Consider the following 144,179-nt stretch of genomic DNA (forward strand, 5'->3'; position numbering starts at 1 on the left):
GCCCCTGTGTTTTTCAATGGGATAGGTTTAAAGGTAATACAACACATCAGGTATCCACTTCCTGTCAGAAAATGTCTCAGGGTTTTGCCTGCCAAATGAGTTCTGTTATACTCACAGACACCATTCAAACAGTTTTAGAAACTTTAGAGTGTTTTCTATCCATATATAATAAGTATATGCATATTCTAGTTACTGGGTAGGATTAGTAACCAGATTAAATCGGGTACATTTTTTTTATCCAGACGTGCAAATGCTGCCCCCTAGCCCTAACAGGTTAATCATTAATTTACTAACTGACTAAATAATCACACAGAAGTACATAAATACACAAAGTATAGGTTGAATTGATTACTAACATAATGCAATGAAAAGTCCCTAGTGGACTAACCCAATATGATGGCTTGTTACATAATGAAAGGGGTGTGGAAAGAAAGAGCGGGAGAAGGAGTGACAAAGGAATTCAACTATCGTACATCCAGCTGAATAATACGCTCACCGTAAATATGGATAAATAACACCCTAACAACCGCTCATTCGGATTTAGAAATGCAACATATATTTACGCTTAGCCTCTTATTAAGGATAGGGGGCGCTACAGCGAATTTTGAAAAAAATATGTGCCCATTTTAAATGGCCTCCTACTCAAACTCAGAAGCTAGGATATGCATATAATTAGTATATTTGGATAGAAAACACTCTAAAGTTTCTAGAACTGTTTGAATGGTGTCTGTGAGTATAACAGAACTCATATGGCAGTCAAAACCCCAAGACAGATCCTAACAGGAAGTGGAAATCTGATTTGTGGAATCACCTTCAACACTTTGCCTATGAAACACACCGTGAGTTAGGATTCATTGAGCACTTCCTAAGGCTTCCACTAGATGTCAACAGTCTTTACAAAGTGGTTTGAGTCTTCTATGGTAGAAACTGACCGAAAGAGAGGCTTGGAAAGTTGGTCATAGAGGGAGGGCCATTACTACTATGACGCGGGCGCCCATGGGTAGCCACATCTTCCGAAACGTTTAGTAAGACAATGCAATCGTCCCCCTTGAATATTATTGAAGCTCTGGTTGAAAAAGGCCCTAAAGATTTATGTTATACAACATTTGACATGTTTGAACGAACGTAAATATATATTTTTTGCACATTCGTGATGACAAGTCCCACGGGCTTCAGTACATTTTGAGTAGCCTTTGGAATGCGCTAACAAGAAGGAGCTATTTGTACATAAATTATTAACTTTTTCTAACAAAACTACATTTGTTGTGGACCTGGGAGTCCTGCAAGTGCCTTCTGATGAAGATAATCAAAGGTAAGGGAATATTTACAATAGTATATTTGATTTTAGATGGTTCCAAGATGGCTCTAACCTGTATTGCCTAGCCTATTTTTCTGAGCATAGCACGTCGTTTATTGCAAAGTGTGATTTCCCAGTAAAGTTATTTTTAAATCTGGCAATGCGGTTGCATTCACGAGATGTTAATCTATAATTCTTTGAATGACAATATTACATTTTAAAAATGTTTTCGAATAGTAATTTAGTAAATTGTAGCGCTGATCCACCGGATGCATTTGAGGGAAAATATTTTCTGAACATCACGCGCCGATGTAAAATGCTGTTTTTATATATAAATGTGAACTTTATCAAACAAAAGAATGCATGTATTGTGTAACATGATGTCCTAGGAGTGTCATCTGATGAAGCTTGTCAAAGGTTAGTGCTTCATTTAGCTGTGTTTTGGTTATTTGTGATGCATGTGGTTGGTCGGAAAATGGCGGTGTGGCTATTTTGACGATGTACTCTCCTAACATAATGTAATGTTTTGCTTTCGCTGTAAAGCCTTTTTGAAACCGGACAACGTGGTTCGATTCAGGAGAAGTGTATCTATAAAACGGTGTGAAATAGTCCTATGTTTGAGAAACAGAAATTATTAGATTTGGTTATGAATATGGCGCTCTGATTTTTCGCTGGATGTTGATCCCGGTTACGGGATCAGCGCTAAAAGAAATTAGTCGTCTTTGTCTTTCATCTCTGTTAAAACCACTCGATCCATCTGTGACGAATAGCTTGACAGAAAGTCTCTGGTTGTGTAAGTCTCTGGTTGTCCACCAGAGGTCACAATGTCCTCAGTTGTAGTAGGCTTCTTTGTCTCAGTGTTCGTTAGACTGGATACATCAGAAATTTACCCAGGGTCGTTTGCTGAGATCTTCCTCGTGTCTTTGGTCAAAGTTCTAGATTACTTTACTTTACCCAGTTGCAGACTGAGAATGTTTGGTATAGTCTTCGCCTTCTTCACTCGTCGAGTTTCAGAGGGTCTTACAATTTCATAACATTCATCTCACGCTGTCAATTACGCTGGTCTGTATTTAAATTGCCACCATTTCAATGTGTAGCCACCGCTCCAAACTTTCTGGTCTGGAAGAGTCAAACCATTTGTGACGTCCGGCTCAACACCGTACGCCTGCTTGGTCTAATGTACATTTTGTTAGCAGTCCTTTTATGCACTCTGGAAAAAGGGGCGTTCCATCCTGTTGGCATAATGTCTGTGCTCACGTGGGCGTGGTAACTGACTGGGGAAGACTTTATAAGACAACCATTATCTCATTCAGAAGGCTAAAATCAAAACACATTGCTATCTTTCACAAATAGTTTCATATTTTATCATGTAAGTTTTACAACATTTAGATGTAAATCTGATAACTGGGACATATATATTTGTAGAGTTTCCTTTATCTTGTTATACCATCTTTAACCTGTTAGGGCTAGGGGGCAGTATTGACACGGCTGGATAAAAAACGTACCCGATTTAATCTGGTTACTTCTCCTGCCCAGTAACTAGAATATGCATATAATTATTGGCTTTGGATAGAAAACACCCTAAAGTTTCTAAAACTGTTTGAATGGTGTCTGTGAGAATAACAGAACTCATATGGCAGGCCAAAACCTGAGAAGATTCCATGCAGGAAGTGGCCTGTCTGACAATTTCTTGCCCTTCTTGATTATCTCTATCCATTACAGAGGATCTCTGCTGTTACGTGACACTTCCTACGGCTCCCATGGGCTCTCAGAAGGCGGCAAAAAGCTGAATCGGGGCTTTGCAGGCTCTGGTTGAAAAAAAGTAGCGCGTTTGGGTAGTGGCTGGTTACAGTACTGTGAGACTCAGGCGCGTGCCCGCGTCGACCGGAATGCTTTGTTTTCTTTCCTCTGTTTACCTAAACGCAGATTCCCGGTCGGAATATTATCGATTTTTTACGAGAAAAATTGCATAAAAATTGATTTTAAAAAGCGGTTGACATGCTTCGAAGTACGGTAATGGAATATTTAGAATTTTTTTGTCACGAATTGCGCCATGCTCGTGACCCTTATTTACACTTCGGATAGTGTCTTGAACGCACGAACAAAACGCCGCTATTTGGATATAACGATGGATTATTTTGGACCAAACCAACATTTGTTATTGAAGTAGCAGTCCTGGGAGTGCATTCTGACGAAGACAACAAAGGTAATCAAACTTTTGTAATAGTAAATCGGAGTTTGGTCAGGGCTAAACTTGGTGGGTGTCTAAATAGCTAGCCGTGATGACTGGGCTATCTACTGAGAATATTGCAAAATGTGCTTTCACCGAAAATATATTTTAAAATCGGACACCTCGATTGCACAAAGGAGTTCTGTATCTATAATTCTTAAAATAATTGTTATGTTTTTTGTGAACGTTTATCGTGAGTAATTTAGTAAATTCACCGGAGGTTTGCGGGGGGTATGCTAGTTCTGAACGTCACATGCTAATGTAAAAAGCTGTTTTTTGATATAAATATGAACTTGATTGAACAAAACATGCATGTATTGTATAACATAATGTCCTAGGTGTGTCATCTGATGAAGATCATCAAAGGTTAGTGCTGCATTTAGCTGTCTTCTGGGTTTTTATGACATTATATGCTAGCTTGAAAAATGGGTGTCCGATTATTTCTGGCTGGGTACTCTGCTGACATAATCTAATGTTTTGCTTTCGTTGTAAAGCCTTTTTGAAATCGGACAGTGTGGTTAGATTAACGAGAGTCTTGTCTTTGAAATGCTGTAAAATAGTCAGATGTTTGAGAAATTGAAGTAATAGCATTTCTAAGGTATTTGAAAATCGCGCCACGGGATTACACTGGCTGTTGCGTAGGTGGGACGATTTCGTCCCGCCTAGCCCAGAGAGGTTAATGACATCACAAAACAACAACTGATTTGACATTATTATTGTTTGGAGCCCCACCAACCATTTCCCATATTCTTTATGTTAGAAATATTGTTTCAATGTCCAATCTTTTGATATCAAAGTACTGCAAAGTCTCTTTCTGTTGTAACACTCATTCCATTCTCAATACTGCAAATGCAAGAGAGAGAAAGTTTATCGACCGGTTGTTAAGTCATACAACCAGCCCAACTTCCCCCACCCCCCTTCCTCTCTGGTGGGAGGGGGGGGCTCTCTTTGTTCCTCACCCAGGAGGGAAAGTCATAACAATGGGAATGATGATGTCTGCTCTGTAACAATATAAATGCACCATCTTGAGTTCATATGCATGACATATGGAAAAATAATATGCATATTATGAATAAAATGGACACACATTTTATCATTTGTTTGGGGTATTGTGGCCATTAACCTGTTGAGGACAGACGTTCCGCTAGCGGAACCCCGTTCCGCCTGCGGAACCCCTAGCAAACAGCCAATGGCATCGCACGGCGCGATATACAAAACCAACTAAAATACCACAATTCAATTTTCTCAAACAATCAACTATTTTACACCATTTTAAAGATAAGACTCTCATTAATCTAACCACATTGTCCGATTTCAAAAAGGCTTTACAGCGAAAGCAAAACATTAGATTATGTTAGGAGAGTACATAGACACAAATAATCACACAGCCATTTTCCAAGCAAGCATATATGTCACATAAACCCAAACCACAGCTAAATGCAGCACTAACCTTTGATGATCTTCATCAGATGACACTCCTAGGACATTATGTTATACAATACATGCATGTTTTGTTCAATCAAGTTCATATTTATATCAAAAACCAGCTTTTTACATTAGCATGTGATGTTCAGAACTAGCATACCCACCGAAAACTTCCGGTGAATTTACTAAATTACTCATGATAAACGTTGACAAAATACATAACAATTATTTTAAGAATTATAGATACAGAACTCCTTTATGCAATCGCTATGTCCGATTTTAAAATAGCTTTTCGGCGAAAGCACATTTTGCAATATTCTGAGTACATAGCTCGGCCATCACAGGCTAGCTAATTTGACACCCACCAAGTTTGGGGCTCACTAAACTCAGAATTACTATTATAAAAATTTGATTACCTTTGCTGTTCTTCGTCAGAATGCACTCCCAGGACTTCTACTTCAACAACAAATGTTGTTTTGGTTCCAAATAATCCATAGTTATATCCAAATACCTCCATTTTGTTTGTGCGTTCAGGTCACTATCCGAAGGGTAACGCGCGAGCGTATTTCGTGACAAAAAAAATCAAAATATTCCATTACCGTACTTAGAAGCATGTCAAACGCTGTTTAAAATCAATTTTTATGCTATTTTTCTCGTAAAATAGCGATAATATTCCAACCGGGCAACGTTGTATTCATTCAAAGGCTGAAAGAATAAAAATGGAGAAGTCTCGTGAATGCGCATCTCAGTCTCACTGTCCCCAGGCTGACCACTTACAAACTCTGCTGTTGTACTTTGCCCAGAGACTGCAGAGACTGCAGACACCCCATTCCACTTTCTGGCAGCTTTAGAGAGCCAATGGAAGCCTTAGAAAGTGTCACGTTACAGCACAGATGCTGTAATGTTGATAGAGATGCAACAGAAGGACAACAAATTGTCAGACAGGGCACTTCCTGTATGGAATCTTCTCAGGTTTTGGCCTGCCATATGAGTTCTGTTATACTCACAGACACCATTCAAACAGTTTTAGAAATTTTTGAGTGTTTTCTATCCAAATCTACTAATTATATGTATATTCTAGTTTCTGGTTAGGGTTCGTTTTTTATCCGGCCGTGAAAATACTGCCCCCTATCCCAAAGAAGTTAACTCAACCTTCCCCAAGGCAAACATTTGGACTATATTATCCCACACAACTACAAGGATGCACTTTCCTGCTAGGTGTAGGACCTCATATTGTAGCTTATAGATGAAATCAAATTGTATTTGTCACATGCGTCGAATACAACAGGTGCAGACCTGGAGGGAGAGGGGGGAGTGGGCTCTCTTTGATCCTCACCCAGGAGGGAAAGTCATGACAGTCCCCCTGTGGTGGGTTCAATCATGTGATTATCCTGCACGTTGCAACCCAACATAAAAATGACCACGGGATGTCCTGGTTGTGGATCACATTGCGGCCCCCTCTGGTGGTTTACTCTGGTAGGCTTTCTGAAAGCTGAAACACACCACAAGAATGGCCAGGGGATGTCCTGGTTCGTGATCACCATTGCAGCCCCCCTCTGGTGGTTTATCCTGGTAGGCTTTCTGCCAACAGAGCAGTCCACCACAAGAATGGGCAGCTGTAAGGCACCAGCTTAGGGCAGTCTACAGGGATGACTTATGGACCTCTGTGGAGAAACCTGTGAGTACTGTAGCTGTAGAGTAAAAAGGCCTTAGAGTAATTTGACTAAGGCTTGTATTTTGCTCGAAACCTTAAGTGATCCTAGCATAAATCTTCATTTGCCAAGAAAAAGAAAACCAAGTATCCTGGTAGGCTGCAACCTGTTCAGAATGAGTCTGACGTCATCAGATAATTTCCAGGTCAATGCCTGGAGGTCAGTAAGAATTGATGTCGACCTCAAGACATATGTGAACCACATGTTTTCACATGTGAAATGTCACGTGTGAAGTGTTCCAAAAACCATATGTTTTCATCATGTGAATTTCCTCATGTGAAATCATGTGGTTTTTCTGTAAGGGCTAAGAGTTTCCCTCCATAGGTCATTTAGAATCGCAACTGTACATTTCTCATTGTGAACAGTTACAACATAAATATGCTGTGAATGCTTCTTTGGAAAAGTCATGACCCTTTGACTGAAGCTGTTGGTGAACCAATGTAGCCTTTCAACTTAACCTTGTCAGGCTAGTAGCAGTTAGACCAGTGCATCCACAGCTTGTTGACGGTGAAAGCTTTCAGTTTCAAATTATTTGGTTCAGAGAATGCTATACAAACCCTGCAGCCCTACTGCAGATAACTGACAGTAACTATACGGGAGTAAACTTAAAGGGAGAAGTAGAAAGAATTAAAAGAGGGATAAATAATCAATAATGAAATGGAATCTTGTCTTGCATTTGAATATAACATAAAAAGAGATGCTGAATCTCAGAAGGCAGAACTCCATTTGATGTGCATTCTCGCTCTCGTGCTTGCTCTCCCTCTTTCTCTCTCTCTCTCTCTCTCTCTCTCTCTCTCTCTCCCTCTATCCCTCCCTTCCTCTCTTGTGATGAGATGGTGGATGGTGATGAGTGTGTGTGCGAGAGAATGAGAGAAAGAGAGAGATAATGTGTTTTGAATGCATGAGGAATTTAGTCAACAGCTTAGGCCGACTGAGGGCCGATCGTAGCTGTGCAGTGCACGGATCGTGCGTGTGAGTGAGAGACCGTGCTCACAGGCACTCCATCATCAGCTATACCCTGCAGCCTCTCTCACTCTCCTTATCCTCCTCCTGAAAAGAGAGAGAGATCACGCAACACGCCAGGGAAAAGACGACAAGAAGTGTAGGAGAGAAAAAGATCTGCAGAGGCAAAGACTCTCTCCTCTCTACATTGCTCTTTTTCTGAGTGTGAGAGGGAAGGGAAGAGGGAGAGACAGGAAGGCAGTGAGCCGCAGAAATAAAAAAGTGCTTCTTGTCATTCGTGCTGCTTTCCCTGCCGTGGCTCCAACCCACAGAGCTCTGGTTGTCAGCCAGCAAAGAGCAGAGTGCTAGAGCAGTAGCAGTGTCTCTCTCTCCACAGAAAGCAGCCTGAGGAAGAGAGGATGCTAAACAACTTGACAGACACCGAGGAGGGAGAGGGGGGACCCAACTGCCAGGGTGAGTGATGAAATCTATCACGGTGATGTGAGGGGCTGTGAGGGGGTGTGTGGGGGTGACTGTGTTTGTGTTGGAAGGTGGAAGGGGAGGGAGGTTAATAAGTGTGTTTGTGAGGGGGAGTATAAGGTGTTTATGGCAACAGTATTTTGGGGGGGGTGTATGTGTGTGCATGTGCTCATGAATGTGTGCTTGTGAGTACAGTGTGTGTCTTTGCAAGTTACAGTATACAGTTTGTGGGAGTGAGTGTGTGTCTGTTTTCAGGGATATGTGAGGGTGTGCAAACACTCGTGTATGTCACTCCACGACAGAGACAGACAGAGAGAGAGAGAGACAGAGAGAGAGAGAGAGAGAAAGGGATGGACAGAGGAATGTATCTGTATCTCTGCACTCCTCTTCTTCCACTGGCATTTACAGTGTTCAGCTGTAGCTGTTACTGCAAGGCTGCTGTGACAGGAATAATAATGGTGTTTCAGTGGGAAGAAGAGGAAAGGAGAGGAGCAGCAGATCTATTGTAGTCCTGTAGCCAGAGGACCAGTCTGCTTCATGACACTGTCACTGTCACTTGGCTCCCAGGCAGTCATGTTTTGGTAAAGGGACTGCCTGGGGATGCATATGTCAACCACAGTCCGTTTGCCAAGCATTCAGACCATTTCTTTTTTTTCTTGACTATAATCCCTCAGTTTTTTCTGAAGTTGAGAAAATACAGTGGCAGGACGGATGTCCCTCGACCCCTGCATCTTTGAGCCAGAGCAGTGCAGTAACGTTTCTGTGTACCTGCAGAGAAACTTCTTTCCTTCAGATGTGGCTTGCTGTGCTTTCAGCCTCTGCTTGTAGATTCTTGTATTCTTGTCATAGACATTTTCTCTGTTCTATGATAAGGCATAGAGTGAGTAGAGCAGAAAGTCAGCCTCTACAGAGCGTCTGGGGAATCCTGTCTTTAGATTCAACTCCAGGGATTTACAGAACTCATTCATGCTGATGGCTCACGCCATCAAGGATATTGTCCCAAGGGGGCATGATGAGCCATTCACAATGGTGTGAATTACGATAGCCTGATAGCCCCTGTTAGTGTGTGTCTGTGTGTGTGTGTGTGTGTGTGTGTGTGTGTGTGTGTGTGTGTTTGTGCATTGTGTGTTCACACATTGTGTGTTCACATTGAGCTCACGCTTCAGTCATCTTGGATCATGTTGAAAAGCCTTTTGATGGAGGTTGACAGTATGCATATGTGGGCAAAAACAGATTTTCCATGACAGGCTTGTTTGTGCTCCATCTGTGCATGCATGTACATGCATGCGCGTGCGTGTGTTTTTGCATGTGCATGCATACGTATTCATGTGTGCTCTACAACTCACCACTGCTGTAAGGCAGGATTAATTATGTGCTGATAAGACAAATTAATTATGAATCACAGGGATTTCCCAAAATGTATTAAGCTGATGTTATTTCTGAACACTTCAATTATGCTTTTGAACTACTTACATTTAAACATGTGAAGCAACACTTTCAAAGCCACTGCAGTCTTACTTCCATGGTGCAAGCATTAATCTTGGTATTCACACAGTCGCTGTCCGTGGTTCTGAATACTGTTGTTCTCTGGAACTATGCAATGCTGTTCCAGTCTACTGCATTTGTTAATACAGTGGACTGCACACATTGCTGGGATTAGACTCTGTCCATGGTGCTGAAATGAGGCTGTGCGGTAATCTCTCTCTCTCTCTACTCCTGCCCCCAGTCTGCTACAAATGCTCAAACTGCTTCATGTTCAATACCCAGCTGTGTGGGATTTTAGGATCTCACGTTACCAAGAAATAGTGAAATTCTTGCTAAACTATCTTTCCTAGAGTGTGTGCATTTGTGTGCACATTCTTGCATCCATGTGTTTTTTTGTGTGTGTGTGTGTAGGAGTGTGGGCATGTTTTTTTTTGTGTGTGTGTGTAGGAGTGTGTGCACATTTTAAACTCATTCTGAATTCTGCTGGGTTTCTCATTGGACTCTTGTGGTACAGTGGTCCTGGCTGGTTTTTGGCTTGTAATTGGTCATTGTCTGAAGTTAAATTATGACCCGGTGTTGCCTGGAATGGGCAGAGAACCCGAATGTGTGCTGCACAGGGAATAAAACATTAGGCAATTAAAACTACTGCAGCAACATGCATATATCAGCATATGAGCTTTCTGCATTATAAACGTTGATGTATTTCTAAAGGATTTTTTTGTTTTATAATGCATAATGCTATGTGATGCATTATGAATGCAGAGCCTAAAGGCTGTTAAAATACGTTGTGACCTTTTATGAATGCTTATAGCAAGTCTTATAATGCACCATGTGTGATAGAGGGAACTATAAATGAATTCATAATGCATTATACAGGTGGGTAATAAAAAGTGTTGCCGTAATCCCTGTCCAACTCATGTCTTTGTCAATGAAGGGTTGATCTGGTCTGTAATATTTTGGATTGACTGCCTGACTTGGCATTTGTCACAAGGTCTGCAGTTTGCAAATAGTCTGGGTAGCTATTTGACTAGATGTCTAGGAGTCTTATGGCTTGGGGGTAGAAGCTGTTTAGAAGCCTCTTGGACCTAGACTTTGCGCTCTGGTACCGCTTGCCGTGTGGTAGCAGAGGGAACAGTCTATGACTAGGGTGGCTGGAGTCTTTGACAATTTTTAGGGCCTTCCTCTGACACCACCTGGTATAGAGGTGCTAGATGGCAGGAAGCTTGGCCTCGGTGATGTACTGGGCCGTACGCACTACCCTTTGTAGTACCTCGCGGTTGGAGGCCGAGCAGTTGCCATACAAGGCAGTGATGCAACCCGTCAGGATGATCTCGATGTGCCAGTGGATGAGAGGGCACATGAGACATGGCTTAAGTTCATGTCAGGAGAAAGTTGACGCTGGTAGTAGGAATCAGGGAACAGGAGGGGACTACAAATAGCAGAAACATTCCATTACAGTGGCGTCATCATAGGTTTGGACAAATTTCTCCATGAGGTTGAACTCAGACATCTCAGAATTCACAAAGTCAAACAGGCTGTGCATCTCACCAACTCGACATGTCAAAGTAGCCCAAGAAATGGTCCTGAATAAAGCCCTGATCATCCACATACCTGACGATAACTGACAACTGCAAACAGACTGGTGGCACCACAGGTCCCAGAGTGGTGGGGCAATTTCTTTGCCCTGGGTTCTGCAGTTTTTGCTTATCTGGTAAACTAACCAGGTAAAACTCTGGACCCTATAGGATATGACAGTGATTCATCAGTTGAAAAAAGGTTTTATAACGGCTATGATGGGACCAGTTTTTCCTAATCAGGTCACATGGTTTTAAAAAAAACTCCTGGCCCTGGGCAGGATGAAAACCCTGTCAAACTGCACCTACCTTGTAATTATATTTAGACTAGACTAAAAGGGTTTCCTCTACACAGACACAGAGACAACAATTGATCGACAATAGAAATTACAGGCCTGAGCTTGCTTTATGCATGTTTGCGTCATGTAGACCTATGCAACTGTAGGCCTAATAAAGAATTTACTTTCGTTCCAGTGAATCATTTTTTATTGAAAATGTCTAGGCAGCATAGCCAGCCCAATTTGGAATATAAACAAAATTTGATCACATTCGCATTTTCTCCTGAAACAAACAAATGGACTACAGTATAAATAAGTAATGTTACCAATTAGTTTACCCTGACCAGATGGACAGGGTGCATAGGCTGAATGCAGCTGCTGTTGTTAGTATCATACAGTTGATCCAAATGTTGTTTTCATCCCATACAGCATGTCAGATCGCTAATGTTTAGTTGTAGCCTAGACTGCTGCAACATTTATATATTTCAAATTTACATTTTAACCTTTATTTAACTAGGCAAGTCAGTTAAGAACAAATTCTTATTTAAAATGACGGCCTATTGGGGAATAGTTTGTTAACTGTCTTGTTCAGGGGCAGAACGGCAGATTTTTACCTTGTCAGCTCGGGGATTCAATCAAGCAACCTTTTGGTTACTGGCTCAATGCTCTAACCTCTAGGCTACCTGCCGCCCCCCTAAAATGTTTGCTTGTGTCGGTCATGTTATTAGGTTTGCTAAATAAATACCGGAGGAAAGTGGAAAGTGCACTTGAGCACGTGTTGTGCCAAAAAACATGCTGCATCAACCTCTCTTGTAATCTCACTTTTAATGGACGATGCGAGGGAAACTATCAAATCATTCAGAATTGATTTCTACATCCCAGAGAAGACAGTAGAAACGGCCATATGCTCAGCAAGTAAAGCATTGTAACATGCAATTACCACTGCAAGCTCTTTGTAGTTGGCCTTGTTAGCAAAACTTTCCCTCTCATTGTGCCCCTAAGTAAAAGCCAACTCTTGCATACCCAAAAATGCAGTAGTGTCGATAAGCTGCTTGAGAACATCCCAATTCCTTCTTAAATTCTCGTTGTGTTGCGCAGTTTGAATACACAGACCTTTGTCCATTACATGAACTATACAGCTTTTTCCCCAGAAGCTGGAATCTGAGGTGGTCAATGAAAGGGCTTCTTCAACATAAAATCCACTACATTGTCATTAGAGTTAGCCATTCTGGCAGAGAAAATGGCACTCTGGTAGCTATCTATCTATTTGCTACTGAAGTTAGCAAAGCATATTGAAATAAATTACACTAACACAACACAAAAATAAAAACAAGCAAGCAATATATAATCCATCTCCTGTAGATTGAAGAACCAAATTTGAAGGTAATAATATCCTAAAAATTCTCAACTGTCATTATTCACGATCTCAATTTCAATCTTAATCAATCCAACAATGTCATCAAATCACCAAGTTTCTAAATCATAAATGTGTAGTACTAGGCTCATTTGCTGATCCTTTGATTGGATGGACAACATGTTAGTTCATAATGCAAAATCTTTGATTTGTAGGAGGACTTCCTCCAGAACTCATCATAATTACCATGTACAGTAGGTCTATGGAAAGGGGTGAGGAGCACGACCTCTTAGGTTTTGAAATCAATGTAGCCAGAGGAGGACGGAAAATAGCTGTCCACTGGCTACACCATGGTGCTACCCTAGAAGGTGATGCTGAGGCTACTGTGGACCTTTATTGCATAACAGTTTGTTTTAATCAGGTATTTAGTGATGTGAATATATTTAGTATAGTTTTATCTAAAAAGGATTTTAAAAATGTATGATTTATTATTTATGGTTCTCCGCATGGTCCTCTGCTTCCTCCTCTGAGGAGTTGCCACTGGCTGTAATGCTGAACTTCCACGATACGGATGGAAAAGAGCCCAAAGATTGAAATTGGATTAACAGCGAAGATGTGCTGTCTGTTTATTGACTTGAAACTCAGTGAGCATTGACCCTGCTGCGGTCTCCTGGAGTTGCTGAGAACACTGACACATTCACACACGTGCACTCACACACTCACACACACACTGGTCCCTCTGATGAGTTAAGAGGTTATGGTTAATAGTCTGAGTTATGGGACTGACACAGCATAAGATTAATGTTCCAAGAGAAGGTGCTAATTTGCACCGCTGTGACACAAAGACAGGACGACAACTCAAACTGTTAATAGCCAGCATATATACTAAACCCCCACCTCAGTAGAGCAAGCATCATTCAAACATTTAAACTTCAAATAGAGCTTCATGGCAAATTTGGCCCATTAACTTTACTGCCATAGGTGTCATGCAATATTATCACCTGTTTGCATGCAGTGTTGTTGGAAAGGCTTATTCACAATTAAATGTTGGCACCTGCTATTTTCAGAAAGGAACAATAACAGGCATCACAATAATAGAAACTGTGAAAAGAGCAGGTGCAAACTTTGCACTGACGCAAATGTTTAATTCAATCTCCCCATAGTATATTGCCAATAAAGGTAGAATATGGAGGGAAAATATATATATATAGAAAAACATCTTAATTATACAGCAGGCTCTGCCATCTACTTCATTGTAATTGCTTGGTGACTGTTTAAATATATAACTAGTCATTACTTCGGTTCCAACCTGTACTTATTCTATTTGACGGAAACGGCTGATGCGAGTCCCTCCCTGGTGAAAGAGTGAAATTTAGTTTTTTTATTTAGCAGTGTTTAAAAATGTTTTTGTAGCTCTGAGCTTAATATTAATGGAAGGTGAGGGACTGTGACTAGAGAGGTCCAGATCCTTATTTCTGAGTTTTATTTCTCCCAATCAGATCTGAAATATGTTTCAGAGACACAAAGAGAGAGATAGAGAGAGAGGCAAAATCTGATGACACGGGTTTAATTTGAAACATGTTTGTTAAAATGACTAGGGAGTAAGTGGACAGCCACAGAGGAATGTAATGGTGTAACGGCGTTGGTAGTCGTGATTAGGAATGAGGCGCAGGAAGCAACGAGCACAGGGAGTGTTGTTCTTTTAATAACACTTTGAGAAAGAAAATCAAAGTTCCCAAACACAGGGAAATAAATAAAGTGTGACAATGCCAAGCCGAACATGAACAAGACAGTCGGAAACAACAATTAATCCCGCACGAAAAGGAGCAGGCCAGCTAACCTAAATAGCCCTTCTAATGGCTAATTTACCACAGGTGTGTAAAATAAAAAAAAGGGAAAAGCAAAGGGAATCGGTGGCAGCTAATAGACCGGTGACGACGACCGCCGAGCGCCACCCGAGCAGGAGGGGGCGCCACCGTCGGTGGGAATCGTGACAGTACCCCCCTCCTGACGCGCGGCTCCTGCAGCGCGCCGACACCGGCCTCGAGGTCGACCCGGAGGGCGAGGGGCAGGGCGATGCGGACGGAGGTGGTGGAAATCCCTCAACATAGATGGGTCCAGGACGTCCTCCGCCGGCACCCAGCACCTCTCCTCCGGGCCGTACCCCGCCCAGTCCACGAGGTAATGCAGGCCCCTCGCCCGGCGTCTCGAGTCCAGAATGGCCCGTATGCTGTACGCCGGGGACCCCCCGATGTCCAGAGGGGACGAAGGGACCTCCGGCACCTCATCTTCGTGAAGGGGACCAGCTACCACCGGCCTGAGGAGAGACACATGAAACGAGGGGTTAATACGGTAATAGGAAGGGAGTTGCAACCGATAACACACCTCGTTTATCCTCCTCAGGACTTTGAAGGGCCCCACACACTGCGGCCCCAGCTTCCGGCAGGGCACGCGGAGGGGCAGGTTCCGGGTCGAGAGCCAGACCCTGTCTCCCGGTGCGAACACGGGCGCCTCACTGCGGTGGCGGTCAGCACTCCTCTTCTGCCGCGCACTGGCCTCCTTTAGTGAGTTCTGGACGGCTCTCCAGGTCTCCTTGGAGTGCTGGACCCAGTCCTCCACCGCAGGAGCCTCGGTCTGGCTCTGGTGCCATGGTGCCAGGACCGGCTGGTAACCTAACACACACTGAAAGGGTGATATATTAGTTGAGGAGTGGCGAAGTGAGTTCTGGGCTAATTCAGCCCAGGGAATATACCTCGCCCACTCCCTGGCCGGTCCTGGCAATACGACCTCAGGAACCTGCCCACCTCCTGGTTCACCCTCTCCGCCTGCCCATTGCTCTCGGGGTGATAACCGGAGGTCAAACTGACCGAGACCCCCAGCCGCTCCATAAACGCTTTCCAGACCCTGGATGTGAACTGGGAACCTCGATCAGAGACAATGTCCTCCGGCACCCCGTAGTGCCGGAAGACGTGGGTAAATAGGGCCTCCGCAGTCTGCAGGGCCGTAGGGAGACCGGGCAATGGGAGGAGATGGCAGGACTTAGAGAACCGATCCACAACCACCAGAATCGCCGTGTTCCCCTGAGAGGGGGGAAGATCTGTCAAGAAGTCGATGGACAGGTGCGACCATGGTCGTTGTGGAACGGGGAGGGGCTGTAACTTCCCTCTCGGTAGATGCCTAGGAGCCTTACTCTGGGCACACACCGAACAGGAAGAGACATAGGACCTCACCTCCTTAGCCAAGGTGGGCTACCAGTACTTCCCCCTTAGACCCCGCACTGTCCTCGCCTCACCAGGATGACCCGCAGTAGGTAGCGTGTGTGCCCACCGAATCAAACGATCACGAACACCGAGCGGCACATACATGCGCCCTACGGGCACCTGCGCAGGCGCAGGTTCCAACACCAATGCCCGCTCGATGTCCGTGTCCACCTCCCATACCACTGGTGCCACCAGCCTAGATGCTGGAATGATCGGAGTTGGATCGATGGGCCGGTCCTCCGTGTCATATAGACGGGACAGCGCGTCGGCCTTAGTATTCAGGGAACCCGGTCTATAGGAGATGGTAAACCTAAACCGGGCGAAGAACATGGCCCACCTCGCCTGACGTGGATTCAGTCTCCTCGCTGCCCGGATGTACTCCAGGTTTCGGTGGTCGGTCCAGATGAGAAAGGGGTGTTTAGCCCCCTCAAGCCAGTGCCGCCACACCCTCAGAGTTTTAACCACCGCTAGCAACTCCCTGTCCCACACATCGTAGTTACGCTCCGCCGAACTGAGCTTCTAAGAAAAGAAAGCGCAGGGGCGGAGTTTCGATGGCGTACCCGAGCGCTGTGATAGCACGGCACCCACCCCAGCCTCGGATGCATCTACCTCCACTACGAACGCTAAAGACGGGTCCGGGTGCGCCAACACGGGTGCGTCGGTGAACAGCGCCTTCAACCTCTTGAAGGCTCTGTCCGCCTCCGTCGACCATCGCAAACGCACCGGCCCCCCCTTCAACAGTGAGGTAATGGGAGCCGCTACCTGGCCAAAACCCCGGATAAACCTCCGGTAGAAATTGGCAAAGCCTAAGAACCGCTGCACCTCCTTCACCGTGGTTGGAGTCGGCCAATTACGCACGGCCTTAACGCGGTCACACTCCATCACCACCCCCGTGGTGGAAATGCGATAACCCAGAAAGGAGACGGCTCGTTTGGAAAACTCACACTTCTCAGCCTTAACATATAGGTCATGCTCCAGCAGTCTACCAAGCACCTTGCGTACCAGGGACACATGCGCGGAGCGGGTGGCGGAATATATCAGAATGTCATCGATATAGACAATCACGCCCTGCCCGTGCAGGTCCCTGAGAATTTCGTCAACAAAGGTTTGAAAGACGGCTGGAGCATTTTTCAACCCATACAGCATGACGAGGTACTCATAATGGCCTGATGTGGTACTAAAGGCGGTTTTCCACTCGTCTCCCTTCTTGATCCGCACCAGATTATACGCGCTCCTGAGATCCAACTTTGTGAAGAACTGTGCTCCGTGAAATGATTCCACCGCCGTAGCGATGAGAGGTAGTGGGTAACTAAATCCCACCGTGATAGCGTTTAGACCTCGGTAATCAATGCACGGACGCAGACCTCCCTCCTTTTTCTTCACAAAAAAGAAACTTGAGGAAGCGGGTGAGATGGAGGGCCGAATGTACCCCTGTCCCAGGGATTCCGTGACATATGTCTCCATAGCCGCCGTCTCCTCCTGTGACAAGGGGTACACGTGACTCCTGGGAAGCGCAGCGTTTACCTGGAGATCTATCGCACAATCCCCCTGTCGATGAGCTGGTAATTTAGTCGCCCTCTTTTTACAAAAAGCGATCGCCAAATCGGCGTATTCAGGGGGAATGCGCACGGTGGACACCTGTTCTGGACTCTCCACCGACGTGGCACCTATGGAAACTCCTAGACACCTTCCTGAACACTCCTCTGACCACCCCTGGAGAACCCCCTGTCTCCACGAAATACGGGGATTGTGACCAGCCAGCCAGGGGACCCCCAGCACCACCGGAAACGCAGGCGAATCAATAAGGAAAAAACGAATGCGTTCCATATGATTCCCCTGCGTTACCATGTCCAGTGGCACCGTAGACTCCCTGACTAGCCCTGACCCTAATGGTCGGCTATCTAGGGAGTGCACGGGGAAAGGGGAATCTATCGGCACGCGCGGAATGCCCAGCACAATGGCAAGTCCACGGTCCATAAAATTCCCAGCTGCGCCTGAATCGACTAGCGCCCTATGCTGGGAAGAGGGGAAAAATTTAGTAAAAAAAACAGGTAAAAACACGTGACCAACAGGGGGTTCTGGGTGAATCTGGTGCTGACTCACCTGAGGTGACCGAGAAGTGTTCTGCCTGCCATCTCGACTCCCAGACTGGCTCCTCCAGCACCGGTCGGCCGTGTGTCCTCTCCGACCACAGCTGGTGCAGGAGGAGCCACCTCCTCCGGTGCTCCCACCTCCATAGGGGTAGGAGCGGGGGTGCACGGGGGTGGAACGGGCAGGACCCTCTCCGAACGCCCGCGGACAGCCAGCAAATTGTCCAGACGTATGGACATATCAATCAGCTCGTCCAGGCACAGAGCTGTGTCCCGACAGGCCAGCTCCCTGCGGACGTCCGCCCGGAGACAGCAGCGGTAGTGGTTTATGAGGGCCCTGTCGTTCCACCCCGCCCCAGCAGCCAAGGTCCTGAACTCCAGCGCGAAGTCCTGAGCACTCCTCGTCTCCTGCCTGAGGTGGAACAGCCGTTCCACCTGAACTCTGGGTAGTGGTCCCTCGCCGAGTCTGGACCGTTCCAGACCGCATTAGCCCACTCCAGAGCTCGGCCCGTCAGGCAGGAAACGAGGGCACTCACGCTCTCCTCCCCCGTGGGAGCAGGTCTGACGGTGGCCAGGTACAGCTCAAGCTGGAGCAAAAACCCCTGGCACCCAGCCGCCGCCCCATCGTACTCCCTCGGGAGCGCCAAATGAAGCGCGCCAGAGCCAGACGTCATGGGAGGCGCAGATGGCTGTATCGGGGGAGGTGGAGGTGGAGAGAGGATACCACTTCTCTCCCATTGGTCCATCCTCTCCATCATCTGGTCCATGGCCGATCCGATGCGATGTAGGACTGTCGTGTGATGGAGCACGCGTTCCTCCATCGAGGGCAGAGGAGTGCTCGCTGCTTCCGCTGATTCCATACCTTTATGGTGGTGCTGGATTCTGTAACAGCGTTGGTAGTCGTGATTAGGAATGAGGCGCAGGAAGCAACGAGCACAGGGAGTGTTGTTCTTTTAATAACACTTTGAGAAAGAAAAAATCAAAGTTCCCAAACACAGGGAAATAAATAAAGTGTGACAATGCCAAGCCGAACATGAACATACAGTCGGAAACAGCAATTAATCCCGCACGAAAAGGAGCGGGCCAGCTAACCTAAATAGCCCTTCTAATGGCTAATTTACCACAGGTGTGTAAAATAAAAAAAAGGGAAAAGCAAAGGGAATCGGTGGCAGCTAATAGACCGGTGACGACGACCGCCGAGCGCCACCCGAGCAGGAGGGGGCGCCACCGTCGGTGGGAATCGTGACAAATGGCAACACAAATGGAAAATTATACCCTTGATAAATAAGCCTTGGCCTGCTGTCAGACCAGCAGACAGATTGTTATCTCCGGGGGTAAAGGATTGTTCAGCTGCGTCTCACCAGCATTCAGGCTCCTGTGGAGAAATACACATGAATCTCATATCAGGAGCGATTTGTGCCACTGTTTAAAATGGTAATGTACTTGAGGCTATTGAAGAACATACAGACATACCTCCGATTGTTCAGTTAGTATTTTTCATCTTCTCATAGAGATGAAGAGAGAAACAGGGGTATAGAATAAGAGAAAGACAGACAGGCAGATGAAAGGAACACAGAAACAGAAATGGGATGGGAGGGAGAGAGAGAGTAACCTGAGTCACTCCTTTCTTCACCTACCTTCTCCTCCTGTACTCTGATCTATGCTTTGGTTATGTCACAGTCTGACAGCATGTGGCTCCATTTGTCCCCTGCGTGTGATCCCAGATAATTACCTCTCTATTATTATTCTGTACATTGAGCCAGACATCAGCACAAACAGGCCTGGGAAAGACACAGCTAGCTGGCTGATTCACAATCTAGAAGGGCAACTGTGAAATTGAAAGTTGAAAAACCCCTCACACTTGAGGATAGGTCTTCAAGTTTGTGTCTCAACACACATCTCAACATTTAGAGTGCAGAATATGCATTTGAATGTACAGTGCAGAAGATATATGTGTGTCACATACTGCACCCACAACATACAGTGAAACAAAGTCAGTACAGGACATAGTCCTTGAATCCACATGCTTTTCACTGCCCACCCACACCAGAATTGTCCATTGTTTCCTGTGTAGATACGAGACTGGGAAATGCACCAAACTCTAATTGTTTGGGTGTCAGACACGGCTCACAGGTGGAGCGTGACCTTTTGTTTTCAATCCAACATTTGAGATACGTCATTATGCCAAACAGTGGGATAATGAGGCAGTCTGCAGTCTTAACATATAAAACACACATGCAGACACGCACATGCGCACATGCGCACACACACACACACACACACACACACACACACACACACACACACACACACACACACACACACACACACACACACACACACACACACACACACACACACACACACATAGGAGAGTGATCATCGGCCCCATAGAGGCAGACAGAACGGGAACATAATAATGAAATAGGCCTTGGAACATACTCTGATCGTCTTCAAAGACAAACTACGTAAAACAAAAGTCAGAATGTGAAAAATGGCCCATTCCAAGAGAAACTGAGGCTACAGAGTCCCCAGAGCCTCAGCTCACTGCCTGCCAAGCAGCAATACAAATTGACGCGTTGGGGGCTAATCAATAGTCTATCAATGGGACTGGCGTTAAGGTGAGGAGAGAGGACAGGAGGCTCTCTTCTGGAATGTGCTTGCACATCAGAAACACTTTAATTCACTCCATTTCTGTATCGACTGCTCTAGTACATGATCTTCCCTCTCCCATCCCACGCAACGGAGTTCTGATCAGCTAGCTGATACGTGCATAATGCAGCAACACTCGTCATTGGCTAATTAAACAGCATTGTGTTACATGTTTGCAGCTTTGAATTTATGAGAGTATGCATTACTAAAGAACTCAATAGATTATCTTATACTGGCGCAGTGAACCACATAGCAAAACATCCAATCAGGTTTTTAAGGACCCTATTGCCTATCTCTACAGAATTAATTATGTAAACTCATAAATCCAAGCTATGTGCATCCATCTGAAGGCCAAGTGTATTTTTTGTTTGTTTATCTATCTCACTTCTCGTAACCTCTGAGATTTAATTCCCTTAAACATCTTTCGGTCTTGATACACATTGATTTTCACCAATTACAGTCAGATGGAAAGGCTATTATCCTCTCCCTCTTTTTCAAAATGTTTCTCCCTTTTACTCTGATTCAGGATACGGAATGTGAACTACATGTTCTTCACAGTATACATCACCTTTCTATCTGCAGTGATCTAAATATTACACACCATTGCATATGCCCCAGGATACTGTATTCTACCTGGTTAACCACACCCGCAAACACACACACATGCACGCACGCACGCACGCACGCACGCACGCACGCACGCACACACACACACACACACAGGTGGATGTGACTTGGAGGCCCAAGGCAGAGCCCAGTCTGAGGCCCCCATGTCTATTTAAAGAGTGACTTCCCCTAAAAAGCAACTTTTAATTTCTAAAATGGCCTATGTGGCGTCAATACGGGTCAGATACATTTATTAAATTGACGACAATGTGTAAAAAGGATCATTTCGCCATAAAGTCAGAGATGGTAGGAAAAAAGGGTATGTGGGTTGGCAGCACCCAGGCAATCATCAATTCGGAGCTCAGCTGCATGTGACACAATCGTCATGCCCATGGTCAATTTAGTTTGACATTCGATATCCCTATGGGGCTAGATGAAGACCATCAATAAATTCTACAATGTATATGGGCAATATTTTAAAATATCAATATCTCCAAATGTCAATGACTTAAAAACCCCAAACCAACTATAAATTGTAGAAATCCAGATACAAATATTTAAAGCTTTTAATTAGACAACAAAAAAATGTGCAGCATGAAAAATATTGTCCGATTTACATTGTGTAATTTATTGAGGGTTCCTAACTATCCCCAGAGATAACCAAAGTCAAACCAACTTTGCCACGGTCGCACACCGGCTGGCTGAAGCTAATTGATGAAATGATTTGGTTAAAAGGGCAGTTATTTTAAAATATAAGTTATAGGTCTGTCATGACTGTCCTGTGAGGATCAAAACGTGTCAGATCAGCTTGGCAATGGCTGACAATAACCAGACCCTCTCCAACACGCAAAGGGAGGGAGGAGGGAACTCTGGGGGTTTTGAAACCTCCAAACCCGGTCGTAAATTTAAGCAGGAGAGAACTCTCTCTCTACACTTTAGTATTTGCATTTGTATTTGCCAAAGCAGCAGCTACTTTTCATGAGGTCCAGCAAAATTAAGGCAAATTATACAATTTTAAAAACATTACAATACATTCACATATTTTACAACACACTGTGTGCCCTCAGTCCCCTACTCCACCACTACCACATATCTACAGAACTAAATCCATGAGTATGTATACTGCGTGTGTTATTGTGTGTGTGTGTGTGTGTGTGTGTGTGTGTGTGTGTGTGTGTGTGTGTGTGTGTGTGTGTGTGTGTGTGTGTGTGTGTGTGTGTGTGTGTGTGTGTGTGTGTGTGTGTGTGCATATGTTTGTGCCAATGTTTGTGTTGCTTCACAGTCCCCGCTGTTCCATAAGGTGTTTTTTTATCTGTGTTTTAAATAAAATGTTACTGCTTGATGTGGAAATAGAGTTCCATGTAGTCATGGCTCTATGTAGTACTGTATGCCTCCCATAGTCTGTTCTAGACTTGGGGACTGTGAAGAGAACTCTTGTGGCATGTCTTGTGGGGTATGCATGGGTGTCCGAGCTGTGTGCCAGTAGTTTAGACAGACAGCTCGGTGTGTTCAACATGTCAATACCTCTCATAAATAAAAGTAGTGAGGAAGTCAATCTTTCCTCCATTTTCAGCCAAGAGAGATTGACATGCATATTATTAATATTAGCTCTCTGTGTACATTCAAGGGTCAGCCGTGCTGCCCTGTTCTGAGACAATTGTAATTTTCCTAAGTCCTTTTTTGTGGCACCTGACTACACAACTGAACAGTAGTCAAGATGCGACAAAACTAGGGCCTGTAGGACTTGCCTTGTTGATAGTGTTGTTAAGAAGGCAGAGCATCACTTTATTATAGACAGACTTCTCCCGATCTTAGCTACTACTGCATCCATGTTTTGACCATAACAGTTTACAATCCATGGTTACTCCAAGCAGTTTAGTCATCTCAACTTGCTCAATTTCCACATTATTTATTACAAGATTTGGTTGAGGTTTAGGGTTTAGTGAGTGTTTTGTTCCAAATACAATGCTTTTAGTTTTAGACATATTTAGGGCTAACTTATTCCTTGCCACCCACTCTGAAACTAACTGCAGCTCTTTGTTGAGTGTTGCAGTCATTTCAGTCGCTGTAGTAGCTGACGTGTATTGTGTTGAGTCATCCGCATACATAGACACTCTGGCTTTACTCAGTCAGTGGTATGTCGTTAGTAATAATTGAAAAAGCAAGGGGCCTAAACAGCTACCCTGGGGAATTCCTGACTCTAACTGGATTATATTTGAGAGGCTTCCATTAAAGAACACCCTCTGTGTTCTGTTAGACAAGTAACTCTTTATCCACATTATGGCAGGGCGTGTAAAGCCATAACACATCGATTTTTCCAGCAGCAGACTATGATCGATAATGTAAAAAGCTGCACTGAAGTCTAACAAGACAGCCCCCACAATCATTTTGCAATCAATTTCTCTCAGCCAATCATCAGTCATTTCTGTAAGTGCTGTGCTTGTTGAGTGTCCTTCCCTATAAGCATGCTGAAATTCTGTTGTTAATTTATTTACTGTGAAATAGCATTGTATCTGGTCAAACACAATTTTTTCCCGAAGTTTACTAAGGGTTGGTAACAGGCTGATTGATTGGCTATTTGAGCCAGTAAAGGGGGCTTTACTAATCATGGGTAGCAGAATGCCTTTAGCTTCCTTCCAGGCCTGAGGGCACAAGCTTGGCAATGAAAAGACATTCAAGTAGTTTGCAATATCAGTGGGCTTTGTGATGAATGAGCCATCTGATTCAATGAATGAAGGAGCCAAGTTGGCTTTTTTCTCCAAAATTTCATTTAAGGTGCCCCAAAGCTTTTTGCTGTCATTCTTTATATTATTTATCTTTGTTTCGTAGTGTAGTTTATTTATATTTTTATTTAGCTTAGTCACATGATTTCTTAATATGCAGTACGTTTGCCAATCAGTTGGGCTGTCAGACTTAACTGCCATACCTTTTGCCTCATCCCTCTCAGCCATACAATTTTTCAATTTCTCATCAATCCAAGGGATTTAATCGTTTTTACAGTCATTTTCTCAATGCGTGCTTATTAGTAACTGGAATAAGTAGTTTCATAAATGCATCGAGTGCAGCGTCTGGTTGCCCCTCATTACACACCACAGACCAGCAAATATTCTTTACATTATCAACATCACTACAAAACTTCTTGTATGACCTCTTATACACTATATTAGGCCCAGCCTTTGGAACTTTGGTTTTCCTAGATATGGCTATTATATTGTGATCACTACATCCTATGGATTTGGAAAGTGCTTTAAAGAAAATATCTGCAGCATTAGTAAAGATGTGATCAATACATGTTAATGATTTAATTCATGTGCTGTTTTTAACTACCCTGGTAGGTTGACTGACAACCGGATCCAGGTTGAAAGCACTGGTTATAGTTTGAAGTTATTTCCTGAGTGGGCAGCTTGATGATAGCCCATCAATATTTAACCTCCAGATGAAAAGCATGCCCAAAGTAAACTGCCTGCTACTCAGGCCCAGAAGCTAGGATATGTATATAATTAGGAGATTTGGATAGAAAACACTCTAAAGTTATTATTTTGAAATAGCTGTTTTTCCAATGAAAGCCTATCCACCATTTAAAGGGATAGGACCCAGATTCCGTTCCCTATGGCTTCCACTAGTTGTGAACAGTCTTTAGACATTGTTTCAGGCTTTTATTCTGAAAAATTAGGGAGAATGACAACTTTGAGTGAGTGAATAGTGGGATGACCCCAGAGCTCTTTTCTCCGTGCGACCGAGAGCGCACCTTTCTTGTTTTTCTTTTATATTGACAACGCTATTGTCCGGTTGTAATATTATCGATTATTTAGGCTAAAAACTACCTGAGGATTGATTATAAACATCGTTTGACATGTTTCTACAAACTTTACCAGTACTATTTGGAATTTCCGTCTGCCTGTTGTGACCGCATTTGAGCCATTGGATTACTGAACAAAACGCGCCAACAAAATGGAGGTTTTTGGATATAAAGAGGGACTTCATCAAACAAAACAAACATTTATTGTGTACCTGGGAGTCTTGTGAGTGCAACCATACAAAGATCTTCAAAGGTAAGTGATGAGTTTTATTGCTATTTCTGAGTTTCGGGACTAATCTACTTGGCTGGTAACTGTATGTAATGTTTTGTGTGCTGAGCGCTGTCCTCAGATAATTGCATGGTTTGCTTTCGCCGTAAAGCCTTTTTGAAATCTGACACGGCGGCTGGATTAACAACAAGTTAAGCTTTATTTTGATGTATTACACTTGTGATTTCATGAAAGTTAAATATTTATAGTAATTTAATTTGAATTTGGCGCACTGCATTTCACCAGATATTGGCCAGGTGGGACGATACCGTCCCAGGTACCCATAAGAAGTTTTTAAATCACCCAGAAAATATATACTGCTCAAAAAAATAAAGGGAACACTTAAACAACACAATGTAACTCCAAGTCAATCACACTTCTGTGAAATCAAACTGTCCACTTAGGAAGCAACACTGATTGACAATACATTTCACATGCTGTTGTGCAAATGGAATAGACAACAGGTGGAAATTATAGGCAATTAGCAAGACACCCCCAATAAAGGAGTGGTTCTGCAGGTGGTAACCACAGACCACTTCTCAGTTCCTATGCTGTCTGGCTGATGTTTTGGTCACTTTTGAATGCTGGCGGTGCTTTCACTCTAGTGGTAGCATGAGACGGAGTCTACAACCCACACAAGTGGCTCAGGTAGTACAGCTCATCCAGGATGGCACATCAATGCGAGCTGTGGCAAGAAGGTTTGCTGTGTCTGTCAGCGTAGTGTCCAGAGCATGGAGGCGCTACCAGGAGACAGGCCAGTACATCAGGAGACGTGGAGGAGGCCGTAGGAGGGCAACAACCCAGCAGCAGGACCGCTACCTCCGCCTTTGTGCAAGGACGAGCAGGAGGAGCACTGCCAGAGCCCTGCAAAATTACCTCCAGCAGGCCACAAATGTGCATGTGTCTGCTCAAACGGTCAGAAACAGACTCCATGAGGGTGGTATGAGGGCCCGACGTCCACAGGTGGGGGTTGTGCTTACAGCCCAACACCGTGCAGGACGTTTGGCATTTGCCAGAGAACACCAAGATTGGCAAATTCGCCACTGGCACCCTGTGCTCTTCACAGATGAAAGCAGGTTCACACTGAGCACATGTGACAGACGTGACATTCTGGAGACACCGTGGAGAACGTTCTGCTGCCTGCAACATCCTCCAGCATGACCGGTTTGGCGGTGGGTCAGTCATGGTGTGGGGTGGCATTTCTTTGGGGGGCCGCACAGCCCTCCATGTGCTCGCCAGAGGTAGCCTGACTGCCATTAGGTACCGAGATGAGATCCTCAGACCCCTTGTGAGACCATATCCTGGTGCGGTTGACCCTGGGTTCCTCCTAATGCAAGACAATGCTAGACCTCATGTGGCTGGAGTGTGTCAGCAGTTCCTGCAAGAGGAAGGCATTGATGCTATGGACTGGCCCGCCCGTTCCCCAGACCTGAATCCAATTGAGCACATCTGGGACATCATGTCTCGCTCCATCCACCAACGCCACGTTGCACCAAAGACTGTCCAGGAGTTGGCGGATGCTTTACTCCAAGTCTGGGAGGAGATCCCTCAGGAGACCATCCGCCACCTCATCAGGAGCATGCCCAGGCGTGGTAGGGAGTTCATACAGGCACGTGGAGGCCACACACACTACTGAGCCTCATTTTGACTTGTTTTAAGGACATTACATCAAAGTTGGATCAGCCTGTAGTGTGGTTTTCCACTTTAATTTTGAGTGTGACTCCAAATCCAGACCTCCATGGGTTGATAAATTGGATTTCCATTGATTATTTTTGTGTGATTTTGTTGTCAGCACATTCAACTATGTAAAGAAAAAAGTATTTAATAAGATTATTTCATTCATTCAGATCTAGGATGTGTTATTTTAGTGTTCCCTTTATTTTTTGAGCAGTGTACTTCTCTGTCGATATCACATATATTATCAAGCATTTCACATATTATACAGATACTGACTGTTAGCATTTGGTGGTCTATATCAGCTTCCCACAATAATGCACTTTAGGTGAGGCAGAATAACCGGTAGCCGTGTTACTTCAACAGCATTTAACATTAGATCATCTCTAAGCTTTACGGGAATGTGGTTCTGAATATAGACCGCAACACTGCCTCCGTTGGCATTTCTGTCTTTTCGGTAAATGTTATAACCATGTATTGCTACCACTGTATCATCAAAGGTATTATCTAGGTGAGTTTCATAGATAGTCAGAAAATGAATGTCATCTGTTCCAAGCAAGTTATTGACTTCATGGACCTTGTTTCTTAGGCTACATATGTTAATATGTCCTATCTTTAGCACTTTTCTGGGTTGCTTGATTGTTTTTAATTCTTTACTGGGAAGCTTATCAGAGGTAGACTGTTATATTATACAGAATGTTATTTACATTGGCGCAGATAGTGCAGGGTGAGCTGCATGAAGAGGGTGGTATGCACAGGAAAAGGAAAAATGTATGAAATGTATGCATTTCACTACTGTAAGTCGCTCTGGATAAGAGCATCTGCTAAATGACTAAAATGTAAATGTAAATGTAAGAGGTCTTCCCACTATTGCTCACTGCCTTTTTTTCACCTTTATTGAACCAGGTAGGCCAGTTGAGAACAAATTCTCATTTACATCTGCGACCTGGCCAAGATAAAGCAAAGCAGTGCGGCAAAAACAACAACACAGAGTTACACATGGGATAAACAAAGGTACAGTCAATAACACAATAGAAAATCTGTATACAGTGTGTGCAAATGAAGTAAGGAGGTGAGGCAATAAATAGGCCACAGTGGCGAAGTAATTACAATTTAGCAATTAACACTGGAGTGATAGATGTGCAGATGAGGATGTGCAAGTAGAAATACTGGTGTGCAAAAGAGCAGAAAAAAAACAAATATGGTGATGAGGTAGGTAGATTGGATGGGCTATTTACAGATGTGCTGTGTACAGCTGCAGCAATCGGGAAGCTGCAATGACAGCCGATGCTTGAAGTTAGTGAGGGAGATATAAGTCTCCAACTTCAGTGATTGTTGCAATTAATTCCAGTCATTGGCAGCAGAGTACTGGAAGGAAAGGCGGCAAAAGGAGGTGTTGGCTTTGGAGATGACCAGTGAAAGAAACCTGCTGGAGCGCGTGCTACGGGTGGGTGTTGCTATGGTGACCAGTGAGCTGAGATAAGACGGAGCTTGACCTAGCAAAGACTTATACATGACCTGGAGCCAGTGGGTTTGGCGACGAATATTTAGCGAGGACCAGCCAACGAGAGCATACAGGTCGCAATGATGGGTAGTATATGGGGCTTTAGTGACGAAACGGATGGCACTGTGATAGACTGCATCCAATTTGCTGAGTAGAGTGTTGGAGGCTATTTTGTAAATGGCATCACCGATGTCAAGGATCGGTAGGATAGTCAGTTTTACGAGGGTATGTTTGGCAGCATGAGTGAAGGAGGCTTTGTTGTGAAATAAGAATCCGATTCTAGATTTCATTTTGGATTGGAGATGCTTAATATGAGTCTGGAAGGAGAGTTTACAGTCTAACCAGACACCTAGGTATTTATAGTTGTCCACATTTTCTAGGTCAGAACCGTCCAGAGTTGTGATGCTAGTTGGGCGTGCGGGTGCAGGCAGGCGATCGGTTGAAGAGCTTGCATTAAGTTTTACTAGCGTTTAAGAGCAGTTGGAGGCCACGGAAAGAGAGTTGTATGGCTTTGAAGCTCATTTTGTGGTTTGTTAACACAGTGTCCAAAGAAGGGCCAGATGTATACAGAATGGTGTCGTCTGCGTAGAGGTGGATCAAAGAGTCACCCGCAGCAAAAGCGACATCATTGATATGTACAGAGAAAAGAGTCGGCCCGAGAATTGAACCCTGTGGCACCCCAATAGAGACTGCCAGAGGTCCAGATAACAGGCCCTCCGATTTGACACACTGAACTTTGTCTGAGAAGTAGTTAGTGAACCAGGCGAGGCTGTAATTAGAGAAACCAAGGCTGTTGAGTCTGCCGATAAGAATTCGGTGATTGACAGAGTCGAATGCCTTGGCCAGGTCGATGAAGACGGCTGCACAGTACTGTTTTTTATCAATGGTGGTTATGATATCTTTTAGGACCTTGAGCATGGCTGAGATGCACCCGTGACCAGCTCGGAAACCAGACTGCATCGCGGAGAAGGTACGGTGGGATTCGAGATGGTTGGTGATCTGTTTGTTCACTTGGCTTTCGAAGACTTTAGAAAGGCAGGGCAAGATGGATATAGGTCTGCAACAGTTTGGGTCTGTCTCCCCCTTTTAACCGTGGCCGCTTTCCAGTCTTTAGGAATCTCAGACAATACGAAAGAGAGGTTGAACAGGGTAGCAATATGGGTTGCGACAATGGCGCCGGAAAATTTTAGGAAGAGAGGGTCCAGATTGTCTAGCCCAGCTGATTTGTCGGGATCCAGATTCTGCAGCTCTTTCAGGACATGAGCTGTCTGGATTTGTCAGAACTGTCTCTGGATTGTAGGAGGGGTGAAGTCAGGCGCAGGAGACAAAACTACGTGAAAACACACGTTTCATGAATGAGTCCAAATATGCCACAACCCAAGGCAGGGTACAAACTCAAAAGGACAGGAAAAATCCTAACTGAGTTGGGGCGCAGCCCGGCAGACTCTCATGCCTAAGTAGAGCATAGCGGAGTAAAAAATAAAATACCCAACCTACTAAGGATGACACACTAACAATCCCACACAACCCCAAACAAAAAACAGACAGATTAAATAACCCCACTAATGACTTAACCCAAAACAAGTGCTAACCTACACAGACATAACCAAACGAAACAGAGAAGGAAATCAGTGGCAGCTAGTAGGCCGGCGACGACGACCGCCGAGCGGCGCCCGAACGGGGAGAGGCGCCACCTTCTGTGTACGTTGTGACAGGATTTGGGTGAAGGAGAAATGGGGGGGCTTGGGCCAGTTGCTGCAGGGGGTGCAGAGCTGTTTGCCGGGGTTGGGGTAGCCAGGTGGAACGCGTGGCCAGCCATAGAGAAATGCTTATTGAAATTCTCGATTATCGTGGATTTATCAGTGGTGACAGTGTTTCCTAGCCACAGTGCAGTAGGCAGCTGAGCGGAGGTGCTCTTATTCTCCATGGACTTTGCAGTGTCCCAAAACATTTTGGAATTCGTGCTGCAGGATGCAAATTTTGATTGAAAAAGCTAGCCTTTGCTTTCCTAACTGACTGTGTATATTGGTTCCTGACTTCCCTGAAAGGTTGCATATCGTGGGGACTATTCGAAGCTAGTGCAGTGCGCCACAGGATGTTTTTGTGCTGGTCAAGGGCAGTCAAGTCTGGAGTGAACCAAGGGCTATATCTGTTATATCTTAGTTAAAAAAAAATTGAAAGGGGCATGCTTATTTAAGATGGTGAGGAAGGCACTTTTGAAGAACAACCAGGCATCCTCTACTGATGGGATGAGGTCATTATCCTTCCAGGATACCCGGTCAGGTCGATTAGAAAGGCCTGCTCGCAGAAGTGATTTAGGAAGCGTTTGACAGTGATGAGGGGTGGTACTTTGACCGCGGACCCATAACGGACGCAGGCAATGAGGCAATGATCGCTGAGATCCTGGTTGAAAACAGCAGAGGTGTATTTAGAGGGCAAGTTGGTCAGGATGATATCTATGAGCGTGCCCATGTTTACGGATTTGAGGTTGTACCTGGTAGGTTCCTTGATCATTTGTGTGAGATTGAGGGCATCTATCTTAGATTGTAGGATGGCCGGGATATTAAGCATATCCCAGTTTAGGTCACCTAACAGTACGACCTCTGATGATAGATGTGGGTAATCAATTCACATATGGTGTCCAGGGCACAACTGGGAGCTGAGGGGGGTCTATAACAAGCGGCAACAGTGAGAGACTTATTTCTGGAGAGATGGATTGTTAAAAGTTGTAGCTCGAACTGTTTGGGCATAGACCTGGATAGTATGACAGAACTCTGCAGGCTATATCTACAGTAGATTGCAACTCCACCCCCTTTAGCAGTTCTATCTTGATGGAAAATGTTGTAATTGGGGAAGGAGAATTCAGGGTTTTTGGTGGCCTTCCTAAACCAGGATTCAAACACAACTAGGACATCAGGGTTGGCGGAGTGTGCTAAAGCAGTAAATAAAGCAAACTTAGAGAGGAGGCTTCTGATGTTAACATGCATGAACCCAAGGCTTTTCCAATTACACAAGTCAACAAATGAGAGCGCCTGGGGAAACACAGGGCCTGGGTTAACCTCTACATCACCAGAGGAACAGAGGAGGAGTCAGATGAGGGTACGGTTAAAGGCTATAAGAACTGGTCGTATAGTGCGTTCAGAACAGAGAGAAAAGGAGTAGACTTCTGGGCATTTTAGGATAGATTCAGGGCATAATGCACAGACAAGGGCATGGTAGGGAGCGAGTACAGTGGAGGTAAACCTAGGCATTGAGTGACGATGAGAGAGGCTGCATCTCTGGAAGCACCAGTTAAGCTAGGTGCGGTCTCCGCATGTGTGGGGGGTGGGGCAAGGGAGCTAACCGAGGCATGTAAAGCGGGACTAAGGGCTCCGCAGTAAAACAAAACAATGAGAGCTACCCTAAACAACAGTACACAAGGCATATTGACATTTGAGCAATTACGGGTGTTGATTGGGAGGGCTCAGACAACAACGGGTAAACAGCTAAGACAACAACAACGGGCAAATGGCGATGAATGGGCAGAGAGGGTCAGTTAGCTACACACAGGGCCTGAGTTCGAGGCTGGGGCCGACAGATAAACAAAATTAAGTACCGTGTTAATGAACAGTCCAGTAGGCATCAGCTGTGTAGCCGATCATAGGGTCCAATAAGCTGCAATGGATGAAACAGGGAGACACTCGGCAGTCGTCACTACGCTAGGCGAGCGGGAGACACGGTGCTCAGAGAGTTAGCGGGCCGAGGCTAGTAGCTGGGTCCTCACCGACATCAACGGTGCAGAGGCCGGTTGAGAGCACATGTCTGTGCTAAAGGTAAAGACTGATAGCAGTGGCTAACAAAGACTAAATAGCAAGTAGCTAATTAGCTCGCTAGCTTCTGAAGGCTAGCTTCTGATGGAGATTCCTGTTATAATGGCAAAAAAAATGGCAGATCCGTACCACGTTGGGTGAGGCAGGTTGCAGGAAGGTATATTTAATTTGAAAATGGAAAAAGAGATTGAAATGTATACAGAAAAATAAAAAAAGCTGAATATTTACAAGAGGCAAAACACAGGACAAAAACAAACACGTCTTGCTGCTACGCCATCTTGGATCATGCCTCATTGCAACTCTGGTTTATAGGCTCATGATTACTGCTTACAATACCTGTAGGATTAACAGATGTATTCGGTGCAATTAGGGGTACATAAATTAAATTACTTACATTGTGTTTGCCAATGCCCCTAAGATAATGTATATTTGATGATGCATTATGATGACTCATTGTCACATTAGTATCAACTAAAGGAATGCCTTTGTCTAGAGAGACTTTTGCCTGCCCAAAAAGTTAATGATGGGACAATATTTCTAACTTAACGATGTGGGAATTGGTCAGTGGGGAGATGTAGAAAACTAATGTCATATTGTTTTTCATTTTGTAATGTTATTAAAAACAGTATGAACCAAATACTGTAACTTGGAAAGGATACCCCCTTTATCTGTCAAAGTTTCATCCAATATGTTGTGAATACAATATGAAAAATAATGAAAGTGTTTTTGTTAAGATAATAATGTGATTTTAGGAGGGATAAGACAATCATATCCTTTGCACATTAAGTAGCCACGCCCCGAGTGAGGTCAGAGAGCTTGTCAGCATGACGGAATGCCCCTTTTGACCAAGAGTGCATAAAAAGCCTTGCCGACGAATTTAACATTAGACCAGGAAATGTGAGGCGAGAGCTACATGTTTTAAATGGTTTAAACTCTGAACCTCAACACGAGGTGTAGAAATAAAATCACCTTCCTTTAGACCAGAGAGACGAAGAGCTGCAGCTCATGTCCATCGTGGTCCGAATCCTGAATACCAACACGAGGAGGAAGAGGCGAGAAGCTCATATCAGACAATCACTGGTACAGCTGATTAGCTGTCTTAAGTCAGATATCGAGAAAATCAAATCTTAGTGAGACTATCCTACTACTCTCATCACCAATGGGAACCGTCGACATGGCTGGTTATCTTCCAGAGTGAACAACAGCTGAAGAGGGGAAAGAGAAGACCCCTTTCGGACAATCAAAGCCATATAGCTGGAAGGCCAACAACCTTCCAAAGGAGGGCTGTTCCGACAGAGATAAAACTCACACGTAAATACATTTATGATTTCTTATTCCAAACGGGCAGTGGTTCGTGTGAAAACTATATGATTAACGTAACTGTGAGAACAACTCTGAAATGTCTCAACGATAAGTGTGCCTTTTTCTCTCTCTCTTCCCCCCTCTCCATCTATGTTGTAACAAGTTGTCATATCTTGTGAGTCGACTAGGGACCTTAGTCTCATGTAAGTGTGTGTGTGTGTGTGTGTGTGTATTCTGTGTTATTATTTAGTTAGCTAGTAAGTAAATGATTAAACCAATTTGTGTAGTTCGGAATAATGCACAAGGCTGGGGGTTTTTGCAGATCCAAGAAGGTTCTGATCGTTCAGAATGAGTATTTGATAATGATAATTGATGTTATAGGTAAAGACCTTATAGACCTTAATTCGGGAGATGATAATTCTCTAAACAACTTATTCCATGGTGCCCCAAATCCTAATGAGTTAATTGTTGCATGATTAATTTAATTGTTAGTGGATTACATAAATAACAGTCAGTAGATTAATGAAAGTAAAGTCACGACAGGTCCATTATAACTTCTATCTGGTTTTAGTTAGTTATGGATGCACTGGGCCAATACCTACAGTATATCTGATATAAGAGATAAATGCTGATGTTGGTACGCAGACCTGCGAAAATCTGTGGTCCCTCATGCTGACTTCAGTTTTTTTGTGGCCCCCACCCCCATCAAAGTTGTCCATCCCTGTTCTAATCAATCCTGAAGAACATCTAAAAGGCTTTACGTTTGAAAGCTGGGTCACATGGCATGGCACAGAAACATTTGGGCACTGCTTACGTAACAACAGCATGTGGAGACAGCATGTTGACATGTCTGAGCACGACATAGGTCAGAGGTTAGGATATTATTATGATGGATAGACAGAAGCCTGCTAAAAATAAAACACAAGCACAGCACTGCCAAATCAACTAAATATGCCCTTAAATTGCTTTAAGCATGCTGAATACTACATTACTTCAAACGATGTGTAATGAATTTTTGTTGTTGATAAAGACTAAATATTATTATCCAAAGATTACACAGGAAAGACAAGTTGTCTTGGAAATGTAGATGTGATTTTCAAGTTCTGAGTTCAAGGCTGCATCATTCTTCTCTGCAGAAACAGCAAGTAGTTACAAAACATACAGTTGATGCCAGAAGTTTACATACACTTAGTTTGGAGTCATCAAAACTCATTTTTCAACCACTCCACTAATTTCTTGTTAACAAACTATAGTTTTGGCAAGTCAGCATGCCACAGTCATTTTTCCAACAATTGTTTACAGACAGATTATTTCACTTATAATTCACTGTATCACAATTCCAGTGGGTCAGAAGTTTACATGCACAGTCAACTTAGTGTCTTTAAACAGCTTTGAAAATTCCAAAAAATGACATCATGGCTTTAGAAGCTTCTGATAGGTTAATTGACATCATTTGAGTCAATTGGAGGTGTACCTGTGGATGTATTTCAAGGCCTACCTTCAAACTCAGTGCCTCTGCTTGACATCATGGGAAAATCTAAAGAAATCAGCCAAGACCTCAGAAAAAAAATTGTAGACCTCCACAAGTCTGGTTCATCCTTGGGAGCAATTTCCAAATGCCTGAAGGGACCACATTCATCTGTACAAATAATAGTACACAAGTATAAACACCATGGGACCATGCAGCCGTCATACCACTCAGGAAGGAGACACGTTCTGTCTCCTAAAGGTGAACGTACTTTGGTGCGAAAAGTGCAAATCAATCCCAGAACAACAGCAAAGGACCTTGTGAAGATGCTGGAGGAAACAGGTACAAAAGTATCTATAGCCACAGTAAAACGAGTCCTATATCGACATAACCTAAAAGGCCGCTCCGCAAGAAGGAAGCCACTGCCATAAAAAAATCCAGACTACGGTTTGCAACTGCACATGGGGACAAAGATCGTACTTTTTGGAGAAATGTCCTCTCTGGTCTGATGAAACAGAAATAGAACTGTTTGGTCATAATGACCATCATTTTGTTTGGAGGAAAAAGGGGGAGGCTTGCAAGCCGAAGGACACCATCCCAACCGTGAAGCACGGGGGTGGCAGCATCATGTTTTGGGGGTGCTTTGCTGCAGGAGGGACTGGTGCACTTCACAAAATAGATGGCATCATGAGAAGGAAAATTATGTGTATATATTGAAGCAACATCTCAAGACATCAGTCAGGAAGTTAAAGCTTGGTCGCAAATGTGTCTTCCAAATGGACAATGACCCAAAGCATACTTCCAAAGTTGTGGCAAAATGGCTTAAGGACAACACAGTCAAGGTATTGGAGTGGCCATCACAAAGCCCTGATCTCAATCCTATAGTAAATGTATGGGTAGAACTGAAAAAGCGTATGAAAGGAAGGAGACTTACAAACCTGACTCAGTTACACCAGCTCTATCAGGAGGAATGGGTCAAAATTCACCCAACTTATTGTGGGGAGCTTATGGAAGGCTACTCGAAATGTTTGACCCAAGTTACACAATTTAAAGGCAATGCTACCAAAAACGAATTGAGTGTATGTAAACTTCTGACCCACTGGGAATGTGATGAAAGAAATAAAAGCTGAAATAAATCATTCTCTCCACTATTATTCTGACATTTCACATTCTTAAAATAAAGTGGTCATCCTAACTGACCTAAGACAGGGAATTTTTACTAGGATTAAATGTCAGGAATTGTTTAAGACTCAGTTGAAATGTTTTTGGCTAAGGTGTATGTAAACTTCCGACTTCAACTGTTGGTTCATCTAAGTTTATCAACATGTATAATAGATGACATTAAGCCTCGCTACCTTATGGTGTACTTATGGTCTTTACAACATGTATTTGTAGGTCTACATGTTTATGCATAGTTTAAATGCAAACGTTCATATATTTGCAGTTATGGATACCCTCAAAATTGTATTTTGGGAGCTGGTGACAGACAGATGGTATCACAGTTGTGTTGCAGGTGTCGCTAGTCTCCTGTCTGCCTGTCCTTGTCTAAGTGGAGTGGGTCAGAATGATCACCAGGCAGATGGTACACACCTGTTGTTGGGTCTGTTGGAACTGACAGATTAAACAGGGTTTGGAACCATGGAACCATGTCACATGGAATGTAGATAAGAACACGCTATGGGCTAGCATTCATTCACCCCCCTAATGTTGAGTCTCCTTCGTAAGCAACGTGGCAGTGCGACCATGGCATCAGTGTGGTCAATCTGTGACACTCCATTTAGTATGATATGTTACGTTATGTTACATTATGGAGTAGCGGGCGTACAATATCATGCGAATTTTAGTATAGTATCATACATCTTACCCGGTTGTGCAATAGCATGCGAATTGGATTGTCATTTATAGTACTGTATTTTACTATATTTTGGAGGACTGGGAACAAACTGGTTGAATCAACGTTGTTTAGACGTAATTTGTTAACCTATTGTGACGTAGAATCAACTGTTGTTCGAGGGTGAAATTTCAATCACAGGATTATGTCACCATGGTAACCAAATGTCAACATAGACAAACCTTGTATAAAGTATGTTAAATTTAAAACAACGTCAGATCTTCAACGTTAAATCCACTATCTGAAAAAAAACTATAGGCTGGGCAGTACCTCCTACTGGAGAGTTGATATATCTACAGCTATCCATTTGGTCTACCATCCAGGGTTTAATCAAGCCCAGCCCTGCGTACAGTAGCTATGATATGTCACTGTGCTATCATGAGAATGATTGTTGAGAGAACCACACCTAAAAATGAAATAGATTCACTGTTGCAATCAAAGTCATTCCAAATGGTAGGTTTAACAGAGTAAAAAAATAATTAATCTACAATCAATTCTGCTATTTAGGCCTATATAGCATTTGCAAAGTCATAAACAGCCATTGTTTCAATTCAACCCAGAGATCAACAATTAAATATACAATAGGCCTAGGGTTTCAAGCTCTGGTTGATTTCAAATCATATTTTGTGATATTTAACTGTGTTTGGTGGTCAACACAACCAAATATCAACATTTGAAGGAGAGGTATCTTCTGCTTGGATAGTTCCATCTGTGCCACTAACTTAGCATGGGTTTAATTCCAGTTTGTTTACAAATGAGTAAATAATATGTTGGATTTACGTCTCCAACTCAACCAAAAATCTAAGTTTGAGAATAGGACTAAATCAAATCAAACTTATTTAAAATGGGGAGTGCAGGAAACATTCAACCTTAAAATGATTAGCACATCCAAGGACACATTTTGAGGTTACTGTAACTATACATTTCTTATTATGTAATCATACTGTATAAAGCATGCGTGTTCAAGATAGCATGCGCAGGTTGTCGCAGGTCTGTGGAGATCTTCAAATTTTTAATTGCTGTAAGAATCTGTGCAGAATCTCGAATGGCATTGATCACTTTCACCATTTACTTTGAATGTAATCTCAACTGCAATCCAGGTCATTTGGTTCTGCTATTAGATGAAGCACAGTGATAACACAGTAACCTGTTGTATAAATAAACAAAATCTGACATTTGAACTTTGCTGTACTTTTAAAATTGTTTTTTTCTTACATTGGATTTTTTTTTCTCCATCTAATTTTCTTTTAGATCATAGTGATAGCACATTGGAAATTCAACACACGTACATTACGAGGAAAAAAGAGCTCCGAAGAGGAGTGTGTCAAAAACAAACAATACCTCACAAAGATGGGGTGCAAAGACCTGAACTAAATAGTGTGATAATGACAGGTGATCAGAATTTGGGTGATTGGGATCTGGAGAGTGAGCTGCGTTCAGGGGATCTATGTGTTTATTTATTTCACCTTTATTTAACCAGGTAGGCCAGTTGAGAACAAGTTCTCATTTACAACTGCAACCTGGCCAAGATAAAGCAAAGCAGTGCAACAAAAACAACAACAGAGTTACACATAAACAAACTTACAGTCAATAACACAAAAGAAAAGAAAAATAGAAAAATCTATGCACAGTGTGTGCAAATGTAGAAAAGTATGGAGGAAGTCAATAAATAGGCCCTAGAGGTGAAAATAATTACAATTTAGCATTAATACTGGAGTGATAGATGTGCAGATGATGAATATGCAAGTAGAGATACTGGGGTGAAAAAGAGCAAGAGGGTAAGTAATGATATGGGGATGAGGTAGTTGGTTGGGCTATTTACAGATTGGCTGTGAACAGGTACAGTGATCGGTAAGCTGCTCAGACAGCTGATGCTTAAAGTTAGGGAGGGAGATATGAGTCTCCAGCTTCAGAGATTTTTTCCATTCGTTCCAGTTATTGGCAGCAGAGAACTGGAAGGAAAGGCGGCCAAAGGAAGTGTAGGCTTTGTGGATGACCAGTGCAATATACCTGCTGTAGCGCGTGCTACGGGTGGGTGTTGCTATGGTGACCAGTGAGCTGAGATAAGGCGGGGTTTTTACCTAGCAAAGACTTAAAGATGACCTGGAGCCAGTGGGTTTGGCGACGGATATGTAGTGACGGCCAGCCAACGAGAGCATACAGGTCGCAGTGGTGGGTAGTATATTGGGCTTTGATTATAAAACGGATGGCAACGGCTGTCAACTGTAAGTGCTGTTATTGTGAAGTGGAAACATCTAGGCGCAACAACGGCTCAGCCGCTAAGTGGTAGTTCACACAAGCTCACAGAATGGGACCGCTGAGTGCTGAAGCACGTAGAGCGTAAAAATCACCTGGCCTCGGTTGGAACACTCACTACCGAGTTCCAAACTGCCTCTGGAAGCAACATCAGCACAAGAACTGTTCGTCGGGAGCTTCATGAAATGGGTTTCCATGGCCGAGCAGCCGCACACAAGTCTAAGATCACCATGCGCAATGCCAAGCATTGGCTGGAGGGGTGTAAAGCTTGCTGCCTTTAGACTCTGGAGCAGTGGAAACGTGTTCTTTGGAGTGATGAATCACGCTTCACCATCTGGGAGTCCGACGGACGAATCTGGGTTTAGCAGATACCAGGAAAATGCTACCTGCTGCATTACATAGTGACAACTGTTAAGTTTGGTGGAGGATGAATAATGGTCTGTGGTTGTTTTTTATGGTTCAGGCTAGGTCCCTTAGTAGCAGTGAAGGGAAATCTTAATGCTACAGCATACAATTACATTCTAGATGATTCTGTGCTTCCAATTTTGTGGCAACAGTTTGGGGAAGGCCCTTTCCTGTTTCAGCATGACATTGGCCCCGTGCACAAAGCGAGGTCCATACAGAAATGGTTTGTTGAGATCGGTGTGGAAGAACTTGACTGACCTGCACAGAGACCTGACCTCAACTCCATCGAACACCTTTGGGATGAATTGGACTGCTAGCCATGCTTAATCGCCCAACATCAGTGCCCGACCTCATTAATGCTCTTGTGACTGAGTGGAAGAAAGCCTCCGCAGCAATGTTCCAACATCTAGTGGAAAGCCTTCCCAGAAGAATGGAGGCTGTTACAGCAGCAAAGGGAGGACCACCACCATATTAAACCTCCATTTTAATGCCCATGATTTTGGAATGAGATGTTCGACGAGCATGTGTCCACATACTTTTAGTTGACATCTAGTGGACAAATTAGGAACTTCTATTGACAGACAATGGGTGACTGAAAAGGTAGAAGGTAATGGCAAAGAATTTCTGTCCATAGCCATCTAGGTTTTTAATGTAAGTTATGTAGTGTATATATCAAGGTGACATCTAGATGGTTATCACTGTTAGTATTTTCTTGTGTAGGCTGCTATCCTACTTGAATAAAAAGTCTGTGAGATAAAAAAGAAATCCACATTCGCGCTACCGCTGGTGACACGACCGTGACACCCAGTAAGAAGCAAGTCGACAGGTCGGTCGATACACCAGTGCACTTATCGTCTCGTCGTGCAGACCAATTAGCCATGCAAAACGGTCTTGAGTGGCAACAAATCTGCCCAATTATCTAATTCGCTTTCCATACGCCCACTCACCTTCGACACACCCACTTGCCCATACTCCAGTGGCCGTATTGGGCTGCAGCTACCCATACTTGAAATTGCTCCCCAACACGTCATCTCTGCACACTCCAAGGTAAATGATGAATGGTGGCATCATTAGGTATTAGAGTATTAGGTTGAATAATGAAAATTAATGAAACATTTCCATCCCAAGGTTAGTGGGCCTGACCAGAGGCATCTGCCTGTCCTTCTCTGTCTCTCAGACTCTGTCCCTGACTCTTTATCTCTGTCCCTGTCTGTCTATCTGTGTCTGTGTCTTTGTTTGTGTCTTTGTCTTTGCCTTTGTCTTAGTCTCTCTCTCTCTCTCTCTCTCTCGCGCTCTCTCTCTCTCTCTCTCTCTCCCTCTTTCCCTCATCGCTCTCTCTCTCTGAATTGGCGTAATCTGCTTGCCAGATGTCACCAGCCCATCACAGTGTTTTGGATCTGAATCAATGTGCGTGATTGCCCATACACTAATGCAGAATGACCCCACTGTAATTATAATAATAGAGTGAGAGAGAGAGAGATGGCCGGTTGTCTTCAGACTCATCTGATCCTGATGTCTTTGCTGTCAGTCTTTTCTGTCTTTCGACCTGTCTGGTCTTTGGGAAGCAGCAAAAGTGCAGCACACTCTGTCATTCCACTGCAATGTAGGCAGAATTCCATTGTCTATCGTAGTATCTCATTGGCCAACCTGGCAGAGGTCAACTGTGGTCAGGTGCTCTCCCACAGTCTACAGTCAGTTTACCCCATCCCAATCCTCACCTCAACCAGCAGGGAGGCAGAAATTAAACAGATTTCAGGTCTGTGCTTCATGGTGCTGCTTCAACCAATATCATAATGTACAGTGGGTTCCATTACCCACCAGATTCTTCAGGTTCTCACAGTCTGTTCCTTGCCTATTGTTTCCAAGGTGAATATTGTCCGGAAATATTGTGTTGGAAAACAAGTCATGAAGAGTGGTGTGATGTGGTTTGCTTGCAAAAACAGGTTCACAGTAGATATGGGAGAACATTATATTTATTCAGTGGACCAAAATTGCTGCAAGAAGCAGAAAAGGGAACACAGTGCATGCAGTGCAGTAATGTTTGTGAATGTCCTGTCTTCCTTCTTTACAATGTCTATTCATTTAACTATCTATTCAATAGTGTGTTCATTCATTCACTAATTTGTGTATTTATCGGCAGGTTTTAGTGAGAGAGCTGAGCAGTCATTATATAATTGTGGAGTGTGTTGGGTATTATGTCATTGCAATAGAGTGATGCATTATGTAAGGCATTCCTCCTCGTATTACCATATACAGGGTTTTAATATCGCTGCTGCTTCCTGGTAATTCCACTGGTGTCTCAGTTGATTTACGGCTTTTGGAAATTGCCAGCTGTTTCTGGCTGGTTTGGATGATAGGATACTAGCCAACTATCTGTGTCATAACGATGGTGGTGGTGGTTAAATATCTCAGACCTGCTCCTACATCCCAGCAGGTGAAGGACGGCCAACTGATCTGATCTTGGAAGAACTGGAATATCAATAGGGAGGTTGAGGGTTGTTTAAAATCATGTGCTATGCTTGCTTAGTTTAGCAGTGCCTGTGCCCACTCTCATACTTGGGTGTCAGAAGCTGTCATTAATCTATAGCAAGTGAAAAGGTCATAATATCTTGTTCAGATAAAAAAAATGCTTCAACATCTTGTACGCATTAATGTAGATGCAGTGATAAGATAAAAAAAATGGTGATTGATGTAGCTCCACTCCAAAACAAACATGGCCTTGCCGTCTCCTCTATTTCTAGTGTTATACTGCATTTAGTATCATTCATTAGTATATTGCAGCATTGTATTACACATAAGTATCATCAAATAGCACCAGCATTTCAAACTATCACACATATTGATAGAAAAGTCACACTTATCTATTGATGCAATCAGGAGGCTTGTTGCCTCTCCTGCTGCTGATTGGAGCTGTATTAAGTCCCTGTTCTTTAACTTTGATCACAGGGATCATCGGGATGCCAGAAGTGCAGTGCTGGAGCTTTAAATCAGCTTCTGTTTTCTTTGGTAAGAGAAACCTCTAACAGATCTTTCACAACTAGGGCTTGCCTGCCTAAATAATGGGTAGTAATGCTCTGCCACTTGTCTCGGGTAGAAAGACCTATGGGTGCCATACTCGCAAAGTTTTTTAGAACCAAGGTTTATACCTGTGTGTATTCTAGATGGAGCCTGTTTATTCCTCTCTCTCTCCTTCTCCCTAGTTACTGTGCATGCCTAAAGAATTTCATCTCAGTATCCTCTTTCCCATCGCAAGGATCTAGAAATGCTAAAATATACAGAATATGCTGAATAACTACAACTAGATAAATTGTTCAGCTAATTCCTGTGGAGAGAGAGCGTTGTCAATAAGCAGATTAAAATGTGTGTGATGGAGTTGGTAAGCAGCTAATGTGGTGTGACACTGGAACAGAGTGAGCTGGTCACGAGAGAAGAAATGACGAGGAAGACAAACAGGAGGAGAAGGGGATTAGATGAGAACTATATTTCATAATCTCCAATCTAAAAAGACAGGGTGGGAGAGAAAGTTTCAGATGTATTATCTTAGCTTGAGGATTAGTGTTGTGTCTCTCTCCCTCTCTCTCCCCCTCCCCGCTTTTGTTCTCTCCCTCCTTTCTCTATTTCTCTGAGCTGTGCAAAGTGCTGTCAAAACAAAATAAAACAGAGGAGTAAACACTAAAGACTAAGAGGCCAAACTTGCAAACCTTTGGTCGTCCTCAGCATCATGGCTAATAGTGCCAGGTTGGCCTATGAGAAAAGCTAGCAGCTAGCCATTAAATAAACAGGCTCCATGGAATACAGAGGAATTATCTGAACATGACTCACTATTTCATGTTCATTGGAAGGCAGCCCTCCCCATAGCCGACCACACTGTTGTATACAATTGGAATAAATTGTAACTTTGACTGTCGTTGTCATGCCATTGATTGAGTAGTTGGCTAAAGTACATAGAGATCTGGTACCAGGCTAAACACACCAGTGTAGATACACCAATCTGAATATACCATACTTAAGGTAGCTGGCTAAATATTTACCTGATTGCTGTTACTATTGGCATGTGCCTATATGTGAGTAAACATGTCAGTCTCACAGCTAGCCCTTAAAGCGGTCCCGGTGAGAAGTGGAACATTAAATAAGTGTAACAATGCTTCAGTCCTGCTGCAGCGTACCGTGGCATTGCCTTGCTGTGGCGTACCGTACCGTATCGGAGCCTCCTCGCTGATTAGCTGTGCCTGTCAGCAGCGCAGGTTGATGATACGCAGGCAAGGTGTGATCACAGCGGCTGGTTAAATGTTTCCAGTGGGTAATGAAGTTCAAGAGCTGGCTTAGGTTTGATCATCAACATGGAGGGAAGGGAGGGTGACACCAGGCAGCTGTGTCCAGGGGAGACAGTGGGCCCATGTGTAGCAGCCCATGTGAAGTCCGGGTACTGGGAGCATACACAGGAGGGCATCTGTCTCCTCCATACATACAATAACATTATGATTTCTAGTAGGATAAATCCACTACTCAAGCAACACAAATGTGCGAAGGAGTCGTGCTTAGAAATTGGATCCATTTCAAAACAGCTAATAGAAGATTAGATGACAACAGTCTTTTTGAGTAATGAAAATAGTAGTGGATGTTGTCCTTAGTTGGATGGATGTGAGTGTACTTCCCTGGGGGATCGGTCAGGACCAACCCAGGTTGAGTTATTACGTGACTGCACTGAGGCTGGTGTTCTGATTGAGACTAGAGGCCTACTCATTCTCATCTCACTTGTTGTATCTCTCTCTGTTGGTTTCTTTCTTTCGCTCTCATTCTCCCTCTCTCTGCATCTCTCTCACTCTCACTATTCTCAACCACAGCATTGAAGCAAACACCAGAGGTAAATAGCTCAGAAGTGTTCGGTAGAAGCTAACGTTCTCTTAAGGGAAGTTGCACAACAGAATGCATTCAACAAATAAATGGTTTTAACACAACCACTCTGAATCCCAGAGGTGTGTGTGTGGGGGGAGCAGTTGTTGTGAGTTGACTGCCTTGCTCAAGGGCAGTACAACAGATTTTTCCACCTTGCCAGCTCAGGGATTCGAACCAACAACCTTTCAGTTACTGACCCAATGCTAGGCTACCTGCATCCTAATACCCACCGTAGAGGCTATGTCACACAACATTGAAGATCTCAAGCAATGGATGCACCTGAGAAAAGGTTGATGGGCTTTGGAGGGCTGTTTGCATGATGGCGCATCTGGCCTTGGGGTGCAACTTGTTTTCTTCCAAAAAGCCCATCTGACTCATCATCACACAGCCTCGGCTGGTGCTGGGTAGAGGTAACTTTTTCACTATTTGTGCAAAACGAATAAAGGCACAGTTATTGTTAGCAGGTTGAATTAAGCATATCTGAGGTCTGCTTGCCATTGTAGACATGTTTCCTCTACAGTGTCTCGCTAGCTAGCTCATCTCCCCCTACTCTCTGTTACTTTACACTCAGAAAAAAGGGTTCCAAAAGGGTTCTTCGGGCTGTCCCCGTAGAATCCTCTGTGGAAAGGGTTCTACATGGGACTCAAAAAGGTTTTACCTGGAACCAAAAGGGTACTTCTCCTATGGGGACCGCCGAAGAGCAATTTTATGTTCTATATGGCATCTTTTTTTTCTAAGAGTGTACTGCTCTGGAACACTCTGTAACAGTCAATAAATGGTTTAAGGTTCGGTGTTGAGATTCAATTTTGAAGGCGTATAGTGGCATCCAAATTTGGAAGCAGCCCTCAGGCCTGTAAACAAATACTGAATAACCACTTTTATCTTGAGCTTCAGCAAAAAAATGATAATTAAATACACTATTGTCCTCAATTAGGGGTAAACCATATAGTCAATTTGGTTTGTGCTGAACGCTGCCTCTGCTTGCAAACAGGCAAGATACTCTAAGTCTCTAGCACTAGGCTAGGCTTCCAGTTATTTGATTTTGGAAAAAGCATTTGAAAGCGTTACAAAACTGTCTTTATTGTTAACTGGAAGCAAGAACCGGCATATTTTGAATCCATTATTAGAGTTAACTGGGATTTTTAAGAGGTGTGGTTTGGCAAATGATTGCATTGATGAAAATCACTCTCAGTTTAACTTTACCTTTACCTTGTGCAGAAGCCAAAGCTTTGTCTCCCCTCCTCCCCTACTTTTCCTGCTAACGATCATCTCTCTTATGCAGGCAGGAACTGGCCTTAGACCCTCATGGGATCCAATCAGTCATTTAAGTCCTGTTGGTGGTTGGTGGCCAATTCCCCCTAGTGGTTCTGTCTCATTCCTCCCTAGTGGAAAATGAAAACTGCCTCTCTCTGCAGAACAGTCTTGTTTTACAGAATGAACAGGCTGCCTCCAAAGTGTTTTTGTTCATTCACAGACAGTGAAAATTCTCATCCCTGCTTCATGACATAGAGCTGAGGTTACATTTCTGTTCAATTTCAGTTGAATTACATTTCCAGGAAAACAGGTGGACATTAATATTCTGAAATGGAACTGACCCCCAACCCTGCTTATGGAAATGAAGCTGGGATGCAGAGATGTTACACAATACTATAAAGCGAAGTGCCATGCCAAGTACAATATCTCTGCATTTTTACTTGGTCAGAATGGTTCTCCTTGTCTCCAGTGTGAGCAGTACCTGCTAACTGCCCAGTAACATGGCTCTGAACCACTGTCATGCTGTCTCACCGTCCTGCCTTCCTGCTGTCCTGCTGTGCTCTTGTTGTTAGGCCTGACTAAGCCCAAACAGGAAGGACACTAATCTTTTTTTAACATAGTGCTCTGGGGACTAGAGGGCCAGGATTAGGACTAGCAAACAGAGGATTACTATCAGCACAGCAAAAAAGGTAGCTAGCCTCTCTTTTCAGGGGAATAGGCCCTTGACATTTTGTTGCACAACAAAAGGATGTTCTTTTGAACATCTCCAACCACAGTCACAGGGCCAATTGTCCTAGCAGGGATTGGAGGAGCCCTGTGTAATTTGGCTGCCGTGAACACGTCCCATAGGGTGAGTTCCGGAATGGCAGTAGGGTTCTGAATGACATCACCGTTGCATGGTCGCTTGTGTAAAGAGCAGGCCCATGTGGCTGCATTGCGGTTGACTGAGCAATAGCAGAAGAACTGGACAGCAGTCTAAGACATATGCCAGCCTCAGATCAGGCCTTTCTGTCTCACACAGCTGGGGATGGCACGTGTCACGGTCTGAAGCCCACTATAAGCCAAGTGTCTAGAGGACTCCTCTTAGCCTCAGCCCCGGGCACTACTTTAGCATGTGTGTGTGTGTGTGTGTGTGTGTGTGTGTGTGTGTGTGTGTGTGTGTGTGTGTGTGTACAACTGTCAACTGTATTGACCTGTATCTGTACACTGTATTCTCCTGCAGTGTGAGCTCATTCCGTTGCACAGAGACACAATCTGTAGCAGGGCTGACTGTGCAGCTGCCTGAACCATCGGACTCTCTCTGTCTCTGTCTACACTCAACTACTGTATATAGGTCAAACTGCAGACAGGCAGAGGGAGAGAGATGAAGAGAGAGAAAGAACGAGAGATACAGAGAGAGAGAGAGACAGAGAGCGAGTGAGGGTGACAATGAGAGGCAGAGAAAGAGAGAGGGACTGCCTCCACAGGTCCATGACTGTCATGGTCCCTTCATTCCCTCACCCTCTCCATCGGCTGCTAACGTGTCAACAAACAGCGGAACAGAGTGCGCTCATTATCGCCTGTGCGCCACAGAAAATCCATCTCCCCAGAGTATTGTCACCAGGAGCTCAGCGGCTCACTGCCACCCTCAGGGGACAGTCATGTTGCAAGCTGCAGCACCACAAGCTTATGGAGGTGTTGGGCTTTTTTTGTAAGGGGATTTCATGGATGTAAGAGATGATACTGAAAGAATGCCTCGGTGGTGAGAACATTGTTTTAGATGTGAGAAAAGCTGGGATCTGTATTCCTTATTAGTTGGTTCTTATACTATACAGCTCTGGACATATACTTTGTACTGCTACTAGAGATAATATGTACTGTGCTCTTATATAAGGTATTGTATGTGCTTCTGAGATCTCAGTTGTTCTTTTCCGTCACAAGCTTGGTTAGGGGAAGAGCTGGTTAATGAGAATCTCTGACTGGTAGCTATGCCCTAGGTGTAATCATTGACATGCTGGTGATGTGGATTCACCTGTAGACAGTAGGCAGTGATTTTGAACAGTCTCTATCTAGGTCATTTCACGTCCCCCTCCGCACACACAATCATGGCAGCTTCTACCGAGGATCCATCTCCGTGCTCTATGTTCTCTTCTCACAGTCTCGTTTTGAAGACACTCTGCAGATTTATTTATAACCCCATCCACAGGCAGATACCTGGGCTGAGTGAGAATACAGAGAAAGTCACAGCAACCACAAGAATCACTGCTCTCTCAATTCAATTCAAGGGCTTTATTGGCATGGAAAACATGTTAACTTTGCCAAAGCAAGTAAAGTACATTATCTTTTTTTTTAAATGTAACCTTCATTTTCTCTCGTTCTCTCTCTCTCTCTCTGCCTCTCTCTCTTTCTCTCTCTACCTCTTTATGTCTTCCTCTTTCTCTCTCTATACATCCAGTCCATAACATCATCTCCTACAGTCAGGCTGTCCGAAGCCTGTGCATGATGGCACTGATATGTACCCATTGGCCAAGGTGCAGAGAGAGAGAGAGAGAGAGAGAGAGAGAGAGAGAGAGAGAGAGAGAGGTTGTGAAGTAGAGAGAGAGAGAGGTTGTGAAGTAGAGAGAGAGAGAGGTTGTGAAGTAGAGAGAGAGAAAGGTTGTGAAGTAGAGAGAGAGAAAGGTTGTGAAGTAGAGAGAAAGACAGGTAGAGAGAGAGAGAGAGAGAAAGGTTGTGAAGTAGAGAGAGAGAAAGGTTGTGAAGTAGAGAGAGAGAAAGGTTGTGAAGTAGAGAGAAAGACAGGTAGAGAGAGAAAGAAATAGAGAGGAAGGGGGAGTGGGGGAGAGAGAGAGAAAAATAGAGAGAGAGAGCATGTAATAAGAGAGAGAGGGAGAGAGAGGGAGAGAGAGAGATCCCGTGCCAGGCGGAGCATTAATCTAAATTAAAAGCAGGGCCTGGACAATGGATGACCCCTTTCAGCACACATCTCAGCCCTGTCAGCCGCAGCCAGCCTGCATACCAAACAGCCTTCTATTTCATTAATATCTGGAACCCTGTAAATAGCTGTAGATGGCAACAGGGACGTCATTTCATTTGGACAGATCGGGCCAACTCAACGCTCTGTAACCCTCTCTCTCTTATCTTATCATCCCCACGCCATCTTATCTCTCTAGCTCACAGCAGCCACCACTGCCTCGCCTAGGGTGACAGAGGAAAGAGAGGGAGGGGAGGAAAGAAATGTGAGGATTACTAAGGATCTGACTTGCCTATGTGTCTTAAGTGCAGTTAAATGGTGGTGTGGACACAGTTAAATAATCTCAGTCAACAATCTCACTCTACAATCTCCCTTAACATTCTCATGCTGGCTGTTTATGTGGAAGGAGGAGTGTGTTTAATGATGTTATCCACAATGTAGAGCAGCTCATTTGGCAGTTTTGACTGACAGGTTTACAAGGCACTATACCTGTCGGTAGAAACAATGCACAGCATTTTATTAGAATAACACTGCATGGGGCATCTTTAATCAGAAACCCAATGATGCATGCTATTTCTTTTTTTACTGATATTTTGCAATATTCACCTGTCTCCCTTTGTTACATGAACAATACAGAGAGTTAACTTAATAAAGGGCGTCAGGATTATGCAACAGAGTTTTCAGGAGTATGCAATAGTTAAGCATCATTGTTACAGAGTGCCAGGTGCCCCAGCTTCTATCAAGGACACAGAGCTATGGCTTGCCATCAGTTGGCACAATGGGCTGCCTGCCATAAGCAAGTAAGCAATATGATACCCTGTTTAGTTAATTCAACTTGATCATACTGTAATTCACCCCATATATACCCTGCCTGCCAAGGGCAAATCTCAACTGTGTGACATTGAGTTCCCACCATCACATAAAATGAAGTGTAATTCTTCCATTTGTTATTCCCTCCACACTGCCGCCAGTGTAGTCACTTTTTACACAGCAATAAATCTGTTTTGATGACAAGTGGCAATGAAATGCACATTTGACATTTAAAGTGGATGTGTTGTTGGCAGATTGAGCTACATTTCATAGTCATCTGGCTGGGGTTGGGGATGTGAGGAGCACTGCAGATGGACTGACAGGTAGGCAGGCAAGCAGGCAATGCTGTCACTCAGAGACAAAACACTATCCTAAAACAAAACAGAGATAGGTATCTTAAAAGCAGCAGACCTAGAGTAATGACCTTTACCTTCTCAGATAGATTTGTGCATGTGTGTGTGTCCTTGTGTCCGTATGTGCGTGTGCGTGTGTGTGATGTGTGTGTATGTGTGCCTGTGTCAGATGGACAGAGAGTGACAGAGTGAGATCTCTCTCTCACATGCAGCGGTTAATTTCTTCCCTCCACTGTGGCCTCCAGCAGCTGTTGGATAATCCCCTTGAGCCAGCCTTCTATTAAGCTTTTAAAAGCCGGTATAAACTGTCCATTTTGTAATATCCATGTCACATCAAAGATACAATATGCACCACCCGTAGCTTTTCAACTCCGCTGCAGCAGCGCCTGCGTTGGTCGCAGCCAGACAGAGGCTGCTGCTGTTTCTGTGGCAGAATCTTATGATATCAGCTTACAGACGTCTCTTACTCTTTATGAGTGTTTATTTATGTCTGATGATGACAAAACCATCATTATATCAGGCCTTTTTAATTCTCATAATTCTATGGGGATGATGTCTGTTGTGTTGTGGCTGAATGGTTGGGAAATACACATGGTCATCAGGAGATTACTAAACGGCATGGAACATGAATCACATCATTGTGATGAAAAAGCGTCTTTACTGTACGTCACTGTTAACCCATATCTAAGCTGTTCAAAAGAGTGTGTGTGTGTGTGTGTGTGTGTGAGAGAGAGAGAGAGAGAGAGAGAGAGAGAGAGCGAGAGTGATCTCTACAAAAAAGGAGGCACGATTCATTTTGCTAATTTTATTTTTTTGACAGATAATTATCTTGCCAAGGCAGCGTCACTGACACATGATAATGCTGTTGCCTCCAAATGTGCCACCAGCATGACAAGTACATTTTTTACATTTGTAAATGGGGCTGCTGTGGCAATTAGGCCTGGTAGAGAATGATCATCTTATCTGCTATGAAGCACCCCTCTCTCCTAAATGTCAAGGCTGGACTGGGCCACAGAGGCACAGGGATTTATCCTGTCAGCTAATGAACTCTGAGAGTCGTGCGCACACTACACTCCTGGGGGTTAACAGTGTGCTCTGACAGGCCATGTCCAATTTTAGATTCGGAGTTTAACAACCTTTGTCTGCATTTTTAAGCCCTTAACCTCCAGCACTGCATATCGAAATTCATAAGCCGAGTCATTGAGCCACTGGAGTGTGGTTTTTATTCTCCCTCTTTTTGACTGTGGGTGATATGCTAGTGCGGACAGAGGTATGTGGAGGCTCACTGTTTGGCGCTCTGTGCATGCATGCATGCAAGTGCGGGCATGTAGGTCTTTGTGTGTTTCTTCACTTAAGTCTGTGCTGTAAGCGATAGTGTTTGTATGTGTGTGTACTACACCCATCTTTGACCAGCGTTTCACCATGGGCAGGCCAAAATGGGTCAGATGAAGCTACTCTTCTTCCTCGTGATGTCTGACCTACAAAATGAGGGATAGCAGGGATTACGGTAGCTCTGTGCTCCTACACATGTCCACATTACCCCCACAAACACGGAAGGCTCAGTCAGCCAATGAAAGCTAATCCCCAGGTGAGACTGGTCCTTCTGCATTGGCTCTGCACTATAGACCTCCACCTTGGATGAGGACCATTAGTGAATATATTAGGTTGGTTTAGTGTTATGTTATTATTTAATAGATTGTAAGAATATACAGCAATTACATAATCTAGTGATTATATTACATTCTAGAGAAGGAAATATTTGGGGATTTTCCGAATCCTTTGTCACGATTCCCACCGACGGTGGCGCCCCCTCCTGCTCGGGTGGCGCTCGGCGGTCGTCATCACCGGCCTATTAGCTGCCACCGATTCCCTTTTGCTTTTCCCTTTTTTTATTTTAGACACCTGTGGTCAATTAGCCATTAGAGGGGCTATTTAGTTTAGCTGGCCCGCTCCTTGTCGTGCGGGATTAATTGTTGTATTCGACTGTCTAGTTTGGCATTGTCGTACCTTATATTTATTCCCCTGTGTTTGGGAACTTTGTTTTCTTCTCTCAAAGTGTTATTAAAAAACAACACTCCCTGTGCTTGTTGCTTCCTGCGCCTCATTCCTAACAACACGACTACCAACGCCGTTACAGAATCCCGCACCCCTATAAAGGCATGGAATCAGCGGAAGCAGCGGGCACTCCTCTGCCCTCGATGGAGGAACGCGTGCTCCACCACACGACAGTCCTACATCGCATCGGATCGGCAATGGACCAGATGATGGAGAGGATGGACCGATGGGAGAGAAGTGGTATCCTCTCTCCACCTCCACCTCCCCCGATACAGCCATCTTCGCCTCCCATGACGTCTGGCTCTGGCGCGCTTCGGTTGGCGCTCCCGAGGGAGTACGATGGTGCGGCGGCTGGGTGCCAGGGGTTTTTGCTCCAGCTTGAGCTGTACCTGGCCACCGTCAGACCTGCTCCCACGGGGGAGGAGAGCGTGAGTGCCCTCGTTTCCTGCCTGACGGGCCGAGCTCTGGAGTGGGCTAATGCGGTCTGGAACGGTCCAGACTCGGCGAGGGACCACTACCCAGAGTTCACCCGCCGCTTTCGGGCCGTGTTCGATCACCCTCCGGACGGAAGAGCGGCGGGTGAACGGCTGTTCCACCTCAGTCAGGAGACGAGGAGTGCTCAGGACTTCGCGCTGGAGTTCAGGACCTTGGCTGCTGGGGCGGGGTGGAACGACAGGGCCCTCATAGACCACTGCCGCTGCAGTCTCCAGGCGGACGTCCGCAGGGAGCTGGCCTGTCGGGACACAGCTCTGTCCCTGGATGAGCTGATAGATATGTCCATACGTCTGGACAATTTGCTGGCTGCCAGCGGGCGTTCGGAGAGGGTCCTGCCCGTTCCACCCCCGTGCACACCCGCCCCTACCCCTATGGAGGTGGGGGGGTCCGGGCCAAGGGGCACCGGAGGAGGTGGCTCCTCCTGCACCAGCTGTGGTCAGAGAGAACACACGGCCGACCGGTGCTGGAGGAGCCAGTCTGGGAGTCGAGATGGCAGGCAGAACACTTCTCGGTCACCTCAGGTGAGTCAGCACCAGATTCACCCAGAACCCCCTGTTGGTCACGTGTTTTTATCTGTTTTGTTTAACCTCTATGGGCTAGGTGGGACGCTTGCCTACATAACAGCCACTGCCAGCCTGTGGCGCGATTTTCAAAACCTTAAAAATCCTATTACTTCAATTTCTCAAACATATGACTATTTTACAGCCATTTAAAGACAAGACTCTCGTTAATCTAACCACACTGTCCGATTTCAAAAAGGCTTTACAACGAAAGCAAAACATTAGATTATGTCAGCAGAGTACCAAGCCAGAAATAATCAGACACCCATTTTTCAAGCCAGCATATAATGTCACCAAAACCCAGAAGACAGCTAAATGCAGCACTCACCTTTGATGATCTTCATCAGATGACAACCCTAGGACATTATGTTATACAATACATGCATGTTTTGTTCAATCAAGTTCATATTTATATCAAAAACCAGCTTTTTACATTAGCATGTGACGTTCAGAACTCGCAAACTTCCGGGGAATTCGCTAACATTTGACTAAATTACTCACGATAAACGTTCACAAAAAGCATAACAATTATTTAAAGAATTATAGATACAGACCTCCTCTATGCACTCGATATGTCCGATTTTAAAATAGCTTTTTGGTGAAAGCACATTTTGCAATATTCTAAGTACATAGCCCAGGCATCACGGGCTCGCTATTTAGACACCCGGCAAGTTTAGCACTCACCATAATCATATTTACTATTATAAAAGTTTGATTACCTTTTGTTGTCTTCGTCAGAATGCACACCCAGGTCTGCTACTTCAATAACAAATGTTGGTTTGGTCCAAAATAATCCATCGTTATATCCGAATAGCGGCGTTTTGTTCGTGCGTTCCAGACACTATCCGAAATAGTAAAGAAGTGTCGCGCGCATGGCGCAATTCGTGACAATAAAATTCTAAATATTCCATTACCGTACTTCGAAGCATGTCAACCACTGTTTAAAATCAATTTTTACGACATTTTTCTCGTAGAAAAGCGATAATATTCCGACAGGGAATCTCCTTTTCGGCAAACAGAGGAAAAAATCCCAAAGGCGGGGCGGTCGGGGTCACGCGCATAAGCCCAGTGTCCCTTGATCGGCCACTTGAGAAAGGCGATAATGTGTTTCAGCCTGGGGCTGGAATGACGACATTCTGTTTTTTCCCGGGCTCTGAGCGCCTATGGACGACGTGGGAAGTGTCACGTTAGAGCAGAGATCCTTAGTAAATGATAGAGATGGAAAAGAAGTTCAAGAAATGGTCAGACAGGCCACTTCCTGTAAAGGAATCTCTCAGGTTTTGACCTGCCATTTGAGTTCTGTTATACTCACAGACACCATTCAAACAGTTTTAGAAAATTTAGGGTGTTTTCTATCCATATGTAATAAGTATATGCATATTCTAGTTACTGGGTAGGAGTGGTAACCAGATTAAATCGGGTATGTTTTTTATCCAGCCGTGTCAATACTGCCCCCTAGCCCTAACAGGTTAATACATTTTTTCCCTCTTCCCAGCATAGGGCGCTAGTCGATTCAGGCGCAGCTGGGAATTTTATGGACCGTGGACTTGCCATTAAGCTGGGCATTCCGCGGGTGCTGATAGATTCCCCTTTCCCCGTGCACTCCCTAGATAGCCGACCATTAGGGTCAGGGCTAGTCAGGGAGTCTACGGTGCCACTGGACATGGTAACGCAGGGGAATCATATGGAACGCATTAGTTTTTTCCTTATTGATTCGCCTGCGTTTCCGGTGGTGGTGGGGGTCCCATGGCTAGCTGGTCACAATCCCCGTATTTCATGGAAACAGGGGGTTCTCCAGGGGTGGTCAGAGGAGTGTTCAGGGAGGTGACTAGGAGTTTCCATAGGTGCCACGTCCGTGGAAAGTCCAGACCAGGCGTCCACCGTGCGCATTCCCCCTGAATACGCCGATTTGGCGATCGCTTTTTATAAAAAGAGGGCGACTAAATTACCACCTCAACGACAGGGGGATTGTGCGATAGATCTCCAGGTTAACGCTGCGCTTCCCAGGAGTCACGTGTACCCTTTGTCACAGGAGGAGACGGCGCCTATGGAGACATATGTCACGGAATCCCTGGGACAGGGGTACATTCAGCCCTCCATCTAACCCGCTTCCTCGAGTTTCTTTTTTGTGAAGAAAAAGGAGGGAGGTCTGCGTCCGTGCATTGATTACCGAGGTCTAAACGCTATCACAGTGGGGTTTAGTTACCCACTACCTCTCATCGCTACGGCGGTGGAATCATTTCACGGAGCACAGTTCTTCACAAAACTGGATCTCAGGAGCGCGTATAATCTGGTGCGTATCAAGAAGGGAGACGAGTGGAAAACCGCCTTTAGTACCACATCAGGCCATTATGAGTACCTCGTCATGCTGTATGTGTTGAAAAATGCTCCAGCTGTCTTTCAATCCTTTGTTGACGAAATTCTCAGGGACCTGCACGGGTAGGGCATGATTGTCTATATCGATGACATTCTGATATATTCCGCCACCCGCTCCGCGCATGTGTCCCTGGTGCGCAAGGTGCTTGGTAGACTGCTGCAGCATGACCTATACGTTAAGGCTGAGAAGTGTGAGTTTTCCAAACGAGCCGTCTCCTTTCTGGGTTATCGCATTTCCACCACGGGGGTGGTGATGGAGTGTGACCGCGTTAAGGCCGTGCGTAATTGGCCGACTCCAACCATGGTGAAGGAGGTGCAGCGGTTCTTAGACTTTGCCAATTACTACCGGAGGTTTATCCGGAGTTTTGGCCAGGTAGCGGCTCCCATTACCTCACTGCTGAAGGGGGGGCCGGTGCGTTTGCGATGGTCGATGGAGGCGGACGGAGCCTTCAAGAAGTTGAAGACGCTGTTCACCGACGCACCCGTGTTGGCGCACCCGGACCTGTCTTTAGCGTTCATAGTGGAGGTGGACGCATCCGAGGCTGGGGTGGGTGCCGTGCTATCACAGCGCTCGGGTACGCCATCGAAACTCCGCCCCTGCGCTTTCTTTTCGAAGAAGCTCAGTTCGGCGGAGCATAACTACGATGTGGGGGGCAGGGATTTGCTAGCGGTGGTCAAGGCTCTGAGGGTGTGGCAGGACTGGCTTGAGGGGGCTAAACACCCCTTTCTCATCTGGACCGACCACCGAAACCTGGAGTACAACCGGGCAGCGAGGAGACTGAATCCATGTCAGGCGAGGTGGGCCAAGTTCTTCGCCCGGTTTAGGTTTACCATCTCCTATAGACCGGGTTCCCTGAATACTAAGGCCGACGCGCTGTCCCGTCTCTATGACACGGAGGACCGGCCCATCGATCCAACTCCCATCATTCCAGCGTCTAGGCTGGTGGCACCAGTGGTATGGGAGGTGGACGCGGACATCGAGCGGGCATTGGTGTTGGAACCTGCGCCTGCGCAGGTGCCCGTGGAGCGCATGTATGTGCCGCCCGGTGTTTGTGATCGTTTGATTTGGTGGGCGCACACGCTACCTACTGCGGGTCATCCTGGTGAGGCGAGGACAGTGCGGAGTCTAAGGGGGAAGTACTGGTGGCCCACCTTGGCTAAGGACGTGAGGTCCTATGTCTCTTCCTGTTCGGTGTGTGCCCAGAGTAAGGCTCCTAGGCATCTACCGAGAGGGAAGTTACAGCCCCTCCCCGTTCCACAACGACCATGGTCGCACCTGTCCATCGACTTCTTGACAGATCTTCCCCCCTCTCAGGGGAACACGGCGATTCTGGTGGTTGTGGATCGGTTCTCTAAGTCCTGCCATCTCCTCCCATTGCCCGGTCTCCCTACGGCCCTGCAGACTGCGGAGGCTCTATTTACCCACGTCTTCCGGCACTACGGGGTGCCGGAGGACATTGTCTCTGATCGAGGTTCCCAGTTCACATCCAGGTTCTGGAGAGCGTTTACGGAGCGGCTGGGGGTCTCGGTCAGTTTGACCTCCGGTTATCACCCCGAGAGCAATGGGCAGGTGGAGAGGGTGAACCAGGAGGTGGGCAGGTTCCTGAGGTCGTATTTCCAGTACAGGCCAGGGGAGTGGGCGAGATATATTCCCTGGGCTGAATTAGCCCAGAACTCACTTCGCCACTCCTCTACTAACATATCACCCTTTCAGTGTGTGTTAGGTTACCAGCCGGTCCTGGTACCATGGCACCGGAGCCAGACCGAAGCTCCTGCGGTGGAGGACTGGGTCCAGCACTCCAAGGAAACCTGGAGAGCCGTCCAGGACTCACTAAAGGAGGCCAGTGCGCGGCAGAAGAGGAGTGCTGACCACCACCGCAGTGAGGCGCCCGTGTTTGCACCGGGAGACAGGGTCTGGCTCTCGACCCGGAACCTGCCCCTCCGCGTGCCCTGCCGGAAGCTGGGGCCGCAGTGTGTGGGGCCCTTCAAAGTCCTGAGGAGGATAAACGAGGTGTGTTATCGGTTGCAACTCCCTTCCTATTACCGTATTAACCCCTCATTTCATGTGTCTCTCCTCAGGCCGGTGGTAGCTGGTCCCCTTCACGAAGATGAGGTGCTGGAGGTCCCTCCGCCCCCTCTGGACATCGGGGGGTCCCCGGCGTACAGCATACGGGCCATTCTGGACTCGAGACGCCGGGCGAGGGGCCTGCAGTACCTCGTGGACTGGGAGGGGTACGGCCCGGAGGAGAGGTGCTGGGTGCCGGCGGAGGACGTCCTGGACCCATCCATGTTGAGGGATTTCCACCACCTCCGTCCGGATCGCCCTGCGCCTCGCCCTCCGGGTCGACCTCGAGGCCGGTGTCGGCGCGCTGCGGGAGCCGCGTGTCGGGAGGGGGTACTGTCACGATTCCCACCTACGGTGGCGCCCCCTCCTGCTCGGGTGGCGCTCGGCGGTCGTCGTCACCGGCCTATTAGCTGCCACCGATTCCCTTTTGCTTTTCCCTTTTTTTATTTTAGACACCTGTGGTCAATTAGCCATTAGAGGGGCTATTTAGTTTAGCTGGCCCGCTCCTTGTCGTGCGAGATTAATTGTTGTATTCGACTGTCTAGTTTGTGTCGGCTTGGCATTGTCGTACCTTATATTTATTCCCCTGTGTTTGGGAACTTTGTTTTCTTCTCTCAAAGTGTTATTAATAAACAACACTCCCTGTGCTCGTTGCTTCCTGCGCCTCATTCCTAACAACACGACTACCAACGCCGTTACATCCTTGATGATTAAAGCGGAAACTTTCCTCTGCCATGCCTATTTGTCTCGTTACTTTTTATGATTGGCAGTTTGTTTGCTACTTAATCATATGTAACTCTTACCCAGATATACATATTTTGACTTTAAGTGTTTGAGCTTTCGCAACACACCAGTTAAGATGCTCTTTCTGTGAATGTAACAGCCCAAGCATTGTTTTTACACTGATGTAACAAAGTCCATTTTCTGTGGGGTTTTTTACAATTCCTCTCATGATTTTTTCCTCAACCAGTAACAGGGCTAGTGCCCAGTGAGTGTGCACATCCAGCCATTGCTTGACATACAGTACCAGTTAACCTCTATGGGCTAGGTGGAACGCAAGCGTCCCACCCGTGGTGCACTCCATCAACAGCAGGTGCATTTCAAGAGCGGCAAATTTGAATCCAAATAAATGTCAAAATTCACATTTTTCAAACATACAACTATTTTACACCCTTTGAAAGATAAACATCTCCTTAATCTAACCACGTTTTACGATTTCAAAAAGGTTTTACGGCGAAAGCATAAATTTAGAGTATGTTAGGACAGTACATTTACAAGAGTTGTGTGTAATGTTTTGTCAATTCAAAGACAGGGTCACCAAAACCATAAAACCAGCTAAAATGATGCACTAACCTTTTACAATCTCCATCAGATGACACTCCTAGGACATTATGTTAGACAATGCATGCATTTTTAGTTCTATCAAGTTCATATTTATATCCAAAAACAGCGTTTTACTATGGCATTGATGTTGAGGAAATCGTTTCCCTCCAATAACCGGCAGTCAAGTCAGCACCACAAATTAAATAATTAAAATTAGAAAACATTGGTAAAATATTATATTGTCATTTAAAGAATTATAGATTTACATCTCTTGAACGCAATCAACTTGCCAGATTTAAAAATAACCTTACTGGGAAATCACACTTTGCAATAATCTGAGCACTGCGCCCAGAAAAATACGCGTTGCGATACAGACTAGCCGTCATGTTGGGGAGATCTAAAATCGAAAATACTATGTAAATAATCCATTACCTTTGATTCTCTTCATCAGATGTCACTTCCAGGTATCACAGGTCCATAACGAATGTAGTTTTGTTCAAAAAAGCTCATCATTTATGTCCAAAAATCTCCGTCTTGTTAGCACATGATCTAAGCCCGCCGGACTTCACTTCATGAACGAGGGGAAAAAATATATTTACGTTCGTTCAAACATGTCAAACGTTGTATAGCATAAATCATTAGGGCCTTTTTTAACCAGAACATGAATAATATTCAAGGTGGACGAATGCATTCTCTTTTATAACGTATTGGAACGAGGGTACCCAACATGAACTCGCGCGCCAGGTGTCTAATGGGCCATCATCGTTCCATGGCTCTTGTTCGGTCAGATCTCCCTCCAGAAGACTCAAAACACTTTGTAAAGGCTGGTGACATCTAGTGGAAGCAATAGGAAGTGCCAAAATATTCCTCAGCCCCTGTGTTTTTCAATGGCATAGGTTTAAAGGTAATACAACACATCAGGTATCCACTTCCTGTCAGAAAATGTCTCAGGGTTTTGCCTGCCAAATGAGTTCTGTTATACTCACAGACACCATTCAAACAGTTTTAGAAACTTTAGAGTGTTTTCTATCCATATATAATAAGTATATGCATATTCTAGTTACTGGGTAGGATTAGTAACCAGATTAAATCGGGTACATTTTTTTATCCAGCCGTGCAAATACTGCCCCCTAGCCCTAACAGGTTAAAACGCTTGGACCACCTACTCCTACTAAAGTGTTAAACAAATCAAAATATATATTATATTTGAGATTCTTCAAAGTAGCCACCCTTTGTGCATTGATGACAGCTTTGCACACTCTTGGCATTCTCTCAACCAGCTTCATGAGGAATCCATTTCAATTAACAGGTGTGCCTTGTTAAAAGTATATTTGTGGAATTTCTTTCCTTCTTAATGAGTTTGAGCCAATCAGTTGTGTTGTGACAAGGTAGGGGTGGTATACAGAAGATAGCCCTATTTGGTAAAAGACCAAGTCCATATTATGGCAAGAACTGCTCAAATAAGCAAAGAGAAATGACAGTCCATTATTACTTTAAGACATGAAGGTCAGTCAATACGGAAAATTTGAACTTTGAAAGTTTCTTCAATTGTAGTCGCAAAAATCATCAAGCGCTATGATGAAACTGGCTCTCCACAGGAAAGGAAGACCCAAAGCTACCTCTGCTGCAGAGGATAAGTTCATTAGAGTTGCTAGCCTCAGATTGCAGCCCAAATAAATGCTTCACGGAGTTCAAGTAACAGACAAATCAACTGTTCAGAGGAGACCGTGTGAATCCGGCCTTCATGGTCGAATTGCTGAAAAGAAACCACTACTAAAGGACACCAATAAGAGGAAGAGACTTGCTTGGGCCAAGAAACATGAGCAATGGACATTAGAACGGTGGAAATCTGTTGTTTGGTCTGATGAGTCCAAATTTGAGATTTTTGCTTCCAACTGCCGTGTCTTTTTGAGACGCAGAGTAGGTGAACGGATGACCTCCGCATGTGTGGTTCCCACCGTGAAGCTTGGGGGAGGAGGTGTGATGGTGTGGAGGTGCTTTGCAGGTGACACTGTCAGTGATTTATTTAGAATTCAAGGCACACTTAACCAGCATAGCTACCACAGCTTTCTGCAGCAATACGCCATCCCATATCATTTGCGCTTAGTGGGACTATCATTTGTTTTTCAACAGGACAATGACCCAATACACCTCCGGGCTGTGTATGGGCTATTTGACCAAGAAGGAGAGTGAATTGAGTGCTGCATCAGATGACCTAGCCTCTACAATCACCCGACCTCAAACCAAATGAGATGGTTTGGGATGAGGTGGAAAAGCAGCCAACAACTGCTCAGCATATGTGGGAACTCCTTCAAGACTGTTGGAAAAGCATTCCAGGTGAAGGTGGTTGAGAGAATGCCAAGAGTGTGCAAAACTGTCATCAAGGCAATGGGTGGCTACAAAATATATTTGGATTTGTTTAACCCTTTTTGGTTACAACATAACGTGTTATTTTATAGTTTTTATTTCTTGAATCAGTAGGGGTGACCAAACTGTTGACTGGTACTGTATGCCCATTCATTCAGACCCCCCCAAGCCACTGCACTGCTCAACCTTTCACAGCATAGCAGATACTGGATAATGAGAGGAGAAATGTTTTGAAAGAAAACAGAGGAAAACAGAGGAGTGATAAAGTTGACCAAACATTTCTTATCATTAATTATTCAACATTACTTGCACTATTTATTTACTTGCACTGTCTTGGCATAAGTTCAACCTTGAGGCTTGGATGCATATAATTAGTGTGTAAATGAATAATTCACAGTGTTAACCACACAGCCATAAGTAATCAATCAGTCACCATTTGTATTGGCATTGTTCACTCTATAACTAATGGCACCAGGTTAACACAGGAATATCAGATGGTTCTGATTTACACAGCATGTCAATGGTGAGATCAATACAGGGTCTGTTTGAACAGACCATCATTTGGCCCTAAGGGAGGAAAGGAATTCAACGAGTGTTACAGGGTAGGGAGAGAGAGTGAGAATGGCAGAGAAGAAGATGAAGGGTCAATTTAGAGATGTCAGTTGCAGGTGAGGGACTGAAGAGGAGAGTGCAACCCCAAAGCTTCTCACATCTGATCCTCTCCTCAAACGAGCAGCAGAGCAGCAGGTAGCCATAACCTCAGCCCTCTGGGCAGGTAAGCCCACTGAGAGAAAAAACACAGAACAAGTCTAATTGGGTGGAACTCACTGGGAGATAGACAAGTTTGATTAGAGCAGACTCCGAAGCTGACCTTGTGGCACTGAGCAGACTGTTACATTGCTTGTTCTCTCTCTGTTCCTTTATTGTTGTTTAGGGAGGCTTGCTGCTATTGCAGCATTTCACGTCATGGCCAGGGCAGTCTAAATGTGAGGCTATATTGTAGCTGTTTGATTTAAAGGTTGTGGGGAAGGAAGGGAATACACAAGGTAATGGCCCCAATAGCAATAACCCATCTACTGTAGGTATAGACGGGACTGGGCCTATTATAGCAGCTTGGCATGGAGCAAGGGAAATTGTTTGGATGCCTTGTACTTTAACAACAAGCTTTGACGGCTATGGTAGGATTTTACACTAGTATAAGCTGCACACTTCAGAATCCATGATAGGTGTCGAAAACATTTTACGTATTGTAAAAGTTCAGAGTTCAATAGAAAGTAGCGAGGGAGGAATTCAGAGTGATGTCAGAACAAGGTCAAAGGTGAGGGTTCATTGGTAAAGCTAATTTGGTAGATTGGAATGAAGGAGAGGTACAGTATTGAGGGATGTACATGCAGCTAAAACCCTATGGATTATGGTCAGGAAATACTTCATAATCGGTTATGATTCATGAATTCTTAGGCTCTTAGGCTTAATCTTTAACCTGTTGAGGGTAGGGGGCAGTATTTGCACGGCCGGATGAAAAACGTACCCGATTTAATCTGGTTATTACTACTGCCCAGAAACTAGAATATGCATATGATTATTGGCTTTGGATAGAAAACACCATAAAGTTTCTAAAACTGTTTGAATGGTGTCTGTGAGTATAACAGAACTCATATAGCAGGCAAAAACCTGAGAAGATTCTGTACAGGAAGTGCCCTCTGACCATTCCTTGGGCTTCTTGACTCTTTTTATTGAAAACTTAGGATCTTTGCTGTAACGTGACACTTCCTACGGCTCCCATAGGCTCTCAGAACCCGGGAAAAAGCTGAATGACGTCATTGCAGCCCCTGGCTGAAAAACATTAGCGCCTTTGGTAAGTGGTCTATCAGAGGATAATGGGACTGAGGCGCGTGCACGAGGTGACCCCATGTTTTTATTTTCTCTCTCTTTGTACCAAAACAGGGTTTCCCGGTTAGAATATTATCGCTTTTTTACGAGAAAAATGGCATAAAAATTGATTTTAAACAGCGGTTGACATGCTTCGAAGTACGGTAATGGAATATTTAGACATTTTTTGTCACGAAACGCGTCGGGCGCGTCACCCTTCTTTACACTTCGGATAGTGTCTTGAACGCACAAACAAAACAGAGGATATTTGAACATAACTATGGATTATTTTGAACCAAACCAACATTTGTTATTGAAGTAGAAGTCCTGGGAGTGCATTCTGATGAAGAACAGCAAAGGTAATAACATTTTTCTTATAGTAAATCTGACTTTGGTGAGGGCTAAACTTGGTGGGTGTCTAAATAGCTAGCCCTGTGATGCCGGGCTATCTACTCAGAATATTGCAAAATGTGCTTTCACCAAAAAGCTATTTTAAAATCGGACATAGCGAGTGCATACAGGAGTTCTGTATCTATAATTCTTAAAATAATTGTTATGTTTTTTGTGAACGTTTATCGTGAGTAATTTAGTAAATTCACCGGAAGTATGCTAGTTCTGAACGTCACATGCTAATGTAAAAAGCTGTTTTTTGATATAAATATGAACTTGATTGAACAAAACATGCATGTATTGTATAACATAATGTCCTAGGGTTGTCATCTGATGAAGATCATCAAAGGTTAGTGCTGCATTTAGCTGTGGTTTGGGTTTATGTGACATTATATGCTAGCTTGAAAAATGGGTGTCTGATTATTTCTGGCTGGGTACTCTGCTGACATAATCTAATGTTTTGCTTTCGTTGTAAAGCCTTTTTGAAATCGGACAGTGTGGTTAGATTAATGAGAGTCTTGTCTTTAAAATGGTGTAAAATAGTCATATGTTTGAGAAATTGAAGTAATAGCATTTCTAAGGTATTTGAATATCGCGCCACGGGATTACACTGTCTGTTGCGTAGGTGGGACGATTTCGTCCCACCTTCCCTAGAGAGGTTAATCTTTATGAAGGAGAAGAGGCTATGGATGGACCCATCTGCCAGTGGGGTTATTGATGACTATCTGATGTTATACTATGTATGAAACCAGTGTCATGACATGGCCCTTTTTGGGTGTAGGTCGTGCCCCCCCCCACTCTCTCACGCTCTCTCCTAACCCAGGTTTTATTATCTCAGGTCATATATACCTGGTCATGCAGAAAGAGAGGGAGAGAGCCTATGGAGAACAAAGAGTTTCTCTTTAGAAACTCCTAATCCCCAAAATGGGAGAATTAAACAATATTTCCACTTTTGGGAATGTGGGAATGGTCCACGGTCACTTAATTTGGTGATCTCATGAAGGACAGGAAACACATAACGGTAACTCTTAAAGTGTACATTTCCCAGCTGTCAGGTTTACATCTAAATATTGTGAAACGTATGTGATTAACCTGTTAGGGCTAGGGGGCAGTATTGACACGGCTGGATAAAAAACATACCCGATTTAATCTGGTTACCACTCCTACCCAGTAACTAGAATATGCATATACTTATTACATATGGATAGAAAACACCCTAAAGTTTCTAAAACTGTTTGAAGGGTGTCTGTGAGTATAACAGAACTCAAATGGCAGGTCAAAACCTGAGAGATTCCTTTACAGGAAGTGGCCTGTCTGACCATTTCTTGAACTTCTTTTCCATCTCTATCTTTTACTAAGGATCTCTGCTCTAACGTGACACTTCCCACGTCGTCCATAGGCGCTCAGAGCCCGGGAAAAAACAGAATGTCGTCATTCCAGCCCCAGGCTGAAACACATTATTGCCTTTCTCAAGTGGCCGATCAAGGGACTCTGGGCTTATGCGCGTGACCCGACCGCCCCCGCCTTTGTGATTTTTTCCTCTGTTTGCCGAAAAGGAGATTCCCTGTCGGAATATTATCGCTTTTCTACGAGAAAAATGGCGTAAAAATTGATTTTAAACAGCGGTTGACATGCTTCGAAGTACGGTAATGGAATATTTAGAATTTTATTGTCACGAATTGCGCCATGCGCGCGACACTTCTTTACCATTTCGGATAGTGTCTGGAACGCACTAACAAAACGCCGCTATTCGGATATAACGATGGATTATTTTGGACCAAACCAACATTTGTTATTGAAGTAGCAGTCCTGGGTGTGCATTCTGACGAAGACAACAAAAGGTAATCAAACTTTTATAATAGTAAATATGATTATGGTGAGTGCTAAACTTGCCGGGTGTCTAAATAAGCGAGCCCGTGATGCCTGGGCTATGTACTTAGAATATTGCAAAATGTGCTTTCACCAAAAGCTATTTTAAAATCGGACATATCGAGTGCATAGAGGAGGTCTGTATCTATAATTCTTAAAATAATTGTTATGCTTTTTGTGAACGTTTATCGTGAGTAATTTAGTAAAATGTTAGCGAATTCCCCGGAAGTTTGCGGGGGTATGCTAGTTCTGAACGTCACATGCTAATGTAAAAAGCTGGTTTTTGATATAAATATGAACTTGATTGAACAAAACATGCATGTATTGTATAACATAATGTCCTAGGATTGTCATCTGATGAAGATCATCAAAGGTGAGTGCTGCATTTAGCTGTCTTCTGGGTTTTGGTGACATTATATGCTGGCTTGAAAAATGGGTGTCTGATTATTTCTGGCTTGGTACTCTGCTGACATAATCTAATGTTTTGCTTTCGTTGTAAAGCCTTTTTGAAATCGGACAGTGTGGTTAGATTAACGAGAGTCTTGTCTTTAAATAGCTGTAAAATAGTCATATGTTTGAGAAATTGAAGTAATAGGATTTTTAAGGTTTTGAAAATCGCGCCACAGGCTGCAAGTGGCTGTTACGCAAGTGACGCAAGCGTCCCACCTAGCCCATAGAGGTTAAACATGAAACAATTTGTGAAAAGATGTAATGTGATGTTAACCTTCTACATGAGAGTTTGGATTTTCATGTAAAGATTACCTAGTCAGTGGCCACGCCAACGTGAGCATAGACATTACGTCGGCGTCATGGAACCGCCCTTTTCTATTGAAATGTATAAAACCACCCTTGACGAAATGTACATTTCATGCCAAAGAGACCCTCCGTAAGCCGGAGGTCTCAAATGGTTAAGACCACGCAAACCACGGTGTAAGCTTAGGTTGCAAATGGTTAAAAAACTCGGAGACTATCGATCACTACAGAACAAGAGTAAATCTTAGACTATAATTACTAGTCTGCAACTAGAAATTACCTAAGTCTAGAACAAGAATACCGACAACAGCCGAAGAAATCTATCCTATGAGAACTTTTCCGAATGGTACTTTGAAGTATTCATTCTAACCACCTACAACCAGGAAAGACATCGTGACTTCTGGGAAAGTGAACCAGAGACTCTGATGAACCCTACAGGACGATCGAGGATTTCAACAGAGAAGACAACAACGGGCGTCAATATATAAATTGCAATTATTCTCGAATGAGTGGCCATTCATGTGCAAAGGATTAGCATTTCAATGAATATAGTTATAGACTGTGTAGTGAATCCATTTAGTCTTTCCCGCTCTTTCTCAGTCCCAACCCTTTTCCTTATGTCTACCAAGCCGTCATATTGGCTTAGCCCACTAGGGACTTTTCTATCATTGTTAGTAACCAATATCTACTGTTTGTTTGTTATGTATTTCTGTGATTATTTAGTTAGTAAATAAATAATTACGCCAATTTGTATATTGCGGATTCATTATGGAAACTAGGCTTCGTGCAGATAACCAAGAATTTTACGATGTTTGGAATGAGACTAATGAGGTAATGATTAATAATTAATTAATAGAAGAATAATTGATCAGATATTAAAATATCTGAAGAGTTATATTCTGAAAATTATAACTTTCTAATCAACATCTTCCATGGTGCACCTACTTCCTAGTTAATTCAAGTTTACATTATTATTTTAATCACGTAATAATAATTACACAGATAATTGATTTGATAAATTAACAGTCTGCACATTTATTGATAGTCCAGACATGACACCAATAATATTGCTAGGTAGTCTTTTTTAACATCACACCAATTGTTAGAGAAATAACAGGTGCAAACTTTGCACAGATGCAGGAAATATAGCAAATGTGGCCTCCAGATATCCCTGCCCATGAAATATGGCCCATTTTTTTCTGTGTTAACTTCATGTTCTGTAATGGAAGATATTTACAGCAGTCCCAGGGTAATACAGTATCTCAGGGACACAGCAAGGATACATCACTGTTCATTTATTGACGCTGACAGGCCACATCATTACGTAAGAAGTATCAGGTTTAAGATATGACCCAGATGCAGACAGTGTCGAAGAAACAAAAATGTATTTATAAAACAGGGGCTGGCATACGACAGGTCAAAGTCAGGCAGGGGTCCATAATCCAAAGAGGGTGCAAACGTACCAGAACAGCAGGCAGTCAGTCTCAGGGTCAGGGGAGGCAGGGGTCAATATTCCAGTAAGGTGGGGTAAAGTACAAAACGGCAGGCAGGCTCAGGGTCAGGGCTGGCGGAAGGTCAAACAGGAGACAACGGGCTGTGAGACATGGGTTTAACTCTGGACACATGAAAGGTAGGATATACTGTATACGAAGGGTGCGGGGCAACAGAAGACGAACAGCAGAGGGGCTAATGATTTTGGAGATGGGAAACGGGCCGATAAATCGGGGGGGGGTAGTTTGCGGGATTCCACCAAGAGGGGCAGATCCTGAGTGGACAGCCATACCTTTTGCCCGAGACGATATCGGGGAGCCGGGGTCCGGTGGCAATCTGCTTGTCGTCGATACCTGGAGGTGGTCTTGAGGAGGGCCGACCGGGCTCTCCTCCAGGTACGACAAAAGCGGCGGGCAAACGTGCACAGAAGGTATGCCAACCTCTTCTTCCTGCTCAGGGAATAGCGGGGGCTGATACCCCAGGGAACACTCAAAATGTGATAGGCCCGTAGCAGAGCAAGGAAGGGTGTTGCGGGCGTATTCGACCCACGCTATTGGGAACTGGGAACAGCTGGGAACACCTCACGAACATGCTTCCCTATTCCCCGGATGAGTGCCAATGCCAGGCATGAGGTGGGTAGGATGGTCTCGGGTTCCAGGGTAGTAACCATGAGGCTATAGCAGCGTGACAGCGCATCCAGCTTGACATTCTTGGATCCTGGCCGCTATGAGAGGGAGAAGTTGAACCAGGTGAAAAGCAGGACCCACCTAGCTTGCCTGGAATTGAGGCGCTTGGCGGTGTTGAGATATTTGGCGTTAGGTAAGCCTCGGGTTCTCTCAGCAATGGAGCCGTCGGGGACTTCCAGGATACCTCGGCGACCTCGGTGGTCAAGGTGATGAGCAAGTCGAGATCCATCGGTAGTTCCCAGGCTGCAAGCTCGTCCTTAACTTCCTCTGATACTCTGTGTAGGAACGTGTCAAACAGCGCTTCCGGGTTCCAAGCACTCTCAGCTGCCAACATGTGGAAATCCACCTCATAGCCTGCCACTCTACAGGAGTCTTGGCATAGCTGGAGCAGCTTGCAAGCAGCCTCTCTCCCAGACAACGGAGAATAAAACACGTTCCGAACTTCCTCCATCAACTCCTCCAGACCGAGGCAGACAACGGATTGTTGCTCCCACACTGCCGTGGCCCAGGTGAGTCCCCTCCCGGACATCAGCGTAATGGCTTATGCTATCCTCGAGAGGTCCGAGGGGAACGAAGAAGGTTTGCGGCTCAAAAATGAGGGAGCACTGGGAGAGAAAAGTCTGGCAGGTCCCGGAATCGCCATCATAGTGCTCCGGAGGAGGTAAGCGGGGTTCTCGGAACACTGGGGTTACCAGGGAGGTGACACTGCTAATAGTTGAGTTACTCAGAGGCTGGGAAGTTGCCGTTGTGGTAGGCTGCCTGACAGACAAGCCTCAAAATTGCTCCAGCAATGCGTTTGGAACCCTTCCATAAGACCGCAAAACAACTTCTCGAGCTATCCAATGGTGGCTCCTTGGGAGGAGATGGCGTTGCGGAGCTGGTCCGAGTCTGTTACGTCAGTCATGGCCAGTTTTTACTGTCACGTTTAAGGTATGACCCAGATGCAGACAGTGTCGGGAAACAAAAGATTATTTCTAAAACAGGGACAAGCAAACGACAGTTTAAGACAGGCAGGGGTCAGAGAGGATGCAAAGGGACCAGAACGGCTTGCTGTCTCAGGGTCAGGGCAGGCAGGAGTCAATAATCCAGTAAAGTGGGGTAAGGTACAAAATGGCATAAAGGCTCAGGGCAGGCAGAAGGTCAAAACCGGGAAGGGCTAGATAACAGGAGCAAGAAACAGGCAGGAGCAGGGGAACAAACGTGGGTAGGTTTCACGAACAAAACGAACTGGCAACAGACAAACAGAGAACACAGGTATAAATACACAGGGGATAATGGGGAAGATGGGCGACACCTGGAGGGGGGTGGAGACAACCACAAAGACAGGTGAAACAGATCAGGGTGTGACAAGAAACAATCGTGTCGACATGGTTTAGAGGCCTGAGAGAGACACAGAGAGACAGAAAGAGACAGAAACAGAGAGAGAGAGACAGAAAGAGAGAGCACGAGAGAGAGAGAGAGAGAGAGATACAGCAGTTTTTAACTGTGTGTCCAGTGTTTGAAAAAGTATTGGTGGCGGTTAAACTCTCTGGTATCATTGGGATGCTTAGCATCCCACCTCGACAACAGCCAGTGAAATTGCAGGGCCCAAAATTCAAACAACAGAAATCCCATAATTAAAATTCCTCAAACATACAAGTATTATACATCATTTTAAAGATAAACTTCTTGTTAATCCAACCACATTGTCCGATTTCAAAAAGGCTTTACGATGAAAGCACACCATGTGATTATGTTAGGACAGCGCCTAGCCACAAGAAACCATACAGACATTTTCCAGCCAAGGAGAGGACTCACAAAAGTCAGAAATAGTGATTAAATTAATCACTTACCTTTGATGATCTTCATCTGGTGGCACTCCCATGACTCCATGTTACACAATAAATGTTTGTTTTGTTCGATAATGTCACCTCTTTAGGTCTAAAAACCTCAGTTTTGTTGGTGCGTTTAGTTCAGTAATCCAAAGGCACAAAGCACACTCTCAACATCCAGACAAAAAGTCAAAAAAGTACAGCATAAGTTCATTGAAACATGTCAAACGATGTTTAAAATCAATCCTCAGGTTGTTTTTGTCATAAATAATCAATAATATTTCAACTGGACAAAAGTTTCGTCAATAGAAAAGGAGAAACAAGAAAGGCACGCTCCCGATCACACGCTGGACTCATGTCTGGAAATTTCCACTGTCCACTCATTGAAAGTGCTGTATCTACCTCATTTTTCAGAGTAAAAGCCTGAAACAATGCCTAAAGACTGGTCACATGTAGAAGAAGCCATAGAGATCGTGAACTGGGTCCTAAGTCTTTGTATGGTGGATAGGCTTTCAATGGAAAAACAGCCTTTCAAAATAATAGTACTTCCTGGATGGACTTTCCTCAGGTTTTCACCTGCCATTTCAGTTCTGTTATACTCACAGACATTATTTTAACAGTTTCGGAAACTTTGGAGTGTTTTCTATGCAAATCTACCAATTATATGCATATCCTAGCTTCTGGGCCTGAGTAGCAGGCAGTTTAATTTGGGCACGCTTTTCATCCAAAATTCTGAATGCTGCCCCCTACCCTAGTGAAGTTAAATCAGCAGCCAGCATTTGGGTGTTGGCCTGCTTGACCTCAGTGTTGGGTAATCTTCATGCCTCTACCATCCTACCAAAGATTAGACATTTCAGATACATGGCTCTGATGTTGGGTGACTGGGACTCAAAGTGCACTGCTCAAAGTGTAGAGGGAAAGTAATGCACCAGAGAAGATGAAAAATATCCAAACACATACACATACATGCACACAAATAAACAAGTTTTAGAAAACCTGGAAAAAGTACAAAAAAATCTAAGCAGATTACATTCTAAACCAAAAGCAAAAAACATGGGCTTATGTGCAGATTTGAAAACTGCTGTGGATTATTGTATATTCAGGTGGTTGGCCATTGGTGTTATTTTACGAAGGAAATAAAAAGCTCAGAATACAATTCCACATGATGTAAAGTGATATGTTCATTCGAATATTGACATCTGCATAAAAGCAGTGATTTTGGGACATGTTTTTGGTCTCATTACATCGATGTAAAAGAGAGCACTGCTTTACATTCAGGTATAGCACTGAGATGAGGGACCATTGAGTTCAGGTATGGATAGGCTCAACAATGGAGCTAAATGCTGTAATCCTCTGTACAAGCTCAAACTACATAACATTAAATGTTTGCCAATCAAATTTGACAGCCAATGAGTCTTTAGGGTAATGTTCCAAGTTTCAAAGGATTACTGTGCTGTGTGAGAACAATTTGGCTGCTATTTGTCTTTTTGTCCTTGCTTTTAAGATTAGAGTATAATACCACTGGAGCCCCCGATACAAAAAACACAACTGACTGACTATGAGCTATTATGACCAGCCTATAGCTACCTCTACATGTTCATCATCAGAAATGCTTGTCTTGGCTCATATTATGAGAAAATTAGAGGAAGTGTCAGGCTCTGAAGAGGAAGTGCACATTGTCTCTGAATGTCCCTGCTAAGGGCGCTAACTTAGCCCACAGGAAAGGGTACAGCATGTTACTGTTCCAATAACGCTTATAAAATTGTGGTGTCTCTCAGTCCAAACTGTTTCAGAATGCATACAGCACCCTGCCTTAACCCAGCCCAACTGTAGCTCATGAATATGGATGAGAAACACTTAACCTCTATGGGTCATTCATTCAGCTCATCATAATATCTGAGAAAAAGCTGAAGAAAAGATGCTCCACTTCTGCTGCACATGAATAGTGATTTTGCAGCTGCCTGATCACGTCAGTGTTGAGCACAGGTTTGACTGTTAAACAGTGAGGCAGGCTTTGCATGTAAAGAAAGAAGGAAGCCGACTGGTACTGAGCAGGATTTGTAATGCCCCCATTCTAGGTCTATGGTTCTGTTCTAGCTATACAGTTCAAGTAAATTCCTTATGTAGCTAATTTAACTAAGAGTGTTGTAATGTGAATGGCTGGTCTTTTAGTTAGCTGAGGAGTTAACGTATCTCCCCACAGAGACCACCAGTGGAACTTATGAGAGAGACAGATGATTTACAGCAGGTTTCCCAGCCCTATCACAGCTCTATCCCCTAGCCACCTCTCTTCTCTCTCCATCCAATCAATTAAAGGGCTTTGTCTCTTCAATCGCCTGGCACTCTCCCCAAGTGTTTTGGCTCATCCACTCAGGTACTGTAGTGTATCAGTGTTTTAAAACGCCACAGGGATTAAGGCCTTTTGTGGTTTTCTGCTTGTCTATATAGTGGTTTGATTATCTGCACCGGAGACATTACACAGATTACACAATCAGTGTTGATGTTTTGCATTATATTCATGTCAGACCTATGGCTCAAGCTGATGATGAAAGTCATGGATTTCCTGTTTATGTTATTTCAGTCAGTTTGTGTGTGCATAGTTAATGCCTTGAACGTCACTGATCTGCTTGGGAGAGAGGATTGGATAGTGTCAGCAAGCTAGTTGAGGACCCACAGCCACACATATACTACCGTTCAAAAGTTTGGGGTTGCTAAGAAAATAACATCAAATTGATCAGAAATACAACGTAGACATTGTTAATGTTGTAAATTACAATTGTAGCTGGAAACGGAATATCTACATAGGCGTACAGAGGCCCATTATCAGCAACCATCACTCCTGTGTTCCAATGGCACGTTGTGTTAGCTAACCCAAGTTTATCATTTTAAAAGGCTAATTGATCATTAGAAAACCCTTTTGCAGTTATGTTAGCACTTTGAAAACTGTTGTTCTGATTAAAGAAGCAATAAAACTGTCCTTTCAACTATACTGCTCAAAAAAATAAAGTGAACACTTAAACAACACATCCTAGATCTGAATGAAAGAAATAATCTTATTAAATACTTTTTTCTTTACATAGTTGAATGTGCTGACAAATAAATCACACAAAAATAATCAATGGAAATCCAATTTATCAACCCATGGAGGTCTGGATTTGGAGTCACACTCAAAATTAAAGTGGAAAACCACACTACAGGCTGATCCAACTTTGATGTAATGTCCTTAAAACAAGTCAAAATGAGACTCAGTAGTGTGTGTGGCCTCCATGTGCCTGTATGACCTCCCTACAACGCCTGGGCATGCTCCTGATGAGGTGGCGGATGGTCTCCTGAGGGATCTCCTCCCAGACCTGGACTAAAGCATCCGCCAACCCCTGGACAGTCTGTGGTGCAACGTGGCGTTGGTGGATGGAGCGAGACATGATGTCCCAGATGTGTTCAATTGGATTCAGGTCTGGGCCAGTCCATAGCATCCATGCCTTCCTCTTGCAGGAACTGCTGACACACTCCAGCCACATGAGGTCTAGCATTGTCTTGCATTAGGAGGAACCCAGGGCCAACCGCACCAGCATATGGTCTCACAAGGGGTCTGAGGATCTCATCTCGGTACCTAATGGCAGTCAGGCTACCTCTGGCGAGCACATGGAGGGCTGTGCGGCCCCCCAAAGAAATGCCACCCCACACCATGACTGACCCACCGCCAAACCGGTCATGCTGGAGGATGTTGCAGGCAGCAGAACATTCTCCACGGCGTCTCCAGACTCACGTCTGTCACGTGCTCAGTGTGAACCTGCTTTCATCTGTGAAGAGCACAGGGCGCCAGTGGCGAATTTGCCAATCTTGGTGTTCTCTGGCAAATGCCAAACGTCCTGCACGGTGTTGGGCTGTAAGCACAACCCCCATCTGTGGACGTCGGGCCCTCATACCACCCTCATGGAGTCTGTTTCTGACCGTTTGAGCAGACACATGCACATTTGTGGCCTGCTGGAGGTCATTTTGCAGGGCTCTGGCAGTGCTTCTCCTGCTCCTCCTTGCACAAAGGCGGAGGTAGCGGTCCTGCTGCTGGGTTGTTGCCCTCCTACGGCCTCCTCCACGTCTCCTGATGTACTGGCCTGTCTCCTGGTAGCGCCTCCATGCTCTGGACACTACGCTGACAGACACAGCAAACCTTCTTGCCGCAGCTCGCATTGATGTGCCATCCTGGATGAGCTGCACTACCTGAGCCACTTGTGTGGGTTGTAGACTCTGTCTCATGCTACCACTAGAGTGAAAGCACCGCCAGCATTCAAAAGTGACCAAAACATCAGCCAGGAAGCATAGGAACTGAGAAGTGGTCTGTGGTCCCCACCTGCAGAACCACTCCTTTATTGGGGGTGTCTTGCTAATTGCCAATAATTTCCACCTGTTGTCTATTCCATTTGCACAACAGCATGTGAAATGTATTGTCAATCAGTGTTGCTTCCTAAGTGGACAGTTTGATTTCACAGAAGTGTGATTGACTTGGAGTTACATTGTGTTGTTTAAGTGTTCCCTTTATTTTTTTGAGCAGTGTAGTTGAGTATCTGGAGCATCAGCATTTTTGCGTTCGATTACAGGCTCAAAAGGACTAGAAACAAAGACCTTTCTTCTGGAACTTATCAGTCTATTCTTGTTCTGAGAAATGAATGCTATTCCATGCGAGAAATTGCCAAGAAACAGAAGTTCTCGTATAGCGCTGTGTACTACTCCCTTCACAGAACTGCGAAAACTGGCTCTTACCAGAATAGAAAGAGGAGTGGGAGGCCCCGGTGCACAACTGAGCAAGAGGACAAGTGCATTAGAGTGTCTAGTTTGAGAAACAGATGCCTCACAAGTCCTCAACTGGCAGCTTGATTAAATAGTACCCGCAAAACACCGGTCTCAACGTCAACAGTGAAGAGGCGACTCCGGGATGCTGGCCTTCTAGGCAGTACATCGCAGCACTGTAAAAATAGCAACTTAACCAATTACTTAATCATAGTTATTCTGTGAGTTGGGTGGACTTCAGAAAGACAACAAATTGAGCTAAACAAACTTTGCACACAGTGAGCTGAATGTATAAAAATGTGTTGTGTTGAATTACAAATTCATGTTTGCCTTTGGAAGGCAACACTGTATGCTGGTTTAGCTATTTGCACAAATGTTGAGCTAACTCACAATCCTATTGTAGCTTGTTGCCTTACAATTGTATGTTGAATCAACAAACTCTGATCGAAATGAGCTGAATATGAACAAGCTTCTTGAGTAAAAACACAAACGTGTTTGCTCAAAACCATTCAATATCATATTTCCCAGCAAGCTTTTTTTTCAGAATTTTCAAAAATATTTGTTTCAGTAACTGTGTTTTTGCAATTACAGTACATTGATTGGTTGATTAATTTAAGGCTACAGAAACATAAATAACATACATCTTTCTGAACTAATCCAATCTGTTAGTAGTTGGTCTTTTGCACCCGTGACTGAAATGGCTGTTCAAGTTTATAGGATTTAAGTACTCTCAATAATCAATCTTCCCTACTCTGGCAGTTATTCTCAATGTAGGTTGCGGGTGATTAAAAGTTCCAGTTGTTGGATATCCTCACTCTGGCTGGATTCCAATAGGAATTACACTGCCCTTTGCAAGCCAGCATAATGTGACTTGCAGGCTTGCCGTGGCCTGAAAACCAGAATTTCAGATCACTGCGTTAGGGTGTAACTAGGCCCTCAAAGAAAGGCCTTAGGATATATGTAAAGTTTTGTCATAAAGAGTTACATTGTACGTTGAATCAACTTTTTAAAATATTTTTACAGTGAGGGACCTGTAGAGGCAGAGGAAAGGAGAGTGGTCTAAATAACATGGAGCCTTATCCTGAGGCATTAAGCAACCTTTTCTGTGGCACCAAGGACTCAGTGGGCACGCTGTATGAGGCGACCTTTATCATGAGCGCACTTACTGTGGTCTTAATTAAAGAGAATGTATATAGAGCATAGTCACACAATCACCCACACACAGACACACACATACACACACACACACACACACACACACACTGACACATACCACCACCTACCCTCACTAAATGGCCCCCTTCTCCACATGTCCAGAAATTCAATCAGTTCTGCCTTAACCTGCAATAACCGACAACTACATAGAAGTTTCATTGTTTTTATTTAGGCGTGTTGCAGGTATAACTGCGTTGGAGCTGTCAAATCAGCAAGCGGCTCCTGGCATTATACCTATTGCGGATATTGCCATTGGATGTGCCGAGTTGGATTAGTAATAATCCCATGCAGCCTTGTTACAAATTGGAACACTGGAATGTGTGTTGTAATCTACACCTCGATTAGGCTGATATTAATCACTATTATTTTGTTGAAAGATTTTAAATGTCAGTGCCATTACTTCTATATAGTCTACACTTTCTCGTTCTGAACTTCTTCTAATGCAAATGGGATGCGTGTGGCTTCGTGACAATGACCACACGAGCAGCCACTCTGATTTGACAGCTCTTAATGCAAAACACCAGCTGTGCGGGTCCAGCTACCACTGGTTAACGCGTGACATGATTGAATCTAGGCTTAGATCTGTATTTTCACTTTGTCCCTCTCAATGTTCTACCTATTTCCCTCCAACTGGTATCACTGTGGAGGTAGAGAGTGAGGTATGCAGGACCAAAGCAGTTAAGATGTGCAGGATAGCTGAGCGGGAGAATCAGTTCACAACTAAAGTATGTGGACGTCCTTACCTGGCACGATCAATATGGCAGGTAAAGGGCGAAGAGAGCTGTATGTAAATCTAACGGAGGTCAAATCGATCTACCGCACACACACAAACACAAAACACACTCACAGATGGCACAGGCATGCAGACGCTCCCTTACAAGATTCTCTCTTGTTCTCGATTTCTCAACTCGATAACAATCTATTTAGTTTACAATAATTATAATGAATAATCAATTACTACAGTAAGAATATGTTCAGTGAGCAATTTGAAATCCAAACAGAGCATGCAGATAGCTGAAATACATCTTAAAAGCGCTTTGAGACCTTGTGAGAAAAGTAAGCCCATTTCATGGCCCATTTCTATAAAGCATGCAGATAAGGACTAACTCAACGTTGAAGCACATGCACTTGGATAGGGCCATAGAAACGTATAAAGCAGAATACACTGCTGTGCACATTGCGAGGCCATGCCTGTTGATTAAAAGAGCCGGGCTATTGTTAATGATATGAGCCACTCCATCTGCTCCCTAGTGGGCATCTCTCAGGAATGAGATGAGGAGGATGTTCAGGTTTGTATACGGCATATTAAGCTGACATGTTATAGCTCCAGTAGCATGGTGCTATCCAGACCCATACAGTATAGGGGTTCTAACATGCAAGATCATAGTGTGCTGCAAATGCTTTGTTAGAGATTGCCTTCCAAGAGTTTGATCTGGTACCAGGTATAACCTTTTTAGGATCCATGTAAAACCCTTTCCACAGAGGGTTCTACATAGAACCCAAAAGAGTTCTACCTGGAATGAAAAAGGGTCAGCCGAAGAATCCTTATGGAACCCTTTTTTCTAAGAGTGTGTAGACTCTCAGTTTTGCTGTGCAGTGATGTGCTGGGTTGACTGTGCAGTGATGTGCTGCGTGTTTAAGTTTTGGTTGGTGTGGTTGGTTGTTCTGTGCTACCTGGCTGCCTGGTGCTAATGCACTGCAGTGGCTCTTTAGTATTCCTCTCCTGCCGTCTGAGAAGGGTCTCCTCTGGGACTGGCGTGGAGTGGCGGGGAAGAGATGCAGCCAGTGCCCATCTCGGCCACCGCTCCCTACCGCCCTCCATACATTCTATTAATAAGCCCTGCGCACAGAGTCTGTGGCAGGCAGCAGACAGGGCCATGCAGGGGACACAATCAGAGCGCCGGGCCAGGCTGGAGGGGGGACAGGGCATGTAATCCAAAAAGTATTGATTGGAGGACTGGGCCTCTCTGTGTGTCAGAAAGTGATAGGGGTTGCTGACTGTAGGACCCACAGAGGATGAATACAGAGCAAGGCCAAGAGACAGTTAACTATTCTGTTAGGTGTGTTGTCTAAGGTGTATGTGTGCGTCCGTCAGCATTCCTGCTTGCCTGCATGCATGCATGTCTACTGCCCCTCTGTATTCCCCTAAAGTGAAATAACACCTCCTAATATCGAAATCACACTGATTTGTTTTAATTTCTATGAGGTTCTCTGTGTGATATGATACATATTTATCAAGATAAAGAATACACACAATTTTGAATATTTGGTTCCATTTGTCATTGCCAGCACAGACCCTCTCCACACAAAGCCTGTATAGGTCCACCTAAACAGAGCGTTTTTCCTGGCTCTAGCAACTATGAGTACTAACGTAATTAAATCCTGTACAATGAATCATTTCTCCAAGCTAACATCATTTATTTACAAACAACACATTCATACTCATCGAAATCCAATCATTTCTCTCCTCCTGTTAAAACAAACTGTCTCTCTCATTTTGAAAGTAAATGAGAAAGTACATTTTCAGTGTGGCTAATGTCTGTGTTTTGCAAACATTTATATTCATAGAAAGAACAAATCTAAAACCCCTCGCCCCCATTTTAATCAACATCTCTCCTTTAATGATTCTATTTTGTATAATGTGTGTTTCTCTGTTAACTGTTGTTGTGCTGTCTGTTTGTTGCAGGTGATGGGAACCCCAAGGAGAGCAGTCCCTTCATCAACAGCAGCAGTGCCAGCGACGTGGAGAAGAGCCAGCAGTACAATGGCAAGAATATGGCCCTGTTTGAGGTCTGTAACACAGGGCTCCCTAACACTGCTTACCTATAATTACACAATAATTAAATACTGTAATGACTTTGTTCCATTCGTTTGGAACAACCACCTACAGTATATACGAAGCCTTGCTTGCTCAGGCACCAGGTGGTTTGAATTCTTTGAAATAAGTACTGGTTTCTCAGTTGTCAATACAGCTTAGAGGACTGTAAAATGAGGGCTGATATGATGTCTGTCCACCTGTCCCTGTGTACTGTAGGAGGAGATGGACAACAGTCCCATGGTGTCGTCCATACTCAGCAGTCTGGCCAACTACTCCAACCTGCCTCAGGGCAGCAAAGAGCACGAGGAGGCCGAGAACGAGGAGGGGGCGGCTCCATCCAAAAAAAAACCTGCTGTCAAGGTACTTCATCTAATCTAAACTAAAGTCTGGTCCTAAACATAAACATTAGCTGGAGTTTGAATTGATCTGATGCGGCAGAGTATGTCCCTTCCAGGCCACCATTGTCCACCTGACAAGGTGGAGGATTAAGCTGATTAAGAACGGACAGGAGGGTTACTGATGACGCTGTCAGCCATGTTTAGGCCTGGACAGGATGTCATTGATGGCTGTGCGTGCTGCCCTTTTCCTTCCCTGACGTTACACATCAGTTTGGTAATTTATAGGACCTGAGCAGGATCCACATTACCCCTGTTACCCAGCATGTGTGCAGTGGAGCATAATCCTGATACAAGAAGCTACTCTCTAGGCCTGTCTTGTTACACTGGTCTGAGTCAGGTTACTGTATCATTCACTTCCACTCCTTTTCTTGTAATCCACATCCTAATTTGACAGCTCCCTCCAGCCAAGAGGCCACAAGAGGCTGGTATTATGAGAGAATATTAGGATGCGGTATTATGAAATAACACATATGGAATCATGTAGTAACCAAAAAAGTGTTATATTATGTTTTATTTTATATTTGAGATTCTTCAAAGTAGACACCCCTGGCACGGATAACAGCTTTGTACACTCTTGGCATTCTCTCAACCAGCTTCATGAGGTAGTCTCCTGGAATGCATTTCAATTAACAGGTGTGCCTTGTTAAAAGTTAATTTGTGGAATTTATTTCCTTCTTAATGTGTATGAGCCAATCAGTTGTGTTATGACCAGGTAGGGGTGGTATACAGAAGAAAGCCCTATTTGGTAAAAGACCAAGTCCATATTATGGAAAGAACAGCTCAAATAAGCAAAGAGAAACAACAGTCCATCATTACTTTAAGACATGAAGGTAAGTCAATACGGAAAATTTCAAGAACTTTGAAAGTTTCTTCAATTGCAGTCGCTAAAACCATCAAGCACTAGGACTGCCACCCCTCAGTAAAAGGCACATGACAGCCTGCTTGGAGTTTTCCAAATGGCACCTAAAGGACTCTCAGACCATAAGAAACAAGATTCTCTGGTCTGATGAAAACAAGATTGAACTCTTTGGCCTGAATGCCAAGCGTCACGTCTGGAGGAAATCTGGCACCATCCCTATGGGGAAACATTGTGGTGGCAGTATCATATGGTGGGGATGTTTTTCAGTGGCAGGGACTGGGTGACTAGTCAGGATCAAGGGAAAGATGAACGGAGCAAAGTACAGAGAGATCCTTGATGAAAACCTGCTCCAGAGCACTCAGGACCTCAGACTAGGGCAAAGGTTCACCTTCCAACAGGACAATGACCCTGAGCACACAGCCAAGACAATGCAAGAGTGGCTTCGGGACAAGTCTCTGAATGCCCTTGAGTGGCCCAGCCAGAGCCCGGACTTGAACCCAATCGAACATCTCTGGAGAGACCTGAAAATAGCTGTGCAGCGTTGCTCCCCATCCAACCTGAGCTTGAGAGGATCTGTAGAGAAGAATGAGAGAAACTCCCAAAATACAGGTGTGCCAAGCTTGTAGCATCCTACCCAAAAACACTTGAGACTGTAATCACTGCCAAAGGTGCTTCAACAAAGTACTGAGTAAAGGGTCTGAATGCTTATGTAAATGTGATATTTCTGTTTTTTATTTTTAATAAAATTGCTTCAATTAAAAACAAAAATGTTACAAGGTCAGTAAAATGTCGACTAAGTGATGTCCTATGGGAGATCCAATCCCATATAACTCAATAGCTGAAAGCCATGTCTAATCAATTGAAGAGTTTGAGAAGTACATGTTCTCCTCTATACATATCTAGACAGACAGGCCCACATTAAGAAAATAATTAGATGGTCCTTCTCCCTGGTAACAGAACAATTGCTAGTCATTACCTAAATGAGCTGACAGAGATAGAGGATTTGTACAACCTCAGCCAGTATCCTAGAGCCACCTCCACTTGCGTGAATAGAAGATTGAAAGTAAGTGTCCACTAATATGATATCACACATCTGGATTATTTTAACTCCATGTAGTGAGACACCGAGGAATCTCTGTTGCCTGAATTTCAGCTTTATGCCTCAGAAGCAAAAAAGCCTTCAATCATGGAGCGCCACAAACGTATCTCCTGCCCAAAATAACGAGGAGAAGGAGGAGAAAGTGTTATCTTTCTGCTGCCATTGAAATAGGTTAATGTGGGAGGAAATGTCCCCATTTTGACTGAACAAAGAGCTTGTCATTCTCTCTTCATATGATTACTGTCTTTTTGTGATGGGATAGAGGAGGGCTTGTGAGTTTCGAATGAGTATGATGAGTATATGAGTATGATGAGTGCAGTATGAATCGGTACTGTATCCACTCAACCCAGATGCCGGAGCCGGTCACTAGAGGAATTTGTTTTGTTTCACTAAGGGTGTGGGGTACATTACTGTACTTGTATAAAGTTTGTACTGCCATACCACAGTTAAACATTTTCATATTTAATCAGTATTGATTTGTGTTTGTTCTCCAGGCACCATCGCTGGGCACTCTGATGGGGGTGTACCTGCCCTGCATCCAGAATATCTTTGGTGTGATCTTGTTCCTGCGGATGACCTGGATGGTGGGCATCGGAGGGGTCTTTGGCTCCTTCATCATCGTCTTCATGTGCTGCTCCACGGTGAGTCACAGCTCTGGACCATATTCTTTTCACTCTCTCTCTCCTGTTCTCCTCCTTCTTTTTTCTTCCCCTCAAACTCTCTCTCTCTTTCCTTGTTTCCCTTTCCCTGTGAAAGCTCTTTTTCTCTTTCGCCCTTCCATCCACTTTGCCTCTCCCCTGTCCTCTATCCTCTCTCCATCATTGTTAGAATGGGCACTGTGCCAGCCAGAGCAGAAAGAGAGGCACGTTCGCAGCACTGATAAGGATATACTCAACTCCACTTCCATTTGAATTATGTTTGATGTCCCAAAGCTCTCCTAGTTGAGTAAATCCTAGTTTAATCCTATTTTGACCTGAGGTAGCCCTGAAAGCTTTACAGAATACATTTACTATTCATCCCTTAACTTACTTACATAAATAGCTTCTTTTTTTAAGTGTTGTATACCCAAGTATATTTTCAGATTCCATCACATTTCGGTTCACAGTAATTTCATCATTTTCTACTGAAAATAATTATTTAACCCATAAGAACTGTAACTTAAATTTCATAATGCATTTAGAATGCATTTATCCAAACAGTGTTCCTTTTGGTTTGCGCCCCAAGAGACTGAAAGCTATAGCCTTAGTACTTAGTACTAGCCTTGAGAGCTATCTTCCCCATGAGCCAATCCCCAAACACTAGATGACTGCCCTTACCCACGTCTGTCACTGATCCAGTGACAAATGAAGGCTAGCTAGCGCTCTGAGCTGCTATCAGCTCAATGACTGCCGATTAGAATGTCAGCTGCAGCACTGACCCTGAAGGCAGATATAGCCTGTCCCGAACTGATCAAAGACAACATCAAACCCCAACAACTCTGATTCAGCAGTGAGCTCAGGACTATAAAGAACTGCTTCTTGGGGCAATACATAAAGGTGGTGACCAGTTGGACCTCTGTTCCAGTCCCACCCCAGGGATAGTAGAGGGCTGTGTGTGTAGCTGTGTGTAGCTGTGTGTAAAGCCTGCTCTTTGTTCTGCAGTCTGTGGAAATGTATGTTGAGATCCATCAGATGTGTTAGATAGAAAAGACAGCAGGATGGGAGAAGTGCCTGAGCTATCTTATTATAAGAGATGTGTGTGTTTCCCAACCCAACACTGATTTGCCACTTCATGTATTTCGTGTCTTGTTATGCTTTGTACATGGTGATCAGTTCACATCACCATCAATTTACACATATCATTTATCCTCACTTAATAAGGGGTCACTTGATCTCAGTTCTGTGCCAAAGAGCATGACTTAAATAGCAGAATAGATCAAAATGTCATACCCTCTAAATTGTTGTTACCCAAAATTACAACCAACTAATTGCAGCATTACCACAAAAATGGAAGAGGCAAGTGGAAGGGGGAAAAAGTAAGGAACTTCTGTAGTCCCTGCATTAAAGACCAAAAATGGTTAAAGAAATTTGTGATAAATAAAAATATATACCAGTTTCATTTAAGGACCAAAAAATTGACAGAGATGCCATCTAAATTGCAAAATATTTGGGAAGAGATGTACTGATTCCTTGGCACATGGTTTATGAATTGACACACAAAACGACACCGGATTCAAAACTTTTTCCATTTAAATCGTTATACAAAATTCTTGTTTATCTTTCATTTACAATCTGTAGAAACTATTAGAAAGGTTCAGTACTTTTGTGAAGCATCACAGCACAGTTTAAAAATATATGGCAAATAGAAATCCAAAATGGACGGTGTTAAGCAATAGATGGGAGTGGTTGAAAGGAGCTGAAGGGTGAGACTAATAACAACAAGATAACAAATGTAAAAAATACTGGGTCTGTAAAATGTGTATATGTTCAGAACTTTTGTGAAATAGCACAGTTACAAATAGAAATCAACTGGATGGACATCAGAAATAGAGGAAGGACAGGACTAACAACAAACAAAATATAATTATTGTAAAATAGATTGTGTCTGTAAAATGTGTATAGTATGTATAAACTGAAGGTAGAAGCCTAAGTGTTATTGTTATTTAGTTTACTCCGATTGGGGGAGGGGTGGTAGGGTTTGCGGGGAATAATAAAGGTATATTCTAAAAATAGTGTGTATGTGTATATATGTACGTGTATGTATGTGTATATACAGTTAAAGTTGGAAGTTTACATACACCTTAGCCAAATACATTTCAACTCAGTTTTTCACAATTCCTGACATTTATTCCTAGTAAATATTCCCTGTCTTAGGCCAGTTAGGATCACCACTTTATTTTAAGAATGTGAAATGTCAGAATAATAGTGGAGAGAATGATTTATATCACCTTTTATTTTTTTCATCATATTCCCAGTGGGTCAGAAGTCGACATACACTCAATTAGTATTTGGTAGAATTGCCTTTAAATTGTTGACTCATTTGCGAACAAGCTTTAACTTCCTGACTGATGTCTTGAGATATTGCTTCAATATATCCACATCATTTTCTTTCCTCGTGATGTAATCTATTTTGTGAAGTGCACCAGTCCCTCCTGCAGAAAAGTATGATCACAACATGATGCTACCACCCCCATGCTTCACGGTTGGGATGATGTTCTTTGGCTTGCAAGCCTCCCCTTTTTTCCTCCAAACATAACGATGGTCATTATGGCCAAACAGTTCTATCTTTGTTTCATCAGACCAGAGGACATTTCTCCAAAAAGTACGATCTTTGTCCCCATGTGCAGTTGCAATCCGTAGTCTGGCTTTTTTATGGCAGTTTTGGAGCAGTGGCTTCTTCCTTGCTGAGCGGCCTTTCAGGTTATGTCGATATAGGACTTGTTTTACTGTGGATATAGATATACTTTTGTACCTGTTTCCTCCAGCATCTTCACAATGTCCTTTGCTGTTGTTCTGGGATTGATTTGCACTTTTCGCAACAAAGTACGTTCATCTCTAGGAGACAGAACGCGTCTCCTTCCTGAGCGGTATGATGGCTGAGTGGTCCCAAGGTGTTTATACTTGCGTACTGTTGTTTGTACAGATGAACGTGGTACCTTCAGGCATTTGGAAATTGCTCCCAAGGATGAACCAGACTTGAGAAGGTTTTCTTCTGAGGTCTTGGCTGATTTCTCTTGATTTTCCCATGATGTCAAGCAAAGAGGCACTGAGTTTTTGATTGAGCTCAGTCATCTCTCTCTCTATCGCGTTTGTTATGTCACACTATTTTTGTCTCTCCGTGACTTCTTCTCTCTCCCTCTGTCCTGAGATCTGTTTTCTTCAGTGTCTCTCTGTATCCATCTCTTTCCCTTCCTCCTGATATCTTGTTCTCTCTCCGTTCGACTCTTCCCTGATCTGTTCAGTATTTGTCTCTATCTAGCCATCTCTTTCTCTCCCCATGACTAGCGCTATCTTTCTTTGGCTAACTACCCCCCCCCCTCTCTTAATGATTGCCTCTCTCTAATACCATCCCTCATGCTCTACCTCCTTTTTTTTTACTCTGTCCTTCTTGCCCTCTTCCTGACACAACTTTCTCTCTCTTCTGTCTTCTTTATTTACTGTCACCTTTCCCCTCTCACAGGCACCCTTCTACTCCTCTCATTCTCTATCTCTCATGATTCCATTCTTACGAGCCTAATTCTCCCTCCTTTTCCCACCTCTCTCCCTATCTGTCCCTTTCATTCTCTCTCCACTCTCCATTCTCACCTCCCTTCCTGCCCTCTCTGTCTTCCTGCCTCTCCCCCTCTCTCTCTCCTCATTGTCATTCTGCCTTGTGGTTTTGTGAAATGCCCTACCTGCACTGAGCTTTAGCGGAGATGGTTGGTCTGCCTGCTCAAACATATTAATTATTAATCCTTTATTTAGCTGATGCCCTTTTCTCCACTGGGGCTTTGGGACCCAGCAGAAAGGGCAGATTAAATAAGCAACACAGATTGGGTATACATAAACCACTGATCCAGAGTCAGCTATTTTTTCACCCATCGAACGGGTATGGTTATTTGGAGGTAGTGTCATCTGATCCTAGATCTGTGGTTAAGGGAAACTTTTATGTCAAGTCTGCAGATTATTCACCTTAGATATAAATACTGAAACTATTGATTGCTGTGATCTCTATATTTTTTTTTCATCAAGGATGTTGATGAGATTGATGAGGCGTCATTTTAGATCAAGGTTGCATTGTGTATGTTGTCATGATCGATCATCAGCCAAATAGCTAAGAAACTGTTTGGAACCATCCTCCCAAAGTTCATATTCATACGGAACTTTGGCATAAGGATGGAGCATCACAGACAATATATTATTAAGGTCAGGCACCACAGGCTAAAATTACAATTTTGAGATTTTGGGGTATTTTGGTCCATTAATATTAGTATTTTCAAAAAGTAGAAGTAAAAATGTCAAAAAGTTGATGAAAGTGTTTATTTTTGTTACTTTTTTATACTACTCTCATAAAAATGTATTGAAGTGTCACCACCTGTAAATGGACATACTTGCATAATTTCAAAGCTCACTACATTGAATCACACATCATTTCATAGAGAATGTTACAAACTCATTATGTAGTAACTTCGTTTGGAGAGATGGTGATTGGGTCTAAATAGGTGTTTGGCATTTGGTAGTCTAAATTCAGTGTACTTATCTTTTAACTGCCATTTTCCAAAAGGCAGACTCTTCCCACATGCCAACTCATTTTTCTCAGCCTCAGAACCATCTGCATTCATCAAATGTTGTGTATTTATCATTAGACATGTTCTCCAGACTTACACTTAGGGAATTGTTGATATGATGTCAAAGTTCTATTCTAGAATACATTTTCTTTAAAAAAAAAGCACCCAAAGTGCAATTTACATACCTTTCTTTTGTATTATACAGATAGAAAGATGAACAATGTAATTATCCACAACCTCCTATGTGTAAATCCTGGAGTGTCTTAACAAAATTAAACCAAAAGGCTGACATCATCCATGGTGCAGAAAAATGTATTTGCATGCTATGCAAATACTGTAGATGCATATTTCATGAGATGTAATTTCATATTTTAATACAATATTTCAGAAGAATTGTAATACAAAAAAGTATTATATTTGTGTCCACATTCAACTGGTTTAAAGGTGACTGTGATATGATTAAAGTGGTATAATTACCCTATTAGGGTGTGGTGCCTTGCCTTTAACTGTTTAACTAAGAATCAGCACTCTGCATCTGAGGGCTAAAATAGATGTAACTGCTCCATTTAAAATAGTGTTCTCTCCCCTCTGTCTCCTCTCAGACCATGCTGACAGCTATCTCCATGAGTGCCATCGCAACAAATGGAGTGGTGCCAGGTGAGTGTGTATCACAGGCACACCTTGGTGCGTGCATGAATGGAAGGTCTGGGTGACGCATAGCAATCTTGTTGTTTTTTTCCAACCGGTTAGGTTTTCACATCTGATATTGCTCTGGTCTGTGATAGGACAGTTAATGCTAGCATGGCTAAATCAGAACCACACTGTACTAGCACCCCTTCTATCATCTGTACAAAGTATGAAAGTGTTGAAGTGTGAAAGTGTGAAACAACAGAAACCTTTCTATTTCTATTTGGAAACTCAAACTATTCTGTGCCTATCCATAGAGTCATGATATTGTATAGAAAGGCTAAGGCTTTTTTCCTGATAAGCTCTATCTAACATGCCTAAGCAATGTCCATGCAGCACTATATTTCTGTTGACAAACTACTACTTCTGCATATTCAAGCCCGAAGTCTTTAGACTTATGTGCAGACCTGGGGTTTATCATTGAATACAATGTTGCAGAGATCGAGCCAAAGAGGAATGCCAATGGTTGTGTTTGTGTCTTTCAGCTGGAGGCTCCTACTACATGATCTCCCGTTCCCTTGGCCCTGAGTTTGGCGGAGCTGTCGGAATTTGCTTCTATCTGGGAACTACTTTTGCAGGTGCAATGTACATCCTTGGAGCCATCGAACTTCTGCTGGTAAGGAAAGATGATTGCTATTATTTTATCGTTTTGTTTGCTATCTGTTTTGTTTCCCCCTGTGCCTTGTGTCCGGCGTTTTATTTTGGGGGCGAGACCACATGCAACATTGATGAATGCAGGAGGAAGATGTTTGTTCTTCTTTCTACAGATTGTGGTGCAATAGATTATGCCAAAACATATCCATTAAATACAATCAATTTAGTTTATATCTTTTCATTTTAGACAAATATGAAAAGTTGTTACAATTCCTGATAACATTTCAATTATAATTGATTAATCCAGCAATCTGTCACACTCACAGCAAACTGTTAATTTGTTAGTGCCTTGTCTGTGCCATTATCATGATATAAAAGCAATCCATTATCCATTACATTTATATGATTTCTCCAATGTTTGAGATAATGTCTGATTTCTATTCCTACACCCTCTCACTCACTCCCTGCTTCCTTTTTTCTCCTCATCCTTTTCTGTCGCTCGCTCCCACTCTCCCTCCATCCTCGGCCCACCATCTGTCATTTTTAACACACCCTTTCTCTCCCTCCATCCTATTCTTACTCTCTTTTCTTTTCCTCTCTCCTTTTCCCTCCACTTCCCTTTCTCTCTCTCCCTCCATCTTTCCCTTCTCCAGATCTACATCCTCCCCCAGGCAGCCATTTTTAAGATGGAGGGTCTGGAGGGGGCTGATATGGAGGCAGCGATGCTGAACAACATGCGTGTATACGGCACCATTGTGCTCAGTTTCATGGCCACGGTGGTATTTGTGGGGGTCAAATATGTCAACAAGCTGGCTCTGGTCTTCCTGGCCTGCGTCATTCTGTCCATCCTGGCTGTCTATGCTGGGGTCATCAAGACGGCCTTTGAACCCCCTGTTTTCCCGTAAGTTTGACCTGACTGAGCCTTGTGGTGGTGCATGCTGGTGTCCTTTACATGCTCTCCCATACACATTGGTGCTTCCAAAACTTTTTCCTGCTGTTGCTCACTTACACCCAAACCAGACAATGACCCTCAACATGGGGGCCCCTCAGGGGTGCGTGCAAAGTCCCCTCCTGTACTCCCTGTTCACTCACGACTGCATGGCCGCACACGACTCCAACACCATCATTAAGTTTGCTGACGACACAACAGTGGTTGAGCTGATCGCCAACGACGATGAGACGGCCTAGACAGAGAAGGTTAGTGACCTGGCAGTGTGGTACCAGGACAACAACCTCACCATTAACATCAGCAAGACAAAGGAGCTGATCGTGGACTAAAGGAAACGGAGGGCCGAGCACACCCCCATCCACATTGATGGGCTGTAGTGGAGCATGTTGAGAGCTTCAAGTCCCTCAGAGTCCATATCACTAAGGTCCACACACACCAACGCAGTCGTGAAGAAGGCACGACAAAGCCTCTTCCCCTTCAGGAGGACTGAAAAGATTCAGCAAGTTATACAGCTGCACCATCAAAGAAAGGTCCTAAAAATTGTCTCCAGCTACCCAAGTCATAGTCTGTTCTTTCTGCTACTGCACGGCAAGCAGTACCAATGCACCAAGTCCGGAATCAACAGGACCCTCAACAGCTTCCAACCCCAAGCCATAAGACTGTCAAATCGTTAACAAATTATAGCTACCCAGACTATCTGCATTGACCCTTTTTGCACTAACTCTTTTAACTCATCACATATGCTGCTGCTACTAATGTTTATCATCTATCCTGTTGCCTAGTCGCCTTATTCCTACCTATGTGTACATATCTACCTCAAACACCTCGTACCCATGCACATCCACTCGTTACTCGAACGTGTGTTTATTTCCAAGTTATCTTTATTCATTGTGTATTTACATTACATTACATTTAAGTCATTTAGCAGACGCTCTTATCCAGAGCGACTTACAAATTGGTGCATTCACCTTATGATATCCAGTGGAACAACCACTTTACAATAGTGCATCTAAATCTTTTAAGGGGGGGGGTTAGAAGGATTACTTTATCCTATCCTAGGTATTCCTTAAAGAGGTGGGGTTTCAGGTGTCTCCGGAAGGTGGTGATTGACTATTTATTCCTCATGTTATTATTTTTCTATTATTTAAACATTTTCTCTCTGTGTTGTTGGGAAGGGCCCGTAAGTAAGCATTTCACTGTTAGTCTACACCTGTTGTTTACGAAGCATGAGGCAAATAACATTTTATTTGTTTGGATTTCAACGACATGTTGCTTGTGCGAGCGTTCCAAAATAAATTGACTTGCTATTCAATCATTTCATCCACACTCCTTGCGCGCGTCTGCAGAGCCGGGCGCTAAAATGTGAATGAAGAGATAGCATAACTGTCAGATGTAGTTCAAGGAAGCAGGAGAGGTAGAGTCAAGCGCAGAAGACAGTAAATTCTTGAACAGGATCGGTAGGATGGTCAGTTTTACGAGGGTATGTTTGGCAGCATGAGTGAAGGATGCTTTGTTGCGAAATAGGAAGCCAAGTCTAGATTTAACTTTGGATTGGAGATGTTTGATGTGAGTCTGGAAGGTGAGTTTACAGTCTAACCAGACACCTAGGTATTTATAGTTACATAATACATATTACATAACATAATAAAACTATAATATTATGCTCTTTTGAAATAAAATGTATTAATTTTTTTATGCTTCTAAAGTTAATTTCTTTGTGATGTTGTATAAAACCTGAATAGTGGTGTTTTTTGTCTTTTACAGTAACATAAACTAAATCGTTTTTTTCGTATTCTAATATTCTAACCTTCATAATGTATGTATGACGTATTTATTTGACTGTTTTGACATTGGCTCAGAATGCATTGCTCGATGCCCAGCTTTTCTAGAGTTAATAGTCAGAATAGAGAAACACACAAGTTCTTCAAAGATCCAGAAAAAAAGGATCATATGCATTTCAAGTGAAATAACCCAAAGTTCATCTCCCAGGACAAATTAGCTAGCAATAGCAAGCTAGCAAAATGTCAATGAATGTTTCATGTGTGTTCGACATGCCCCCAAATTAATTAAATTGGTTTTGATATTTTAACCTGCGTGTTACCAACTTCGGGTCCTTCCACATCATGGTTTGCATTTTCAACATCATAATCAAATAGACTATGTTAATATCGACAAACAGAACATAAATCCATCCCTACCTTGTACCCGGTATCTAAGGTTTGGCTTGACAATCTTCGAATGTCATTACACTTTTTGGTGTTTTGTAATATATACCTTGATTGGTATATATTGTAAAAAAATATATACGTGTGTCGGTACACTGAAAAGAGCATAACCAGTAGAAAACATTGACTTAAAGCATCAACTCCAATTTAATCCTGCCATTATAGATAAACAAGCTCACTTCAGTTTATACTAAAAGACCGGAATCGCATGAATAACATGCCATCCTGTCAGTGCTGCTTAAATAAAAGAATCCACCAAAAAATATTTAGGTATTTGATAGTCAGTTGATTCAGCCTACATACATGTACAGCCTACATCAAATGGTGTGACCGGTGCACAGTTTGGATGCTGGAATTATATTTTGGACAAACGTGCACAGCTATCTTACAGGACTCATTTGAAGTAGCCTAATCAGATTAAAACATTGTGACTTAATATAAAGTTAATTGACAAATATGTAGGCTGTATTGAAGCGTTAGGTTCTAGGTGCGCGAGGAATAGCCACTCGGAATTGGAAAAGAGGCAGAGTGCGTGTTAAACTTTCCTGAATAACTGGGCCTGCTGGTATCATATGTGGCCACATTATTATAGGATGACTTGGAAGAATGGTGAACCGCAACAGACAGCTCATCTCAGTATCGTAATTAAAAATACAGCCAGACTGGCCTTCCACTGTGCATTTCTATACTGTATAAACTGTCGGGAGTAGACCCGCAACTGATCCAAATGTAAGGATTGGAATGAAACATTCAAATGACAGGGCTTTTGCGCCATTATTCAAATGACATTTTCATTGCCGTTTACAGCCTAGTGTCGAATTTTGTACTCACTTGAAAACAATAATGGAATTATTAATTGCGTTGTGGTGTTGTCTATATCATTTTATTGTCCCTAAACAAAATCAATAGGGAAGCTTTTTGAGCTGCCTGTCTCACTGTTCTTTCATGCATAATGACACACCTGGCCTCTTCCCTGCTTATCAACAATTCCTTCTAGTTCTTGTGGATTTACAGTATATATAAAATTGGTGCAGCTTAAATGATTTTATGTGTGGTATGATTGCTAGTTAGCCTATTGCAGATCTGGACAAACAATCCACCTACCACTATTGCCACTATGAATGGTGGATAGAGGACAAGATAGACTATATTGACATGTGGTATAGTTAGCATAGTGCATAAGGGAAGCAGATGAGGAAATTTGCCGAAGATGGAATCAATTATATAGTAAAGCCTCCAAAATAGTGAATGTAAACCAGGGGAAAAATGCACTACCCTCCCATGCCTAATAAAAAACACACTCAATCCTCCCAAAAGCTAAAAGAAAACCCACCTATTTTGGACCTCCCTCCACCCTAGTAACTGAGTGTAAAAAACATTAAGAACACATGCCTAATATTGAGTTGCACCCTTTTTTGGCCCATGTTGACTCCAATGTTTCCCACAGTTGTGTCAAGTTGGCTGGATGTCCTTTTGGTGGTGAACCATTCTTGATACTCATGGGAAAGTGAAAAACCCAGCAGCGTTGCAGTTCTTGATACAAACCGGTGCGTTTTGCACCTACTACGTACCATAACCCATTCAGAGGCCCTTAAATCTTTTGTCTTGCTCAATCACCCACTGAATGGCATACAGACACAATCAGTCTCTCAATTATCTCAAGGTTTAAACATCCTTCTTTATCATGTCTCCTCCCCTTCATCTGTGCTGATTGAAGTGAATTTAACAAGTGACATCAATAAGGGATAATAGCTTTCATCTGGATTCATCTGGTCAGTCTATGTGATGGAAAGAGCAGATTCATAATGTTTTGTACACTCAGTATAGATGACTGCGTTGTAGAGGACAGCACTCTTAACAAAGAAGGTTGGGATGGTCATCATGACAGGGCTGAAGTTGGTTCCTTGATTGGTAAAGATGTACCAGGCCACTGTGGCATAGGGCATCCAGCATGCCAAAAACGAGATGACCATGACGTTCACTTACTTCTCTGAACTCTGAGTGGTCTCTGACTCCCCCCTCCCACAGTAATTTTCAAACTGTCCCTTAAAGATCGAATCCGCATTAGGGGAAACAGTGCCACTTTTCACCCCAGTGTATTTGTTATTATTTTTGTTTTGTTTATGAAAACAGAAGAGAGGAGCATTCGGCAGCGTGGTAAAATAAATTGCTGTGCATATTCTGCTGTCCTAGTGCAATGATGTCTGAGGGGGGGGGAAACAATATTTGTTGTTTGCAGTAACTTCTTTGTTGTTGTAATATCCCAAACGGACATAGATATTTCACCAGTTAAGGATTCCAGCTTTAAAGCTTTCGGAGCTTTACAAACCAAAAACAAAACCATGATGACCTTGTTTCTAGCCATAAGCTCAAAGCAACCAGCAGATTTTGATTTGTTTATTTAATGTTTACTTCCTTCACTCAATCAAGCCATGTGCCTTGCATATTTATGTTGATTTATGTTGTGCTTTCCCCAACCTCTAAATAAATAAGGAGCTAATGATTATGTCATGTCTGTCCTCCCCCTACAGCGTGTGTATCCTGGGGAACCGCACTCTGATCTCCAAGGGATTTGACGTTTGTGCCAAGGTCATTGAGCAGGACAACGGCACAGTCACCACCAAACTGTGGAAGATTTTCTGTGACTCCGAGTTCCTCAATGCTACCTGTGACGAATACTTTGCAAACAACAATGTTTCTGAGATCCAGGGTATCCCAGGGGTCAGCAGTGGTATACTGGCTGGTAAGAGGTGCCCATTCAGAACGTATTGTAATCGAATGTAGTCTGAAGTAGAGCGATGTACTGGTACTCCACAAAAGGTATGTAATTGTTATAATGTGCATCTCTATCTCTCTACTCTCTCTGTCTCGCTCTCTCTCTTTCTCTATTCTCTCTCTCTATTGTCTCTCTCTCTCTACTCTCTCTCTCACACAGAGAATCTGTTTGGTTACTACCTGGAGAAGGGAGATTTCTTAGAGAAGCGGGGGATATCTGCCATGCAGGATCCTGAAGCTATCATCACCAACTCCAACCGTTACGTCCTGGCTGACATCACCAGCTTCTTCACCCTGCTGGTGGGGATCTACTTCCCCTCCGTCACAGGTTAGTCACTACTGGGTAACAGGTCAGTCACTGGGTCAAGGGTCAGGGGTCACTGCTGGGGACCGACTAGGTCAAGCTTATCCCAAAAGGACAGGATTTTGTTTCAGGCAAGCAGTAACCTGATTTTTCTAATAACCTATATTAAGTTATTATAATTACATTTAAAGATCTTACCTTATGAATTCAAAGTAAATACCAGATCAAAAGCACCACTCCTAGACCCAAGGAAACCAGCGAGAAACATTATTCCTGTTGTAATATCCACTTCATGGTGACAAATAGTGCCGTGAGAGTCTCTCTACAGGCCCAAATGCAGAGAGAGAGAGAGAGAGAGAGAGAGAGAGAGAAATACATTCCACAACCGATGACACAAGAGGAGCTGAATAGGGCGAAATGAGAGGAAGTAGAATTTCTGCCAAAAACCACATCAGCAGAAATTCTGGGGAATACATGAGTCACATTCCCACTATCATCCCAATGGCACAACAGCTGAATAAAATGCCCATTGTGTATGAACATTTGCTCTGTGACATACAGTATAGTATTATCAGTACTCATGTTTTGTGAGAGCTGCTCCTGGTTTGTTGAACACAGCACCAGTTTGCTGGATCATTTTTAAAAACACAGTTGCTACAAGTAAATAATAAGTTTTGTTAAGGTCTTTTATCAAAAATTCTATTAGTTTTTTTGTTGTGCCTCCACTTTTTCACTTGTGAAAATGTGCACCACATAATTCCAAAAAGCACTTCCTAGCACAGTATAATGAAAAAAGTAAAACGTGTGAAACAGAGGACAAGCCATTTCACATCAAGTGTGAAGGATGGGAATTGGTCCTGTTTAATCCTGTTTATATCTGTTCCTCTGCCTCCCAGGCATCATGGCTGGCTCCAACCGCTCTGGAGACCTGCGTGACGCCCAGAAATCCATCCCCATAGGCACCATAGCAGCCATCACCACTACTTCAATAGTGTGTATCCTTTACTTAAGCCATAAGGCGTGAGGGGGTGTGGTAGATGGCCACGCCTTTCAGCCAGTCAGCATTCAGGGCTCGAACCACCTGGTTTATAATTAAGCAATAAAGCCCGAGGGGGTGTAGTATATGGCCAACATACCACGGCTAAGGGCTGTTCTTATGCACGAGGCAACGCAGAGTGTCTGGACACAGCCCTTAGCCTATGGTATATTGGCCATATATCACAAACACCCAAGGTGCCGTATTGCTATTATAAACCGTTTACCAATGTAATTAGAGCAGTAAAAATAAGTGTTTTGTCATACCTGTGGTATACGGTCTGACATACCACGGCTGTCAGCATTCAGGGCTCGAACCACCCGTTTTATAATACAGTATATACAGTGCATTCGGAAAGTATTCACACACCTTGACTTTTTCCACATTTTGTTACCCGACATCCTTATTCTAAAATTGATTAAATACTTTTTTCACCTCATCAATCTACACACAATACCCAATAATGACGAAGCAAAAACAGGTTTTTAGACAATTTTGCAAGTTTATTACAAATAAAAACATAAATATTACATTTACATAAGTATTCAGACCCTTTACTCAGCACTTTGTTTGAAGAACTTTTGGCAGCGATTACAGCCTCGAGTCTTCTTGGGTATGAAGCTACAAGCTTGGCACACCTGTATTTGGGGAGTTTCTCCCATTCTTCTCTGAAGATCCTCTCAAAACCTGTCAGGTTGGTTGGGGAGCGTCGCTGCACAGTAATTTTCAGGTCTCTCCAGAGATGTTCGATCGGCTTCAAGTCCGGGCTCTGGCTGGGCCACTCAAGGACATTCAGAGACTTGTCCCGAAGCCACTCCTGTGTTGTCTTGACTGTGTGCTTAGGATCGTTATCCTATTGGAAGGTGAACCGTCGCCCCAGTCTGAGGTACTGAGCGCTCTGGAGCAGATTTTCATCAAGGATCTCTCTTTACTTTGCTCCATTCATCTTTCCCACGATCCTGCCTAGTCTCCCAGTCCCTACCGCTGAAAAATATCCAACAGCATGATACTGCCACCACCATGCTTCACCGTAGGGATGGTGCCAGGTTTCCTCCAGATGTGACGCTTGTCATTCAGGCCAAAGAGTTCAATCTTGGTTTCATCCGAACAGAGAATCTTGTTTCTCATAGTCTGAGAGTGCTTTAGGTGCCTTTTGGCAAATTCCAAGCAGACTGTAATGTGCCTTTTACTGAGGAGTGGCTTCCATCTGGCCACTCTACCATAAAGGCGTGATTGGTGGAGTGCTGCAGGTTGTCTTTCTGGAAGGTTATCCCATCTCCACAGAGGGACACTGTAGGTCTGTCAGAGTGACCATCAGGTTCTTGGTCACCTCCCTGACCAAGGCCCTTCTCCCCCGATTGCTCAGTTTGGCCGGGCGGACAGCTATTGGAGTCTTGGTGGTTCCAAACTTCTTCCATTAAAGAATGATGGAGGCCAATGTGTTCTTGGGGACCTTCAATGTTGCCTACATTTTTTTGGTACCCTTCCCCAGATCTGTGCCTCGAGACAATCCTGTCTCGGAGCTCTATGGACAATTCCTTCAATCTCATGGCCTGATTTTGGCTCTGACATGCACTGTCAACTTTGGGACCTTATATAGACAGGTGTGTGCCTTTCCAAATCATGTCCAATCAATTGAATTTACCACAGGTGGACTCCAATCAAGTTATAGAAACATAACATCTCAAGGATGATCAACGGAAACAGGATGCACTTGAGCTAAATTTTGGGTCTCATAGCAAAGAGTCTGAATATTATGTTAATTCTGTTTTTTATTTGTAATACATTTGCAAAAATTTCAAAAAACCTGTTTCCGCTTTGTCATTATGGGGCATTGTGTGTAGCTTGATGACGAAACATTTTTATATAATCCATTTTAGAATAAGGCGGTAACGTAACAAAATGTGGAAAAAGTCAAGGGGTCTGAACACTTTCTGAATGCACTGTACTACCCCTGGCAGTTCTACTGAAAGCGGAGCTGTCCATGGTTCTGAAACATGGTCCACTGCCAGTATTACTGAAGCGGTGCTGTCCATTGTGCTGAAATCTGATTTGTACTTTCTCAGGGACTGCTGACGATAATACGCTGGAATATTAACTATACTTTGTTTGAATGTTTGAATAAACAATATGAAGCATTTGATCCTTTATTTAGGTTTAGATTTCTTTGAGCTTTTGTAAATGCTCAGCTAACTTTGTTTGGGAGACAGTCTGCAGGTGTATTCCTTCACTGCTTCTCTCAGACATGTCTGCAGTGGTCCTGTTTGGGGCCTGTATTGAAGGGGTGGTCCTAAGGGACAAGTGAGTCATTAGTATTCTCCTAATCATCCACTGCCTTCATTATTACTATACAGTGCCTAGTGAAAGTCTACAACCTCTTGCACAGTCTTCCCATTTTTCTGCCTTAAATTAAAACTTAAAAGGGTATACATTTGATTTTTTTTATAGATCTACACAACCTACTCCACATTTTCAAAGCTTTCTCCAAATTATTAATAATAAAGATAATAATAAATGTCTTGATTGCATACGTTTTCACACCGTAGAGAAAATACTTGATAGAAGCAGCTTTGGCAGCCATTACAGATGTGAATCATTTTGAATAAGATTTTACCAACCTTGCACAACTCTAAGTGCAATGTATCCATTGTTTTTGTTTAAATTGATCATGCTCAGTAAATTTGGTTGTGAATCATTGATGGACAGCAATATTCAAACCTTGTCTCTGATTTTGATGTAGATTAAAGTGAGGACTGAGACTGGACCATTCAGGAAACCTCACCACCTCTTGGAAAGACATTCTGGTGTGACATTGGCATTAAAATGTGTATAATTGTCTTGCTAAAAAATAAAACTCTGTCCCAGGGTTAGGTAAGTTATTACCTGGGCTTTGCTCCATATTAACTCTGGGGCATGAAGACATACGCAATCAGTACATCAATCCCTTTTTAGATGTAATTTTAAGGCAGCAAAATGTGAAAACTGCGCAAGGAGTGTGTAAACTTTCACTAGCGACTGTAACTAGCACACTCCCACTAATTGTCTATGTAACCAGATACAAAACATAGAATAACAAATAACTTTCAAAACACTGAGAATCCAAAAAACAGTTGTGTACACTGAATGTATGATGCAATGGAAGAGGTCAGTTGTTATAGCAAAAACATTAATTGAAAAAGGCAACTTAGAAATCTATCACTGTGACCTCAGGTTTGGTGAGGGGGTGAACGGTAACCTTGTGATTGGTACGTTGGCTTGGCCATCACCATGGGTCATCGTGATTGGATCCTTCTTCTCCACCTGTGGGGCGGGGCTTCAGAGTTTGACTGGAGCGCCACGCCTCCTGCAGGCCATTTCTCGCGATAGCGTCATCCCTTTCCTTAAAGTGAGTACATACACACACACACACACACACACACACACACACACACACACACACACACACACACACACACACACACACACATTCGTATAAAGGCAAATAAAACACACTTTTACAACCACGTTAGCACAGCTATTTCTTGGAGTGGTCAATCAGCGAACACGCACACACAACATTGGTAATGATCTGTATAGTAAATTTACTGTATACTATTACCAGAACCACAGCTACTACTGTTTTAATACCACATAGAGAATGTATCTGTTTGTTCCCAGCAATGTAAGTCCACTCTTCAAATACCTCTCAAGTATGTAGGAGCTAGCAGTGATTACTTATGCATGGCCCTACTATAGTCCAGGCTCAGGTTGACTTGCTGTGATGGAAGCTGTCTTTACCCCCCTGCCAAACCCACCATCTGCAGCTTGTGGATAGATAGTGATTAATCACCCTGCAGCAGGGACCAGTGTGACCTGAATGAGAGAAAAGGAGACACTGGAACTCCTACAGTCCACTCAACTTTTTACTACAATGTGCTGTGATTTAGGTTCAGGTGTGTGTGTGTGCATGCTTTCATGCATGTGTGTTATTTTGACATTTTATTTAACCTTTATTTAACTAGGCAAGTCAGTTAAGAACAAATTCTTATTTACAATGACAGCATACCCCGGCCAAACCCTAACCCAATTGCGCACCGCCCTATGGGACTCCCAATCACCGCCTGTTGTGAAACAGCCTGGAATCAAACCAGGCTCTGTAGTGACACCTCTACCACTGAGATGCAGTGCCTTAGACCGCTGCGCCACTCGGGATAGTTAATAGTTCATTGTATCTCACTGTTGTGTGTTGTCTGTAGGTGTTTGGGCATGGCAAGGCCAACGGAGAGCCTACCTGGGCCCTGCTTCTCACAGCTAGTATCTGTGAGATTGGCATAATCATCGCCTCTCTGGACGCTGTTGCCCCCATCCTCTCCATGTAAGACAATCCCACATCTAATATTAATTTTGCTTTACCTTAAACACACTATGGAGATGGTTATGTCTTGGTAGCAAGTACAGCTGTTCTGACTGAGTTCTTATTTCTGTCTGTGTAGGTTCTTCTTGATGTGCTACATGTTTGTCAACCTGGCCTGTGCCCTGCAGACTCTACTGAGAACCCCCAACTGGAGGCCTCGCTTCAAGTTCTACCACTGGTGAGTTGAAAAACTCAACATAGCAGACATAGCTCTAGATCTTAGCTGTGGGATCATCACCAAAGAGTTCTAATATTCTTAGGTGTGAAACAGTCTACTATAGGATTTATGTCTGGCACCGGATATCTGGCCAGGCCAAGTAGGTTTCTGTTAGGAAGCTGTTATTTACCTGAGTAGTCTGCCAGAGACACTGTGGGAATCTGGAGCCTGTCTTAGCCTATATTAATCCTCTATTGGCCAGACCACAACAACAGCAGACAGAGAGACAAGATTTCCTGTCTCCAATCTCTGGCCATTATTATGATCAGTAAGTAGTGTGACTCTAGCAGCAACAAACAACAGACTGAGGATGTGACTTCCTGTTCTTCTGCCCCACAGGGCTCTCTCCTTCCTGGGCATGAGCTTGTGTCTGTCACTCATGTTCATCTGTTCCTGGTACTACGCCATTGTTGCCATGGTGATCGCTACCTGCATCTACAAATACATTGAGTTCGCTGGGTGAGTGAGCTTCCAGTCCTTGGACTACGAAGGAAAGAAAAATTGCAACTAAGAAATAATATATCCCTTCAAATGGGTTTTTCCCAGAGCCAAGACCCATAACAGACTTGGCGTCTAGAGAGAAAAGTTGTCTTTCTCCGTTTTCTTAGCAATTTATCCTGATTCTGTTCAGAGGGTTATAAAGTTGTATTAACTTAGTCACACTGATTAATGTGGCTGCTTTGAGAAAAACAGGGAGTCTATATTGATGTACCAGCACTTGTGTTATTCTCACACATGCGCTATCCAAAAATAAATTTGAATGAAATATAAATCAAACTGGAGATTTTCAAATAAAATGGTTAAACACTGTTGGGATATTCTTGTATTCATTAGTAACTCAGTGAACATTTCAGTTCATTAATGGTTGATTGAATCAAACTCTCTGCTCGGTGGTGTGTGACAGGGCGGAGAAGGAATGGGGAGATGGTATACGTGGCATCTCGCTCAGCGCCGCTCGCTTCGCCCTCATGAGGCTGGAGGAGGGACCGCCTCACACCAAGAACTGGAGGTCAGTGACTCACAAAGGAGGCTAAATGCCATCTACTCACATCTATAAAATAGACTTCTATTATTGCACAAGCTTTATTCATCATCTGTACCATACTGAACTCAATGGAAATGTACAGTTCCAGTCAAAAGTTTGGACACACCTACTCATTCAAGGGTTTTTATTTATTTTTACTATTTTTTACATTGTAAAATAATAGTGAAGACATCAAAACTATGAAATAACACATGGAAACATGTAGCAACCAAAAAAGTGTTAAACAAATCAAAATATATTTTATATTTGAGATTCTTCAAAGTAGCCACCCTTTGCCTTGATGACAGCTTTGCACACTCTTGGCATTCTCTCAACCAGCTTCACCTGGAACGCTTTTCCAACAGTCTTGCCGGAGTTCTCACATATGCTGAGCACTTGTTGGCTGCTTTTCCTTCACTCTGCCGTCCAACACATCCAAACCATCTCAATTGGGTTGAGGTTGGGTGATTTAAAGTGGCTAGTGATACATCTAATACATCAAGATGGCAAGATGCAGTAGATGGTATAGCGTACAGTATATACATATCCTGTAAACATTATCTAATATAAATAATATAAAGTGACAAGTGATAAATTGATTACATCAATTTTCCCATTATTAAAGTGGCTTGAGTTGAGTCAGTATGTTGGCAGCACCCACTCAATGTTAGTGATGGCTGTTTAACAGTCTGATGGCCTTGAGATAGAAGCTGTTTTTCAGTCTCTCGGTTCCAGCTTTGATGCACCTGTACTGACCTCACCTTCTGGATGTTAGCGGGGTGAACAGGCAGTGGCTCGGGTGGTTGCTGTCCTTGATGATCTTTTTGGCCTTCCTGTGACATCGGGTGGTGTAGGTGTCTTGGAGGGCAGGTAGTTTGCACCTGGTGATGCGTTGTGCAGACCTCACTACCCTCTGGAGAGCCTTCCGGTTATGGGCGGAGCAGCTGCCGTACCAGGCGGTGATACAGCCTGACAGGATGCTCTCGATTGTGCATCAGTAAAAGTTTGTGAGTGTTTTTGGTGACAAGCTGAATTTCTTCAGCTTCCTGAGGTTGAAGAGGCGCTACTGCACCTTCTTCACCACGCTGTCTGTGTGGGTGGACCATTATAGTTTGTCCGTGATGTGTACGCGAGGAATTTAAAACTCTCCACCCTCTCCACTACTGTCCCGTCAATGTAGATAGGGGGCTGCTCCCTCTGCTGTTTCCTGAAGTCCACGATCAACTCTTTTGTTTTGTTGACATCGAGTGCGAGGTTATTTTCCTGACACCACACTCCGAGGGCCCTTACCTCCTCCCTATAGGCTGTCTCGTCGTCGTTGGTAATCAAGCTGTAGTGTCGTCTGCAAACTTGATGATTGAGTTGGATGCGTGCATGGCCACGCAGTCATGGGTGAACAGGGAGTACAAGGAGAGGGCTGAGAACGCATCCTTGTGGGGACCCAGTGTTGAGGATCAGCGGGGTGGAGATGTTGTTACCTACCCTCACCACCTGGGGGCGGCCCGTCAGGAAGTCCAGGACCCAGTTGTACAGGGCACGGTCGAGACCCAGGGTCTCGAGCTTAATGACGAGTTTGGAGGGTACTATGGTGTTAAATGCTGAGCTGTAATCGATGAACAGCATTCTTACATAGGTGGAACGCGAAGCGAGGCGGCCATCTTTGTCGGCGCCGGAAGTAGTTGGGTAAATTTTGGCCCATTCCTCCTGACAAAGCTGATGTAACTGAGTCAGGTTTGTAGGCCTCCTTGCTCGCACACACTTTTTCAGTTCTGCTCACAAATGTTCTATAGGATTGAGGTCAGGACTTTGTGATGGCCACTCCAATACCTTGACTTTGTTGTCCTTAAGCCATTTTGCCACAACTTTGGAAGTATGCTTGGGGTCATTGTCCATTTGGAAGACCCATTTGCAATGTCTTCAGATGTTGCTTCAATATATCCACATAGTTTTCCTGCCTCATGATGCCATCTATTTTGTGAAGTGCACCTGTCCCTCCTGCAGAAAAGCATCCCCACAACATGGGGATGCTGCCACCCCCGTTCTTCACGGTTGGGATGGTGTTCTTCGGCTTGCTAGCCTCCCCCTTTTTCCTCCAAACATAACAATGGTCATTATGGCCAAACAGTTCTATTTTTGTTTCATCAGACCAGAGGAAATTTTTCCCAAAAGTATGATCTTTGTCCACACGTGCAGTTGCAAACCATAGTCTGGCTTTTTTATGGCGGTTTTGGAGCAGTGGCTTCTTTCTTGCTGAGCGGCCTTTCAGGTTATGTCGATATAGGACTCGTTTTACTGAGTATATAGATACTTTTGTACCTGTTTCCGCCAGCATCTTCACAAGGTCCTTTGCTTTTGTTCTGGGATTGATTTGCACTTTTTGCACCAAATTACGTTAATCTCTAAGAGACAGAACGCGTCTCCTTCCTGAACGGTATGACGGCTGCTTGGTCCCATGGTGTTAATACTTGCGTTCTATTGTTTGTACAGATGAACGTGGTACCTTCAGGCGTTTGGAAATTGCTCCCAAGGATGAACCAGACTTGTGGAGGTCTACAAATTTTTTTCTGAGGTCTTGGCTGATTTATTTAGATTTTCCCATGATGTCAAGCAAATCATGTCAATTAGCCTATCAGAAGCTTCTAAAGCCATCCACATTTTCTTGAATTTTACAAGCTGTTTAAAGGCACAGTCAACTTAGTGTATGTAAACTTCTCACCCACTGGAATTGTGATATTGTGAATTATAAATTAAATAATCTGCCTGTAAACAATTGTTGGAATAATTACTTCTGTCATGCACAAAGTAGATGTCCTAACCGACTTGCCAAAACTATAGTTTGTTAACAAGAAATTTGTGGAGTGGTTGAAAAACTAGTTTTAATGACTCCAACATAAGTGTATGTAAACTTCCAACTTTAACTGTATGAAACTGTGCACTTGTATCTGCCCGATTGAGGCATCGAAACTAAACAGTTTAAACGTAATTTGTTCTACTGTTCACCTTATTATTTATGAGAATACATTTCATAACATGCAAGTATTGTTTAATAATTACAGATCCAATAAAATACGATTCCCGATTAAACTGTACAACGTATTTGAGGGGTTCTTTTGCAAAAACAGATATCTCTGTTTGTATTTATTATCCTAAATCTTTTTATTTATTTTTTATTTTTGTGTGCACTCCAGGTAACTCTTCATATATAATATGTGAGAGGTAATATTTCCATTTATTTTACACAATGGTGTCAATTTCAAAGCGTTTCTCAAGTTTCATCCTTCTGCCATCGGAGTCGCAGTTTCTCATTTCTCCAGGTTATGTGCATATGTATGGGTCAAAGTGTCCATGGAGGACCGCACATTCTTCCTTCAAGTTAGTTTTTTTTATAAGTCCCAAAGTTTGCTTCTTCTTTTGTGCCTACGCAACATTTATAAATGAGGCCTCAGGTCATCTGATGCAACACTCCATCATTCTCCTTCTTGGTCAATGTTGGGTCATTGTCCCGTTGAAAAATAAATGATAGTCCCACTAAGCGCAAACCTGATGGGATGGCGTATCACTGTAGAATGCTGTGGTAGCCATGCTGGTTAAGTGTGCCTTGAATTCTAAATAAATCACTAAATGTGTCACCAGAAAAACACCCCCACACCATCACACCTCCTCCATGCTTCATGGTTGGAACAACACATGCGGAGATCATCCGTTCACCTACTCAGCATCTCACAAAGACACGATGGTTGGAACCAAAAATAAAACATTTGGATTCATCAGACCAAAGGACAGATTTCCACTGGTCTAATGTCCAATGCTCATGTTTCTTTGCCCAAGCAAGTATCTTCTTATTATTGGTGTCCTTTAGTAGTGGTTTCCTTGCAGCAATTTGCCCATGAAGGCCTGATTCACACAGTCTCCTCTGAACAGTTGATGTTGAGATGTGTCTGTTACTTGAACTCTGTGAAGCATTTATTTGGGCTGCAATCTGAGGCTGGTAAATCTAATGAACTTATCCTCTGCAGCAGAGGTAGCTTTGGGTCATCCTTTCCTGTGGCGGTTCTAATGAGAGACAGTTTCATCATAGCGCTTAATGGTTTTTGCGACTGTACTTGAAGAAACTTTAAAAGTTCTTCAAATTTTCCATAGTAACTGACCATGTTTTAATGGACTGTCGTTTCTATTTGCTTAATTGAGCTGTTCTTTGCCATAATATGGACTTGGTATTTTACCAAATAGGGCTGTCTTCTGTATACCACCCCTACCTTGTCACAACACAACTGATTGGCTCTAACGCATTAAGAAGGAAAGAAATGGCACATATTAACTTTTAACAAAGAACACCAGGTAATTACATCATGAAGCTGATTGAGAGCATGTCAAGAATGTGGAAAGCTGTCATCAAGGCAAAGGGTGGCTACTTTGAAGAATCTCAAATATAAAATATATTTTGATTTGTTCAACACTTTTTTGCTTACTACATGATTCCATATGTGTTATACCATACTTTTGATGTCTTCACTATTATTCTACATGGTAGAAAATAGTACAAATAAACAAAAACTCTTGAATGAGTAGGTGTCTAAACTTTCGATTGGTACTGTATTTGTTTGTAGGTAACACATGCATATTCAAGTATGTTCAAAAACAGACATTACATCAACAGGCCATGTCTATCCCATGTTTTCTGTTGGTTTCTAGCTTTAGTTACTTTCTCTGTAAGTCTAAATGTGACTGAATTTGATAATCCTGCTGGTTAGGCCTCAGATCATGGTCCTGGTGAGCATGGATGCAGAACATAATGTAGAGCAGCCCCGTCTGCTGTCCCTGACCAATCAGCTGAAAGCAGGAAAAGGCCTGACCATTGTGGGCACCTCGGTGGTGGGCACATACCTCAGCAACCATGCAGAGGCCCAGCAGGCAGACCAGGTCAGTACTGTCTGAGACACACACACAGACACAGACACATATACACACACACTGATGAATCATTGATTAATAATTTATAACACCCTGTTCTCTGCCCCTGCCCCTCTCCCACTGTGTGCTCCAGGTTCTGAGGAGGCTGATGGAGACCGAGAAGGTGAAGGGTTTCTCCCAGGTGGTGATCTCCTCCAACCTGAGGGACGGAACCTCCCACCTGATCCAGGTCGGGGGGCTGGGAGGCTTGAAGCACAACACTGTGCTGGTCAGCTGGCCACGCACCTGGAAACAGGCTGAGGACAACCTGCGCTTCAGGAACTTCATCGGTGAGTTAAAGAAGTGGTCAGAGAAGTGGTCAGAGAAGATTTTCCATACGCTAACTATGCTTTGGATGGTTTTGTATGTTATCATCATTATATGCAAACTCCTGTTCAATCTATTTGTAGAGGTGGTTAGGGAGACGACTGCAGCCAGCATGGCCCTGCTGGTCCCTAAGAACATTGCTGCTTACCCGTCCAACGGAGAGCGCTTCACTGAAGGCCACATTGATGTGTGGTGGATCGTCCATGATGGAGGCATGCTGATGCTGCTGCCCTTCCTTCTGCGCCAGCACAAGGTGGGAACCAATGGCCCTATTTGGATCCCATTTGGGGATTTGGAGAGATAGTACATGCCACTGGGCACAGATGTCAATTCAACGTCTATTCCACGTTGTTTCAACTGAATTTCATTGCAATAACGTGGAAACAATGTTGATTCAACCAGTGTGTGCCCATTGGGATGTTTTTCAGTGTTGGTTATTGAGATATCAGTCATAGACTTCCATGTGTTGACAGGTGTGGAGGAAGTGTAAGATGCGCATCTTCACCGTGGCCCAGATGGACGACAACAGCATCCAAATGAAGAAAGACCTGATCACCTTCCTGTATCACCTGCGTATCGATGCTGAGGTCGAGGTGGTGGAAATGGTGAGAGACAAAAATGAAAAACTATTATATGCTCTATAAATGGATTTATTGGTGAGAGTAATAGCAGTTCAGTCGAATACTGTGCATTGACATATGTATATATGTATACATGTATATATGATATATGTATATATGTATAGTGAGGGAAAAAAGTATTTGATCCCCTGCTGATTTTGTACGTTTGCCCACTGACAAAGAAATGATCAGTCTATAATTTTAATGGTAGGTTTATTTTAACAGTGAGAGACAGAATAACAACAAAAAATCCAGAAAAACGCATGTCAAAAATGTTATAAATTGATTTGCATTTTAATGAGGGAAATAAGTATTTGACCCCCGTCTCAATCAGAAAGATTTCTGGCTCCCAGGTGTCTTTTAAATAGGTAACGAGCTGAGATTAGGAGCACACTCTTAAAGGGAGTGCTCCTAATCTCAGCTTGTTACCTGTATAAAAGACACCTGTCCACAGAAGCAATCAATCAGATTCCAAACTCTCCACCATGGCAAAGACCAAAGAGCTCTCCAAGGATGTCAGGGACAAGATTGTAGACCTACACAAGGCTGGAATGGGCTACAAGACCCTCGTCAAGCAGCTTGGTGAGAAGGTGACAGCAGTTGGTGTGATTATTTCCAAATGGAAGAAACACAAAAGAACTGTCAATCTCCCTCGGCCTAGGGCTCCATGCAAGATCTCACCTCGTGGAGTTGCAATGATCATGAGAACGGTGAGGAATCAGCCAGAACTACACGGGAGGATCTTGTCAATGATCGCAAGGCAGCTGGGACCATAGTCACCAAGAAAACAATTGGTACCACACTACACCGTGAAGGACTGAAATCCTGCAGCGCACGCAAGGTCCCCCCTGCTCAAGAAAGCACATATACATGCCCGTCTGAAGTTTGCCAATGAACATCTGAATGATTCAGAGGACATCTGGGTGAAAGTGTTGTGGTCAGATGAGAGCAAAATGGAGCTCTTTGGCATCAACTCAACTCGCCGTGTTTGGAGGAGGAGGAATGCTGCCTATGACACCAAGAACACCATCCTCATCGTCAAACATGGAGGTGGAAACATTATGCTTTGGGGGAGTTTTTCTGCTAAGGGGACAGGACAACTTCACCGCATCAAAAAAACGGGCCATGTACCGTCAAATCTTGGGTGAGAACCTCCTTCCCTCAGCCAGGGCATTGAAAATGGGTCGTGGATGGGTATTCCAGCATGACAATGATCCAAAACACACGGCCAAGGCAACAAAGGAGTGGCTCAAGAAGAAGCACACTAAGGTCCTGGAGTGGCCTAGCCAGTCTCCAGACCTTAATCCCATAGAAAATCTGTGGAGGGAGCTGAAGGTTCGAGATGCCAAACGTCAGCCTCGAAACCTTAATGACTTGGAGAAGATCTGCAAAGAGGAGTGGGACAAAATCCCTCCTGAGATGTGTGCAAACCTGGTGGCCAACTACAAGAAATGTTTGACCTCTGTGATTGCCAACAAGGGTTTTGCCACCAAGTACTAAGTCATGTTTTGCAGAGGGGTCAAATACTTATTTCCCTCATTAAAATGCAAATCAGTTTATAACATTTTTGACATGCGTTTTTCTGGTTGTTTTTGTTGTTATTCTGTCTCTCACTGTTCAAATAAACCTACCATTAAAATTATAGACTGATCATTTCTTTGTCAGTGGGCAAATGTACAAAATCAGCAGGGGATCAAATACTTTTTTCCCTCACTGTATTCTGTATACTTCTGGCCCTTCTTTGGACACTGTGTTAACAACCCTCCAGACGAGCTTCAATGACATACAACTCTCCTTCCGTGGCCTCCATCTGCTCTTAAATACAAGTAAAACTAAATGCATGCTGTTCAACCAATCGCTGCCCGTACCTGCCCACCCGTCCAGCATCATTACTCTGGACGGTTCTTACTTAGAAAATGTGGACAACTACAAATACCTAGGTGTCTGTTTAGACTGTAAGCTCTCCTTCCAGACTCACATCAAACATCTCCAATCCAAAGTTAATTCTAGAATTGGCTTCCTATTTCGCAACAAAGCATCCTTCACTCATGCTGCCAAACATACTCTCGTAAAACTGACCATCCTACCGATCCTCGACTTTGGCGATGTAATTTACAAAATAGCCTCCAATACCCTACTCAATAAACTGGATGCAGTCTATCACAGTGCCATCCATTTTGTCACCAAAGCCCCATATACTACCCACCACTGCGACCTGTACGCTCTCGTTGGCTGGCCCTCGCTTTATACTCGTCACCATACCCACTGGCTCCAGGTCATCTACAAGACCCTGCTAGGTAAAGTCCCCCCTTATCTCAGCTCGTTGGTCACCATAGCAGCACCCACCTGTAGCACGCGCTCCAGCAGGTATATCTCTCTGGTCACCCCCAAAGCCAATTCCTCCTTTGGCCGTCTCGCCTTCCAGTTCTCTGCTGCCAATGACTGGAACGAACTACAAAAATCTCTGAAACTGGAAACACTTATCTCCCTCACTAGCTTTAAGCACCAGCTGTCAGAGCAGCTCACAGATCACTGCACCTGTACATAGCCCATCTATAATTTAGCCCAAACAACTACTGCTTCCCCTACTGTATTTATTCATTTATTTATTTTGCTCCTTTGCACCCCATTATTTCTATTTCTACTTTGCACTTTCTTCCACTACAAATCTACCATTCCAGTGTTTTACTTGCTATATTGTATTTACTTCACCACCATGGCCTTTTTTGCCTTTACCTCCCTTATCTCACCTCATTTGCTCACTTTGTATATAGACTTATTTTTATTCTGTATTATTGACTGTATGTTTGTTTTACTCCATGTGTAACTCTGTGTTGTTGTATGTGTCGATCTGCTTTGCTTTATCTTGGCCAGGTCGCAATTGTAAATGAGAACTTGTTCTCAACTTGCCTACCTGGTTAAATAAAGGTAAAATAAAATACAAAATAAAAAATATATGTTTTAACACCCATGTCCCTTTTTAGCATGACAGTGACATCTCAGCCTATACATATGAGAAGACTTTAGTGATGGAGCAGCGCTCACAGATCCTCAAACAGATGCACCTCACCAAAAACGAGATGGAGAGAGAGGTAAGCCCTGACACATCCCACGTAATATGTACAGTATACCTCATACATAGGTAACTGAATATGATTTTATATTATCAGTGTAGTAGTTAGCGATCACCAAACAAAGCCCATAGGGTCCAAAAAAAGCTCCTATGTAGTTTATCTAACACCTGTCATTACCAGCCATCATCACTCACTCAATTTTAAATGCCAGCAACAGGGCAAGGCAGCGTGTGAATGATTATAACTACTGAGCTGGTTTTAAAATATAATCTCTGTGTCTGCACTTGCCCAGTTTGATCTGTCTCATTAATCAAGAAAGCAGACTAAGCAACAATAACATATCAGGGAATCTAAGATACCCCGTGAGGATTTACAGAACAACCTGTGTGATCTTACAATGACTTCCCCACTTTCCCACAAAGAAGTCTTCATTCTATAATGTCATGCATTTCTAAAAAATCTACTTAAAAACACATGCTATAGATTTATATGCATCAAATCTGCTTTGTGTTGAGCAAATTATAATATTTCAAGTGTTGACATTTCTTTTATGTGATTTTCTTCAGTGTTGTAACAGACACCCTCATATCTCAACTCAAACTCTCATGTTTGAACTCATTTTATCTGTTAAAAGTTAAAATCCCTTGTTGCTTTGACTACCACAGATCCAGAGCATCACTGATTCATCCCGTGGTTCTATCCGTCGTAAGAACCCGCATAACCTGCGGTCTCAGCAGAGCAGTGAGGAGCCGGCTGGAGTCAGCGTGGAAGAGAAACCGGAGGAGGAGGTACAGCAGTGTCATCTTACCTAACTCACTGACAGTGGCGGTCGGTGCCGTTTAAGATTAGAGAAGAGCATGCCCTTGTTTCTATTGCAGCATATTGGATGACTGTCATTCATATTTCATTCTCCCAGTTCAATGTAACAGCGACAGGTTTAGGCTACTACATGATACTGAAATTTTCCCTATCATAATGTTGCTACAACCAAGCCTATGAATGAAAGTTTGCAACTTAGGTGCACACTGGCCAAGAGAAAAATGTGCCTGCATCTAGCTGATCCAGAGTGTAATCATTAGTCCAACAGTTGCAAACGAGAGTTTCTATTGGACAAATTCAGGCATGTTTATCCCCATTTCGTTCTGTTTGCTTCCGTTTAAGAAACGTTTTTTAACAGAATCGGTGGAATGAATACACGCGTAAACACGTTTCACTTTCATATTAGCCACATTGTGTTCCTTCTCGCATCTATGCACTCTCCTCCTCTCACCTTTTCCCTTTGCTTGTGGACTTCAATGCACAACACATCAGCTGTATGTGACCAGGTGAACAACCTTTCCAAGCCAAACCATATCCGCTACACACAGCCTAGATCGTTGTCACCATATTAGCTAATGTAACGTTATAGTCAACATAGCTAATAGAACTAATGAAACAATCATGAAGCAATGTTCCAGTTTACATTCAGTAAGAAGTTTAGCACTTACACCGGCGGGCCCCGGTGGCAATAAATTAGTAAAACCAAAAGCTTACCTTGGAAGAGTTCCAGTGTTGTGTTGGATAGTCATAGCCAGCTAGCTAACATAACAGCCCTCTCTTTGAGCAGAGTGTTTGAGTAGGCTAAACTAGCTAGTTGTATTTTGCTAGCTAGTTTAGACATAATTTTGGAATAAATCAATTAGTTCCTAACTGTTCAACTATATTCTTTCTCTATCTTTGAGTCAACTACTCACCACATTTTATGCACTGCACTGCTAGCTAGCTGTAGCTTATGCTTTCAGTTCTAGATTCATTCTCTGAGCCTTTGATTGGGTGGATTGGGTCAGTTCATGCTGCAAGAGCTCTGATAGGTTGGAGGACGTCCTACGGAAGTTGACATAATTGCTGTATAAGTCTATGGTAGGGGGTCAGAACCAATGTACCCAGAGGAGGAACTAGCTGACCTTCGTCTACACCATGGTGCTACCCTACAGAGTGCTGTTGAGGCTCATGTAGACATTCATTGCAAAACAGTGTGTTTTAATCAATTATTTGGTGATGTGAATATATTTAGTATAGTTTTATCTAAAAAGGAATTTAAAAAATAAAGTTTTCCAATTTTTATTTGTATTAAATTCACTGAGGAGGATGGCATTCCCCTTTCTCCTCTGAGGAGCCTCCACTGCTCTTTGATAACCCTTTGAAGTATAATAATATAATTTAATAATATATGCCATTTAGCAGACCCTTTTATCCAAATCGACTTACATCCATGCGTGGATACATTTTACATATGGGTGGTCCTGGGAATCAAACCTTCTATCCTGGTGTTGTAAGTGCCATTCTCAGCCAACTGAGCTGCAGAAGATTATTCTATCAGTCCTTCATACTGCTGTTTAAACTTCTTATTTCTCACCATCTTTCACATCCACTGCATTTTTCTTTATTCTACTGTCTATCCTCTTTCTCATCTTTAGGCCTACTGCATTACCTAATCCTCTGTCCTCTGTCCTCTGTCAAAATGCCAATTCTCTCACTTTGACATTGTCCTCCGGCGTGTAGCATTTTAAGGGGACCTTTTCCTCTGCAGCATAAAGAAGGGATATGACAGAGCAGCATCTTACATACTTGCTTAGCTAAAATGACCCAATTGTGCTTTCAACTTACTGCCTAGTGGTGGTCTGGTGTTTTTGATGTGTCACCCCAACCGACAGATGTCTCTTTCTTTCCTTCACCCTCTCACGTTGTCGTGCGGTGCCCTTCTCTTAGTCTGTGGCTGTCTCCCGCCCTAAACAGGTGCAGCTGATCCACAATAAGAACGCTACCCCCACCAGCCCCACGTCCCCCATCACGCCTGCAGGGGGAGTTGCCACCCCCGGGTCGGAGGTGCAGATGACCTGGACAGACAAGGCTGAGCACCAGGCCGCAGCAGCCCACCCAGAGCAGGGCGGGATCAAAGACATCTTCAACATGAAGCCGTAAGTCTGCTTTCACTTTCACTTTCAATCACATTGTGCCCAAAGGCTTATGTGGACATCAGCTACTTCTAAAGTAAACAGAAGATAAGGAGAAAGTATTTATAGGTTGTTGCTGTTGGGGAGTGGCAGTGGTTTAAAGCTAGTTTCAGAAGTAATGGGCCAAAAGTTTGAAAGGCTTTTAGTGTCATTCACACAGCACAACTTTTCAATGTATCTTCAGTATTGTAAAGAGTCATCTTTGCATTGTCATTCTCTTCTTACCATGCTGCAGGGAGTGGGAGAGCCTGTAAGTATTATATTGTCATGAGGTTTAAATTTCTTTCATGCAAAAATAGCAGTAATGACACAACATCCACCCTGTACTGTATTCCTTCCTCACCTGTCTGTCCCATTAGGAACCAGTCCAACGTGAGGCGCATGCACACAGCTCTGAGGCTCAACGAGGTCATCATGAAGAAGTCCAAGGATGCCAAACTGGTTCTGCTGAACATGCCCGGACCACCCAAGAACCGCATGGGAGAGGAAAACTGTATCCTATCACTTCTTTGGCACGATGTATCATATTATAGCCTACCGTATTATATGATATTATATTATAACATTATGTGGCTTATACTGTCATTTAAGTAAGTGAAACCAAAGGGCTATACAAGATAGCAAATAGCTAGCATGAAGAGGCTATGAACGCCAGTTGAGAAAACTTGCATATTCCTTAACTCTAATCATCTGTCAGATATGGAGTTCCTCGAGGTCCTCACCGAGGGTCTCAACCGGGTCCTCCTAGTACGTGGGGGTGGACGCGAGGTCATCACCATCTACTCCTGAGAAAACAACCTCAAATCATAACAACAACCCCCCACCACCCACTCACCTAGCACCTTAATGGTTTATGGCCCCTGCTTCCATTCTCCCTACACTTTTACTCCCATCACATCCCTCATATCCCACTAACACCCCTCCCCAGACACACACACATACACACTCATAACATATCAGCTCACTTTGCACCACGTAGATAGTATATATTCTGATTGGTAGACCCAATGTTTTTGTTCTGTTTGTCCTTGTGTTTTATTTTACCTGTCTGTCAATATTGTTGCTTTTCTTCTTCTTTTTGTAGGGATGTGGGTTACTTGCAAGAGAGGGGTTGATATCTTCTCATTGCTGGTCTATTTTATTTTTTGCTTTTATTTATTAATCTGTTCATGTATTTAGAGGATACACTTCATAACTTTTTCTCTTTTTGTTGTTATGCATTAGTTTTTTAAATGTAATTTACGATATGATGTGTTGAGGGAAGGGGATGGGATGGGTTGAGAATTCATCAATCATCATCAGCATGTCTTCCTATGAATTTTCACCTTGGGGACGAATCCTGAGCAGCAGCACAGTCTATATCAATTTGAAGGAAGGAAAGATAACTGCATGCATAGGCACAGCACACAGTGACGTGTGGAGGACACAGACAAACTGCTACTAGGATGTTGTTGTCAGGGTTGAGGTCAATGTCATACCAGTCAGTTCATAGATGGGAGTTGAAATGTAATCAATTAATTGAATGAATTACATTTGTCATTGAACTCACTGAATTCTGATGGTTGGTGTTGACCCAAAGTTGATTACTGTAAATAGTGTGCTTTGTCCTGTCATGTAATACATACTATTACCAGCTGATGCTCCTCCTGATCAGTGACTAGTGCTGACAAGACCTTTAGGTGGCATAAACTATTGTTATTACAGTTTAACAACTGTAAGGAGAAACCCTGAAAATGTATTGATATAAAGTAGATATGGATGTCAAGAAACTACTGTGTTATAATCTAAAACAAAAGTCCATGTGTTTGAAACTATCATACCAAATGGCAACAATTTCAATATATTACCATGTAGTCTACATTAGAAAATGTAAATTGCTAATTTAGAGACACTCATAAATATATAATGTTTGTGATACACTGATATATTTTAGTAAATACCTCTGTTTTTCTTTATCATCATTTGGTTTACACTAATTCCAGTCTAGAAATGTGAATTCTACAATTCTTGCCAAATACAAATATACAAATTGTGCCATAGGACAATAAATAACTTTTTGATACAAACTTATTTTTAGTACAAAGGCAAAACTGTGTAGTAAATGAACAAACTATGCTTTAGATGGAAATTAGCAGTGAAACTACAACTGGTTTGAGTGGATAGTTTTGAACCAATCGCAAATCTTCACAACCTTGGACTAGAATGGGAAGAAACCATTTATTTTCATTGTGGCACAGCTATTTATTTGCTAAATATATGACTGTGAACCCCTATGTTCTGCATATTTACAAGGGTATGTCTAAAGAATCAACCCTGGAATAATGCATGAATCATATTAATTATTTTTGTAAACAAATATTATACAGATATATGTACATACAGGTAGACCTCATATTTGCAAGTATTTAACATGCTAGTTTCTGTGCACTGGATGGCACTGTTGAACACGTGATAGAAACATAGGATATATGATATACATTTGTATGATATTGTTTTCAGAAGAAAATTATTTAATTAAATTTACTGAATAGTTTACGTAAAAACAATATATTTTGTGTGTGATGTACACTGTATTCTGTGAAGGATATTCTTTATCTAACATATTATGACATATTATAGATGTTCTAAAATTTTAAAAGCTGCTATTCTGGTTAATGTGTAAATATTGAACCAAAAACAAAAATGTTAAGAAATCTATAAATCAGACTGGGGACTAGGAAGAGTATACAGGGTTCGAGTTACTTGGGTAGCAAGGCAGGGATGTTTGACACTAGTCAGTGGTTTTCAACACTGTCCTTGAGGTTCAACAGTCAGCTCCAGTTTGCTCCATCAAATCACATAGTTCATGAAGTTATTGACCTGGACATGACACTGTTTTCTTTGTGAAAAAATATGAAAGAAATCATAGCTGACATTAGTCAATCAACATCTCCACTGAGCATTGTTTAGTTGAAGAAAATGTAGATTCATGCCACAAAACAATATTTTGAACTTGTTATTGAAGGGCAGGTCTAAGGGCAGATGAAAATATAAACTATCCTTCATGGAGTTTATTTGAGATATTATTAAATATTCAGTTGTTACCCAAATATTTTTTAAAGTATGCTGAAGTCAGTGAGGGGACAGACCTATTTAGGTGTTTGGCTGGTCCCATAGATACCAGTAAGACACTCCGGGTTTGTTGACAGCTCTAAGCTGAGGGAGAGGTGATGAGGTCTGGGGTTAGATAGTGGTAGATAGTTATCCTCAGTCAGCACACTTTTAAGTGGCACACAAATACTACAGAAAAACAAAATAATATCATCTTGGAAATATTTAACTATACAATCTATATAAGTATTGAAGTAAAATAAAAAATACTATAATGTATATACAGTAACTGGACATATGAATATGATATGACTTGTTTAAAAGTTGACGGTTGAAAACAATATCTATTTATATTCCTGTTGGCATGATATTTGTAACAGTAGTTTCATATGGTATCCTTTTAGACAGGAGTTGGTTAGTTGTCATGGAGGACAAGACACTTAGCACACAGTTGTCACTTTTCTTCTCACTCAACTGTTTTTTTTTTTTTATAAATGAATGCATGAAGAAAATTGTCCAAAGTTTATCTTTTGAGTTCAAAATAGGTAGTTGATATGTCTCAGATATCCCAGACCTAGAGCAAGAGCTGGAACATTGTTTATATTGTGGGAGGCAACCTGTCTGCCTAGGGAAACTAGTAATTGAGTCAATATGTTTGGCCTCAGTCATCATTTAACTACAGAAAACATGAAAAGATATGGAGATTTGGAACTGTGGAATATGATTTGAGTGTTAAAACTCTGGTATATATGCAATACAAACCTACTGTAAACCTAAAACACAAGACATTTCTTGGACATACACTGCCGTTCAAAAGTTTGGGGTCACTAAGAAATGTCCTTGTTTCTGAAAGAAATGCAATTTTTTTTGTTCATTAAAATAACATAAAATTGATCTAAATACAGTGTAGACATTGTTAATGTTGTAAATTACTATTGTAGCTGGAAATGGCTGATTTTTTATGGAATGTCTACATAGGCGTTCAGAGGCCCATTATCAGCAACCATCATTCCTGTGTTCCAATGGCACATTGTGTTAGCTAATCCAAGTTTATCGTTTTAAAAGGCTAATTGATCATTAAAAAACCCATTTGCAATTATGTTAGCACAGCTGAAAACTGTTGTTCTGATTAAGGGAGCAATAAAACTGGCCTTCTTTCGACAAGTTGAGTATCTGGAACATAAGCATTTGTGCGTTCGATTACAGGCTCAAAATGGCCAGAAACAAAGAACTTTCTTCTGAAACTCGTCAGTCTATTCTTATTCTGAGAAACGAATACTATTCCATGCGAGAAATTGCCAAGAACCTGAAGATCTCGTACAGCGCTGTGTACTACTCCCTTCACAGAACAGCGCAAACTGGCTCTAACCAGAATAGAAAGAGGAGTGGGAGGCCCCGGTGCACAACTGAGCAAGAGGACAAGTACATTAGAGTGTCTAGTTTGAGAAACAGACGCCTCACAAGTCCTCAACTGGCAGCTTCATTAAATAGTACCCACAAAACACTAGTCTCATCGTCAACAGTGAAGAGGCGACTCTGAGATGCTGGCCTTCTAGGCAGAGTTGCAAATAAAAAGCCATATCTCAGACTGGCCAATAAAAAGAAAATATTAAGATGGGCAAGAACACAGACACTGGACAGAGGAACTCTGCCTAGAAGGCCAGCATCCCGGAGTCACCTCTTCACTGTTGATGTTGAGACTGGTGTTTTGCGGGATTCTCCAGATTCTAAACTAGTCTAAAGAAGGCCAGTTTTATTGCTTCTTTAGTCAGGACAACAGTTTGAGCTGTGCTATCATAATTGCAAAAGGGATTTCTAATGATCAATTAGCCTTTTAAAATTATAAACTTTGATTAGCTAACACAATGTGCCATTGGAACACAGGAGTGATGGTTGCTGATAATGGGCCTCTGTACGCCAAAGTAGATAATTACATAAAATAATCTGCTGTTTCCAGCTACAATAGTCATTTACAACATTAACAATGTCTACACTGTATTTCTGATCAATTTTATGTTATTTTAATGGACAAACATTTTGCTTTTCTTTCAAAAACAAGGACATTTCTAAGTGACCCCAAATGTTTGAACGGTAGTGTATAGATTTATTGGAAAGTGATATTTTGTCAGAATAGGAGTTCAGCTGTGTCCATCCCCATATCAACAGTTTGACATGGATGAAAAATGTTGTCCGGCCTTGGGAGTACACTAATGAGCCTACTATTATTGCATGAGGACGATGTTTAAATTGCTGCATTCTTCTGAATCAAGTAGATCCATCCATTTTTGTGTGTGGGGTTATTGGGTACATGAGATGGCAAGCGCTGGAGCTGTAGAACTATAGAGCTTAAATATCTATGGTTGGAAAATGACTGTGTGTTGGCACACGGATGTATGTTGTGCAGATAATGTGTATGTTTGGCTACAGCATGGCACTTAGATATGTAGTTTCTAAAGACATAAGATTTCCCCTATAACCTACCAATCTACGGATCCACCAGCTTGACTGTGGTAGTTATTAATATTATCAAAGACAACAAAACCATGTCTTCCACCATTGGCAGCGGTCAGAGAGACCTTTACAGAATGGTTTCATATTCCCATGTTTGATGATTCTATCTCTAGAAGTGAGAGGGATGTCAGTGACAGAATTGTTGCAGAAAAGCTGCCATTCTTCAGGTGTTTCCAAAGTATCATGTCCCAATATACATTAGAATCCTTCCCTATAGCAAAAAAAGATGTCAGATAATTTACATCCATTTTTTAACAGGGTGTGAAAAGGGCTCTCGAATCCATGTATTCTTACCATGTTACATTGGACCTTGCCTTGCTGACTACATTGAAACTATGAGATATGTAAGTGTTAATCAGGAATGCACTTCTGTTTAGAACCCTGTAAAATAACTTGACCAATTTAATTAGACCACCGCTTAAATAATGTAGAATCCAACATGTTATATTGCTGCGAGGCTATTTGTGTCAGTCCAAAGCAGATACAGGCATTGCACTGTGATAGTTCTAGCGCATATTTGCACAAATGTGAATAATTGTGATTTGTTCAACGCATGCAAGTAATGTACACTGAGTGTACAAAACATGAAGAATATTCGGCATGGCGTCGAAAGTGTTCCACAAGGATGCTGGCCAACGTTGACACCAATGCTTCCCACAGTTATGTCAAGTTGGCTGGATGTCCTTTGGGTGGTGGACCATTTTTGAAACACACAGGAAACTGTTTAGCGTGATAAACCCAGCATCGTTGCAGTTCTTGACACAAAACGGTGTGCCTGGTACCTTCTACCATACCCTGTTCAAAGGCACTTAAATCTTTTGTCTTGGCCATTCACCCTCTGAATGGCACACATACACAATCCATGTCTCAATTGTCCTAAGGCTTAAAAATCATACTTTAGCCTGTGTCCTCTCCTTCATCTACACTGATTGAAGTGAAATCAATAAGGGATCATAGCTTTCACCTGGATTCACCTGGTCACACTATGTCATGGAAAGAGCAGGTGTTCTTAATGTTTTGTCCACTCAGTGCATACTACAGTTTGATTCTGCAATGTAATATTCATTTATTTATTTTACAATTTAGACAAAGAATTTGGCCACAAGTATTTCATTAACAGTGTGAAACTAATCACAGGGGTCATATAAATACAATGGTCCTACTGAGCATATTTTCTCAGTAGGCCTACCTGTTTATACATGTTGATTTAGATTGAAAATGTATTATTATGCAATTATTTAACTACAACACAGATTATTTGCCCCCCAAAACAATTATGTTAGGTTGCATATGCCAGCTGCTTCCAGTGTAGTGTGATCATTAAAGTCACAAGGGAAATAAAACTTAAATTAATCATAACCCTTGTGAAGGGCTATTCAGTCCAAGGAAATCTAGACACATAATTATTTTTGGAGAACCTTCCTCCATATCTGTATCTCAAATGACACCCTTTATTTGCAATTATGTGCATATTTGTACTTGTTCAAAATGTGTGCACTATATTTTTAATGGGGTGTTATTTGAAATATACCCCATGCTCCCATTTTATGTACTAATTCCAACTGCTGTACTTCACAACCACCCCATATTCTTCTAAAATAGCAATTGTTTTCCATACAGATCGATTCTTGATTAAGCAAGGAACGTTTTTGTTGTTTTCACTGAGGAAGATACATAGTGTGAGGGGGATTTTGTAGCTTTTACTGAGAATGTGTTCAGTATTCTGGTTCCCTCAGACTTTAGAACCTAGTATATGCATGTAGGTGTGTCGTTTTCATGACAGTAAAGTAAACCTCAACACATTGTATTAATGTTGAATAAGCCTCCTTTTTTTAGAAGGTAGAATTTTTGTGCAACCCTCATGATTCCTTCATCATCTCGAGAAGTGTGAGCACTTAATGTGAGCAAGAAAAAAAAAACAAGAGCTAGTGTTTCTAAATCTTCACTTATGATACTGTATTTATACTTGGTCCATAGGAGCATTGTAACGCATTTTTAAAGGTAGAAATTGATGTAGATCTAAAGATAGCTATATTGATTAGTAGGTGTTTTGTGTTTACAATTTTATGTTCACTCTCCTAGCAACAAAAGTAATGATGTAGAGTAAAAATGTAGTGGCGTGTTCAGGTGTGTGTGTGTGTGTGTGTGTGTGTGTGTGTGTGTGTGTGTGTGTGTGTGTGTGTGTGTGTGTGTGTGTGTGTGTGTGTGTGTATGCATGTGGATGTGCGTGTGCGTGTATGTGTGCGTGTGTGTGCATGTATTTGTGTTAGAGATGATGGTGTATGTACCTGTAAGGAAAGGATAAAGACATAACATCTGTAAATACATCAATAACAACCAAAGTAGAACTTAGATGTTTAATTTGTGTGTCAATGCAAGTTGAATATTTTACAGATATAGACATATGTATTATCTATTGTGTTCAATAAGGATATATAAACAGTTGTTTTACCATGTTGTTTTACCATGTCAAAGGCTTATACATCAACAATGGTTAATGTTTCCCTTAAAACCATTTTATAGATTTGTCTGTACAAAATGCAATAAACTAAAGTAATTTTATTACAACTTTGCTTGCAGGTATATTCTTTGTTTATTATCAAACTATTGAGGGTCTCACTAAACACAAAAAAATGCTCATCTTTAGTCCAGTGACATTTAGTAGACAGAGAAATACTTTGACTTGTGCTATGTGCAGTGATCTATATCTGTCTATATTAGTTACTATGCTGTTACTAAGCAGTAATGTATTACAAAAGTGTTATGCTACAACGCCTAATAGGAAGTGCACATGCGCACTATTGGGCTGGGGGCCGTATTTTCCTTTTTGATTCATTTATTAATCTTTTTTTTCAACATTTTTCTTTTGTTTAATTTGTTAAATTGTTTTAGTTTTTTTATAATACAAAATTATCAACAACTTACATTGCTACATCAAACATGTCTAACAAAACAAAACACAGGTATGAACAAAAAAAATACTAAATACATACAAAAAAATAAAATATATTAAAAAATAAAATAAAGAAAAAAGAACCACAATTCTAGTGCAATTGTATTCACTCTGAGAAAATCTCATTATAATGATTCAGGAAGATGTTATTATTTTTGTTATTCACTAGGGATAATGTCTTAACAAGATGATTAATTCAATCAAAAATATTTGTAATTTTGGTATAGAATTCTGAAATCTTTGTTTGTGTATAAAGTATTTAGCAACAAGAATAAAACAATTCACAATCCTTTCAATGGTCTTGTTATCATTGCAATAATAACATATTATATCCTTCATGTCAAAAACATGGGTAGTGTTCAAAATGGAAAATAAGTATTCTGCAAGGTTATCCCAAAATTCTATCACAGATCTACATTCATAGAACAAATGAGTCAGATTTTCACATTCTTTTTCACAGAAAACGCAGATATCATCAATAGCCACAAATTTGGACAACATGGATATATCTTATGTAGAATTTTAAAGTGCACTTCCTTAAATTTGTTTGGTATACAATATTTGTAAGGCATTTTTAAGGGCCGGGGGCTGTAGGACATGAGTGGTTCTTACTAAACTACACTAATTGTACTCCCGTCTCCTGCATGGTAATTTTCTCCACAACACACATATTACAGTGACGACGAGTTGATTAAGCTTCTTAAACGGACATTGCTTGAAGGGAAGAATGTTGCGTGAGTAATGAAACTCATTATCATTATGTAAATCGTCAGTTATTTGTTTCCCCCTAGTAGAAGACTGCTTATTCTAAGCGCTGCTAGCGGGCACAGTGTTCCAGGAGCTGCCAAGTAGCAAGCCTACTGGAGTCCAGAATAGCGACACTGCCCGCAGGTAGATAAAGTAAGAACTTTCATTGAACCTATTGAAAATAGGCGATCTCAGCGGAGAAATATTGTAAAAATAAAAAAGACGAAAAAGAGGAAACGTAACAATGTGTGTATATTATTACAAATGTGCAAAGAATGATAAATTGCAGAAACTTCTGAAATGGATAAAGTGAAGAATTAGATGAACATTCTGAAAATGAAGGAATACAAATCAAATCAAGTCATACTTTATTTGTCACATGCGCCGAATATAACATGTGTAGACCTTACCGTGAAATGCTAACTTACAAGCGCTTAACCAACACGACCTACATGGAATGAGGAAACAGAAAAATTAACTGTGACGATGGCAACCATTGGTCGAGTACCAGAGTTGTATATTTTTGCTGTTAATGTAAGTTTTTGTTATTAATTATTATTATTTATTTGTTATTATTATTAGACAGTAGTTACCATATTTGTATAGGTAGCCTTGTTTGTTTATTTTTCTTTTTTTCATTTGGATCCTCTTGAAAACGAGATGGTGCATCTGAAGAGATTTCATCCTGCAAAATCTCAAATAAATAAATAAAATGTAGGCTACACATTTGACATTTGAAATTAAATCGTGAAAGTGTTGTATTTTTGTTGCTGCCTTCTTGGCCAAGTCTCCCTTGAAAAAGAGACTCTGGGTCTCAATGGGCTTTTCCTGGTTAAATAAAGGTTAAGTAAAAAAATATACAAAATTCAACACAAGCTACATTTTTTACCAATTTCCTAGTTGTCTTGAACGCAAGGAAGATGGAGATTTCCGAGGTGTTTTGAACGTGATATGAATGGACAACGAGCAATGACAACATGCTTATGGAATTCTGCCAACAACACCAGCGACAAACACTTTACCAGCGGTCTGAAAAGAGGTAGCTGGGTCAGAAGTTCATTGACTCTTTCCCACGCTAAATACAAAATGTGTAGATAACATTAGCTAGCTCTGAAACGAGTAATTTGGAGACCTTATATTTTCTTTTGAGAACTTATCATTCAGTGAGTGTAAACTAGCTGCATACATTAGCTAGCTAGGAGCTATCTAGTAGCTAACTAGTTGAGCTAACGTTTGAGTGTTTCTACTGCATGCGCACAATACTATTCAGACAGAGAAGAAGCACTTAAGAAAATAAGCACTTTTTTTCTCAATGTGCCATCTCAGGTCTGTACTATGTATAAGCATATGTATATCTTTGTAATCTGAAGATGACATGTTCATCATACCCTCCCTTTGCAACTCTAATTATGACTTGGTGAAAACTTAGATGTTTTTCCTATTAAAAATGAATGGACAGTGAAATAGTATGTGATCTGTCATTTCTATTGCTTTTTCTGAGAGGTATTTAAAATACTTTCAAATATTATATTTTTTTCCCTGAGACCTGTATGCTATTAGCGGATCAACTAATCGAAATCAAGTAATCGACTAACTATAGATAGATAGATAGATAGATAGATAGATAGATAGATAGATAGATAGATAGATAGATAGATAGATAGATAGATTCTAAAATATATATTTTTTTATCTACACACAATCCCCATAATGACAAAGCGAAAAAAAAATGTTTTACATTTTTGCAAATGTATTAAAAATAGAAAACAGAAATACCTTATTTACATAAGTATTCAGACTATTTGCTATGAGACTCGAAATTGAGCGCAGGTGCATCCTGTTTCCATTGATCATCCTTGAGATGTTTCTAACTGTGGTAAATTCAATTGATTGGACATGATTTGGAAAGGATCACGTGTCCATCATTCTTAAATGGAAGAAGTTTGTATCTACAAAGACTCTTCCAAGAGCTGGCTACCTGGCCTAACTGAGCAATCAGGGGTGAAGGGTCTTGGTCAGGGAAGTGACCAAGAACCCAATGGTCACTCTGACAGAGCTCTGGAGTTCCTCTGTGGAGATGGGAGAAGCATGGTGGTGGCAGCATCATGGTGTGGGGATGTTTTTCAGTAGCAGGGATTTGGAGACTAGGCAGGATCGAGGGAAAGATGAACGGAGCAAAGTACAGAGAGATCCTTGATGAAAACCTGCTCCAGAGCGCTCAGGACCTCAGACTGGGGTGAAGGTTCACCTTCCAACAGGACACAGCCAAGACAACACAGGAGTGGCTTCGGGACAAGTCTCTGAAATTCCTTGAGTGACCCAGCCAGAGCCCTGACTTCAACCCGATCGAACATCTCTAGAGAGACCTGAAAATAGCTGGGCAGCAATGCTCCCCATCCAACCTGAAAGGGCTTGAGAGGATCTTCAGAGAAGAATGGGAGAAACTCCCCAAATACACGTGTGCCAAGCTTGTAGCGTCATACCCAAGAAGACTCGATGGTGTAATTGCTGCCAAAGGTGCTTCAACAATGTACTGAGTAAAGGGTCTGAATACTTATGTAAATGTGATATAATTTATTTGTATAAATTAGCAAAGATTTCTAAAAAACTGTTTTTTCTTTGTCATTGTGGGGTAGATTGATGAGGGAAAAAACAAACAATTTAATTAATTTTAGAATAAGGCTGTAACGTAACAAAATGTAGAAAAAGTCAAGTGGTCTGAATACTTTCTGAAGGCACTGTGTATATATATATATATATATATATATATATATATATATATATATCTCAGTGGTGGTCAGTGCCGTTTCAAATGAGGGAGGACAACAACAAAAAAATCTGGAGCATGGCCTTATTTCTATTACAGCATATTGGATAACTGTCATTCACATTCCATTCACCCAGATAAATGTAACAGCGATAGCTTTAGGCAACTATATGATACTCAAATTTTCCCTATACCCATCGTGAGGTTGCTACAACCTAGCCTATGAATGAAAGTTTTCAACGTAGGTGCACACAGGTCGAGAGACAAATTTGATGTGACACACAGTGACACATGGACAGACAGTGACATTCAATACCGCAGTCCAACAGTTGCAAAAGAGTTCTATTAAACAAATTCAGGTATGTTTATCCCCGTTTTGTTCCATTTGCTTCTGTTTTAGAAATGTTTTTCAACAGAATCGGAGGAATGAATCACGCATAAACACAGTTCACAGTTTCATAGCAGCCACGTTGTATTACTTCTCGCATCTACGTTATGCGCTCTCCTCCCTTCACCTCTTCCCTTCGAAACCCAACCATTGTCACCATATTAGCTAAAGTAATGTCAGAATCAGCATAGCTAATAGAACTGAGTAAACCAGCTACAATCATGCAGTAACGTTACAGTGTAGTCAGTAAGCAGTTACACAGGCGGCCCCGGTGGCAATAAATTAGTCAAACCAAAAGCTTACCTTGACTTGGAAGAAATCCAGTGTTGTATTGGATAGTAATAGCTAGCTAGCTAACATAGCATCCCTCTGTTTGAGCAGGGTGTTTCAGTAGGCTAAACTAGCTAGCTGCATTTGCTAGCTAAGTAAATGAAAGTGAAAGTGATTTTTTTTTAAGTGAAAGTGAAAAAAACTCTATTTCTCTCTTGCTTCTTCATTTAGGAAGAAATTAATTTGTTCAAAACTATTTAACTATTTTATTTCTCTCTCTTTGAGCCAACTACTCACTACATTTTATGCACTGCAGCGCTAGCTAGCTGTAGATAATGCTTTCAGTACTAGATGAATTCGCTGATCCTTTGATTGGGTGGACAACATGTCAGTTCATGCTCCAAGAGCCCTGACAGGTTGGAGGACGGAAGTTGTCATAATTACTTTGTAAGTCTATGGAAGGGGGTGAGAACCATGAGCCGTTGAAACGTTTGACCCAAGTTAAACAATTTAAAGGCAATGTGATGAAAGAAATAAAAGCTGTAAATCATTCTCTCTACTATTATTCTGACATTTCACATTCTTAAAATAAAGTGGTGATCCTAACTGACCTAAGACAGAGAATTTTTATAGGATTAAATGTCTTGAATTGTGAAAAACAGAGTTTAAATGTATTTGGCTAAAGTGTAAACTTCAGGACTTCAACTATATATACACTGCCGGTCAAAAGTTTTAGAATACCTACTTATTAACGGGTTTTTCTTTATTTTAAAATGTTTCTACATTGTAGAATAATATTGAAGAATTCAAAACTATGAAATAACACATATGGAATCATGTTGTAACCAAAAGCAAGGTGGTAAAAGGACTTAAAATTGCAATTGGCTCAGAACAGGGCAGCACAGCTGGCCCTTGGATGTACACAGAGAGCTAATATTAATAATATGCATGTCAGTCTCTCCTGGCTCAAAGTGGAGGAGAGATTGACTTCATCACTACTTGCATTTATGAGAGGTATTGACATGTTGAACACACCGAGCTGTCTGTCTAAACTACTGGCACACAGCTCGGACACCCATTTATACCTCACAAGACATGCCACAAGAGGTCTCTTCACAGTCCCCAAGTCCAGAACAGACTATGGGAGGCACACAGTACTACATAGAGCCACGACTACATGGAACTCGATTCCACATCAAGTAACTGACACAAGCAGTAAAATTTGATTTAAAAAAACAGATAAAAAAGCACCTTATGGAACAGCGGGGACTGTGAAACAACACAAACATTGGCACAGACATGCACGCACACACACACACACACACACACACACACAATAGACATACACATGGATTTAGTACTGTAGATATGTGGTAGTGCCTGAGGGCACATGGTGTGTTGTGAAATCTGTGAATATATTGTAATGTTTTAAAATTGTATAAACTGCCTTAATTTTGCTGGACCCCAGGAAGAGTAGCTGCTACTTTGGCAGCAGGTAATGGGGATCCATAATAAATGCAATCCTGTCTCGGAGCTCTACGGAAAAATCCTTCGACCTCATGGCTTGGTTTTTGCTCTGACATGCACTGTCAACTCTCGGACCTTATATAGACAGGTGTGTGCCTTTCCAAATCATGTCCAATCAATTGATTTTACCACAGGTGGACTCCAATCAAGTTGTAGAAACATCTCAAGGATGATCAATGGAAACAGGATGCACCTAAGATCAATTTCAAGTCTCATTGCAAAGGGTCTGAATACTTATGTAAATTAAGGTGTTTCTGTTTTTTATTTTCAATAAATTAGCAAGAATCTGTAAAAAAATGTTTTTGCTTTGTTATTATGTGGCATTGTGTGTAGCTGTAATGTAATAATATTGGGGAAAATCAAGGGATCTGAATACTTTTCAAATGCATTGTATATAGTGAAAACAATAGTGGTTCTAAAATGGAACCTTGGCGATCACCGAAGCATACAATTGATTTGTCAGAGGACAAACCATCCACAGAGACGAACTGATATCTTTTCAACAGATAAGCCCTGACTGTTTTCGTGTACGTTTTGAGAGATACAGGATTAAAAAACTTGAGTGTCTCCATTGATCTTAGGTCCTGGCAGTTCTGTGCAGATTCAGGACAACTGAGTTTTGGAGAAATACACAGATTCAAAGAGGAGTCCATAATTTGCTTTCTAATGATCATGATATTTTCGTCGAAGAAATTAATGAATTCATCACTGCTGAAGTGAAGGCCATCCTCTCTTGGGGAATGCTGCATTTTAGTTCGCTTTCTGAGAGTATCCAAAATAAATGTGGGATTGTTTTTATTCTCCTCAATCAGGTTGGAAAAGTAGGTTGATCGAGCAGCAGTGAGGGCTCTTCGATATTGCACGTTACTGTCTTTCCAAGCTAGTCGAAAGACTTCCAGTTTGGTGGAGCGCGAGAATTTATAGCACAGCTTTTGAGTTTCTATTGGACAAATTCAGGTATGTTTATCCCCATTTCGTTCCATTTGCTTCCATTTAACTTACATCTAGGCGTTCCGCTAGCGGAACCCCGTTCCGCCAGCGGAACCCCTAGCCAACAGCCAACGGGATCGCATGGCGCAAAATACAAATAGCTCAAAAATCCAATAATTTACATTTTTCAAACATACGACTATTTTACACCATTTGAAAGATAAACCTCTCCTGAATCCAACCAAGTTGTCCGATTTCAAAAAGGCTTTACAGCGAAAGCAAAACATTACATTATGTTAGGAGAGTACATAGACAAAAATAATCACACAGCCATTTTCCAAGCAAGCATATATGTCAATAAAACCCAAAACACAGCTAAATGAAGCACTAACCTTTGATGATCTTCATCAGATGACACTCCTAGGACATTATGTTATACAATACATGTATGTTTTGTTCAATCAACTTCATATTTATATCCAGAAGCAGCTTTTTACATTGGCGCGTGATGTTCAGAAAATGTATTCCCACCAAAAACTTCCGGTGAATTTACAAAAATACTCATCATAAACGTTGACAAAATACTTAACAATTATTTTAAGAATTATAGATACAGAACTCCTTTATGCAATCGCTGTGTCAGATTTTAAAATAGCTTTTCGGCGAAAGCACATTTTTCAATATTCTGAGTACATAGCTCGCCATCACGGCGACACCCGCCAAGTTCGGAGCAAACTAAACTCAGAATTAGTATTAGAAATATTGTATTTCCTTTGCTGATCTTCGTCAGAATGCACTCCCAGGACTGCTACTTCCACAAGAAATGTTGTTTTTGTTCGAAATAATACATAGTTATGTCCAAATACCTCCGTTTTGTTCATGCGTTCAGGTCACTATCCAAAGGGTAACGCGCGAGCGCATTTCGAGACACAAAAAGTCAAAATGTTCCATTACGTACTTAGAAGCATGTCAAACGCTGTTTAAAATCAATTTTTATGGTATTTTTAACGTAAAATTGCGATAATATACCAACCGGACAATAGTGTATTCATTCAAGGAGGAAAAGAAAAAACCGAGTGCTCGCGGGAATGCACATATCCAATCTCTTTATCCCCAGGCAGACCACTCAGAAACTGAGCTACTATACTCTGCCCAGTGACAGGGGAATGCTCAAAACACTTTCTGAAGGCTTTAGACAGCCAATGGAAGCCTTAGAAAGTGCAACGTGACAGCACAGATACTGTAGTTTCGAAAGGGACTAGAAAGAAGAACTACATTTCTCAGAACTTACACTTCCTGGTTGAATTTTTCTCAGGTTTTTGCCTGCCATATGAGTTCTGTTATACTCACAGACACCATTCGAACAGTTTTAGAAACTTCAGAGTGTTTTCTATCAAAATCTACTAATAATATGCATATTCTCATTTCTGGGCAAGAGTAGTAACCAGTTTAAATCAGGTACGTTTTTTCATCCGGCCGTGAAAATACTGCTCCCTATCCATATCAGGTTAAGAAAAGTTTTTCAACATAATCGGCGGAATGAATATACCCTTGATCACACACAAACAGTTCACTGTCATAGACACATACAAACAGCTTGTTGTATTTCTTCTCGCATCTATGCACTTTCCTCCTCTTACCTTTCTCCTTTGCTTGTGGACTTCAAATACACAACACATTAGCTGTCTGTGACCCGGCGAAAAAAGCTTTCCAAGCCAAACCTTCACATCATAACCTCTACACACAGCCTACATCGTTGTCACCATATTAGCTAAAGTAAAGTCATAGTCAACATAGCTAATCGAACTAACATGTCAGTAAACCCGCTACAATCATGCAGTACAGTGTACAGTCAGTAACAGTTACACCGGCGGACCCCAGTGGCAATAAATTAGTAAAACCAAAAGCTTACCTTGACTTCCAGAGAGAGTTCCAGAGTTGGATAGTCATAGCCAGCTAGCTAACATAGCATCCCTCTGTTTGAGCCAGTTGTTAAAGTAGGCCAAATTAGCTAGCCGCATTTGCTACCGAAGTAAGTGGAAGTAAAAAAGTTTTTATATAAAGCTTGCTCTTTCTTTCCCTCTCTCTTGCTCCTCCTTCATTTTTGAATACCTTTATTTATTCAATACTGTTCAACTACTGTCTTTCTCTCTCTTTGAGTCAACTACTTACCACATCTTATGCACTGCAGTGCTAACTAGCTGTAGCTTATGCTTCCAGTACTATATTTATTCTCTGATCCTTTGATTGGGTGGACAACATGTCAGTTTTTATTTATTTAACCTTTATTTAACTAGGCATGTCAGTTCATGTTGCAAGAGCTCTGATCGGTTGTAGGATGTCCTCCAGAAGTTGTCGTAATTAGTGTGTGAGTCTATAGAAGGGTGTGAGAACCATGATCCTCCTAGGTTTTATATTGAAGTCAATGTATCCAGAGGAAGCTAGTTGTCCTCCGGCTATGACATGGTGCCTCCCTACAGAGTGCTGTTATTAAGTCTACTGTAGACGTTCATTGCAAAACAGTGTGTTTTAATCAATAATCAGTGAATATATTTAGTATAGTTTTATCTAAAAAGGCTAACTTTTGAATGTTTCACTATTTTTATTTTTATGAAATTCACTGAGGAGGATTGGTCTCCCCTTCCTTCTCTGAGGAGCCTCCACTGGTGTTCTCCCCAAAGAATCCAATAGCAGCACTGCGCCACCATGTTCTCTTTGCTTTGCCACCATGTGAAATTTTAAAACTATCGCTCCTTTATCTCAACATCCAGTTTGGAGTCAATAATTAGCCTAGTTATTTCAGGATAAAACACTGTCAATTAGGCAACTAGTGACACAGCAAAAAAAGAAATGTCCTCTCACTGTCAACTGCGTTTATTTTCAGCAAACTTAACAAGTGTAAATATTTGTATGAATACAACAAGATTCAACAACGGAGCCATAAACTGAACAAGTTCCACACATGTGACTAACAGAAATGGAATAATGTGTCCCTGAACAAAGGGGGGGGGGTCAAAATCAAAAGTAACAGTCAGTATCTAGTGTGGCCACCAGCTGCATTAAGTACTGCAGTGCATCTCCTCCTCATAGACTGCACCAGATTTGCCATCATTACTGTGAGATGTTACCCCCCTCTTCCACCAAGGCACCTGCAAGTTCCCTTATATCTCTGGGGGGAATGGCCCTAGCCCTCACCCTCTGATCCAACAGGTCCCAGACGTGCTCAATGGGATTCCTGTCTTGCAGGAAATCACGCGCAGAACGAGCAGTATGGCTGGTGGCATTGTCATGCTGGAGGTCCATCTGCAGTCCTCATGCCTCCTTGCAGCATGCCTAAGGCACATTCACGCAGATGAGCAGGGACCCTGGGCATCTTACTTTTGGTGTTTTTCAGAGTCGGTAGAAAGGCCTCTTTAGTGTCCTAAGTTTTCATAACTGTGACCTTAATTGCCTACCGTCTGTAAGCTGTTAGTGTCTTAACGACCGTTCCACAGGTGCATGTTCATTAATTGTTTATGGTTCATTGAACAAGCATGGGAAACATGGGAAAAGTGTTTAAATGCTTTACAATGAAAATCTGTGAAGTTATTTGGATTTTTAGGAATTATCTTTGAAAGACAGGGTCCTGAAAAAGGGACGTTTATTTTTTTGCTGAGTTTATTTTAGCTACATTATTTTATATTGGGTGTGTTCATAAATTCAATTCTGGAGTGCTTGTGCGCTCAGAGTGTGCTCTGGGCAGTCGCAAATTTAGAGCGTAGTCAGATTGTCCCTTTGCAAATTCAGAGCGTTTTGCTCTTGGAGCGTTCAGAACGCACACTGGACCCTCTGGCAGAGGAGTAAGATAGATTTGAGCGTCTGACCTCACAATGGCAGTGAAGCACCCACGTTAACGGCTAAAGTTGGCTAGCTTACTAGTTACACCCAGACACAAATGAGAGAACACATCACTCTGATCATTTTACTGACCCTAGCAGAGCTGGTTAGGCTGTTTTCATGTTATCTAGAGCGTTGGTAACTGTAACTGTGCAGCTGGCAACAATTTAATACATTTTTTAGGTGACAGGTCATATATGGTGATGCATGTTCGTAAATTATTCTGCGCTCTGGCACACAGACGAGAGTGCTCTGAAATCGGAAAAGATAGCCAGAGTGAATTTACAAACGCACCCATAATTTGAGGCTCTAGATTTCAAGAAATGGCATTTACTCCAGCTTCCCCCCTCCCCATGCTTTACATCAGCACCACCTTGTCAGAAATTAATGGGGAGAACCCTGTATGTTCTGAAACACCTTGCCAGAGACTGGGAGCACTACTTGGAAAGGTTAAAACACTCTTATGGTCGTCTAATATAGTGCTACTCTCTAAAACAGTAGCCCTTACAAAACTTCAGCCCAGGGCTCAATGCTATCAACTAGTCATCCATTATTATGTCTATGTCAGGGTAATGTGTATTTTTGTGTTGGGACATTTGTGTTGTTCTAATTGAATCACAGTACATTAGCGTTAGATAACATGATTGAGTTGAACGTTCCGTTGGAATTTGTCTGTGATCCTTGTCTTGCATGTATGGTTTTCTGCAGAGACAGAGAAATAGCATACCAAGCAATGATGATAAACATGAAACACATAAATAACATAGATGAAGAACTACTTTATACATGTTAGCTCTGCTATAACTTGTGTAGCCTTAAACATTTTGATTGTAACAGCATACTGTCACAATGGGCCAGGCAACTGTAGTTGCCCAGTGACCAATGACCCTAACATATAGTGCCTCCTAGTGTATAAACAAGTTAATATATATAAATAATTAGTTTTTCCTCAAGCGCTTTGGCTAATTTTTTGAAACAGTCTTAACATTCTCTAAACTGTAAGTGCAATTGTCACAACTGTTTTATGGGACATCACAACTCTATTGCATGTCTGCAAAATGTAGTAACTCAACCAAAATATTTAATTTGTGCTTCAAAACCTAGTTATTGTGTCAGTAAATTGACCAACGGCACCAAAATAAAACGTTTTTTTTGTCATCGTGTGAGCCGTACTGGTCAAAATGTTTAGATGTTTTTTCACCATGGCAGTCTACCCTGGAAATGTTTGTTATATACACATTTCAGTTTTGTTCTACTTTTTTGTTGACACTGACTGCTTACTGTACTGTACCAGAACATCAGTTTTGTCTAGCTGAATGCTATTGTGTAGCACACTGAGCTTTTTAGATAGCAATTTCAACAGTAGGTAAAAGTTAACTGGGAAAAGTCAATACTGTGCAATACTGTAGTACACAGAAAAAGGATATGCACATTTGTATGTATACAGTACATTTAGTTTTATAGCAATGTGTTACATGTAAACAGAAAATTCACATTTGCATGTCCATTTTTACATATTTCTTACATGTAAAGTCATATATATTGAACAGAAAATTTGCCACAAGATGACATCCATGCAACAACAAAAAAAACACGCAACAATGAAAAACCTGCGGTAGTTCTGTAAAAAATAAGAATTGTACCTCCTCACACTACGTAACACTACGAGTTCCCATCTTCTTGGTGGACATCCTGTCTCTCTTGTTGGTCTGGCCAGAGATTTGTCAGAGTCACATCTGACGTTTCCCCTTGCGATGCACCGGGGGGAAAATCTCCTTGCGTGGCACAACCATCCCCTGCGGTGAACGCCTGTGATGTCCACACAAGCAGCATTCATGGCATCTAACAGAGACATCTGATCTTGTGCCCGATAGTCATACTTTCCAATGAGATTGCGGCCACGTCTCCTGCCTTTGGCCAGATTGAACCCAGCCTCGTCCACAAAAACAAGAATGTGGGTCACTTCATGTCCTTCCAACTCCATTATTCGCTATATAGTAACACAGAAACAAAATATAGAGTTAGATTTACAGCCTATTCTGGAATCAGACATTTTAGTAAAGTAGAAATGTTTTGTTTTTATGGGTACCTACAACTTCAAGAAGTATATACAGGCATCATTGAAGTACAGTAGAACTCCCTGTACAATATACCATGTGCACACCAATGGTTTACCTGGACATACTGGTACCGCAGCTCCTTCCCTCTGTCACTATTCCTCTCTAGTGGCACCTTGTAGAGTTGTTTCATAGTCATTTGATTTTTTTTTTCGAAACTTCGTCTATAGTGGAAATGCTGACAGAATTGATATTTGCAAAGATATTGTTGTCATTTATGATTGCACTTTGGATCTCTCTTAGCCTGATGGAATTGTTGGCTATGACCACATTGCAAATGTCTTGTGCTTGATGACATGGTCCACAATTGTGGCTCTGATTTCATCAGGGACTCTTATTCTTTGCCTTCTCCCTCCTCCTCCATTAAACACTCAAAACACCATCACTGTATAATGAAACCATGCAAAGTAATGTACTTAAGATGAGATCTGGTGTTTGAAGCTGTAAAGCCAATTTAAGTGTTCTGAAACACACAATGTGTTTTCAAACAGAATAGAAGTTCTCTGAAATATGTTGTTCTTCATTCTGCATATTGGTGTTTAAAACACTTTATCGGGTTTCAGTGCATGTAAAAGGTAACATCAAAGAACAGTGTCTCTCATACATTCAAATAAAAATGCAAAATGGTGTAGGAGCTGTTCTGGCATTCTTTTGTATGATTTTCTTGTGTTGTGTATGTTGCAGTTTCTCAATAGCTTTGGCTCAATTCTCGAATGATAATTCTTTTTTTCAAAACAGTAAGTTCAAATCTCTGAACAATTAGTTTCTTGTTCACACCAGATATATGTATTTCTTATTCATTTAAGCAAATTCAAATCCAATCAAATCAAAGTTTATTTGTCACATGCGCCAAATACAAAAGGTGTTGTAAGTAAGTGAAATGCTTACTTACAGGCTCTAACCAATAGTGCAAAAAAGGTATTAGGTGAACAATAGGTAAGTAAAGAAATAAAACAGTAAAAAGACAGGCTATATACAGTAGCGAGGCTATAAAAGTAGCGAGGCTACATACAGACACCGGTAACTCAGGCTGATTGAGGTAGTATGTACATGTAGATATGGTTAAAGTGACTATGCATATATGATGAACAGAGAGTAGCAGTCGCGTAAAAAAGGGTTGGCGGGTGGTTGGTGGCGGGACACAATGCAGATAGCCCGGTTAGCCAATGTGCGGGAGCACTGGTTGGTCGGCCCAATTGAGGTATTATGTACATGGATGAATAGTTAAAGTAACTATGCATATATGATAAACAGAGAGTAGCAGCAGCGTAAAAAGAAGAATGCAAATAGTCCGGGTAGCCACTTGATTACCTGTTCAGGAGTCTTATGACTTGGGGGTAAAAACTGTTGAGAAGCCTTTTTGTCCAAGACTTGGCACTCTGGTACCGCTTGCCATGAGGTAGTAGAGAGAACAGTCTATGACTGGGGTGGCTGGGGTCTTTGACAATTTTTAGGGCCTTCCTCTGACACCGCCTAGTGTAGAGGTCCTGGATGGCAGGCGGCTTAGCCCCAGTGATGTACTGGGACGTACGCACTACCCTCTGTAGTGCCTTGCGGTCGGATGCCAAGCAATTGCTGTACCAGGCAGAGATGCAACCAGTCAGGATGCTCTCGATGTTGCAGCTGTAGAACCTTTTGAGGATCTCAGGACCGATGCCAAATCTTTTTCGTTTCCTGAGTGGGAATAGGTTTTGTCGTGCCCTCTTCACGACTGTCTTGGTGTGTTTGGACCATTCTAGTTTGTTGTTCATGTGGACACCAAGGAACTTGAAGCTCTCAACCTGCTCCACTACAGCCCCATCAATGAGATTGGGGGCGTGCTCGGTCCTCCTTTTCCTGTAGTCCACAATCATCTCCTTAGTTTTGGTTACGTTGAGGGATAGGTTGTTATTCTGGCCCCACCCGGCCAGGGCTCTGACCTCCTCCCTATAGGCTGTCTCGTCGTTGTCGGTGATCAGGCCTACCACTGTTGTGCCGTCTGCGAACTTAATGATGGTGTTGGAGTCGTGCCTGGCCATGCAGTCGTGGGTGAACAGGGAGTACAGGAGGGGACTGAGCACACCTCTGGGAAGCTCCAGTGTTGAGGATCAGCGTGGCAGATGTGTTGCTACCGACCCTCACCACCTGGGGGCGGCACGTCAGGAAGTCCAGGATCCAGTTGCAGAGGGAGGTATTTAGTCCCAGGGAGGTATTTAGTCCCAGGATCCTTAGCTTAGTGATGAGCTTTGAGGGTACTATGGTGTTGAACGCTGAGCTGTAGTCAATGAATAGCATTCTCACATAAGTGTTCCTTTTGTCCAGGTGTGAAAAGCCAGTGTGGAGTGCAATAGAGATTGGATAATCTGTGGATCTGTTTGGGCGGTATGCAAATAAGAGTGGTTCTAGAGTTTCTGGGATAATGGTGTTGATGTGAGCCATTACCAATCTTTCAAAGCACTTGATGGCTACGGATGTGAGTGCTACGGGTCTGTAGTCATTTAGGCAGGTTGCACGTGTGCAAGAGTAACAAACACCAGATCTCATCTTTGTATGGTTTCATTACACAGTGATGATGTTTTCAGTGTTTTTTATTGTAACAGTGCATTGGATTGAAACCCCCCACCCACAACAAGAACCTCAAAATGAGTATATTTTAATCCAATGTTTTGTGTGACACACACAAATGTGTTCACAGTTTGTGTGTTGAGGAATGTTTATCTGTTTCATTTGAGCTATCTACTGTGGGTTATTATTGTGGTCCTCCATGTTTTACATTGACGTACATCTATACCTTGTGCTATCAGTAAAGGGAGACGTTCTGAGTGTTGCTACTGCATGAGCGCAGTAGGTGTGAGCGTGAGCATGAGCGCTTCAGACAGAGAACAAGCACTTAAGAAAAAATGTTTTTTCACTTTGTGTGATCTCAGGTCTGCACTGTGTATAAGCATACTGTATGTAAAGCAGGAAGTACCAGTGACTCGCTCAATACGGAAGTGGTCAGATGATGCAGATGCTAAACTACAGGACTGTTTTTCTAGCAAAGACTGGAATATGTTCTGGGATTCTTCCGATGGCATTAAGGAGTACACCACATCAGTCACTGGCTTCATCAATAAGTGCATCGATGACTTTGTCCCCACAGTGACCGTACGTACATAGCCCAACCAGAAGCCATGGATTACAGGCAACATCCACAATGAGCTAAATGGTAGACCAGGCACTTTCAGGGAGCGGGACTCTAACCCGGACACTTAAGAAATACCGCTATGACCTCCAACGAACCATCAAACAGGCAAAGCCTCAATTACAGGACTAAGATTGAATCGTACTTCACCGGCTCCAACGCTCGTCGGATGTGGCAGGACGTGCAAACTATTAAGGACTACAAAGGGAAGCACAGCCACGAGCTGCCCAATGATACGTGCCTACCAGACTTCTATGCTCGCTTCGAGACAAGCAACACTGAAGCTGTTCCGGGCGACTGTGTGATCACGCTCTCCATAGCCAATGTGAGTAAGACCTTTAAACAGGTCAACATTCACAAGGCTGCAGGACCAGATGGATTACCAGGACGTGTGCTCCAAGCATGCGCTGACCAACTGGCAAGTGTCTGCGCTGACCAACTGGCAAGTGTCTTCACTGACATTTTCAACCTGTCCCTGACCGAGTTTGTATTACAAACATGTTTAAAGCAGAACACCATAGTCCCTGTGCCCAAGAACACCAAGATAACCTGCCTAAATGACTACCAACCCGTAGCACTCTCGTCTGTAGCCATGAAGTGCTTTGAAAGCCTGGTCATCGCTCACATCAACACCGTTATCCCAGAAACACCAGACCCACTCCAATTTGCATACTGCCCCAACAGATCCACAGATGATGCAGTCTCTATTGCACTCCACACTGCCCTTTCCCACCTGGACAAAAGGAGCACCTACGTGAGAATGCTATTCATTGACTACAGCTCAGCATTCTACACCATAGTGCCCTCAAAGCTCATCACTAAGCTAAGGACCCTGGAACCAATCACCTCCCTCTGCAACTGGATCCTGGACTTCATGACAGGCCACCCCCAGGTAGTAAGAGTAGGTAACAACACATCTGCCATGCTGATCCTCAACACGGGGGCCCCTCAGGGGTGCATGCTCAGTCCCCTCCTGTACTCCCTGTTCACCCATGACTGCATGGCCAAGCACGACTCCAACACCATCATTAAGTTTGCCGACGACACAACAGTGGTAGGCCTGATCACTGACAACGATGAGTCAGCCTATAGGGAAAAGGTCTGGCAGTGTGGAGCCAGAATAACAACCTCTCCCTAAACATGATCAAGACAAAGGAGATGATTGTGGACTACAAGAAAAGGAGGACCGAGCACGCCCCCATTCTCATCGACAGGGCTGTAGTGGAGCAGGTTGAGAACTTCAAGTTCCTTGGTGTCCACATCACCAACAAACTATATTGGTCCAAACACACCAAGACAGCCGTGAAGCAGGCATGACAACGCTTATTCCCCTCAGGAAACTAAAAACATTTGGCATGGGTCCTGAGATCCTCAAAAGTTTCTACTGCTGCACCATCTAGAGCATCCTGACTGGTTGCATCACCGCCTGGTATGGGAAATGCTCGGCTTCCGACCGCAAGACACTACAGAGTGTACCGTGTACGGCTCAGTACATCCCTGGGGCCAAGCTTCCTGCCATCCAGGACCTCTATACAAGGCGGTGTCAGAGGAAGGTCCTAAAAATTGCCAAAGACTCCAGCCACCCTAGTCATAGACTGTTCTCTCTGCTACCGCATGGCAAGCGGTACCGGAGCTCCAAGACTAGGTCCAAAAGGCTTCTTTACAGCTTCTACCCACAAGCCACAAGACTCCTGAACAGCTAATCAAATGGACTCTCGGACTATTTGCATTGCCCCCTCCACCCATTTTTACGCTGTTGCTACTCTCTGTTTATTATCTATGCATAGTCGCTTTACCTCTACCTACATGTACATATTATCTCAACTACCTCAACTAACCTGTGCCCCCGCACATTGACTCTGTACCGGTACCCCCTGTATATAGACTCGCTACTGTTATTTTATTGTTACTCTTTAATTCTTAGTTATTTTTCTATTTTCTTTTCTTATATCTGCTTTATTCGGTGGATGTGACAAATACAATTTCATTCGATTTTTTTATTTGATTTGTATATCTTTGCAATATGAAGATGATATGTTCATCATACCCTCCCTTTGCAACTATAATTATGACTTGGTAAAAACGTTGAAATTTTTCCTATTAAAAGTGAATGGACAGTGAAATAGTATGTTATATGTTGTTTCTGCTGCTTTTTCTGAGAGGTATTTAAAATACTTTCAAATAAGATGATTTTTTTCAGCTAGATAGCTAGATAGCTAGATAGAAAATCAAAATGGCCAGAAACAAAGACGTTTCATCTGTAACTCATCAGTCTTTTCTTGTTCTGAGAAATGAAGGGTATTACATGGGAGAAATTGCCAAGAAACTGAAGATGTCATACAACGCCATCTACTACTCCCTTCACAGAACAGTGCAAACTGGCTCTAACCAGAATCGAAAGAGGAGTGGGAGGCCCCAGTGCACAACTGAGCAAGAGGACAAGTACATTAGAGTGTCTAGTTTGAGAAACAGGCACCTCACAAGTCCTCAACTGGCAGCTTCATTAAATAGTACCCGCAAAACACCAGTCTCAAAGTCAACAGTGAAGAGGCAACTCCGGGATGCTGGCCTTCTAGGCAGAGTTCATCTGTCCAGTGTCTGTTCTTTTGCCCATCTTAATCGTTTATTTTTATTGGCCAGTCTGAAATATGGCTTTTTCTTTGCAACTCTGCCTAGAATGCCTAACACTTACTTATACTCAGGCAGACCTACCCGGAATATACTTTTTCATTTCACTAGCTCCCTAAACTGCAGCTCCTTAAGTTCACTACAAAAATTCCCAACTGTTTCAAATGTTCAAACTCAGTCCTCCCCCATTCACTACATACATTCCCAACTGTTTAAAACTGTCAAACTCAGGCCTCTCCATTCACTACATAAGTTCCCAACTGTTTCAAATGTTCAAACACATTCAACAAGGTCACTACACATCAAACACCAGGACAATTGTATTGCAAACATTTGCTTTACTTCAAAGGATTAGCTGCACTATCATGTTACATAAGCACTCACTCAATAGCGTGAGAACATCCGGACAGGATGACCATAAAAGGGCATAAACACATGACAATAAAAATAGATCATCAATCACTTTTTGACACATGCCATCAACTGTGCATTCTTACTGTGCATGGGAGCATGGGGCGTCATGCACCCCAAAAAACTGAGGGGGCACAAAGTTGGCTGGTGGGTGGAAGTTGGACCATTTTGCATTTTCAAACACCTGGAAACAGCTTTTCCCTGCAATCTAGAGCTCTAATCATTATGCTTAATTCTATGTTATTTTTCTGCATATCTAAGCATACCTCTTTTGCTGTCTGTATCCTACTGACTGGTGGTTATTTTTTCAAGAAACAACATTTATGTGAATCTTATTTTGTACATTTAGCAATTGCTTGCTTTTCTAAAGTCTACCAACCTTCCCAGCAGGCATGCCAGCTACGATAGACAAGCTAGCTACACTAACTTGAATGGTATCTTGAAATTACGTTTTGGTAGCTAGTTGTGAGGTTAGGAGATTGGTAACACATCTGGGCTAGTTTAAGCCAACAGTCATAACATTGCTAGGTGGCTAGGCGTATTACAAAGAAACAATAATAAAAAATGAAACCCAGAAATATAGAGAGATTTTTTTTAAAACAGGACAAATCTGAGGGGGCACATTCCCTCTTATTGGAGCTAAAGGAAATTCTCAATATAAAAAAAGGCAGATAAAAAATATGATATAGGCTTTGATTACTGTTATTATAGTGCTACATTTGGGGCAGTGTGTGAAATAGTTAATTGCGAACATAAATTAAAATATTACAGAAATAGTAGGCCTATTGATTGAATCCTCCATCCATGAGTTTGAGAAAATAGGATTACTGCATTATAGCCTTGTGAAATGACGACCATTAACTGTTGACGGTGCAAGTGCCATATGAAAAACAATGTCTTCTAGTGTTCTTTGTCTATAACAAAAATAGGCCTACACTGTAACATTATCTTAAATAAGACATCTCAGTCTTATACCCCCCCAATAAAATGTGTATAAATACAGTACCTGTCAAAAGTTTGGACACACCTACTCATTCCAGGGTTTCTTTATTTTTACTGTTTTCTACATTGAAAAATAATAGTGAAGACATCAAAACTATGAAATAACACATATGGAATCATGTACTAATCAAAAAAAATGTTAAACAAATCAAAATGTGTTTTCTTGAAAGTAGCCCTCCTTTGATGACACTATTGGCATAGTGTCATGTAGATAATCATTGTACCATCTAAACTGCTGTGAAATATATTTTCCATAACCAAAAATATTGTATTTTCAGCTGTTTGAAGTTGGTGTACAATAACAAAAGTTAAAGACAAAAAAGGAAACTTAAGAATGGGAAGCATAGAAATTGCGCACATAGAACAGATCTACAGCTTCTTAGACTTCCCTTCAATGAGAATGACAGATCTATAACTCACATTTCTATGTGGTTTTGGTCAGGTCGCACATAAAGTTACATATTGCAGCTTTAAGGTAGCTTATTCCTCATTTGCGACCCAGCATTGCAAGTATTTGGTTATGTCATTTTTGAACTAGCAAAATCAGTCCACCAAGCCTAACTGTTGCCTTCTATCCACTGTCCACTTCTGGTCCACTGACATCACCTACTGTATATCAAAGCCCATTAGCCTTACCCTCTGTGTGCATGGTGTGGTTCTAGTTCACTTTAGAGACTGAGTTTGATTAACCTGAGGCTTGTTTATTCACATGAAATCCTACATCCACATTGTTCTCCTCCTTGCTGTTTATCCAACTATTTGCCCAAAATCCCGGCTCTCTTAATAAAGACGCATAACATTCAAGCATGATCACATATGGATTTTATCAACCTTATCCACATACTGTTAAAGCTCCCTAGCAGACTGTATGACAATGCTTCCAACATACAAGAAAGATACATGTTGATACTGATAGGATCAAAATAAATCCAGCGCTGCTCTCTGAACAGTTTTCTCCATTCAAATCTTACCTTAGCATTATAACTGACTGGTGGGCGGCTCCTGACTGGCGGGCGGCTCTGGTGGCTCCGGACTGGCGGGCGGCTCTGGCGGCTCCGGACTGGCGGGCGGCTCTGGCGGCTCCGGACTGGCGGGACCCACTGGAGGCCTAGTCCTGGGAGGTGGCACAGGACGGACCAGGATGGGGAGACCCACTGGAGGCCTAGTCCTGGGAGGTGACACAGGACGGACCAGGATGGGGAGACCCACTGGAGACCTGTTCCGTGGAGCAGGCACAGGACTGACCAGGATGGGGAGACCCACTGGAGGCCTGGTTCGAGAAGGAGGCACAGGATAAACCGGGCTGTGGGGGAGCACTGGAGTTCTGGTACAGACGCTCTTTACCCACACTCCAGGCTGAATGCCCACTTTGGCCCGGCACGGGCGGAGAGCAGGCATTGGGCGAACTGGACCCTCCCAGCGCTCTGGAGACACAGTGCGCAACGCCGGCGCAGGATAACCTGGACCGAGGAGGCGCACTGGAGACCAGACGCGCTGAGCTGGCACCATCTGCCCTGGCTCGATGCCTGCACGCACATGGCACTTGCGGGGGGCTGGTATGTAGCGCACCGGGCTTTGAACGCACACTGGGGACACCGTGCGCTCCACAGCATAACACGGTGTCTTACCAGTACCACGCTGCTTCCGGTAAGAACGGGGAGTTGGCTCAGGTCTACCGCCTGACTCCGCCAATCTCCCCGTGTGCCCCCCCCCCCCCAATTTGTTTTTGGGGGGGCTGCCTCTCGTGTCTGCTGCGCTCCCTTTCCTCATACCAGCGCCTCTCAGCTCTCGCCGCTGTGGGCGGCGATAATCCCCAGCTTGAGCCCATGGTCCACCTTCGTCCAGTAATTCCTCCCATCTCCAGGAATCCTGAACGATCCTCTCCATTTTCTCCAAAGTCCATGAGTCCTTCTCCTGGTGCCTCTCCTTCCTCCACTGCTTGGTCCGTTGTTGGTGGGTAATTCTGTAAGGGCTGTCGTCGGAAGAAGACCAAGGTGCAGCGGAGTTAGTGTTCATCATTGAATATTTAATAAAGAAAGAACACTATACAAACAAAACAAGAAAACCGACAGCCAAACAGTCCTGTCAGGTGCAAAACACTAACAGAAACAATTACCCACAAAACCCAAAGGAAAAACATGCTCCTTATGTGTGACTCCCAATCAGCAACAACGAGCTTCAGCTGTGCCTGATTGGGAGCCACACACGGCCCAAAACAAAGAAATACAAAAACATAGAAAAAGGAACATAGAACGCCCACCCAATGTAACACCCTGGCCTAACCAAAATAAAGAACAAAAACCCCTCTCTATGGCCAGGGCGTTACAAGTTGTCACTTCAACAGCATTTGTGACATGTGAAGTACGTAAATATAAGTTAACACAGTACATTTAATGTAAGGCCATATAAACAAACACATTTGAATTGCACTAAGAAATATGATGAGAGAATACAATACCTACTTTTCCTGATATAGCCAATATTCTGCCACTAATCCAACACTTTCCTCACCCAGAAAATCCACAATGAAGTACATTATGTTGATAAAAAGGAATAAAGAGTTAGTGAAATGAAAATGGCGCTGACAGAGATGGAAGCCTCGCTTCGCGTTCTTAGGAAACAATGCAGTATTTAGTTTTTTTATGTATTATTTCTTACATTGTTACCCCAGGAAATCTTAAGTCTTATTACATACAGCCGGGAAGAACTATTGGATATAAGAGCAACGTCAACTTACCAACATTACGACCAGGAATACGACTTTCCCGAAGCAGATCCTCTCTTCAGACCACCACCCAAGAAAATTGATCTAATCCCAGCAGCTGACCGAAAACAACGGCGACGCAGAAGGGGCAGACGGAGCGGTCTTCTGGTCAGGCTTCGTAAACGGGTACATCGCTCACCGCTCCAGAGTATACTTCTCGCGAATGTCCAGTCTCTTGACAACAATGTAGATGAAATTCAAGCAAGGGTTGCCTTCCAGAGAGACATCAGAGATTGTAACATTCTCTGTTTCACAGAAACATGGCTCTCTCGGGATATGTTGTCGGAATCGGCCCAGCCACTGGGCTTCTCCAT

At 42.8% G+C, this 144,179-nt stretch overlaps 1 protein-coding gene across 2 annotated transcripts; it reads left to right on the forward strand.

Moving 5' to 3' along the window:
* Window positions 1-7,505: 7,505 nt before the first annotated feature.
* On the forward strand, window positions 7,506-114,791 carry LOC106571859 (solute carrier family 12 member 5-like). Of its 2 annotated transcripts, none has more exons than XM_014145359.1 (26): window positions 7,506-8,080; window positions 78,821-78,924; window positions 79,169-79,312; window positions 81,803-81,949; window positions 87,156-87,210; window positions 87,726-87,856; window positions 88,488-88,735; window positions 93,540-93,751; window positions 93,944-94,111; window positions 94,984-95,082; window positions 97,367-97,424; window positions 98,334-98,508; window positions 99,359-99,477; window positions 99,596-99,694; window positions 100,073-100,192; window positions 100,638-100,742; window positions 105,509-105,677; window positions 105,802-105,997; window positions 106,118-106,287; window positions 106,508-106,639; window positions 109,639-109,746; window positions 110,394-110,516; window positions 112,477-112,685; window positions 112,957-112,971; window positions 113,081-113,214; window positions 113,419-114,791. In XM_014145359.1, exons 1-26 carry the CDS (start codon window positions 8,026-8,028, stop codon window positions 113,508-113,510), a joined length of 3,387 nt encoding a protein of 1,128 aa, XP_014000834.1. In that variant the 5' UTR covers window positions 7,506-8,025; the 3' UTR covers window positions 113,511-114,791. The 2 variants fall into 2 exon arrangements, with proteins under 2 accessions (XP_014000834.1, XP_014000835.1); XM_014145360.1 differs by having other exon boundaries at window positions 112,504-112,685.
* The last annotated feature ends 29,388 nt before the right edge of the window (window positions 114,792-144,179 follow it).

The sequence above is a fragment of the Salmo salar genome, chromosome ssa15 (genome assembly GCF_905237065.1).
Source record: "Salmo salar chromosome ssa15, Ssal_v3.1, whole genome shotgun sequence".
NCBI classification, from domain to species: Eukaryota; Metazoa; Chordata; class Actinopteri; order Salmoniformes; family Salmonidae; genus Salmo; species Salmo salar.

What these genes read in the sequence shown, in the direction of transcription:
- LOC106571859 (XM_014145359.1), top strand. Translation starts at nt 8,026, where the DNA reads ATGCTAAACAACTTGACAGACACCGAGGAGGGAGAGGGGGGACCCAAC. An exon ending in GCGCTTCAGGAACTTCATCG is followed by an intron (nt 105,998 to 106,117) that starts GTGAGTTAAAGA and finishes ATCTATTTGTAG; the next exon opens with AGGTGGTTAGGGAGACGACT. An exon ending in AGGTCGAGGTGGTGGAAATG is followed by an intron (nt 106,640 to 109,638) that starts GTGAGAGACAAA and finishes GTCCCTTTTTAG; the next exon opens with CATGACAGTGACATCTCAGC.